At 44.2% G+C, this 113,262-nt stretch overlaps 4 protein-coding genes across 21 annotated transcripts; 2 read left to right on the top strand and 2 right to left on the bottom strand.

Annotated features, from left to right (window-relative positions):
* Window positions 1–7,248: 7,248 nt before the first annotated feature.
* On the bottom strand, window positions 7,249–37,094 carry LOC110534013 (sodium/potassium/calcium exchanger 3). 2 transcript variants are annotated; one of them, XM_021618633.3, is made up of 17 exons: window positions 35,325–37,094; window positions 28,793–28,909; window positions 15,482–15,558; window positions 15,138–15,212; window positions 14,856–14,940; window positions 14,446–14,549; window positions 14,166–14,240; window positions 13,990–14,015; window positions 13,780–13,833; window positions 13,526–13,668; window positions 13,148–13,314; window positions 12,842–13,073; window positions 12,494–12,660; window positions 11,487–11,601; window positions 11,264–11,376; window positions 10,849–10,914; window positions 7,249–10,383 (listed from the first exon to the last, which is right to left on the bottom strand). In XM_021618633.3, the coding sequence occupies exons 1-17, from the start codon at window positions 35,431–35,433 to the stop codon at window positions 10,273–10,275; spliced, it is 1,836 nt and encodes a 611-aa protein (XP_021474308.2). In that variant the 5' UTR covers window positions 35,434–37,094; the 3' UTR covers window positions 7,249–10,272. The 2 variants fall into 2 exon arrangements, with proteins under 2 accessions (XP_021474308.2, XP_021474309.2); XM_021618634.3 differs by having other exon boundaries at window positions 35,713–36,153.
* Window positions 37,095–37,162: 68 nt separating this feature from the next.
* On the bottom strand, window positions 37,163–83,601 carry LOC110534011 (signal-induced proliferation-associated protein 1). 17 transcript variants are annotated; one of them, XM_036990406.2, is made up of 16 exons: window positions 83,117–83,601; window positions 61,695–63,162; window positions 61,454–61,578; window positions 61,101–61,289; window positions 60,632–60,806; window positions 58,801–58,904; window positions 57,977–58,134; window positions 56,649–57,258; window positions 56,261–56,535; window positions 54,027–54,410; window positions 50,354–50,480; window positions 50,063–50,195; window positions 48,787–48,885; window positions 48,505–48,577; window positions 45,710–45,785; window positions 37,163–40,124 (listed from the first exon to the last, which is right to left on the bottom strand). In XM_036990406.2, exons 2-16 carry the CDS (start codon window positions 62,833–62,835, stop codon window positions 40,113–40,115), a joined length of 3,681 nt encoding a protein of 1,226 aa, XP_036846301.1. In that variant the 5' UTR covers window positions 62,836–63,162; window positions 83,117–83,601; the 3' UTR covers window positions 37,163–40,112. The 17 variants fall into 17 exon arrangements, with proteins under 17 accessions (XP_036846301.1, XP_090042910.1, XP_090042909.1 ...); XM_090186784.1 differs by having other exon boundaries at window positions 61,695–63,159; window positions 83,117–83,427; XM_090186783.1 differs by having other exon boundaries at window positions 61,695–63,260; window positions 83,117–83,391.
* Window positions 67,892–74,401, top strand: LOC149980027 (uncharacterized). The gene is made up of 2 exons (XM_090188526.1): window positions 67,892–67,937; window positions 73,112–74,401. The coding sequence occupies exons 1-2, from the start codon at window positions 67,892–67,894 to the stop codon at window positions 74,098–74,100; spliced, it is 1,035 nt and encodes a 344-aa protein (XP_090044652.1). The 3' UTR covers window positions 74,101–74,401.
* A 21,552-nt stretch (window positions 83,602–105,153) lies between the features above and the next one.
* On the top strand, window positions 105,154–106,964 carry LOC110534010 (insulinoma-associated protein 1a-like). Its single transcript, XM_036990398.2, has one exon. It carries the CDS (start codon window positions 105,307–105,309, stop codon window positions 106,564–106,566), a length of 1,260 nt encoding a protein of 419 aa, XP_036846293.1. The 5' UTR covers window positions 105,154–105,306; the 3' UTR covers window positions 106,567–106,964.
* Window positions 106,965–113,262: the final 6,298 nt, after the last annotated feature.

The raw sequence follows: 113,262 nt of genomic DNA, 5'->3' as shown, positions 1-113,262 counted from the left end.
TTTTACTTTAAGAATGTGAAATGTCAGAATAATAGTAGAGAGAATGATTTATTTCAGCTTTTATTTCTTTCATCACATTCCCAGTGGGTCAGAAGTTTACATACACTCAATTAGTATTTGGTAGAATTGCCTTTAAATTGTTTAACTTGGGTCAAACATTTCGGGTAGCCTTCCACAAGCTTCCCACAATAATTTGGGTGAATTTTGGCCCATTCCTCCTGACAGAGCTGGTGTAACTGAGTCAGGTTTGTAGGCCTCCTTGCTCACACACGCTTTTTCACTTCTGCCCACAAATTTTCTATAGGATTGAGGTCAAGGCTTTGTGATGGCCACTCCAAAACTTTTACTTTGTTGTCCGTCAGCCATTTTGCCACAACTTTGGAAGTATGCTTGGGGTCATTGTCCATTTGGAAGACCCATTTGTGACCAAGCTTTAACTTCCTGACTGATGTCTTGAGATGTTGCTTCAATATATCCACATAATTTTCCTCCCTCATAATGCCATCTATTTTGTGAAGTGCACCAGTCCCTCCTGCAGCAAAGCACCCCCGCAACATTTCATTTAATTTTTATTTCACCTTTATTTAACCAGGTAGGCTAGTTGAGAACAAGTTCTCATTTGCAACTGCGACCTGGCCAAGGTGAAGCATAGCAATTCGACACGAACAACAACACAGTTACACATGTAATAAACCAAACATAGGCAATATTACAGTAGAAAAGAAGAAGGGGAAAAGGGGGAAATACAGTGAGTGCAAATGAGGTGAGATGAGGGAGTTAAGGCAATAAATAGGCTATGGTGGCGAAGTAATTACAATATAGCAATTAAAACACTGGAATGGTAGATGTGCAGAAGATGAATGTGCAAGTAGAGATACAGGGGTGCAAAGGAGCAAGATAAATAAACAAATACAGTATGGGGATGAGGTAGGTAGATAGATGGGCTGTTTACAGATGGGCTGTTTACAGATGGGCTATGTACAGGTGCAGTGATCGGTAAGCTGCTCTGACAGCTGGTGCTTAAAGCTAGTGAGGGAGATATGAGTCTTCAGCTTCAGAGATTTTTGCAGTTCGTTCCAGTCATTGGCAGCAGAGAACTGGAAGGAAAGACGACCAAAGGAATAATTGGCTTTGGGGGTGACCATTGAGATATACCTGCTGGAGCGTGTGCTATGAGTGGGTGCTACTATGGTGACCAGTGAGCTGAGATAAGATAAGAGATAAGGTGGGGCTTTACCTAGCAGAGACTTGTAGATAACCTGTAGCCAGTGGGTTTGGCGATGAGTATGAAGCGAGGGCCAACCAACGAGGGCGTACAGGTTGCAATGGTGGGTAGTGTATGGGGCTTTGGTGACAAAATGGATGGCACTGTGATAGACTGCATCCAGTTTGTTGAGTAGAGTGTTGGAGGCAATTTTATAGATGACAGGATTCTGCCACCCTCGTGCTTCACGTTTGGGAAGGTGTTCTTCGGCTTGCAAGCCTCCCCCTTTTTCCTCCAAACATAACGATGGTGGCCAAACAGTTCTATTTTTGTTTCATCTGACCAGAGGACATTTCTCCAAAAAGTACGATCTTTGTCCACATGTGCAGTTGCAAACCGTAGTCTGGCTTTTTTATGGCGGTTTTGGAGCTGTGGCTTCCTCCTTGCTGAGCAGCCTTTCAGGTTATGTTGATATATGACTCGATTTACTATGGATATAGACACTTTTGTACCTGTTTCCTCCAGCATCTTCACAAGGTCCTTTGCTGTTGTTTTGGGATTGATTTGCACTTTTCGTACCAAAGTACGTTCATCTCTAGGAGACAGAACGCGTCTCCTTCCTGAGTGGTATTTTTATTTATTTTATTTTTATTTCACCTTTATTTAACCAGGTAGACAAGTTGAGAACACCTTTATTTAACCAGGTAGACAAGTTGAGAACACCTTTATTTAACCAGGTAGACAAGTTGAGAACACCTTTATTTAACCAGGTAGACAAGTTGAGAACACCTTTATTTAACCAGGTAGACAAGTTGAGAACACCTTTATTTAACCAGGTAGGCTAGTTGAGAACACCTTTATTTAACCAGGTAGACAAGTTGAGAACACCTTTATTTAACCAGGTAGGCTAGTTGAGAACACCTTTATTTAACCAGGTAGACAAGTTGAGAACACCTTTATTTAACCAGGTAGGCTAGTTGAGAACACCTTTATTTAACCAGGTAGACAAGTTGAGAACAAGTTCTCATGTACAATTGCGACCTGGCCAAGATAAAGCAAAGCAGTTCGACACATACAACGACAAGCGTTACACATGGAGTAAAACAAACATACAGTCAATAATACAGTATGAACAAGTCTATATACGATGTGAGCAAATGAGGTGAGATAAGGGAGGTAAAGGCAAAAAAAAGGCCATTGTGGCAAAGTAAATACAATATAGCAAGTAAAACACTGGAATGGTAGATTTGCAGTGGAATAATGTGCAAAGTAGAAATACAAATAATGGGGTGCAAAGGAGCAAAATAAATAAAGAAATAAATAAATACAGTAGGGAAAGAGGTAGTTGTTTGGGCTAAATTATAGGTGGGCTATGTACAGGTGCAGTAATCTGTGAGCTGCTCTGACAGTTGGTGCTTAAAGCTAGTGAGGGAGATAAGTGTTTCCAGTTTCAGAGATTTTGTAGTTCGTTCCAGTCATTGGCAGCAGAGAACTGGAAGGAGAGGCGGCCAAAGAAAGAATTGGTTTTGGGGGTGACCAGAGAGATATACCTGCTGGAGCGCGTGCTACAGGTGGGTGATGCTATGGTGACCAGCGAGCTGAGATAAGGGGGGACTTTACCTAGCAGGGTCTTGTAGATGACATGGAGCCAGTAGGTTTGGCGAGAATGAAGCGAGGGCCAGCCAACGAGAGCGTACAGGTCGCAATGGTGGGTAGTATATGGGGCTTTGGTGACAAAACGGATTGCACTGTGATAGACTGCGTCCAATTTGTTGAGTAGGGTATTGGAGGCTATTTTGTATATGACATCGCTGAAGTCGAGGATTGGTAGGATGGTCAGTTTTACAAGGGTATGTTTGGCAGCATGTGAAAGATGAAAGCAGTGAAAGATGCTTTGTTGCGAAATAGGAAGCCAATTCTAGATTTAACTTTGAATTGGAGATGTTTGATGTGGGTCTGGAAGGAGAGTTTACAGTATAACCAGACACCTAGGTTTTTGTAGGTGTCCACGTATTCTAAGTCAAAGCCGTCCAGAGTAGTGATGTTGGACAGGCGGGCAGGTGCAGGCAGCGATCGGTTGAAGAGCATGCATTTAGTTTTACTTGTATTTAAGAGCAATTGGAGGCCACAGAAGGAGAGTTGTATGGCATTGAAGCTTGCCTGGAGGGTTTTTAACACAGTGTCCAAAGAAGGGCCAGAAGTATACAGAATAGTGTCGTCTGCATAGAGGTGGATCAGAGACTCACCAGCAGCAAGAGCGACATCATTGATGTATACAGAGAAGAGAGTCGGTCCAAGAATTGAACCCTGTGGCACCCCCATAGAGACTGCCAGGGGTCCGGACAGCAGACCCTCCGATTTGACACACTGAACTCTATCAGAGAAGTAGTTGGTGAACCAGGTGAGGCAATCATTTGAGAAACCAAGGCTGTCCAGTCTGCCGATGAGGATGTGGTGATTGACAGAGTCGAAAGCCTTGGCCAGATCAATGAATATGGCTGCACAGTAATGTTTCTTATCGATGGCGGTTAAGATATCGTTTAGGACCTTGAGTGTGGCTGAGGTGCACCCATGACCAGCTCTGAAACCAGACTGCATAGCAGAGAAGGTATGGTGAGATTCGAAATGGTCGGTAATCTGTTTGTTGACTTGGCTTTCGAAGACCTTAGAAAGGCAGGGTAGGATAGATATAGGTCTGTAGCAGTCTGGTCAAGAGTGTCCCCCCCTTTGAAGAGGGGGATGACCGCAGCTGCTTTCCAATCTTTGGGAATCTCATACCTATTTTCCACCATAATTTGCAAATAAATTCATTAAAAATCCTACAACGTGATTTTCTGGATTTTTTTTCTCATTTTGTCTGTCATAGTTGAAGTGTGCCTATGATGACAATTACAGGCCTCTCTCATCTTTTTAAGTGGGAGAACTTGCACAATTGGTGGCTGACTAAATACTTTTTTGCCCCACTGTATATAAAAAGGTATGCGAAGAAAGTTGTAAATATATCTATATATACGGGACACGACAAGACGAGGACAAAAGACGTCTGAACTGCTATGCCATCTTGGAGCGAAGTGTATGAAGGCTGTGTGGTCCAATGGTGTTTATACTTGTGTACTATTGTTTGTACAGATGAACGTGGAACCTTCAGGCATTTGGAAATGAATCCCAAGGATGAACCAGACTTGTGGAGGTCTACAATTTTTTTTCTGAGGTCTTGGCTGATTTCTTTTGATTTTCCCATGATGTCAAGTAAAGAGGCACTGAGTTTGAAGGCAGGCCTTGAAATACATCCACAGGTACACCTCCAATTGACTCAAATGATGTCAATTAGCCTATCAGAAACTTCTAAAGCCATGATATCATTTTCTGGAATTTTCCAAGCTGTTTAATGGCACTGTCAACTTAGTGTATGTATACTTCTGACCCACTGGAATTGTGATACAGTGAATTATAAGTGAAAAATTACTTGGGTCATGCACAAGGGAGATGTCCTAACCGACTTGCCAAAACTATAGTTTGTTAACAAGACATTTGTGGAGTGGTTGAAAAACAAGTTTAATGACTCCAACCTAAGTGTATGTAAACTTCCAACTTCAACTGTAGCTACTTAACTAAACAATGGAAGGTGCACAATCCATGGCTGGCTAGTTAGCTGTAGCTACACTGTAAACTACCTTGACGTAATAGATAGTAATATAAACAAGTTGAGAAAAAGTGAAAAAACCCTTAAAACAATTCCTTTAGGTAAGGGGAAATTATTCCTTAATTAAGGGAAGACTTAAGATATTTAAGGGAAAGACTTAAGATGCTTTATGCAATCGGGTCTGGGTTTCACCAGAGCTCTTGCTCAACAAAAAATGTTTTCTGTGTCATCACAACTTTTGGAGATATTTAAACAAAACAATTGTGTTAAATTGATTTAAATAATAATAATAATAATAATAATAATTATTTGTTTTTTAAATATACAAGTAGGAACGCCTTAAGATAAATAATAAACTTGTTTAGAGAGAAACATTTAGATTGTTTTGTTGTAAAGGTGTAATATGTTGGATGACTGACTAATTAGTTGAGTTACTGTTATTACATGTTAATACATTTTCAGGTATTTTACCTCCTTTTTTCATGAGACCCAATTTCGATCTTGTCTCATCACTGAGGGGCGAAGGTCAAGCCATGCATCCTCCGAAACATGACCCACCAAACCACGCTCCTTAACAACACCCGCCAGCTGCATCAATATGTGGGAGGAAACACCGTTCAACTCACGACCGAAGTCAGCCTGCAGGCGCCCGGCCTCCACAAGGATTTGCTAGAGAGCAGTGAGTCATGAAATACCTACACAAGTATAAACTGTAGCCATTTATTTCTCTTTATGGTTTATTCACCTAAGCATGACCTTCATCCACATGCCAATTCTTTCCCAAACATTGCTTTTTTGTGTCAGCGATTAGACATTGCTAGTTACCACCTAGTACCCTATAACTGATGATGGCTATCGATAGTGGCTAATATTTAACAACATACAAATTGTAAAAAATACTGTGAAAAGTCCAGGCATATAATTACAACATTATAGAAATCATTAATCAACTCTGTAAGTTTGGCGCTATACTGTCATTTGTGCTTGGCACATTTCATATCTGCAAGGCCAGCATTTCATAAACTTCACTGGGGAAAAGGTGATATGTTGATATGCTTCGGTTTGCTGCCATGTGACTGGTTTCACATTTGTCTCCAGGGATCATAAAGTAATATACATATATAACACAATCCCCTTATCCAAAGGATTTACTCATTTACCTAGCTGTTACATAGCCGAGGGAAGTTGTGGAGCTGAGGGTGATATAAATAAAATAAAAATATATATTTTTTATATATATATATATATATATATATATATATATATATATATATATATATATATATATATATACACTGTATATAACTAGGCCGTTATTGTTCCGGTATCAGCGGCCAAAAATATTCCTCAGCAGTTCAAGGTCAGAATATGCGAGAGAGAGAAAGGCGCATAGGGAATTACGTTCCATTTACACACGCTTAACTCGGGTCGGAATTTCCCCTAATTGAAAATGTTTCTCCCTGCATGATTCTATTAAATGCATCTCTGTCGACTGTCGAGTATTTGTAATGTACACAGTAATTTAGGAAATTGCCACAAAAAAACTGACAGCAGCAGGCAGGAACACTGTATCATATTGGATGATGCCATATCACACTGGACATGTCGTTAAACATCTATTGTTATACAAGGGATAACTTCATTAACTCCTTCTTTTCAATTTCCTTTGTCTACCCATGGCCTCTCATCTGTGGATCCGAATTAAGATAAAGAAATGGGGTTTTTAGTCCCCACTATGCTCATCATTATGACTGTGACTGGAAATTCTGTGTGTGTGTGGCAATTGCAGTGTGTAGCATATGGTAAGCAGAGATGGGTTGTTGTCTACATGGCTCCCTCTGGACTCTAATCAGAAGGAGGTGCTTGCTTTGAGAGGCTCAGATCCCAAGACCACAAGTGGATATACACTACAGAAGGCGGACTTCCTCTCTGGGTGGAACGCAACGAAAAGTCCACTGGCCCCCCCCAAAAAAACTCCACCGATGTGTGTGCATGTAGATCAACAGAGTGGAGCGTGTAAGCAGCCTTAAAAGCTTACTGCAGCTCTTCACGGGTTAATGAGTAAACGACAGGTCTGGAGTCAGCAAAGGAGACAGAGAGACCCGATGAGGCAGACAGAGAGAGAATGAGAGAGGTATAACCGATCGGTGGTTCAACTATGCAATTCTGGACAAGATCAGTGAGTGTCTGTGTAGCTTCTCCTAGAGCCATTTTTTTGTTGCCTCGTAGACAGACTTGGCTCTCACTTCCCTTTTGAGTGTTTTTTTCATTTCCACTGTGAGACTACAATCCCTTTGATGAGGAAAAAAACACTGGGACTGTTTCCCCTGTCCTCATCCACCCATCACTTCTCAGATCTTTACAGCTGTACTTACTTTAAGGACTTAAGGAGAGACATGGATTGTTATTGCACAAATTGTATTTATTGCATTCAACAACATACAAAAGTTCTCAATGATCAGAGGTCATCTGTAAAGAAACTAATCTCAGTGCTAGAATAGCTGGTGGCTCCAACCTAACAGAACAAACCATTGAGGAAGAACACACTTCAAACACAGCTGCTTCATGACGGAACTAAATCAGGCTTCTATTTGGTGCTCTGACCTGCTCTGTTAACAGAGTCAGGATTTATGAGAGGTTGGTTGGTAGTGGGGACTCCTTGGTGGTCTTCCTATCGAATTAGGTACTTATTAAAGGCCTACACTGAAAATACGACAGGTAACTAACTACACCTGGGATAATTAGCAGCTCCAGCAACCAGTGTGTACAACACTCAACAGTCTGCCCACTCCTCTTCAACATACAGTGTGGCAAAAAAGTATTTAGAACTACTTTTTTTGCCCCACTGTACAGTACCCGTCAATAGTTTTGACACACCTACTCATTCAAGGGTTTTTCTTTAGTTTGACTATTTTCTACATTGTATAATTATAGTGAAGACATCCAAACTATGAAATAACACTTATTGGTCATGTACTGACCAAAAAAGTGTTAAACAAATCAAAATATATTTTATATTTGAGATTCTTTAAAGTAGCAAATCTTGGCTTTGATGACAGCTTTTCACACTCTTAGTATCGCTGCAGAATGCTGTGGTAGCCATGCTGGCTAAGTGTGCCTTGAATTCTAAATAAGACAGACAGTGTCACTAGCAAAGCACCCCCACACCTCCTCTTCCATGCTTCACGGTGGGAACTACATGTGCAGAGATCCTCCACTCACCTACTGAGTCTCACAAGACACGGCAGGTGGAACCAAAAATCTCAAGTTTGGACTCATCAGACCAAAGGACACCAGTCTCACCAGTCTAATGTTCATTGCTTGTGTTTCTTGGCCCAAGCAAGTCTCTTCTTATTATTGGTGTCCTTTAGTAGTGGTTTCTTTGCAGCAATTCGACCATGAAGGCCTGATTCAAGCAGTCGCCTCTGAACAGTTGATGTTGAGATGTCTTAACATTTTCAGAATTGACTGACCTTCATGTCTTAAAGTAATGATGGACTGTAATTTCTCCTTGCTTATTTGAGCTGTTCTTGCCATAATATGGACTTGGCCTTTTACCAAATAATGTTATCTTCTGTATACCACCCCTACCTTGTCACATCAAAACTGATTGCCTCAAATGCATTACGAAGGAAATAAATTCCACAAATAAACAAGGCCCATCTGTTAATTGAAATGCATTCCAAGTGATTACCTCATGAAGCTGGCTGAGAGAATGCCAAGAGTGTGCAAAGCTGTCATCAAGGCAAAGGGTGGCGACTTTGAAGAATCTCAAATATAAATATATTTTGATTTGTTTCCCACTTTTTTGGTTACTACACGATTCCATGTGTTATTTCATAGTTTCGATGTCTTCGCTGCTATTCTACAATGTAGACAGTAGCAAAAATAAAGATGAGTAGGTGTGTCCAAATTTGACTGGTTCTGTGTGAGCCTCTTTTAAAATGTTAAAAATGCTTATGAGTGGCTGAGAGCAAACAGCATAACTAATAGTTCTATCACACACAGAGTATTTTCTGCAGTCCTTTCATTTGGCAAAAATGTTTGAGTCATTTGATCAGATCTAAAATCTAAATTATATTTAATAGAAGTTACCATTGTGGTAATGAAAGAAACCATTTTCAAAATAAATAACAGGTTTTGAGAATATACTATTTTGAGGAGCAAACCAATGCTTATTGTCATCACAAGCACTTGATAAACGAAATATGCAAAATCTCAGAAATAATAAATAACGATACTAAATCAAGGGGGTCAGGTGCTGAAAAAGGATCTAATCTGGGTTAATTAACCTAATAGTGGAATAGAAAGGGACATTCAATACAACCCTATTCTCCTTTCATTAGATCTAGGTGGAGTGTGCTGATCTGACGCGTCAGTCTTCTTTACCATCACTTTACCAAGTGACAAAAAAATATACATCGTCTTTCAGTTACAACATACGGTGTTCGCACAAATATCATAGGAAGAATATTATCTAGTTCTTACAAATATCAAAAACATCACAAATCTAGTCTCTGTCTGACATTCATTTTTTGAAAAACTATGTAAAATATTTAGTAAACATTTAGAAACAGTAAAAAGTATGGTCTTGTTGACTTAATAATTGTTATACAGTAATACTGAAAAACAAAAATGTACAGAAAGATTTTTTTTTTTTTTACAAACATTGATCATACTTTAGCATAGTGAACTGTTACAACAGACCCGTACGCATTTAATCAGGTTATGACACTCATAGAAACATGTCGCCAATAGTAGTAACACTTCTAAAAACGCTACAAATCATAGATTTCACGGTAGCCTATTATTTACTTCGTTTGAAACAATACTTGGCAACAAACAAAATAATCATTCATAAAACCTCATTTTGGAGGAACTCGGTCAGTTATAGTCACAATAATCTGCATCTCTTATTAACATTTTCTCCATCATAAGTCTATGTTGCCCATTTGTCCTATTGCTATGTCCCTAGTTCCTGACTGACAGTTCTATGCTCCACTGTACCCCAGCACTGCAACACATTAGCACAAACGTACATACTGAATCCCCACACAACAAGGTAACATCAGCTAGGGCGTACATTCAAAACAAACATGGCTGTTCCAAACTTAAGGTTAAAGAAACAAGAGTACTAGTCTATTGTATTATTTCTCCATGGTGACAGCTGAACATTATGTGTTTCTGTGTATTAAAACACTGCACTACAGTGAGTGTTTGGATATTATGTGTGTGTGTGTGTGTGCGCGTGCAACGTCATTCGAGCATATTCTGTCTGTGCTACATCACGGTAACTTTTAGCACAATGTAGCCGAGACTGTTGTTTCGTTTTAGGGGCGAGGACCTCTGGGAGACAGAGGACTCCTGGACGTGGCAGCTTACAGGAAAGCGAATCAGGGTTGACCTTTGACCCCCAGTGTCAGCCTCACATCTGCCCAAAGAAGATGGAGCAGAGCAGGAAGATGGCATAGAGGAATATCAGCCCCAGGCTCAGCCGGCGGTCCAGCTTCCAGTGGTTCAGATGAACACTCATCACCTGGAGGGAGAGGAGGTGAGAAGGGGCAGAAAGGGAGGTAGAGAGAGGGGTTCAGTGGAAAGGGAACGGGGGGGGGTGTAAGAGGTAAAAAGGAATAGCTTTGCTATGACTGGATGGTTGGTGGAACCGCACAACTAAACGTGTCTCGAACTGAAGATGTAGATGGACCAAAACCCTTCTCCAGAAAGACTGTACTATACTTGCCCTGCCTTCCGTCACCCTGCTTATGGTCCATAACAAATGTATTGTAAAAAGTGCAATACCAATAGAACTGTAATCGCCCTGTGTGTTTGTGGTCCATAACAAAAGACTTGTAAAAAGTGAAACGGCAATAAAATTGTAATATGCATACAGCAAGGCCTGTTACGTGCTTGAATGACGCTCGGAACCAGATGTGTAGCACAACAGTCGCTCATGGTGAACTCCATTGTGGCACGATACATGCATGCAGGCACGCACACTTACTGTGAGGAAGACAGAGGCCAGCAGCAGGACAACAGAATACACCAGGCCCTTGTTGTTAATGTAGACCTGTGAGGAAGAAGAGGGTGAGGGGGTCAGATGCTGGGCTTATATTATATCTCACGTGGCTATTATGTATTAACAGGCATGTGTGAATTTTTTTTGTTTTTTTTTGTTTGTTGCATATCCAAACTCTCCTTGAGACACCCTCGTGAGAGAGTGGGGTCACGGCCAGGGTCTGCCATTATCAACGGCAACCCTGAGAGCAATTTAGGGTTAAGTGCCTTGCTCAAGGACAAATGGACAGATTTTCAGTTACTGGCCCAACGCTCTAACCTGCTAGGCTACCTGTCGCCTTAATAATATGCAGAGGGTTGTTAAATGTCCATAGGGATAGTTGTAATAAATAAATGCCCACCGACGATCCGTTGTCCACCACCAGAGTGCGCAGAGCCCAGGGGAAACCCAGCCCCAACAGGATGTCAAAGATATTACTGCCAATGGAGTTAGACACAGCCATGTCCCCCATACCTGAGGAGAGAGGGAGAGTAAAGTGAAACTGAAACAGTCTACACTACACCACCAGGACGTTGAAAGGCTGGTCAGGAGTCAGGAGTCTGAGGAGAGAGGGTGACGGGTACCTTGCCGAGCTACAATGAGGCTGGCCATGCAGTCTGGCACGCTGGTGCCCGCTGCCAGGAAGGTGATACCCATGATGTAGTCTGGGATGTCTAGTGTGTAGCTGACGATGGTGACCTGGTGGGGACACACAGCTAGTTCAGAGACACCACACACACACACACACACACACACACACACACACACACTCACCTTCTTAAAGCTGCAACATGTCACTTTTTTGGGGCGACCCGACCAAATGCACATAGAAATGTGGGTTATAGATCTGCCAGTCACACTGAACGCAGGTCTAAGAAGCGGTAGATCTGTTCTATGTGCGCTATTTCTATGCTTCCCGTTCTTAAGATTTGTTTTTGCGTCTTTTACTTTGGGTTTTGTACACCAGCTTCAAACAGCTGAAAATACTAGATTTTTGGTTATGGAAAATACATTTCACAGCGGTTTAGATGGTACAACTGTTCTGCCTGCGGCTATGGAATCCTGACCTGTTCACCGGACGTGCTACCTGTCCCAGACCTGCTGTTTTCAACTCTCTAGACACTGCAGGAGTGGTAGAGATACTCTTAATGATCGGCTATGAAAAGCCAACTGACATTTACTCCTGAGGTGCTGACTTGCTGCACCCTCGACAACTACTGTGATTATTATTATTTGACCATGCTGGTCATTTATGAACATTTGAACATCTTGGCTTGCTGTTTGGGGTTTTAGGCTGGGTTTCTGTACAGCACTTTGAGATATCAGCTGATGTACGAAGGGCTATATAAATACATTTGATTTGATTTGATTTACAATGATTCTCTACACTATACTTGCTTATTTTGTCACAAACGGAAATTAGGCTAAATATTAGAATTTTAGCAACCAGGGAATGGAGGAGCGATTTCTGCATAGTGCATCTTTAAATGCCATCCTATCACTTCTGGAAGGCAATAGACATTACAACGTTGTAGAAAGCCTGGCTTTGCAGTTCCGATATGGCCTTTATGGCTCTGCTGTTAGTCCTTACCATCCACACCATGAGGTAGGAGAAGATGGCTATCCACAGGGTGGAGGCCAAGAAGGTGACCATGAACCAGCGGTGCCAGCGGGGGAACACACAGTTAGGCACAGTGCAGTACAGCAGCAGGCCCAGGGGCCACGAGATCAGCCACTTGACCCGCGCACAGCAACCATCTGCCACACACACAATAACAAGAATATACCAGAGTTGACATGCAGTGTTTCCCTCGAATGCATTTTCAGCGAAAATTGCCTTTAAAAGGTCAAGTGCAGTGCGATGTTTGTACAGTGTGTTTTTTTAAATCCCGACCTCAGTCAGGCACATAGCACATGGCAAGAAAAAAAACATCCTCACCTGGCCAGTGCAGAGGCCTGAACGGCCCATCATCATCCTCCTCTTCCTCAGCCTGACAACCCTCCGCCCCTGGCTTTTCCCCTGCGTCCCCTAGCCCTGCCCCCTCGGGGGTCTGTCTCTCCACACTGCCCCCATTCTCCAGGCCTCCAGAACCCTTCAGAGGGGTGCCCCCTGCCCCTGCACTGGTCTCTCCATCCAGCTGGCTGTTGGGACTCCTGATCAACCTCTGTCTCTGTGTGGGAGAAAATAAATGAGTGCCTCATAGTGGCTAACGTTGCTGATGTTCCTCCAAACTGAGTCAACTACCTCACTGATGAGCATGCGGCCCGCCATTCTGAGCCTGGTGCGAGGGGAGAAGTGGGGGGTAATCATGATGCGCAGGCCAGCCTCGGAAAAGGACAATTGGTGGGGGTTGAGGATGAGGAGTTCGTCCACCATCATCACCGGAGGAAACTCCTGACCCTGGGGTTGGCCTGCAGGATGAGAGAGTGATAGAAATAGGGGTAACACTTTACCTAAAGCCGGCAGGCAGGTATAATGCATTATGATGCGGTTCTAATTAACTGTGAGACTTTTGATGAGCTAAAAAAATTAATATTTCTATGAATGAATTAATGAATGCAGGCAGGCAGGCAGCCAGGCAGGCAGGCAGGCAGGCAGGCCTGTAATGAGCTCCAGACAGACCTTTCCTGAGCAGCACCATGTTGGTGTTGCAGGTGGGTCCGTCCTCTGCCATCTCCTCATCTCGGTGTCCCTCACTACCCAGGCAACACTGACCCGGACCACCAAAACAACGAGTCACACACCCCAAGAGCTGGGAGTTGAACCTGAAACCACAAAACAGCTTTCACATGAGGAACACAAGCACAATCAGACACTGCTGTACATGCTCTGTGGATTGAGGGCTCCTGTGAGATGGGGCTAAGCAGAATACTCACTTCATGATAACAATGTAAACTCCATACATAGTCATTAGAAGCACGGCCTCCCACCTACAATCAGAGAAATACACCGGTCAACTACCACCTAAAACCACTAAACTGCTATTTTACTGTACTTTTACAATTCTGACATAAGTAACATTGAGACTGTTGTCACAAAAGTAAATGATGTGTAGGTTCATTCAAAATAATTGGGATAAAACTCACCAGACAACTTTTGCATCAAAGATAACCTACAAAGAGAAAGCTAACGCGTCAAACTAGTCACTGCGGCTTGCAGTTTATTCAGCACTGTAATCGTAGAGCACAAGTAAGTGACTGTATTTAAAAGCATGTGATTGTATGGTCTTCATTTCCCCTCCTCTCTCCTTTGTCTGCCTCACCAGGATGAGAGCCAGCACAGAGAAGATGTAGTAGGTGGAGTCCCTGAACAGAGACCACCACGTTAGAACCACCGTCTGCAGAGGGGAGACAGAGAGAGAGAGAGAGAGAGAGAGAGAGTAACAGAGAGACACTACTAATAGACAAGCAACACATAGCTGCCTCCTCATGTTCACTCAGCCAGTGCGTGTATAGGGAAACATGTTTCCATGTACTCATGAGGTCTTCAGCCATAGCCACACTGTTAAGGCCATAAAGGCGTGTAGTGCCAGAGGTCTATACCTGGCCCGCAAAGATGCCACACACACCAATGATGACCAGGATGTTGAAGACCGCTGAGCCCACGATGGTGCCGACCCCCACGTCTCCTTTAGTGATAAACACACCTGCACGAGATAGAGAGTTGTAGTGACAATTCCATTTTAGAGGATGAAACCAATGGCTATGTCAAAAGACTTAAAGACTATTCATATTGACTCTGCTGACATCTGATGGATATTTGTGGCATTACATGATACGCAAACATGGTCATTGGGATGGATTGAAAGATCAATAGCAAGATGGTGAAAGACGTGTGTCATATGTATCAGTCAGTGTTGGGCATATGTATAGCGTTCACTGACCCAATTTATTGGCCACTGCTAACACTACTGTTTTAAGAGAAGGGAAATACAGAGGGATTAAGAACTGACCAATGAGAGAGGTGAAGAGCTCTGGGGCTGAGCTTCCTGCAGCCATGAAGGTTGCCCCTGCCACATCCTCACTGAGCTGCAGGTTCTGAGAGGGCCAGAGCAAAGCGGGAACCTTCTCACACAATCATAATACATGATCAAGAAGCACTACGTCTTTGTAGAAATACGTGATACAGGAACAGTTTATATTTGGAATGACTCAACTAATAGAGTTAAAAAGCAGCTTATGGTGCCACCGTCTTCCTGTATTCAAAGTGAAATTGGTGCTGTTGGTTCTCTCACCTCTGATATCTTCTCCAGGGAAGGAACAAAGTAGTCATCGCAGACAATAGCAAGAGCGTAGAACATGTAGATAGCCTAAGAGGTACAGTGAGAGACGACAACAGAGACACGGTCCGTAAAGGATTTGATAAGGAAGTGTTTAAGTAGGTAATTCGGGCAGGACGGACATTAATAAGAGAGTGTGGTCGGCGGATCAATTCTATTATGAAGTCCTGACGCATCTGAACAGGCGGCATTGCACAAAGAATGTGGCTGCAAAACTGAGGAATCAGGGTATCGCAGATGTTTTTGTGAGGTGTGTTAAACAGGAATGTTTTCTGCTGGGCGCGTTACAGGACACTCACACACAGCACATGTAACAGCACTGCTCCTCTTTTCAGTTCCTCCTTGGTAAATATATCTTCTGGAAACTCATGGATGGCTGAGGGAGAGAGAGAACAGTAAAACATTGCAGTTAGACACAGGTCTTACCTCTGTCTACAGAGAGAGAGAGAGAGAGACAGAGAGAGAGAGAGAGAGAGAGAGAGCGATAGAGAGAGAGAGAGAGAGAGATGGAGAGAGAGCGAGTTAGAGAGAGCGAGTTAGAGAGAGCAATGGAGAGAGAGAGAGAGAGCGATGGAGAGAGAGAGAGAGAGCGATGGAGAGAGAGAGAGAGGGAGAGATGGAGGTGGAAAAGGATATTCAACAACAGCAGAGAGGGAAGAAAATCAGAGTCTTGCACTAATGCTGCCCAACGATCAGAACTAGAAATGTAGAGCACAAACATCAAACTGCCACAATGGTTTGGACACAAGCAGTCGATCACTGGGCAACAAACAGATGCTATATTCCTCACACTAGGAGGAATACCATTCCTTTCCTGTCTCCATCTCATCATCCTCCGTATATTAAAGGACAGGTGCAAAACACAGAATTGGCATAGTAGTCCTTCTGAAAGAATGATATATATATATATATATATATATATATATATATATATATATATATATACATACATAACTGAAGGATGCACCTTGAGGGTTTTTCCTCCAAGCAGCCACACACCTGCACAGGCTAGCAGATTCTAGCCCCCTGGGCCGGGTTGAGAGAGAGGAGCAGAGGAGCAGAGCACTGAGGAGGAGGTGTGTGGAACAGCTGCTTCCTGCTCCTCCGGTCCTCAGGTGTGAATGAGCGTGTTAATGAGAGCCCAGCTTCCCCTCGTTTCCCCCCGGCGTGATGAGAAGAGGAGAGGAGGCTGCAGCCTGGAGAGCACAATGCAGCGCTGCTAAATCAGTACTCAGACGCAGGGGAAAATGAACTTTAACGACTGGGGAGCTCAACCCTATTAATAGCGCTGTTGCTCTGAGGCAGCGCTGGGAAGCCTACACAGTCAGTCCCACAATGCAGACTGTCGGACGCCGCACAACACATGCTGCACGACTTATTCCACACCACACGCTCTTTCTATAATGCACATGTTACACATCACGTGGTGGACGACACACGCTACCAAACACAGGCTTCATGACACTTTCTACACAACACAGTACGCACACTGCATGCCATGTCCTGCGCTGTAAACCTACGGCAGCATTCTGAACCGTCTCCCTGTGGATTAAGAGAGCACGCCTCCCATGTGATCAAGGATATTCGATTTTGACCCTTGAATCTGTAGTGTGAACCGGAGAGGACAGGGGACCATATGGTCTACTCTAGATGGCTGGAAGTTGACAGTATGCTTGGCCATGCCCTTCTATACTGTGTAATCAACATCCTGAATCTGAGACTTAGAGGGTGAGGGTCTCAGTCTCTGGTTGTTTAATATTCCCGCCTCCCAGAGAACTGTGGAGACTGTGTGAGAAAGGAGATTATTTAATTTCTGGACAGCTGTTGCAGGACCTGTTCACGAAACCATCTCAGTGTAGCATGTCAATTTTCTGTCAGATTATCATAAGAAAGAGTGAGGCAGAATCTCACTAAAGAAGGTGGGTAGACATCTGCATCCTATCAGGGTCAGGACACCTGCGCTCTAGATGTGGTAGTTCTATTATTTCCTGTTTTCGTTATCCTATAGCTGGGATCTGGAAAGCAGGCCAGATCCGGAATCTGCCCCAGGTCCCCAAGATATTTAGCCCCAATACAAAATGCCCCAGTTTCTATGTACAGTGCCTTCAGAAAGGATTCACATCCCTTAACTTTTCCACATGAATTTCAAATGGATTACATTTAGATTTTGTGTCACTGGCCTACACACAATACATGTCAAAGTGGAATTATGTTTTTAGAAATGTTTACAAATTAATAGAAAATGAACATCTGAAATGTCTTGAGTCAATAACTATTCAAACCCGTTGTTATGGAAAGCCTAAATAAGTTCAGGAGTAAAAATGTGCTTAACAAGTCACATAATAAGTTGCATGGACTCACTCTGTGTGCAATAATAGTGTTAAACATGATTTTTGAATGACTACCTCATCTCTGTACCACACACATAAAGATAATTGTAAGGTCCCGCAGTCAAGCAGTGAATTTCAAACAGATTCAACCACAAAGACCAGGGAGGTTTTCCAATGCCTCGCAAAGAAGGGCACCTATTGGTAGATCTCTTTGAGCATGGTGAAGTTATTAATTACACTTTGAATGGTGTATCAATACACCCAGTCACTACAAAGATACAGGCATCCTTCCTAACTCAGCTGCCGGAGAGGAAGGAAGACACCCAGGGATTTCCCCATGAGGCCAATGGTGACTTTAAAATAGTTACAGAGTTTAATGGCTGTGATAGGACAACAACATTGTCGTTTTTCCAAAACATGCATCCTGTTTGCAACAAGGCACTAAAGTAAAACTGCAAATAAATGTGGCAAAGAAATTACATTTATGTCCTTAATACAAAGTGTTGTTTGGGACAAATCCAACAAAACACATCACTGAGTACCACTCTTCATATTTTCAAGCATGGTTGTGGCTGCATCATGTTACTGGTATGCTTGTCATCGGCAAGGACTAGGGATATTTTTAATTTTTTTTAGAGAAGCACAGGCAAAAACCTGGTTCAGGTCTGCTTTCCACCAGACAATGGAAGACCTAAAATCTACGGCAAAAAAACTTGAGTTTGAAGAATTAAAAAAATAATAGTGTGCAAATATTCTATAATCCATGTGTGCGAAGCTCTTAGAGACTTACCCAGAAAGACTAGCAGTTGTAACCACTACCATAGGTGACATGTATTGACTCAGGGGTGTGAATACTTTGAAAATAGATATTTTTGTATTTAATTTTCAATAAATTTGCAAATATTTCTAAAAACATGTTTTCACTTTGTCATTATGGGGTATGTGAGGTGTGTGAGAAAAAATACACTGCTCAATGTAACTCCAAGTCAATCACACTTCTGTGAAATCAAACTGTCCACTTAGGAAGCAACACTGATTGACAATAAATTTAACATGCTGTTGTGCAAATGGAATAGACAACAGGTGGAAATTATAGGCATTTAGCAAGACACCCCCAATAAAGGAGTGGTTCTGCAGGTGGTGGCCAGACCACTTCTCAGTTCCTATGCTTCCTGGCTGATGTTTTGGTCACTTTTGAATGCTGGCGGTGCTTTCACTCTAGTGGTAGCATGAGACGGAGTCTACAACCTACACAAGTGGCTCAGGTAGTGCAGCTCATCTAGGATGACACATCAATGCGAGCTGTGGCAGGAAGGTTTGCTGTGTCTTTCAGCGTAGTGTCCAGAGCATGGATGCGCTACCAGGAGACAGGCCAGTACATCAGGAGACGTGGAGGAGGCCGTAGGTGGGCATCAACCCAGCAGTAGGACCGCTACCTCCGCCTTTGTGCAAGGAGGAGCAGGAGGAGCACTGCCAGAGCCCTGCAAAATGACCTCCACAAATGTGCATGTGTCTGCTCAAACGGTCAGAAACAGACTCCATGAGGGTGGTATGAGGGCCCGACGTCCACAGGTGGGGGTTGTGCTTACAGCCCAACACCGTGCAGGACGTTTGGCATTTGCCAGAGAACACCAAGATTGGCAAATTCGCCACTGGCGCCCTGTGCTCTTCACAGATCAAAGCAGGTTCACACTGAGCACGTGACAGACGTGACAGAGTCTGGAGACGCCGTGGAGAACGTTCTGCTGCCTGCAACATCCTCCAGCATGACCGGTTTGGCGGTGGGTCAGTCATGGTGTGGGGTGGCATTTCTTTGGGGACCGCACAGCCCTCCATGTGCTCGCCAGAGGTAGCCTGACTGCCATTAGATACCGAGATGAGATCCTCAGACCCCTTGTGAGACCATATGCTGGTGCGGTTGGCCCTGGGTTCCTCCTAATGCAAGACAATGCTAGACCTCGTGTGGCTGGAATGTGTCAGCAGTTCCTGCAAGTTCCTGCAAGAGGAAGGCATTGATGCTATGGACTGGCCCGCCCGTTCCCCAGACCTGAATCCAATTGAGCACATCTGGGACATCATGTCTCGCTCCATCCACCAACTAACGTTGCACCACAGACTATCAAGGAGTTGGCGGATGCTTTAGTCCAGGTCTGGGAGGAGATCCCTCAGGAGACCATCCGCCACCTCATCAGGAGCATGCCCAGGCGTTGTAGGGAGGTCATACAGGCACGTGGAGGCCACACACACTACTGAGCCTCATTTTGACTTGTTTAAGGACATTACATCAAAGTTGGATCAGCCTGTAGTGTGGTTTTCCACTTTAGTTTTGAGTGTGACTCCAAATCAATACCTCCGTGGGTTGATAAATTTGATTCCCATTGATAATTTTTGTGTGATTTTGTTGTCAGCACATTCAACTATGTAAAGAAAAAAGTATTGAATAAGAATATTTCATTCATTCAGATCTAGGATGTGTTATTTTAGTGTTCCCTTTATTTTTTTGAGCAGTGGATATACTTAATCCATGTTGAATTAAGGCCATAATACAACCAAATGTGGAATAATTCAAGGAGTATGAATACTTTCTGAAGGCACTGTAAATGCAGTCCTGAAACACATGGCTCAGATGAACGTATTGACAAGTTGCTTCGGTGAAAAGCAGTTGCCACGGAAACCCTCTCCCTGGGGGCAGCGGTTTGTTGACAGGCGGCAGTGGGAAGCCAATGACGGCTGCGTGAATGGTGAGAAAGGGGAGGGGAATGTGTGTTTCCCATGGTCTTGGCTTATGAAATATGAAAAAAGAGATTTGATAAGCAGCTCTGGAGCGAAATTTCTAAAAATATTTATCTTTCCTTGCCAAAGCTCAGGAGAGGTTCTTTGAGAGAAAGCCCGAGAGAGAGCATACAAGAGGGTGTTGGCCGGGAATTTTCTTTGTGAGGATGCCCTTCCTCTATTCCCATATACCAGGCTTTTGTCACTGCATGCAGCATGATTTTGCTTATTGACTAGACCAGCTGTAAGCTGATTTGGCTTTCAATTCTGGACAGGACACGGGACATAATCAGCTCTCATGAAGTTGACAGCATTCTGATCACAGATTCAGTGTGTGCCCTTAGCAGTGACAGTGAGTGCTCACGTCAGCCTCAGCCTGCCTGGGGACTGAGTGACTCCATCCACTCTAGCCTTGGGGGAGGCTACAGCAGCATTCACGTGTTGCTCCTCTGGCATCACAGGCTGCCCCAGCCAGCCAGGCACATCTCCCTGCTCTAATTACATCTATCGCCTGGTCTCCTATAGATACAGTAGATCTCCTTTTATATTCACACTGTCTGAGGCTTGATCTAATTTCATTTCACCGCTGATCCCATCAATAATCTGGAGAAGGGGTCAAAATGGACATGTGATGTAATCATCCTGTGTGTGTGTGTGTGTGTGTGTGTGTGTGTGTGTGTGTGTGTGTGTGTGTGTGTTGCACCAATGAGCATGCTTGAGTGTGTGTTTAATGCCATATCAGTCCTGATTAAAAGGGAAACCCCTACTAAATGAAACCACTAAAGCTGTGAACAGTTGAGATATCCATTTGAGTCACTCTGCTGCAGGGGACTCACATGGACTGCAATTGTGACCAAATGGCAGGCAGAGGGAAGGAGAGAAAGATATGTTATTGATTCTGCAGGGTATCTTGGAGTCAAGCTAAGGTATTGAGTGAAACACAGAAAACGAAAGCAGTTCCACACACCAACAGAAACAGCACCACTACATAGAATAAACCACTGCAACAACCTTTTGCATTTTTTTTAATGAAGAATCCAAACATTTGCTTTCATCCATGTAATGAAAATTCAATATGGAAATATTTTTCATTCTTTGATTTTATGACATAGTCAGTCATCTCTTAGAAAGGCAGATAAGAGCAAACCCAAAGGTGGCAAGACAGGTTCGAAACTGTTGTGTCAAAATTTGTAAGTGCCTTTTCTGGGGCCTGTAGTTTTACCTCATTACCTGGTCAGGTAAAACTCTGAGTCCAACATTAACATTTTTTCTCACTTGCCTGACCGGACTCAGTTGGCCAAAAATCGACTGAACGAAAACCTACTTTTCCTGACATGGTGTAGTTTTTAATTTCATTGGAGTTATGCAGGGACTATAGGTTGGCATGCTTTCTCTCTATATGCAGCTATTAATAAGTTATATTTGGTTATTATGATATGTATTACAAAGCTTTTCAATATAAATTAACACAGTAAGTCATTACTCTATTCTTTAGAATTGCATTGTATTAATAGCTTTCATTTCTGTTTCTAAATAGGACGCTGCCCATAATGGCTACATAATGGCTTCAAACGAGATATCAACCTGGCTACTGTAGGCTAGCCAAGGAATGCTAAAGCAGGGCTTGACATTAATGCGTGTCCTCTTGTCCCGGACTAGTTAAAAAAAAAAAAAACAGAAATCACAAAACAGAAATCAGAAAATCACACAAAAATCACAATTACTCTGATCAGAATTGGATCAGAGAGGCCAACATTGGAATAATATTCCAATCTATTTTCACGTACATACAAAGCCTACAGGACAAAGAATCAAGCCTTTAGAGGCTAATGTTGATTATCTGGCATTGAGCCCATATTTTGGAAATTAAAAGTCTAATTAAAGTTCGGCTACATTTTATGTCGGTCCCTCGTCTCAGCATCGGTCTGGACATGAGGCGGTAGCCAGTATGCAAGTCACCTATAATGTAGGATAATCAACATTAAACTCTAAAGGCTTGATTCTGTCGACATACTCAAAGCACAAAGGGCCACAAGTCCGGAGAGTAAAGGACAATGTCTGTTGCGCAACGCATTTTGAAACAAATTGTTTAACCCAATGAGTCCCACCGTATCACCGGCGTGTTTTGGAATTCTAACCCCTTTTAAACATGATGTGTTTGAGTTACAGACTTCTTGTACCATTGGATTCGCCTATTAGTCTTTGGGATTAGTGAGGGCTGGGCTAGAGTGGTGTTTGTGAAGGGGTCCGGGTCCCAGTCTTTAATACAAAAACAGAATAGTTTCAGCTACAAACTATTAAAAGCTATCTATGAAATGCTGAGACTCTCACGAACACACATGACACTCTCAAGCTACACAAGCGTCGTTAGAAGGTAAGGGATTCTTCTACATAGAATACCATTTGAAATCCCAGGACACAGAGTCTATAATACTGTATGTAATAAGCTCACATAGTTGCCGTCGCAAACTCCACACAGTTGTCACTGACTAGTTGGATATTCCTTTCCCAGCGAGCAAACAATTCAAATGTACAGGATTCATATAAATTCATTTTTATACGCAGGTTTTTGCGTTGGTCGGAATGTAACTGTTTATGTCAAATTGTTTTGTGTTCTACTTTTACTTTTTGGTTGTCCTGAAAATAAAAGGGTAAAACCTTTTATTGGGGCTAAATATAAGGGACATGCAGATCAAGTCAGATAAATGAAAAGTAGATTTTTGCTGGGATCTCGGGACTGATAGTTCAAAGACGTTTTATGTAATTTCATGAAAGGGAAAGGGGGATACCTAGTCAGTTGTACAACTGAATGCATTCAACTGAAATGTGACTTCCGCATTTAACCCAACCCCTCTGAATCAAAGAGGTGCGGGGGGGGGGGCTGCCATAACCGACATCCACGTCTTCCGCGCCCGGGGAACGGTGGGTTAACTTGCCTTGTTTCAAAGTAGCCTAGCCAAAATATGACCATATAAATGTTGAGGGAATGGGACATCCTTCATTTCGAGCCCTAGAGGGAATTATTTTATAAAGATATACAAAGTCGTTTGTTGTCATTTATTGTAATGTTGTAATATTTTATAGGCTTCCACTACCAATTCTCTATGGTAAAAAGAGATAATAAGCGATAATAATATATCTTGTAAGTGGTTCCTTACAATGATGTAAAAATTGTTAAAGTAGAAATAAAAGTGAATGTCAAGCCCTGTAAAGTGTATTTTTGTAGCTTTCTTTTTCCAGACTATTAACATTAGCCAGCATATTGCTAGTATGTTCACTATTGAACGTTTACTTTTGTTAATTACTATCCCTAAAATAAATAAGCTCTGCGCTTCTTTTTGCTCAGGACAGCTTGCGTGTGCTGTGTGAACGTAGCTATCAACGTCTGTACTGCTCGAGTGCTCGAGAAGTTTCGACTCGGGAATGCATAGCGGTGCTTGAATAAACGGCCAATCATATTGCTCAAATACAAACAGCACACATTTTCTGCGTCTAGTCTTCAATGGTTTTCAATGGTAAGACTACAACACAGCAGATAAATGTTTAACTGGAACGCTAAAATGCGCTGACAAGTTACTGACCCAGTTCTGAACAAAGCCAATCCAGCCATACAAATCCCACCAACACTCAATAACCATCCTTCATCCAACAAAACAGTGGCTGTAATCATTTGAGAAATCCTCAGAAGACCTACAGTGGGAGTGCAATCGATAAACTTCACTCCCCCACCTCTTCAGACACGTAACATGGTACCATCCATCATCTCAAAGAGTCAGACTCAATGCCATGTTGGTGGGTTGGGAAACACAGGACGCTACTGAAGTAAAACAATTAGCCACCACTAATATCCTATCTGAAATCAAATCAATCAAATATAATGTTATTCGTCACATGCTTTGTAAACAACATGTGTAAAATAACATTGAAATGCTTACTTACGGGGCTTTCCTTAAAATGCAGAAAGAAAAGAGAGCAATAATTGAAAAGTAATAACACGTTATAATAAAAGTAATAATAAATACACAATGGGTGTTTCTGAAAATGCATTCTACCGTGGCCATGTCTTTTCATCCTCCTGAGGGGGAAGAGGCATTGTCGTGCCCTCTTCACGTGTTGGTGTGTGTGGACCATGATAGATCCTTAGTGATGTGGACACTGAGGAACTTTAAGCTCTTGACCCGCTCCACTAAAGCCCTTTCGATGTGAATGGGGGCATGCTCTGCCCTCCGTTTCCTGCAGATCTCGATCAGCTCCATTATCTTGCTGACGTTAAGGGAGAGGTTGTTGTCCTGGCACCACACTGCCAGATCTCTGACCTCCTCCCTATAGGCTGTGTCATCGTCATCGGTGATCAGGCCTAGCACCGCAGTGTCGTCAGCAAACTTAATGATGGTGTTGGAGTTGTGCACGGCCAAGCAGTTATGGGTGAACAGGGAATATCGGAGGGGACAAAGCACGCACCCCTGAGGGTGCCCCCGTGTTGAGGGTCAGTGTTACAGATGTGTTGTTGCCTATCCTCACCACCCATCAGGAAGTCCAGGATCCAGTTGCAAAGGGAGGTGTTCAGTCCCAGGGTCCTTAGCTTAGTGATGAGCTTTGAGGGCACTGTGGTGTTGAACACTGAGATGTAGTCAATGAACAGCATTCTCACATAGCTTTTCCTCTTGTCCAGGTGGGAGAGGGCAGTGTGGAGTGCAATAGAGATTGCGTCATCTGTGGATTGCATCTTCTGTTAGGGCATTATGCAAATCTGAGTGGGTCCAGGGTGTCTAGGATGATGGTGTTGATGTGTGCCATGACCATGGCTTCTGGTTGGGATATGTACGTATGGTCACTGTGGAGACATCATTGTTAATGAAGCTGGTGACTAATGTGGTAAACTCCTCAACGTTATCATATAAATCCTGGAACATATTCCAGTCTGTGCTAGTGAAACAGTCCAGTCGCTTAGCATCCGCTTCATCGGACCACTTCCGTATTAAGCGCGTCACTGGTACTTCCTGTTTGAGTTTTTGCTTGTAAGCAGGAATCAGGAGGATAGTTTTGGTCAGATTTGCCAAATGGAGGGTGAGGGAGAGCTTTCTATGCATTTCTGTGTGTAAAGGTGATCTAGAGTTTTGGCTCCTCTAGCTGCACATGTGACATGCTGGTAGAAAGTAGGTAAGACGTATTTCAGTTTCCCTGCATTTAAATCACAGGCCACTAGGAGCGCCGCCTCTGGATCAGCATTTCCTATTTGCTTATGGTCCTATACAGGTCGTTTTGTACTGTCTTAGTGCCAACATTGGTTTGTGGTGGTAAATAGACAGCCACAAAAAATAGATGACAATTCTCTTGGTAAATAGTATAGTCAACAATAGTCATGAGATAATTTAACTCAGGCGAGCAGAACCTCGAGACTTCCTTAATATTTGTCACATCCTGACCTTAGTTCCTTTTTTATGTCTCTATTTTAGTTTGGTCAGGGCGTGAGTTGGGCTGGGCATTCTATGTTTTGTTCTGTGTGTTGTATGTCTAGGTGTTTGGCCTGGTATGGTTCCCAATCAGAGGCAGCTGTCGATCGTTGTCTCTGATTGAGAACCATACTTAGGCAGCCTGTTTTCCCACTATGGGTTGTGGGTAGTTGTTTTCTGTGTCTGTGTTTTTCCATATAGAACCGTTTCGGTTTTCATTTATTTCTCTTGTTCGTTTGTATTTCAGTGTTCAGTTATATTTCATTAAAATATGGACACTTACCACGCTGCGCATTGGTCCGATCTTTCATACTCCTCGTCAGAGGAAGAAGAGAACCATTACAATATTAGAGATCGCTCACCAGCTTTTATTTGCGAACATAGTCTTGTCAGGGTGCTCGCCGTCGGCGTCTTTTCCTTTCCCGTGGCTTCGGGGACCAGGGCCTGGCCCGGGGTGAGCAGTATGTCCCGCGCCGCCGACTCGCTGAAGTAGAAATCTTCATCTAAAGGGAGGTTAGTGACCGCTGTTCTAATGTACAGAAGCTTTTTTTTTGGTCAAAGGAAGAGATGGCTGAAACCTTTATGTACAAAACAAATGATGATCAGCTCAAAAAACCTATCAAAATAGCAGAATTGGTCAGGAACCCATAAAACAGCAGATATCCATTGCAGCGCCGTTCTACATTTAGACGGTATACGTGAGCCATATACTGAAAAGTTGTTTTTAGGTTCAAACACACAAAGATCTGTCTGTGAGTGTGAGTCTGACCTCCATCCTTAACCTCTGATCTTTAAATTACCATCAGAAACCAATGTGAACGCAGAGAGGACAAGGGTTCTAGAGAGACGGGAGGGAGTGATGGAAAGCTAAGAATATTTCCCCCAATTCCCAAAGACTTCAGACAAAAAGAAAACTACTCCCATGTTTAATGGTTGCATTAATAGCCATTTGCTTTATTTGACAGCCATAATACATTACTCCCCTGACAAAACTCAGATTCTCTTTCTGCCAGATTCTCTTTTTCAGTCAACCACTAAAATATATCTGTGGAAAAATCATCCTCAAACGTCTGGCTCTGTTGTTTGCCAAAACCAACAAACGTATGCATAAAAAAAACACATGAGCGATCGTTATCGACACTTATAAAAATCCACGAGCTTATCTTCTCCTGCTGGTTTATTTTTAGCTCGTTGTGGTTGTTAATTCTGTCTCGGCACTTTGAATGCTTGAAAGACAGAATTTTCTGGGTTTCAACATTTAGCATTCAGTTGCTTAGCAACGCTGGCCTCAAAGGGTTGACGACGGAAGGCAGACGCTGCCGTCTCGGTCTTGTTAAGCAGGGGGGATGGAGAGTGAGACCTCCTTTACGCTATCCCAAAGATAATATTCCTTGAGTTCCGAGCTGGCCGTTTGATCCCACTATGGATTATGTAATTATTACCAGTAACAGTAAGCAGGGGCTGACATGCAGATAAAGGGGAGTAGCCTGCCCTGAGCCTGTATTATAAAGGAGTAGCCTAGTGCAGCCCACCTGATCAGTTTCTCATACTTGCCCACACCCTTACCAAAATAAATGTCGTTTTGAAACTGTAGTAAAAGTGCAGTAACTGCAGTCGACTGTGGTATACTGCACAGTAACTGCAATTACACTGAACTTACTGTAGTGAAAAAAACTGTTCTTTTGGACACAGTATTAGCAGCATAATGCAGTTATACTGCAGTGTACTGCAGTTATACTGCACTCTGACTGCAATCTTTTTTCTTAAGGGCAGATCCATCAGCCTCTTGTTTTACAACCTGTATTTACTTTATACAGGGGTGCAACTTTCATGTCCACCCCCCACACACACATTCTGAAGTTGCATTTGTGCCCCCCCCCAGTTTTATCATTGGAATGTGATACAAACAAGACAATGGTGTGCTTTAGGACCATGCGGAAGACTCCAAGCGGTCGGGTAGGCTGTTCGGAGCGTTTATCTGACCAAAAAAAGTATAATAATAATAATTATGTCCCGCCCACTTCTAAAACCAAAGCTGCGTCCCTAACTTTATCACCCCATCTATATGGGAGATGTGTCGTTGTCAAAGATACCGAGGTCTGTTTGTAACAGAAAGACAACACATCTGGTGCTTGATATACTGGTGTAGTAGGTACACATCTTGCATTGATGGCTCTCCTTTGCCAAGCGTAAAAATATAATGATTGTGGCAGCCTGGCAGGTGTCCTCAGGGACATAGTAGTATCCAATGCAGCTCATTATTTTTCATGCTGCAGATTGAAGTCAAAGCACTGTGTGTTGCTCAGTCCTGTTGTCCTGCTGCAGAGCTCTCCTCCCAAGCTGTCTTCCCCCCCCCCCCCCCCCCCCCCCATGTCCTCCACTGTGTTTACTAACGGTTTATCTATTGCCTTGATTCTTCCATTGCACAAGTCTGGCATGGTGCTCTAACCCCTCCAGACAGAACCTTTCCTCTGGCCCGGCAGCCAAGTTTGAGACACAGTTTACAGAGCAGAGATTCCTGACAACCACTGCACTGCAGCCTCGGCCCACATGACCTTTTCAGTTAACCCGCAGAGGAGAGGGAGAGCCAGGGTTCACCAGCACACACACAGACTCCACTGCCTACCCCAAACACACAAACATAAACACACACTCAGTCACATCTACACAGCTAAGACACACTTGGAGCCCCCTCAAGTGTCCCACAAAGTTTGGAAAATAAATCTTTAGTCGACAGACAGTTTGTGCATCACGTGTGTCTTCAGGACTTGTAGGGCTCCTATGGAATCTCATGAATAATTGAATCCACAGTGGAGCCCTATTAAGTTGCTCTGTATAAGAGCATCTGCTAAATGACTAAACATGTCATGTAAAATGAGTACAAAGAGACTATTGAGTTTGAAGGTGGTCTGCATCAGTTGTAATTCTCTGAGGAAATCTAAATCTGTGTGCCAGAGGACATGGCTGGGAACAAACTTTTGGCTAGCAGGGAGGTCAGTTAGCATCAGCGGCAAGGTGGAAGTGAGAAAGATTTGGGGCTGAGAGGCTGACTCACCTGGTCTAGAAAGGTCCAGGGTCTGGTTGTCTTCTGTCCACTCTTCATGCATCAGCCTGCGTCTGGAACGGACTGGAACGCCATCCTCTCCAGAATGAGACCCGGATGACTCCGGCTCTGTTGAAATAGAAGACATTTGGCTTGTAATTTGAGTATTGTGTTGCACTGAGGCTCCTCAAAAGACTGATCAAAAGACACTGATGGACACAACATTCCAAGGCTTGTGTTCTAACGCAGATCCGACAGAAGATGAAGAGAAATTTGGACACCTTACTATGGAGGCTGGAGAAAGAAACCGGAGCGGGTCAGCAGAGGAGATCATGATGTAATCTTTTATGAGTGAACGCTCATAAACCATTCATCTCTGTAATCTCTTCATGGTGTAAATCCCTGTTCTATATCCCTCTGCTGATAGCCAATCTCTGTATTTGGGCTTCAGCTTTGCACCACTATATAAGGAAGGGCAGCATCCACAGTGAGGATCTCCACTGCTACACTACATGATCTATTTGATTGGACCTTTATTTAACTTTATGTGGACACCTGCTCGTCAAACATCTCATTCCAAAATCATGGGCATTAAAATGGAGTTGGTCCCCCCTTTGCTGCTTTCCACTTAGATGTTGGAACATTGCTGCGGGGACTTGCTTCCATTCAGTCACAAGAGCTAGAGAGGTTGGGCACTGATGTTGGGCGATTAGGCCTAGTTTGCAGTTGGTATTCCAATTCATCCAAAAGGTGTTCGATGGGGTTGAGGTCAGGGCTCTGTGCAGGCCAGTCAATTTCTTCCACAATGATCTCGACAAACAATTTCTGTATGGACCTCTCTTTGTGCACGGTGAAACCTCTCTTTGTGAGACCTCTCTTTGTGTCATGCTGAAACAAGGAAGGGCCTTCCCTAACATTTTGCTACAAAATTGGAATCATCTAGAATGTCATTGTATGCTGTAGCCTTAAGATTTATCTTCACTGGAACTAAGGGGCCTAGCCCAAACCATGAAAATCAGCCCCAAAACTTTACAGTTGTCACTGTGCATTCGGGCAGGTAGCGTTTTCCTGGCATCCGCCGAACCCAGACTCGTCTGTCGGACTGCCAGATGGCTAAGTGTGATTCATCACTCCAGAGAACGAGTTTTCACTGCTCCAGGGTCCAATGGCAGAGAGCTTTACACCACTCCAGCCGACGCTTGGCATTGTGCATGGTGATCTTAGGATTGTGTGCGGCTGCTCGGCCATGGAAACCCATGTCATGAAGCTCCCAACAAACAGTTCTTGTGCCGACGTTGCTTCCAGAGGCAGTTTGGAACAGAGTAGTGACTGTTGCGCACTATGCGCTTCAGCATTCGGCGGTCCCATTCTGTGAGCTGGTGTTACCTACCACTTCACGGCTGAGCTGCTGTTGCTCCTAGAGTTTTCCACTTCACAATAACAGCACTTACAGTTGACTGGGGAAGCTCTAGCAGGGCAGAAATTTGACAAACTGACTTGTTGGAAAGGTGGCATCCTAAACAGGAACAGGTCATTCTACTGCCAATGTTTGTCTATGGAGCTGTGTGCTAGATTTTATACACCTGTCAGCAATGGCTATGGCTGAAATAGCCAAATCCACTCATTTGAAGGGGTGTCCACATACTTAAAAAAAATAATATATAGTGTATATCTAAGTGATTGTCTCCTATGGAAACACATAGAGGTAGCCACTATCAACTACTGTCCAGAGCCGAGCAGAGCCAGCCAATGGGGGCCATTACCCTCGGTTGTTATGAGACTGCTTGTTCTCTCTCTGTGTCCAGTCTGTTTCATGATCACTGTCCGCTTTGTTTTACATTACAGTCCAATCAACGTGTTTCACAAGCTCTTTGCTCTAGGCCTGAGCATGGGGGTGTGGCAGCTTTCATGTGGAGGCGTCAAGAGGAGCCTGGGTAATGTGAAATTCTAAAATGGGCCCGTCACAGATGGCGCCGCTGCCGCCATCATTATTACACTCTCACAGCACGACCACACATCACAGAACACGGGGCTTTAACCCAAACCCAGACTGAGACCACAAAACACAGGGTTTTAAGCCAGACCCAGACTGAGACCACAAAACACAGGGTTTTAACCCAGACTGAGATCACACATCACAGAACACAGGGCTTTAACCCAGACTGAGACCACAGAACACAGGGTTTTAACCCAGACTGAGACCACAGAACACAGGGCTTTAACCCAGACTGAGACCACAGAACACAGGGCTTTAAACCAGACTGAGACCACAGAACACAGGGCTTTAACCCAGACTGAGACCACAGAACACAGGGCTTTAACCCAGACTGAGACCACAGAACACAGGGCTTTAACCCAGACTGAGACCACACTCTGATCTAAGTCGAGTCTCTTTGAGACACTTAGTCACATCAGGTCATGTCCTTTTGAGGAGGGAAGATTCAAAGATGTGGGGTTCAGATATGGGTACATCCTTCCCTCACTCCTTGGGATGAGCTGTCTGCTGCATTGTAGGCATTGGTGCTATGGTCCATCTCGTACTAGACTGGAATCAGCAATAAATGAAACAGCCTTCAAAAACAACTGGGAAGGGAATACCTAGTCAGTTCCACAACTGAATGCATTCAACCAAAATGTGTCTTCTGCATTTAACCCAACCCCTCTAAATCAGAGGGGTTGCAGGGGGCTGCCTTAATCAACATCACAGCACCCAGTTGTTGATGGGGCAGATTTTTCCACCTTGCCGTCTCAGGGATTTGAACCAGCAACCTTTCGGTTACTGGCCCAAAGCTCTTAATCGCTAGGCTACCTGCCACCCTATAGTGACTAGGATTTTTTGTTTTACCCTTATTTTACCAGGTAGGTTGACTGAAAACACATTGTTATTTACAGCAACGACCTGGGGAATAGTAACAGGGGAGAAGAGGGGGAATGAATGAGCCAATTGGAAGCTTGGGATGATTATGTGGCCATGGTGGTATGAGGGCCAGATTGGTATGAAGGCCAGATTGTTATGAGGGACAGATTGGTATGAGGGACAGATTGGTATGACGGACAGATTGGTATGAAGGCCATGGTGGTATGAGGGCCATGGTGATGTGAGGGCCAGATTGGTATGAAGGCCATGGTGGTATAAGGGCCAGATTGGTGTGAAGGCCATGGTGGTATGAGGGCCAGATTGGTGTGAAGGCCATGGTGGTATGAGGGCCAGATTGGTGTGAAGGCCATGGTGGTATGAGGGCCAGATTGGTGTGAAGGCCATGGTGGTATGAGGGCCAGATTGGTGTGAAGGCCATGGTGGTATGAGGGCCAGATTGGTGTGAAGGCCATGGTGGTATGAGGGCCAGAATGGTGTGAAGGCCATGGTGGTATGAGGGCCATGGTGGTATGAGGGCCAGATTGGTGTGAAGGCCATGGTGGTATGAGGGCCATGGTGGTGTGAGGACCAGATTGGTATGAAGGCCATGGTGGTATGAGGGCCAGATTGGTGTGAAGGCCATGGTGGTATGAGGGCCAGAATGGTATGAAGGCCATGGTGGTATGAGGGCCATGGTGGTGTGAGGACCAGATTGGTGTGAAGGCCATGGTAGTATGAGGGCCATGGTGGTATGAGGGCCAGATTGGTATGAAGGTCATGGTGGTATGAGGGCCAGAATGGTATGAAGGCCATGGTGGTATGAGGGCCATGGTGGTATGAGGGCCAGATTGGTGTGAAGGCCATGGTGGTATGAGGGCCATGGTGGTATGAGGGCCAGATTGGTATGAAGGTCATGGTGGTATGAAGGTCATGATGGTATGAGGGCCAGGACACGGGGTTAACACCCCTACTCTTACTATAAAGTACCATGGGACCTTCACTGACCACAGAGAGTTAGGACACCCATTTATTGTCCTATCCGAAAGACAGCATCCTTCACAGGGCAATATCCCCAATCACTGCCCTGGGGCATTTGAATCTTTTCCAATGCCCTACCACTAGAATGATACTGTGTGATGAATATGCCAAATGAATGCATTTATAGAGTAATACAAATATGTTGCCATTAGAAAGATACATTAAGTAATTACTCATTGTATTTCCCAAGATTAGACTTATTAACGAAGCTATGGGGTAAATAACATGACGGCAGTTATAAGATAGTGAAGGTATAAATAGTGGGGAAAAGTGAAGAATACTTCAACAGATATGACAGCTATTAAAGCAGAATATTAACAGTATCAGAACACTGGTTGTCAGAACATTCGTGTCTAGTTAAATAAAAAAAATGACAAGTCAGTTAAGAACAAATTCTTCTTTACAATGACGGCCTACTAAAAGGCAAAAGGCCTCCTACGGGGACGGGGGCTGGGAGTAAAAAATAAAATACATTTAATTAAAAATATAGGACAAAACACACATCACGACAAGAGAGACACCACAACACTACATAAAGAGAGACCTAAGACGACAACATAGCATGGCAGCAACACATGACAACACAGCATGGTAGCAACACAACATGACAACAACATGGTAGCAACACGACATGGCAACAACATGGTAGCAACACAACACGGCAACAACATGGTAGCAGCACAAAACATGGTACAAACATTATTGGGCACAGACAACAGCACAAAGGGCAAGAAGGTACAGACAACAATACATCACACCAAGCAGCCACAACTGTCAGTAAGAGTGTCCATGATTGAGTCTTTGAATGAAGAGACTGAGATAAAACGGTCCAGTTTGAGTGTTTGTTGCAACTCGTTCCAGTCGCTAGCTGCAGCAAACTGAAAAGAGGAGGGACCCAGGGATGTGTGTGCTTTGGGGACCTTTAACAGAATGTGACTGGCAGAACGGGTGTTGTATGTGGAGGATGAGGGCTGCAGTAGATATCTCAGATAGGGGGGAGTGAGACCTAAGAGGGTTTCAAAAATAAGCATCAACCAGTGGGTCTTGTGACGGGTATACAGAGATGACCAGTTTACAGAAGAGTATAGAGTGCAGTGATGTGTCCTATAAGGAGCATTGGTGGCAAATCTGATGGCCGAATGGTAAAGAACATCTAGCCGCTCGAGAGCACCCTTACCTGCCGATCTATAAATTACGTCTCCGTAGTCTAGCATGGGTAGGATGGTCATCTGAATCAGGGTTAGTTTGGCAGCTGGGTTGAAAGAGGAGCGATTACGATAGAGGAAACCAAGTCTAGATTTAACCTTAGCCTGCAACTTTGATATGTGCTGAGAGAAGGACAGTGCACCGTCTAGCCATACTCCCAAGTACTTGTATGAGGTGACTACCTCAAGCTCTAAACCCTCAGTAATCACACCTGTGGGGAGAGGGGCATTCTTCTTACCAAACCACATTACCTTTGTTTTGGAGGTGTTCAGAACTAGGTTAAGGGCAGAGAAAGCTTGTTGGAGACTAAGAAAGCTTTGTTGTAGAGCATTTAACACAAAATCCAGGAAGGGGCCAGCTGAGTATAAGACTGCATCATCTTCATATAACTGGATGAGAGGGCTTCGTACTGCCTGAGCTATGTTGTCGATGTAAATTGAGAAGAGCGTGGAGCGTGGGACATAGCTATGAAAATCATTACTTTAACTCGTACTCTCTCGACCTCCAAATCACGGGACCGGCCCACACAATCTCACGCACGTACACCTCATGATTGAATGCTTTAGCCTGATCCTCGGTTGCTTCCTAGCTGAATATGTGAATCCATCCTCCAAGATGAAACCGTAGACCCAGCTCTGTAAAGAATAAGGCCCCTATAGGGTGAATGTTGACCATATGATGTTCATACAAAGGATATGAATAATTGCATCCCAATGTCCTCGTCTGTTCACACACACATCCTTTAGCACAGTTTACATGCATATCCCTTTTCTGACTGCAGTGCAATTTCCGCCATCTGTCTTCAGTGTTACTTAACGCAGTGCTTGATGGAGACGTAATCTCGTGAGTTCCCTCGGGCGATTCTCTGGGGTTCTGTGCAGGTTATTGGCCGAGAGTATGCCAGGTTGGAGCAGGGAAAGGGGGATGCCTAGTCAGTTGTACAACTGAATGCATTCAACTGAAATGTGTCTTCCGCAATTAACCCCCAACCCCTCTGAATCAGAGAGGTGATGCTGAAAGTATGCTCCCAATGTGAAGCAGGTGTCACACTCAAGGTGCTAATATTGGGGGAGGGGACAGGGGAGGGGATCCTCCAATCTGTTGGTTACAAATCTCTCTCTTTCATCCCATACAGCCTTTTATCAATATGGTTACATAATGATCTCCTCCAAGAAATGAGGTAATCAGACATATTTAGTGAGGGCAGTATTTAATTGAGTATGTAATGAATGAAGAATGTGACACAGAATGAGTTGACTGACAGATGCCTTTCCCCCCTTAGGTAGCCTACTATAATTAAATCTATGACATGAAAATGTGCTAAAATTTAAAAAATGAGTTTAAAATGTGTGATACTAAAAACACCCCAAAACACTCAAGGAATATTAACACATTGACATTCTGCAAAATTGCCCTCATCATTAATCCTTGTGAACAACTCACCTATCACGTGCGCGAACTGTGAGAGCCAAATGACCGCGAGAAGCCCAACTCCACAGCAGCAGAACCGCTGGAACGGCCGCGGTCTCCCAGTCTGTACTGCCGTCTTCATTCCGGAGTCGGTCCCTCACCGGTCAAAACATATCTGTTTGCGATCAGGTCGGTTTCCACTTTCGCGACAAGCAGCTTGCACTAGGCTACACTTTCCCCTACAACAACTTGAATGTCAAATTAGCGGATTGTGTAAACCAGGGCTAAACCCTCGCAGACTGTGCTCAATTCGGATTACAATATTGTATTATGCCAAGGCGCACCGTGACATCCATGCCTTGAGATCACACAAGATTACAAATGGGGAGTGGGTGGGTGTAGAAGTAACGACAGCACTTACAGCATTCAGATCGGTAGATAGATTGAAAGGTCGGTGACAGCAGAAGCAGGTTTAAACCAAAGAGTTGAGGCGGTGGCAAACGACTGGCTCTGAAGTCGTGTCCGTCGTCGTGTTGTGCGCTCCGTTAAAAGTGGGAACCACTAGGCGGCGACATGCAATACATAGAGCAACAAAACAACATAGAAAACAGTGCTCAAGACGATTTTCAAAGACAAGTCGATGTCCTCAAGCAACCAGTGTGACAATTTGACACCTGAACATAGTGGAAGGAATTCTTCATCAGCTCTGGATGTATAATAGACACTAGTAGACTTACGAATGTACTACCGTAGTCAAACAACAAAAGTGATGTGGTTGGCGAAGTGTAAAATTGGCCCGGGTTAAAAAATTTCACAGACATTATATCTGAACAGGAGAGAGGCCGTTTCTTCCCCCTTCTCCACACACACACACGCTCATCCAGAGACAGACACCAGTGCATGCTGCCTATGTTTACAGAACATCGATGAGTACAACCTGCATTAAGTCCTTGAGCTACGGTATGTCTGGCACACGTTTTCCTCTGGCCCCTAGTGAAGATTCTGCCCGCTGATCCAACCCCAAATAAAGACATAAAGCCACGGTATTGTTGTCGTCAGCCCTTCTCCAGGTGTCAGGCCAGGGAAGATAAAGAGCCTCACCGCGGCTGGTGTTTAGGAGAGCTTTCCAGGGGACACAGTTCAGGGAAGTGTTTGTGTTATGTTGTCTCGACTTGTTATGGACCATGCTTGTGTGGAACGAGACTGGAAACATGTGTTTTGCCTTTCTGTATACTGTATGCACTCAGGAAGACATTTAGCACAGTCCCACACAGGGCTCGGTGTTCTGTAGTGTTTAGTGTGTGCATGTGCATGTGCATGTGCATGCATATGCACGAGGAGAGTGTGCATGCACTATATAGTAAATTCCAGAGGCGTTCCGTTAAATAAACACTTCCCTTTCTTTATTTAGTCATGTTGTCATTACTCACTCTGTGACTTGTGTTTCGCCGGCAGTAAAACGGCTCAGACCTGATGGTGATGCTCTCTGTGTCTAGTCTGTACAGTCACCTATAGAAAGTCCTACATCTACTTCTGATGATGCTGATAATGTAGGCTATTCAACTGTGAACGGTCCAGTTATTGGATGACTGCAGTCGGGGGTTGTGTTGCGTTTGAATAACCCGGGGGAGTGAAATGATGTCAAGGTTGTAACACACAACCTCTGTTAGCCGCTGCAGTAAAGGTGTCAGGGCTCATCTGGAATGATCATGTTGTTGTCACATTATTGTCAGCGGGTGTTTTTTTTTTTTACAAATCTGAGTCGCATCAAAAGAACAATCCTCCGTTGGACGTTCCCGACACTGCCACTTCTCAGGCCTCACAAAGAAAGAAACATTGACAATCATAGCATTGATACACCAACCACTTCGAAAGGTACAGAGGAATCTTTATTGCCATGAGCCCTCCAGTTCACAGTACATGAACAACATTTAGTCAATTTACTCTTCTCGTGGATGACACAACAGGTGAAGGTGGCATCATACTGAAAGCATGTTTTGTGACAGCACATTCCCTCAGTGTGCCACTGCCTGGCTATGGTAACGTCAGCTCTTTAACTGGCTGAGCAGAGTGCATAGTGCGTGCTACCGTTGTGACATGAACGATGTGTGGCCAGGCCTCCCATAAACCTACACTGGGGATGTGATGTTGTGTGTGGTTCCACTGGTAATAATGTACTGTATTCTATCATCCTTACTGTATGGCCACATGAATACATCCCCTTCTACAACAGCAGCAAAGAGATGACAAGGTGGAAGTAGGGCACACACTGTACGGAGAGCGTTGGGTTCCTGTAAGGATGATGCAATGACATATAAGGCAAACAAATAAGAGGATAAAAGAAAAACAACTGGTCATTGGTTTCCTCTCCTACAACATGGATGGGAGGAGGCAACAACCACAATGTCTCTACCAGGGATCATTCTCACAGATTTACTATTGGCTGGGTGGAGATCGTTTGCCAGCTGATGTAGCCTAGAGCAGGTGAGTGAAAGGACTACTGCATTGTTACCATCTGCAATGTGTTGTTATGGGTCACTCAGGCATACAAGGTGTTGTTAGGGGTCACTCAGGCATACAAGGTGTTGTTAGGGGTCACTCAGGCATACAAGGTGTTGTTAGGGGTCACTCAGGCATACAAGGTGTTGTTAGGGGTCACTCAGGCATACAAGGTGTTGTTAGGGGTCACTCAGGCATACAAGGTGTTGTTAGGGGTCACTCAGGCATACAAGGTGTTGTTAGGGGTCACTCAGGCATACAAGGTGTTGTTAGGGGTCACTCAGGCATACAAGGTGTTGTTAGGGGTCACTCAGGCATACACGGTGTTGTTAGGGGTCACTCAGGCATACAAGGTGTTGTTAGGGGTCATTCAGGCATACACGGTGTTGTTAGGGGTCACTCAGGCATACAAGGTGTTGTTAGGGGTCACTCAGGGATACAAGGTGTTGTTAGGAGTCACTCAGACATACAAGGTGTTGTTAGGGGTCACTCAGGCATACAAGGTGTTGTTAGGGGTCACTCAGGCATACAAGGTGTTGTTAGTGGTCACTCAGGCATACAAGGTGTTGTTAGGAGTCACGCAGGCATTCAAGGTGTTGTTAGGGGTCACTCAGGCATACAAGGTGTTGTTAGGGGTCACTCAGGCATACACGGTGTTGTTAGGGGTCACTCAGGCACACAAGGTGTTGTTAGGGGTCACTCGGGGATACAAGGTGTTGTTAGGGGTCACTCGGGCATACAAGGTGTTGTTAGGGGTCACTCGGGCATACAAGGTGCTGTTAGGGGTCACTCGGGCATACAAGGTGTTGTTAGGGGTCACTCAGGCATACAAGGTGTTGTTAGGGGTCACTCAGGGATACTTCTTGTGATACATAAATGGGGGTTCAAAGTGCACTGGATGGTTCATGTCCAAATGATTGTGGAAAGTTATGTTTTTATGCATCGAATGATTGTGATTCAATAAGGTTGTAGATGCTGGTCTTAAACCAGCGCTATACGGATCATTTCCTTTAACCTAACAAAAGCAAACACACTTCATATCGTCTTCATATAACCTTTATGACACTTTCCTGGGGTCCCTAAACCCATCTTTTTGATTTAATGGCCACAGATCCTCTGGGAGGATTGACGAGCAGACCCTGGAGAGACCCCATACCAACCAACCCTACCGACATCTACCGCTGTCATGTGGCAGACACACCTGTCTATCCTGCAGGATACAGGACAACCCGACACTGTCTGAAAACAATGACCATGAAGAACAGAAATGAAGACACCAAGCTGAGTTACCATACATTACAATTTCAGGTAGGCACAATGTCTGAGAAAGAAGCCTTCACATGACCCAGTCTGACCATGTTGTCTGTCCTGTCCTCTCTGGAGAGTCCCAGAGTCACTCTTTAAGGCGTACCTAGTGGCATTTAGAGACCTTATTGAGCGTGAACGTAGGAGCTCTGAATGAATAGCTCAATACTAGAATGATAACGATAGCCATTATCGTTTCCCCAAGAAATACTATAACACTGCAGAAATATTTGACCTCTTGTCTTCTTGTATTTGAATGTATATATAAAAACATATTCTTCCTTAAAACCAACCCCTACCATGCCATTTGAACTTTATAGCACATCTAATTGCTGCCTCCCTCCCCTTGTATTGACACATCTAACAGGGAATTCCACATTTGCGAGATTAATAAGTTATAACTTTCTTTTTTTTCTTTTTCTTTTTTTCACATACATACACACACACAGAGAGGGGAGCTAGGAAGTGACCTGGTGCATTATCATGCTTCATCAACTTCCTACAATCTACAGAACTGTACAGAAGAACACAGTAAAACATCAGATATTCTTACACTTCTCCACTCTGCTAATCATTTCCAACAACAAGGCATCACCATTTTAAACAGCCTGGCTCAAACTGCCTGTTTGGGCACATTTACACTAGTCTCCATATTAAACCATCCTGCAATTGAGGGCATACACAACCAAATGAACTAAGTAGCACTGAGCAGTTCAGCTGTACATGTTGTCTTCACATATAGATAAAGTTTAGATTTATAATTTAATTTGAATATATCATTATCTGCTGGTACCGGGTAATCACAGTGACTCTAAAATAAAATTACAAGAGGAAGTAAAATAGTATATACAACAAACAAGAGCTTTTTGTTTGGCATCCCTTACAGAGCTGTACAACACAGCTGGGTCCAGTGGTTTGAGTTGGGTGTAGGAGAGCTGCCTTGGCATCTTTTGGCAGAACAGTCTTGGAGGAGGAATAATCCCGTTCTCCTCTGATCTCACATTGTTATTGGCGTCATCAGCAGTGGACCTGAAGGTGAGGTGGGGTGAGGTGAAGTGGTGAGATCAAATCCACTTAAATGTTTCAAGCAAGGCATGAACCTGGGCAGGAGGTTAAATATGTGCCCTGTCCCATGCCGATATAGGTGATGCTAAAAGTGCAAGAACAACACAGAAACACACATACAGTAGGTACACAGACAAAAACATTAGGGTGAAATGGGGGAATCCCTCACCCACAGGTAACCACTCCATTCTGGATTCATTTCAAATACACTGAATTGTCATTGTGGCCATCAAACACAACATATATTGTAACACAGAAGGCTGTGTTCACGAAATAAATCCTGTCCAGTTCACATTAAATCCCTACAATAGTTTTGTCTAAAAGGAGAGCTGCCTTATGACAATACATGGTTCAGTCCAGCAGGAGGTGCACTTTCTACAGCATAGCTTCTACAGCCAGTCTTTCAGGGATGACGAGGATCTCCCCCATTGTTTCATCCTCAGCAGAGGTATTATCCACTTGAATATCTGTTTCAACTCAATCAGAATTCACTGGAAGCAGACGTGGAATACTCAAGTCCACCACCCTTGAAATTAAGCTGAGGAGGTATGAAGAGGAGAGAATGGTGTCTCTACCCAATGAATGAACCATTCCGTGAGAATGTTGGCAGAGAGAGGCAGGGTCAGTATGCATCATTCCATCTTTTCCAGCAGGCTGCCTGCAGGCATGCAATTGTCATGTTCCCTTTTCCCTGTGTAATATGTAGCTCCAAGGCCCTCCACTCTAAGGGTGCCCAGCTGAACTGCTCTCGGTCCGAGACGCTGCATATCATGGCGTGGGTTGAGCAGAGAGGGGAGGGAGACTACTGTTTACATACGTACCTCACGAGACATACACACACGCTTTGTGTCAATTGAAATAAACAGCCAGAAAACATGCTGCACACGTGCCTCTTCATCTAAATCAACTGGGTTGTTTTAAGCAATTGCTATTCTGCCCAACTTGTCAAGTATGTGAAGCAAGATAAAAGAACCATAGTGACGACACACACACACACACACACTCACTTGCGCACACTCAAGGTACAAAACACACTCTTGGGTAAAGCACAACCATTAGTCAATCTATTGGGAGGACTATCAGATGGTGAGAAATGTTTCAGAGTTGTTTTTTGAGTTGACTCTGCCCTCATGGGCTTGCCCAGAGGTAAAATGTCATCCGACAGAATGCGGAGTATTATGCATGTGTGGTGTAGAGCAGGTTGATGTACTGTGCTGGTGTGTTTTTATACAATATTGAATGCGCAGTGTGTTTGTGATCTGTGTGCGATCATCTGTGTGTGTTTGTTTGTGTGTGATCTGTGTGTGTGTGTGTGTGTGTGTGTGTACACAGTGTGTACTGTGGTGGAGCTAACAGGGCTTGTTGACATTGCACAGCAGCTCGGTGACTTTGATGAGGCGGGACACGGTGCTCTGGGATTCCTCCTGCAGCCGCTGGTTATTCTGCCTGAGGCTCTGCACCTCGGCCTGCAGCACCGCCTTGTCCTCCTTCTCCTGCCAGGGAGCGGCACACAACAACACCCGTCTGTCAGACCACCATGGCTGGGATGGATGGAGGGGTGAGAGGGGGCTGGGTATGGGTGGAGGTGGGTGAGGGGTGGCTTCATTGAGTGGACAAGACTGCAGGCACACACAGACAGAGGGGTTCACAAACATACAAGCCTTATAGTGGTGGAGGCAGTGCAAGACTGGGTACTGGAGAAGCACACAGACATACCAGATGCTTGCACGCACGCACATACACGCAAATACAAACCAATTACCTTCCATAAAATCACTCCATGGGGAGAGGTGGCGTATGGAGGAAATGTTCAAACGGATTTACTATGGCAACCACTTGTTTGAGACCATACAACCAATGAATAAATCAATCTCTTATTAAAGACCCAGTGCAGTCAACAACTAGACTTTCCTGTGTTTTATATATATTTCCACACTATGAGGTAGGAATAATACTGTGAAAAGTATGATAATGCCCTTTTAGAGAGCTGTTTGAAAAGACTGCCTGAAATGTCAGCCTGTTTTGGTGGTATGGAGTTTTGGCCTGCCCGGTGACATCACAGTTAATAGACCAGTAAGACAGAGAGTTCCAAACCTCTCTGCCAATAACAGCTGCTTTTTAGTTCTCCCCACTCCCAGACCACACCCAGACAGTCATAGCAAAATTCTTGCTTGAGGAATTGCTCTCTGCCAAGAAGCTATTTTTATTTCTTTATGACCATTATTTATGATTTTTATTATTTTACCCCTTTTTCATGGTATCCAATTGGTAGTTATAGTCCTGTCCCATCGTTGCAACTCCCGTACGGACTCGGGAGAGGCGAAGGTCGAGAGCTGTGAGTCCTCCAAAACACAACCCAGCTGCTTCTTGACACAATGCCCGCTTAGCCCAGAAGCCAGCCAGCCAGCCACACCAATGTGTCGGAGGAAGCACTGTACACCTGATGACCGTGTCAGTGCATTTCGTCTGGCCTGCCACAGGAGTTGCTAGGGCGCGATGGGACAGGAACATCCCTGCTGGCCAAACCCTCCCCTAACCTGGACAACGCTGGGCCCTTTTGTGCACCGCCCCATGGGTCTCCCAGTCGTGGCCGGCTGCGACAGAGCCTGGACTCAAACCAGGTTCTCTAGTGGCACAACTAGCACTGCAGAGCCTTAGACCACTGCACCACTCGGGAGGCCCCTTTTTGACCCTTTTATTTGAAAACAATCACAGTAAAACAGCTCCATTGGACCTTTAAACGAGAGCAGAGGAATTGCCATAACATGTTTAATGTAGATGATTGTTATACAAGTGAAATGCCTCTAAAGACTCAAACTCCAAAATGACAGGCATTCCTAATCTAGCAAACAGCAGGGGTCACCCTAATCCCTCACTACTTGGAGCTGAGTTTGAAATCAGCTACTGCAACTTTCAGAGCAGTGATTTGCCATAGTAAATGCTTCCTGTTTGCTATGTCATACACGGTAGCAACAGAGACGGGAAACCAGAGACAGGGTAGACAAACAGACAGGGGCAACTACCACTACAACCAGTTTTGCCAACTGTATTCCTATCCCACCACCTTTAACTGACTTTTTGTAACCCTCCAAAAGAGATGTGCGTTGCCACATCTGCTGTTCACTTGCAGAACAAAGTCATTGATCAATAAAGAAAGATTGCTTCATTGCAGAAAGTTGGCAACACTGAGTGCAGAGTAATATGCCAGATCCCTTTACAGAAAAAAACACATGAATTTCACGTGAAGTGTTACGAAATGACATGTTCTCATGTGACCACGTGCTCTTATGTGAAGTGAATGTGACAATGTGACAACGTGACGACATGTAAAGCGACATGTGACAACACGAAACTACACATGTGAAAATGTGATCACGTGTGAAATGTTTCCGATCATGTGATTTTGTGAAATCATGTGGTGTTTCTGCAAGGGATTCGCCGCAGTGGATAAGGGGTTTGAGCAATGGTATGAAATGTAAGCTCATTGTAACCTAATCTTCGATAAGTACAACGTGCCATGAGTGAGCGAGCTATACTTAGCTTGGGCCAATTAGCTTGGTGATTGGATTTATTCAAACTCAATCTCAAAAAAAAAAAAAAAAAAAAATGGAATGAATGCAATGTAATATTGCCTCCACACACCATTGCCTTGTGTGATGGTGTTGATTTATGTGATTGTCTATACGGAGAGTGGATTCTATCCTGACTGACTCCAGTGTTGTCTGTCTGTCTGCTGTGTTGTGAGTCGTGGGACTCACAACACATTGACAATAACAATGAATGATAGCTGAAACCAGTTAGGTATTATCATCAATCTGGGTCAATAGGAATTCTCTTTGGTAGCAGCAGTACTATATGGCCTTGCTGGTTCAACTCCCTAGTGGCCCATAGTGCAACTGTGCCCTAAAGCAAATCAATTAACCTGAAATAACCAGTACTCAGCTTTATAATTGGAAAATAAACTGATGAGATTGTAACTCACACAGAAAGCAAAGGAACACATTCTCATCGCCACATCAGATGATTTTGCTCAAATCTGTACTAGCTCAGCTGTAAACCCTCCCCTTCTTGGCAGTCATGGACAGAAACCAAAGACTAACCAAAAGTAGTCTAGGTGACACAGCACACTTCTGAATGGAACCCAACTAGCTCCTCCCACAGTCTTCGGTGAGTCCTATTTCTACTGGCCCTACTATGGGACTGGGAGAGCCTAGAACCAACCATGCTCACTCACTCACTCTCCCAGGGCAGAGGGTAAACAACAGAGAAAAGTGGAAAGGGGTCATCTGATGTGGTAGTTCTCTGTTAGGTCGTCCTCCTTGGTTCATTGTCCCTGACTGTCAATGTCTCTGTGTTGTGTAAATTGATGATAATACTGTGTTAATGGTGAGTTTTCCCAGGAAGCGTAGGGAGTTACAGACAAAAACAGAGGGTAAGACTTTGGTTATGTTGTTATAGCCACAGGGTTTGTGACCAGAAAGTCTGCAGAGTTTGATTCTTTTGAGTTTGATTCTTTTGAGTTTGATTCTTTTGTGTGCTTTATGTCTCACGTGTTTCAAGAACCAAGTTGAGCGAATAGCATTTGCACAAAAAAATCCTTGGAATGTCATTCACTTAGTCGGATGCCAGCTTAAAACTCTGGCAGTGTGGCGTCTCTTGGATATATGAGTGGTGAAAAGGACTTGGTTGGAGGGGATATAGCACACTGCATACCACAGGGTTTCATTTGACCTTCGAGATTAAACACTCTCGTTACTGTAACACAGGAATCATGTTTCTCCCAATTGAGAATGTGTTTAAGGACGCTCAAGAGGCTTCCAAACTCTCTCTCTCTCTCCCCCCCCTTCTTTCGCTCTTTCTCTCTCTCCCTTTCTCCAATGTGCTTCTTCCTTTTACATTACAAGAGTAACCAGTCATTCAGCAGTTGTGAGGACTTCAAAAGGTATCCCCAAGTCCCCGTGCTTCCCAGAGGAGAGGCTGTAAACGGGGTGAGGAACATGGTGCTAAGAGATCCAGAGGCTGCACACAGGGATGACTGACAGACTGTCAGACTTTCAGGGTTGTGAGGAGGAACTTCACTTCCAATGTTTCACATCCATGAAGGACCCTAGTGGTGGATTTGGGTTATTGGGTTCATGAACTCGGGGCCCGTTTTTTAGTAGTTCTATTTCCAATTGTTATTGTTCTGTTGTCTTAACAAAACAACAGAGGACACATCTCATGCTTTTACTTGCCTCTGCTGCCATTTGGTCGCTTAGTGTTGAGAGAGTGAGCATGGTTGCCCAATGTCACTCCAGCCAATCTTCTCATCTCCTCTGTTCACCCTGCCCAATGACAAGACAGGTTTCTTTTGCTTGTCCCGCCTGCTGCCCGCCCTACCTCTACATTCCCTCTGTGTGTTTGTGTGTTTGCAGTAGGAGTCAGGGGGTTGGGGGAGGCGGAGGGAGGGTGTGTGTGTGTGTCTGGGGAGGGGAGGGTCACTGTGTGGGCAGGATGCTGTGAGGGGGGTCTGGGGAGGGGCTGTGGTTGGCCATCTGAATGGGGAGTACCTTTTGCAGGTCGTCCTGCAGCCTCTTCAGCATGTCCTCCAGCTGGGAAACCTTCTCCATGTGGCCAGGGGAGTCGCTACAGGGACATGGGAGAAAGACACACACTCAGCATAAGGCACAGACAGGTAACTGCCAAAATACAGGAAACACCAACATAAAGTGTCTTAATAGTGCATTGGGCCACCCTGAGCTGCCAGAAGAGCTCCGATGCGCCTTGGAATAGATTCTAAGATGTCTGGAAATCTATTGGAGGGATGTGACACCATTCTTCCACAAGAAATTCCCTAAATTGGTGTTTTGTTGAGGACGGTGGATAGCACAGTCTCAAGATCTACTCCATAATCTCCCATTAGTGTTCAATTGGGTTGAGATCTGGTGACGTGAGACACACACACACACACACACACTTTTAACCCCACATGCCCCTGTGAGTCCCCTCTTTTAAAGTCACTGAGATCTCTTCTTCTAGCCATGGTAGCCAAAATAATGGGCAACTGTTCATTTGTATACATGACCCTAAGCATGATGGGATGTTCATTGCTTAATTAACTCAATAACCACCCCTGTGTGGAAGCACCTTTGTATTCTTTGTATCGCTCATTTACTCAAGCGTTTCCATTTAGATTTAGTCAGTTACCTGTAGTTAGGTAGTGTCTGTATGTGTTACCAGTAGGGATCCTTTCTTTTGGTTTGTTGTGTGTATGAGAAGACCGTGAGTAAATACATGTACAATGCCTTGCGAAAGTATTCGGCCCCCTTGAACTTTGCGACCTTTTGCCACATTTCAGGCTTCAAACATAAAGATATAAAACTGTATTTTTTTGTGAAGAATCAACAACAAGTGGGACACAATCATGAAGTGGAACGACATTTATTGGATATTTCAAACTGTTTTAACAAATCAAAAACTGAAAAATTGGGCGTGCAAAATTATTCAGACCCCTTAAGTTAATACTTTGTAGCGCCACCTTTTGCTGCGATTACAGCTGTAAGTCGCTTGGGGTATGTCTCTATCAGTTTTGCACATCGAGAGACTGACATTTTTTCCCATTCCTCCTTGCAAAACAGCTCGAGCTCAGTGAGGTTGGATGGAGAGCATTTGTGAACAGCAGTTTTCAGTTCTTTCCACAGATTCTCGATTTGATTCAGGTCTGGACTTTGACTTGGCCATTCTAACACCTGGATATGTTTATTTTTGAACCATTCCATTGTAGATTTTGCTTTATGTTTTGGATCATTGTCTTGTTGGAAGACAAATCTCCGTCCCAGTCTCAGGTCTTTTGCAGACTCCATCAGATTTTCTTCCAGAATGGTCCTGTATTTGGCTCCATCCATCTTCCCATCAATTTTAACCATCTTCCCTGTCCCTGCTGAAGAAAAGCAGGCCCAAACCATGATGCTGCCACCACCATGTTTGACAGTGGGGATGGTGTGTTCAGCTGTGTTGCTTTTACGCCAAACATAACGTTTTGCATTGTTGCCAAAAAGTTCAATTTTGGTTTCATCTGACCAGAGCACCTTCTTCCACATGTTTGGTGTGTCTCCCAGGTGGCTTGTGGCAAACTTTAAACGACACTTTTTATGGATATCTTTAAGAAATGGCTTTCTTCTTGCCACTCTTCCATAAAGGCCAGATTTGTGCAATATACGACTGATTGTTGTCCTATGGACAGAGTCTCCCACCTCAGCTGTAGATCTCTGCAGTTCATCCAGAGTGATCATGGGCCTCTTGGCTGCATCTCTGATCAGTCTTCTCCTTGTATGAGCTGAAAGTTTAGAGGGACGGCCAGGTCTTGGTAGATTTGCAGTGGTCTGATACTCCTTCCATTTCAATATTATCGCTTGCACAGTGCTCCTTGGGATGTTTAAAGCTTGGGAAATCTTTTTGTATCCAAATCCGGCTTTAAACTTCTTCACAACAGTATCTCGGACCTGCCTGGTGTGTTCCTTGTTCTTCATGATGCTCTCTGCGCTTTTAACGGACCTCTGAGACTATCACAGTGCAGGTGCATTTATACGGAGACTTGATTACACACAGGTGGATTGTATTTATCATCATTAGTCATTTAGGTCAACATTGGATCATTCAGAGATCCTCACTGAACTTCTGGAGAGAGTTTGCTGCACTGAAAGTAAAGGGGCTGAATAATTTTGCACGCCCAATTTTTCAGTTTTTGATTTGTTAAAAAGGTTTGAAATAGCCAATAAATGTCGTTCCACTTCATGATTGTGTCCCACTTGTTGTTGATTCTTCACAAAAAAAAACAGTTTTATATCTTTATGTTTGAAGCCTGAAATGTGGCAAAAGGTCGCAAAGTTCAAGGGGGCCGAATACTTCCACAAGGCACTGTATGTATGTAAGCAAGAGAGACATGGGGTCAGAATGGGAGAGACAATAAGGAGGGAATGAGCTGCCGGGGAAACGCCACCACACGGAATCAAGGAGGGAGGCTGATGCACTGACTAAATCAGAAAGACAATACATGACAGAACAGAACAGAGAACGAGTGTTAGTCAGTTCCTCAAGAAAGAGAAAAAAAGCGTGAGAGACGATGAAGAGCGAGATAAGGACAGGCAACATGCCAATGAGCCAGTATCATGATGAGCAACAGAGGCTGAACTATGAGAACTGTTCAACAGTCCATCTCTGAATCAGAAACTCCCACAGCCACAGATCCACACAATGAGTCAGACACCATTTGGAGTTCACATACAGAGAGAAATATGCAGAGGTCTACAGTGACCCACTGTGTGTGTGTGTGTGTGTGTGTGTGTGGCTGGAGACTCAAACCCACCTGTCCTTCATGTCCTTTAGCTTGCCATCTGTCAGGGAGTCTGCTCCTTGGGTCCCATCTCCTGCTTTACGATCTGAAACATGACACATCACTCGATCGTGTTAGTCACTGAGCTCAACCACACAGTCATATAGACTGAATAGAAAATGTACCATGTTTCATTTTCAACACTGCCACGATTGCCATTTCCAGTGATAATGTGTAAAATATAACAGATGTAGATGTATTTAGTGAAATAAAATATAAATCATCTGTTGTAATCCCCCGCAGATGTTTTCTTACCTTCCTGTGACAAGGCCTCCAGGATGCCGCGACAGGCGGCGGCTAGATCAGCTATCGACTGCCACTCCTCCTCTGAGGAATCTGTGTTCTCGGACAGGACTGAGAGAGAAAACAGGGTTTCAATGTGCTTTCATCACAAAAGCATATCTCTGAGGGGAGTAGCAGACCATGAATGTGTGTAGGACAATACTGTTTGACAACACAATAGAATTGTGGGATTTATGAGCAGGCAAATTCTCTGGTTTAACAATGACAAAGAGCCACCACCAGGGGGTGGTATCATGATGCTTTGCCGCCTCGGTGGCATTGGCTGACTAGCTGCAGCGCGAGAGGGAGAAGTGGGTTCTTTCCATCTCTGTGTGTGACTGACTTCTGGAGTGTGGGGAGGGAAACGGAGATAATCTCCTCCGAAAAAAACAAAGTATTTGCTGAGAGGATGAGTGTGTGTGCTCTTATAGAAATATGAGTTGCATAGCCTCACGGCAGAGAGAGAGAGAGAGAGCAGATGGTCCAAAAGGGATCCCTGATTTGAAGCAGCCTAAAGCCCACCCCTCCCACCCTCCATCTGTCCCTCCTTTAGACTGGAGCTGGTAGGGGGTGGTAGAGGGGCGGGGGGCATATTGGGTTAGGGGGATAGGGGGCAGCCAAGATGAAAGAAGAGGGACAAAGGGGATGGAAGGCAGGGCTAAATGAGGATAATGAGGAGAGGGGTTTAGGGGAGAAAGGGTCCGGAGGCTAAAAAACGGATTTGAGGCTCAATTAAAGCGGAGAGCATTTTTGAACAGTTGTAATTGTTCAATTTCAGCACCATTCCGCCTGGCCTTATCAGCTGGCACAGGGTCTGCGCAGAGGACTTTTGTTTCAGACAGCTGCCTGTCCGTCCGATCAGCCTCCTAGCCATGCCTTCACACTCCTCCTCTTATCATAGCGACTCATCTCTCACTCTTTACAGCTTCTCTCTTTTGTTTGACTGCTCTCCCTCTCAAGCTGTTGGTTGCTGTGGCAGAGGAACAACGGTGTGTTCCTTATCGATTATGAGCGTTATCAAGATCATTGAGGAGATCCCTCTTCGCTATCGCCCATGCATGCTGTTTTATACAGGAGAAATACATAGGAAGTGGGATTCATAACACAACACCAACCTCATCTCGACAAAGGAAGTTTAGCTAGAACTTGACATTTGAGGATATGTTGATGGTTTAGAGGTGTGCGAGGACATTTGAGAGGAATGGGATGGTTATGGAGGACAGAGTGAGCGGTGTGGTGGAACACCCACTCTTGGTGATGGAGTTGTGTAGGCTCAAAGCTCGGGAGTTCCTCTCTGTTCTGTCCAGACACGACAACCGGGCGGAGGACAGGGAAGGGTCCCTCGCTAACGTCCTCTCCTCACCCAACTCAGCCCCTACAAACTAGAGAGAGAGAGAGAGAGAGAGAGAGCGATGGAGAGAGAGAGAGAGATGGAGAGAGAGTGAGAGAGAGAGACAGAGAGAAGAGGGTTAGAGGTTTATCGAATAGGGGACCTTCATCAGATCACTCACCAGGTGTTTGTCCGTGTGTGTCTCTGTACCTGCTCCTCGTCCAGGGGCACCTTGGGTTTAACAGCCAGGATGAGGTCAGGCGTGGCGTCTCTCAGCTCCCCTGGGTTCTCATAGATGTGACGTTCCATCTTCACACCCACGTTGTCATACACATGCCTGTCACAGAGAGACACGAGGAGTTTGAGACATACATCATAAATCCGCTGTTTATACTAATGACTTTCCAATCCAATCTGGAGGGCAAACTGGTTAACCTAGTAATCTTCAGGATAGCTCAAATTTGGGCTAAGATTTGAGTTTAGCAGTCTGCTTCTGCTTACTGTGAAACCATAAATACACATGCACAAAATAATACCTCGTAAAACCATTATGTCTTAACGCAGGATGACTAGGATGCAGGGCTTGACATTAACTTTTTTTCCAATTTATCCTTGCGACAAGCAGAACAGATTTTTTACTTGTCCAAAAGCTGAAGTCATTTGCCCCCCCCCCCCCCTAAAAAAAAGGTCTGTAACACCATTTTTACGTAATTGTATGATACAAGGAACCCCTTTACAAAATAAAATGCATTCCTATCTTTTTTTACGATAGAGAATCAGACAAAAATATAGGCTACCGTCTTTGCATATTCAAGCCTGTCTCAAAATACAACACGGCCTTTTTAAGGCTCTCGTGGAGGATGGTTGACCACCCTTGGTCGCCTATAAAATATTGAAACAATACAATTACAACCAAATACTTTTTATGTCTTTATAAAATAAATTCTCTCCACGGCTCTATACATTTATGTCGTCCCATTGTCCCTGAGACGATAAAAAATATGTTGAAAGTTAAAAACTCTGGGACAGTTCTGGGGCGAGAGACCCCAAATACAGCCCCAAAAATTATACAGGCAAAAAAATGTTTGTATAAATATTTATAAAACATTTTAAAAAGCAATGAGGCTGATGCAACAGACCAGACCATTAAGCTTAACATTTCGATAAAGTTTCTATATTATAAAGCTCAACAATGCACACGTGGCTGTAGGCTACGTGCAAATGTTTCAAAATGTAAAAACACCTTTCTCAAAAGCACACCACAAAGCACACCACTAAGCACACCACTAAGCACACCACAAAGCACACCACTAAGCGCACCACAAAGCGCACCACAAAGCGCACCACAAAGCGCACCACAAAGCGCACCACAAAGCGCACCACAAAGCGCACCACTAAGCGCACCACTAAGCGCACCACTAAGCGCACCACTAAGCGCACCACTAAGCGCACCACAAAGCGCACCACTAAGCGCACCATTAAGCGCACCACAAAGCACACCACTAAGCACACCACTAAGCACACCACTAAGCGCACCACAAAGCGCACCACTAAGCGCACCATTAAGCGCACCACAAAGCACACCACTAAGCACACCACTAAGCGCACCACTAAGCGCACCACAAAGCGCACCACAAAGCGCACCACTAAGCGCACCACTAAGCGCACCACTAAGCGCACCACTAAGCGCACCACTAAGCGCACCACTAAGCGCACCACAAAGCGCACCACAAAGCGCACCACTAAGCGCACCACTAAGCGCACCACAAAGCGCACCACTAAGCGCACCACTAAGCGCACCACAAAGCGCACCACTAAGCGCACCACAAAGCGCACCACTAAGCGCACCACTAAGCGCACCACAAAGCGCACCACTAAGCGCACCACTAAGCGCACCACAAAGCGCACCACAAAGCGCACCACTAAGCGCACCACAAAGCGCACCACTAAGCGCACCACTAAGCGCACCACAAAGCGCACCACTAAGCGCACCACTAAGCGCACCACAAAGCGCACCACTAAGCGCACCACAAAGCGCACCACTAAGCGCACCACTAAGCGCACCACTAAGCGCACCACTAAGCGCACCACTAAGCGCACCACTAAGCGCACCACTAAGCGCACCACAAAGCGCACCACTAAGCGCACCACAAAGCGCACCACTAAGCGCACCACTAAGCGCACCACAAAGCGCACCACTAAGCGCACCACAAAGCGCACCACTAAGCGCACCACTAAGCGCACCACAAAGCGCACCACTAAGCGCACCACTAAGCGCACCACAAAGCGCACCACAAAGCGCACCACTAAGCGCACCACAAAGCGCACCACAAAGCGCACCACTAAGCGCACCACTAAGCGCACCACAAAGCGCACCACTAAGCGCACCACAAAGCGCACCACAAAGCGCACCACAAAGCGCACCACTAAGCGCACCACTAAGCGCACCACTAAGCGCACCACTAAGCGCACCACTAAGCGCACCACAAAGCGCACCACAAAGCGCACCACTAAGCGCACCACTAAGCGCACCACTAAGCGCACCACTAAGCGCACCACAAAGCGCACCACTAAGCGCACCACTAAGCGCACCACTAAGCGCACCACAAAGCGCACCACATGTGGTTCTATGTGACAGAGATTAAAATATCTGTTAGAAAGTAAGAGGGGAGATCTAAAGATGCTTCAACTAGCATGAGTTACCAATATGACTAGGATAATGCCTTTGGCTGCCTGACAATAAAATCATGTGGATTTGAAAACCAATAGAACATGAGAGAAATGCTGTTTTCATTGTCATATTAAGTGTTTCTAAAATAATTCTCTCAACATTTCTATAGTCCTATTTTGGCTAGGCTACATTGAAACAAGGTAATACATGCATCATAAAATGACACGAAACGTCCAGGTTTTAAACGATTACGTTTATTTTTAAATAGTTTCAAAATGCTGACCCCTCCGACTCTCCGGTTTGCCGGTGCCTCAAGTACAAAATCAAGCCCTTAAAGGTTCATGTTAATTTTACTTGTCAACCATGACTGGCGTTTAGCCTATATTTATGGAATTAAAAGGCTCATTAAAGTTTGGCTACATTTTCTAAGGCCTCCCTCATGTCGTTATCGGTTTGGACATGATGCTGTAGCCAATATGCGTTTCACCTACACTTTGACCTGTAGGCTTTGTTATTTATGTACATGAAAAATAAATATATTTGAATATTATTGGACTCTCTGATCGGAGAAATTGTTTGATATTGTGATTTTTATGTGTTTTTTTTACTAGTCCATTGGGACAACTTATATCTACACTGAGTGTATAAAACATTAGGAACAGCTTCCTAATATTTAATTGCACGCCCTTTTGCTCTCAGAACAGCCTCAAATCCTCGGGGAATGGACTACAAGGTGTAGAAAGCGTTCCACAGGGATGCTGCTGTTGACTCCAATGCTTCCCACAGTTGTCAAGTTGGCTGTGTTGCAGTGTTGCAGTTCTTGACACACTCAAACCGGTGCGCCTGGCACCTTCTACCATACCCAGTTAAAATGCACTTAAATCTTTTGTCTTGCCCATTCACCCTCTGAATGGCACACATACACAATCCATGTCTCAATTGTCTCAAGGCTTAAACATCTTTCTTTAACCTGTCTCCTCCCCTTCATCTACACTGATTGAAGTGGATTTAACAGTTGACATCCATAAGGGATCATTGCCTTCACCTGGATTCACCTGGTTGGTCTACGTCATGGAAAGATTGGTGTACCTACTGTTTTGTACACTCAGTCCAACATGCGTTAATGTCAAGCCCCCGGATGTCAGAAAATCCTCAGAGTAAAGCAGAGATAACCTGAGGAGTATGATGAGATTGAGGGTGGAGGTCACGTACCCGTCACATATGTCCCGGGAGTACTCTAAGGAGTAGCTGCGTGTTAGCTGGGAGTGGCTGATCGCCTCCATGGTCTGGTTGGGGGGGTGGTCATGCAGGGAGGTGGCCCGTAAAATAGGCAGGCTGGGTGTGGAGAAAAGAGAGCCCTGGTCCCCCTGGTCCTCCTCACCCTGTCCCATCTCTGATGGCCTGTCCTCAGCCTCTCCTCCCTCAGCTGGTCCCTCCATCGTCTCCGCCTCCTTTCCCTCTCCCTGTTCACGCTCCTCTTCCTCCATCTCCTCCTCCTCCTCCCTCTCGTCCAGTACCCAGGCCTCTCCAGACTGGCCCTCCCCAGGCTTACGTTCTGCATCCTGGATGGCTTTCTGGTACAACTCGGAGAAACTCCTGGAGCCATCAGAGACAGAATACACACCGACAACATGTTATTACTGAGGAGATATTCCCTCTTTAAGCATTCAGTTTGTTCAGGAATGATACAATCCAGTAAGCAAAATTACATTGAAAATACGTCTTCGTCAGACGTTGAAGTTAGGTTCATTTTAGGTGCTGAATGAAAGGTGAAAATACATATTTTCCGGACGTTGAAAATACGTATTTTCCCGACGTTGAAATTACGACTTTTCCCAGACGTTGAAATCAGGTTCATTTTCTGTTTTGAAGGAACGTAGAAACCGCGTGATTTACAGACGTTGAAAATATGTATGGCCAAATTTCAACTGCACATACATTCTAAAGGAAGCGTTATATCACAAACATATTGCACATTTTTTCTTTCTGTCACACGCACTAATGTTAGCTTTTTCAGAAACTTTAAATCTGGCAAAGATGATGTTCAAGGTAGTCTAACCTACTGTATTATAATAAACCAACAGACCACTTCAACTACAATATCATTCTCAGTAACGGATACAGAAATTTTATTTTTCTTGTTATGACTGCGATATGTTGTCGTTTTATATACCTTAGTCGAATGCACTGACTGTAAGTCACTCTGGACGACAGTGGTTCTGTAATGTCGTGTGTGTAGGTGGCAGGGAAGTCAGGCGCAGGAGAATCAAACTTGGTATAAATGGAGTCGTTTAAGACTTGACAAAACTCCATAATCAAAATACAAGATAAAATAAAAGTGGGTACAAGAAAAGTCCCTCTGGATAAGAGCGTCTGCTGAATGACAGTGGTTCCCACAGTTTGGGAAGCACTGCTGTAGAGCACAGTAGAGTACAGTAGAGTAGAGTACGGCACGGTATGGTACAGGACTCAGTAGAGTAGAGCAGAGTGAAGTTTAATGCAGTAGGGTACAGTTAAGTAAAGTACAGTTTAGTTCAGTAGAGTACATAAGAGTAAAATAGGGTACAATACAGTACATTATACTGTACTATACTCTTCTGTGCCATACTGTAGTCTGTGGTTGTTGAAATCAATGACGGTCCGGCTCACACCAAGAAAAACGTTTTTAAAAATGTAAAAACACGTCTGCGTCGGTCCGTGCTTTTAGTGGGAGTATTCTAGAGCAGTACCTCTGAGCCAGACGGATGAGGAGGATAAAAAAAGAAATACTTCTGAAGAAACATGGAATCTCTTTGAAATCAAAGAAGTGTCATTCCCTATCACAGGATGTGACAACATTGTAACAGCCGCCACACTTTTTTGGGGCTGATGTTAAACATGACTGTCAAAGCAGCATCCGCTATCTCTCTAGATATTTCCACTAGCCAGTTTGACAGGTATGTGGTAAGCAAAGTTGTGAAGCTAATATCCTGTTAGTGTTCCCTTTCCTCTATCTGAGCAGTTCCTCCTTCACCAGGCTGCAGTAACACTGGAACACTGGCGATCTGGCTGACATTAAAAGGATGTAGAGGGTTCTGCTAACAGCCACTACCTGGGCCACTATCGTTAGAGGCCATTAGAGCCATTGATTGGTGGTTAGCCAGTTGGTGGGACACTGACGACAGCACGCCATAAACAACAGAGTGAGCTGTGACCCTGGCATGGTGCCTCCCTGGCCTCCTGAATGAATCTGTTCCCCTCAGCCCTCCCTCCTCCTCCTCCTTTAACCCCTCATCCACTCATCAACATTACTCTTCACCTACCACACTACTAAAACACTTTACAACCCTGACCCCCATCCCTCTCTCCATATCTGCCTCTAACCTAATCCTTGCCATGTTACCCTACCCTCCCCACTCTCCTCTATCCCCATCCATCTCTCACTCCCCCTCTCCCCCCTCTCTGACCTGCGGGGCTTGCCGTTCTCGTCTGGAGGGATGACGGTGATGTGGATCTTGTGGGCAGTGCGGAGCAGTCTGGCCCTCTCCTCCGGCCCCAGGTGCACCAGGGCGTGACCACACAGTCGCACCACCCGCGCCCCCAGCTGCAGACCCCCACTCTCCGCATAGCCGAATCGCTGCAGGTCCGTCACAAAGCCCTCCTCGCTCATCAGGAAGCCTGGCTGGCCCACCCCGTCACGCAGCGGGGTCACCTCCCGCGCCTCACAGCCCCGCGTCACCAGCTGAGGACAACAACAGGACCCAGTGAGTTGAATACAGTTATGTAACATCGGAACGGAAACCATGATACGATAACACAATATGAGCAGTGGTGTTCGAAAGCCTTTCCCCTCACCTCTAGTCTCTGCACCATCTCCCGTATCTCCTCTGCCTGGCTGTCCATCACACTGATTGACACTGCCTCCCCCCTCTCATAGAAGATATCCAGGCAAGGCCCACCTATGGCCCTGCTGTCTGTCACCGCCTTCCAGCCAATCACGTCGCGGCAGCAGCAGTTGAACACCACCCTCCGTGTGTATCTCTCGATCAGCACCACTGATTCAGCTGAGACCCCCAGTAGACAGGGCAGCTTTTGTCCTCCTGTCTCCTCCTCATTCCCACTGGTGGCCCTGACAGCCCAGACTAGCGCCCCAGCACTGTGCAGCTCTGCCCCCTTGGCCCCCTTCAGTTTGTCTTTGCGCTTGCCCCCCAGGGACAGCAGGGGGAACTTGGTGGAGGAGTCGATTGGCGTGGTGGTCACGTAGTTCTCTGCCAGGTCTTTCAGGTACTCCTGCCGTGTACGTGTGGCCATGGAGCGGAACTTCTCTGCCTTCTCGGCAGCGTTCTCAGCGTTCACCGCCTTGGCCAGCAGGAAGTCTCTGAAGGCAGGGGAACGGGGGAATCGAGCACCCTTAGGGAACAGAGGCCCGAATAACGGGATGTCTTTGGAGCGTGTTACCGCCACCCTGGGGGCGAGAGAGATTGTCAGGGTAAAAAAATCAGAAATCCAACCCCATAATCAGAGTCTTGCAGCACATTCCTAGTTTTGATACCCTTGTAAATACAATGTGACAACAGTAAACATGTTGTTACACCTGTCATTTCTGATTGATAATGCTGAAAGCAGATAAACATACAAAGACAGTTGTGGAGCAGCCAGGGACAGTGGTACAGCTCGAGACAAACAGAGACAGTTGTGGAGCAGCCAGGGACAGCGGTACAGCTCGAGACAAACAGAGACAGTTGTGGAGCAGCCAGGGACAGCGGTACAGCTCGAGACAAACAGAGACAGTTGTGGAGCAGCCAGGGACAGTGGTACAGCTCGAGACAAACAGAGACAGTTGTGGAGCAGCCAGGGACAGCAGTGCAGCTCGAGACAAACAGAGACAGTTGTGGAGCAGCCAGGGACAGCGGTGCAGCTCGAGACAGAGACAGTTGTGGAGCAGCCAGGGACAGCGGTACAGCTCGAGACAAACAGAGACAGTTGTGGAGCAGCCAGGGACAGCGGTACAGCTCGAGACAAACAGAGACAGTTGTGGAGCAGCCAGGGACAGCGGTGCAGCTCGAGACAAACAGAGACAGTTGTGGAGCAGCCAGGGACAGCGGTGCAGCTCGAGACAAACAGAGACAGTTGTGGAGCAGCCAGGGACAGCGGTACAGCAGGAGAGAAGGCTCTCATCTCACCTGTAGTAGGTGTGGTCAGAGCAGGACTTTTCCACCTGGATGATGATGAAGACATGTTGGAAATGGGAGCGAATGGCCTTAGGAGTGAAGGGCAAAGCCCCTGGCTCCTGGAACACTATGGTCACTATGTCATTCCCAATGTGCCTCTTCCTCAGCAACTACAGTACCAGAGAGAGAGGGGGGGGGGGGGGGTAGAGGTAGTCAATAGAGCTGTTAATACATTTTGGTTATTTGATCAACTAATGATCATGTGCAGTTAGCTATTCGGTGTTACTTATTTGTATGGTGTCGTGTTTCCAAATCACTCCAACGGAAGAGCTGGCAGATGTGAGCGGCTCTCCAGCCTGACTGCCAGCCAAACAGACAGAGTGGCAGTAGCTCAGTATCTATAGTGTATGGGCAGACACAGCATGCTTTTAGAGTGGGAGTTGGACATAGAGACGCAGAGGAACAAGTCATTTGCCTGCCGTGCTTGTTGTGCGACATTCCTCAAGCGGGGACACCTTCATTTGAATATGGGGAAATGTGTAGGTTTTAAAACCAAAGAATAATGTTACCATAAACACAGAATCAAGAAGATTATTTTTCATACATTTTTGCGAGGAATGCTGCTTATTCTCTTCAATATTTGCCCCAAAAAAGACCTAACTATGCTTGTATAAAAGATCAGAATCTCCATTTCTAATCGTTTTCGATTAAAAAGGACTTTCTAAACAACCACGTTATCACAATATCACTACCACGGCTTCAAGTTGTCTGACTGGGTTTCCTTAGCGTCCTGTAAAGCAGTGTGTAGTGTGTATGTGTTGTGGGTTGTTTGTTACCTGTTGTGTGTTGTTGGCCGTGTAGGGCAGCATGGTGGACACGTGGAACATGACCTCATAGTCCTGGTAGCGCGTGTAGAGGGACTGGATCCCCGTGGAGTCCGCTGTGTGCACACGCGCGCATAAGCACACACACACACACACGCGCACAGAAAGGTTTAAACACGTCGCTATCAGCCTCGTAGCTAACAGAGTGAGAGACAGTCTACAGATAGTGTAAACACAGACTAAAAAAAACATCAGTCTGACTTTAGGTGCTGAGATTACACAGTGATAGACAGTATTAAGATAGAGGACACACACAGTGACTATACAGCTTCTCCCAATACTGCTACAATTACACCGTGTTAGATAGTGTTAATCTTATGTGTTTACTAACCCCTGATGCCCTGTGATTCAATATATACAGTGAACAAACAATGTAATGCAACACGCAACAATTTCAACGATTTTACTGAGTTACAGTTCATATAGGGAAATCAGTCAATTGAAATAAATTAATTAGGCACTAATCTATGGATTTCATGACTGGGAATACAGATATGCAACTGTTGGTCACAGATACCTTCAAAAAAAAGGTAGGGACCTGAATCAGAAAAAGAGTCCGTATCTGGTGTGTCCACCATTTGCATTACACATCTCCTTTGCATAGAGTTGATCAGGCTGTGGAATGTTGTCCCACTCCTCTTCAATGGCTGAGCGAAGTTACTGGATATCGGTGGGAACTGGAACAAACTGTCGTACACGTCGATCCAGAGCATTCCAAACATGCTCAATGGGTGACATGTCTAGTGAGTATGCAGGTCATGGAAGAACTGGGACATTTTCAGCTTCCAGGAATTGTGTACAGATCCTTGCGACATGGAGCCGTGCTGATGAATGGCACGACAATGAGCCTGTGCATTCAAATTACTATCGATGAAATGCAATTGTGTTTGTTGTGCCTGCCCATACCATAACCCCACCGCCACCATGGGGCACTCTGTTCACAAAGTTGACATCAGCAAACCGTTCGCCCACACAACGCCATACACGCTACCCTGTCTGCCATCTGCTCGGAACAGTTTGAACTAGGATTCATCTGTAAAGAGCACAATTCTCCAGCGTGCCAGTGGCCATCGAAGGTGAGCATTTGCTCACTGAAGTCGGTTAAGAAGCCAAACTGCAGCCAGGTCAAGACCCTGGGGAGGACGACAAGCACGCAGATGAGCTTCCCTGAGACAGTTTCTGGTAGTTTGTGCAGAAATTCTCAGACCATCTGGTGAAAAAGCCAGATGTGGAAGTCCTGGGCTGGCGTGGTTACATGTGGTCTGCGGTTGTGAGGCCGGTTGGACATACTGCCAAATTCTCTAAAACAACGTTGAAGGCGGCTTATGGTAGAGAAATTAACATTACATTCTCTGGCAACAACCCTGGTGGACATTCCTGCAGTCAGCATGCCAATTGCACACTCCCTCAAAACTTGAGACATCTGTGGCATTGTGTTGTGTGACAAAAATGTACATTTTAGAGTTGCCTTATATTGTCCCCAGCACAAGGTGCACCTGGGTAATGATCATGCTGTTTAATCAGCTTCTTGATACGCCACACCTGTCAGGTGGATTATCTTGGCAAAGGAGAAATGCTCACTAACAGGGATGTAAACAAATTTGTATACAACATTTGAGAGAAATAAGCTTTTTGTGGACCTGAACAATTTGGGGGTTATTTTATTTCAGCTCATGAAACATGGGACCAACACTTTACATGTTGCGTTTATATTTTTGTTCAGTATATATCCTGCCTGTAGATGACGTGTAGATAGTATGTATGTGGTATGTGCAGGGCTCACTCTTGGTGTCCAGCTGAGCGCGGTACTTCTCCCAGCCTTTAAGCTTCACTCGCTCCCCCAGCAGGTCCAGGAACTCCTCGAAAGCCGGCCCGGAGCTCTCGTTGTTGTACATGTCCTCCTCAGAGCTCTGGCCTGCACGGCAGTACATCACCCCCACCTTCCTCTGGAAGTTCAGCTGGGGGAGGGGGGGGGGGGGGGGGGAGAAAGAGAGAGATTTTGATCAACTATTGTGTTTTTTGTAATAACCATGGCAGCCCAAAACTTTTAGAATAGATGTACTGTATCTCTTTGAATGCCTTTTCAAGTTCAAGTGATAGTATCAGAATGGACAGATCAGACATATTTCTCTGTAGACTGCTCCATAGGAGGTTTACATGAACCATCTAAAAGAGTATCCTGATGGATCTGACATCTTATTGGCCATGAGCAGGACACTGAGTGGGGTCAACCCAGGGTGGGTCCTACTCACCCCCTGTTCATCCAGCTTGAGCAGGGTATCTCGGACCTTGGGCGAGGTGGAGGCCAGGCGCAAGCAGTGGAGGTTGAGCTCAGGGATGATGAACTCCAGGAGCCTCTTGGGAGACAGGCCGCGCGGGGTGGTGTGGCGGGCCGCTGACGGCACGGACTCCTCCAGGATGGAGCCTCGCAGAGTCTTCAGCTGGGAGGCAGGGACAGTCCCGAGGGGTGTGAGTAGATGGACAAATGTGTGCAACAATAGTAAGTATGGGTATGTGTGAATGGCGGTATGTATTCAGAAAAGGATCTAGAAGTCTGTCAATACTGTATACTCATATTGACCTTGAGTGTGTATTGTAGACTGACCTCAGTGGTTCTGAAGATGATTCTGTAGTTATACTGAGCTCCACTGGACCCCTCCTTCTCCTCTCTACGGAAGCTGATGGCCACTGGACCCAGGCGGTCATCTATACCAAAAAAGTTCTGATGATCTGAGGAGTGGAAAGAAATATCCCTGTAACACCGTTGTTGACGAACACAAACAGTCTCAATCATTTAATGAGGTAAAGCAAACATGATCTTTCACACACAACGACGCAGCACTCACCTTTCATGTAGAAGTATTTGCGGTAGTAGTGGGCTCCCAGGTCTGCGTGTTCTATGAAGTAGTTGCTCTTGCCCTGCTGTTGGACGTGGCTCTCTCTGGGTTCCTCCAGTACTGACACTGCATCGTTGGGGTTTCTCAGGCTCAGCCACAGGCACCCTCTTCCCTGTGTATTCCCCAGGCCCGCCCGCTCCTCACCCCCCATCTCGTTTCGGAAGTGGGGGCAGCTGAGCAGCAGCTCGTTGTCGTTCCCATCTCCCTCGTCCAGCAGACACTGGTCAGGGTCCTCCACAGCCCCCCCACCACTACCCCCACCCTGCGAGGGGGAGGAGGGTGTGGCCTGGGTGAGGGGGCGCATCGTTGAGGCAGCCGATGCCCCTGAGGTGATGTTCTTTTTGCGGCCGATGCTGTCCCGATTGCTGGCTGCTTCCAAGAGGTCAAACAGAATACTCTGAACATCATAGTGGGCAAAGTTCCTGACCCAGGCTCCGCCTCCCAGGTTGTCATAAGGACCTGGTTGGGGGATCTGTGGGGGTGAAGGCTTGGCCTTCTTGCTCAGCCCCTCAGGCTTGGGGGGCTTGGCTGGTTTTGGAGTTTCTCCTGTGGGGGCGGAAAGAGCCCTGAAGAAGCCGTCTGGTTCTGGGGGTGTTGCATGCAGACCCAGCAACAGGAAGGGGTCTTTGAAGCGGAGGGCGTTGGGGCTCAGAGCTCCCTGGTCGTCTGCACTGAGCTCCTGTGTTCCTGACAGACCTGTCTGTCTCTCCAGTGAGGAGAGGCTGCCATACTCCCTGTGCAGCACCACCCCTGAGTCCCCCTGAGCCCCGGCACCTGCCTTCTCCCCCACCGCCCGTGTGGCCTTCCCTCCCACCTTACCAGAAGAGTCCAGGTCACCCAGAGTCACGTCACTGTTGCTTCTCTGCATGATGTGTCCTCGGCCCACGGACCTCAGGTTCAGACTCACACGGTTCGGGTTAGTAAGGCTATCCCCATCTGCCCCCTCCCCGTCCCTCCTCGGGGGCCACTCCCCTGCCAGCACCCGCGCCCGTACCCCACCGTCCCGCTTAGAGTCAAAGTTGACCGTTGCCAGAGGGGGTCGCGGCCTTTGCCGGCAGAACTTGCGGAGGAAGAGGTCGTCAGACTGCATGGTGCCTCAGACTCTGACTCCAATCCTCTAACTGTCCCTCCTCACTTTCCCAAACCAGATGAGTAAAGGTACTACACGTGTTCCTCATCCACATTCAATAACAAAATGCAGAGGACTATTAGATGACAGTTATGTCCCACAGTCAGATACAATTATATGTTTTAAGTCTGGAAAGCGTACACCCATTCCAAGTTATTTTAGGACGCTCGCCAGCTCTGCAGATGACTACGATTCTGGTGTGCCCCAGTTTTGGTTTGGTCCAGTTTTGGTTTGGTCCAGTTTTGGTTTGGTCCTGTTTTGGTTTGGTCCAGTTTTGGTTTGGTCCTGCTGGTAAAAATGTACAGAGGAGAGGAGAGTTAACCATGAGAAGAGCCCAGCTCTTTATACTCTGTCATCCATTCTCTTTGGTCTCTTCCACTGGTCACCTGTGCACAGAGACAAAGCTACGGTCATTGACCACAGACACCCGTCTCCCACCCATACTGCTATTATCCTTCCTGACGCCTCAGATGTCATTCAGTCACTGAGGTTTTGTTCAATGGTTGCAAATCAAACTATGCACCAGTGTTTTTTAAGCCACTCTGTCAAAACATTATCCTGAAATTCGAATGCATTTCTTTTCAACAATGACGCATAGAAATCGAAATAGGCAAACAAGCAGCTCTGACGTGTGTTTTGTTCTGTATTGTTTAACCTCTCAATACTTGCATTATGATTTTTTTTCCTTTGCAAAAATAGCTGCCAAGTAGTCGTATGTGGCCCACCACATCCCCTCTATGGACAGGCACAATAGAACACTGCAGGAAGGGGGAGGTGGCCTTCCTGTCCTCAAACAAGTTAAGAATAAAATAGTAATAAACATCACAATGCTGGCCAGCCTGCCAACAGAATAAGACTCCCTCTATCTATCTCATACAGTGTCTATTTTGAATACAGTAGCCTGCTGTGTGTCTAAGACAATATTCCCCTCTGAGACATTACAGTTCATCCTCTCCTATCATATACAATCCCCAGAGAAAGCAGAAACATTCAACGCCACCGGACTTCTAAATCCACACAACCCCACACATTATCTGACATCCCAAATGTAACACGGGCCTTGCTTGTTCATTTTATTTTATGGTCACATTTGCTCATAAATTGTCATATCCCACCAACTCTCTCTCTCTCTCTCAATCAATGCAAGTCAATGGGACCTATATTAGCATTTTCAAAATCATGTCCAAATCATCTATAAGCAACTCCTTTGAGTTACACAATCAATGTTGAGATACTTTAGGGTGATTTGGACCAGAAGGACACAAATAAAACGAGAGTCTGTACATCAAGACCTCAATATAGTGAGGATATGAATAGTCCAATGTAATTTTGTTCGGATATTTGATTTATTTAATTAAAATATGAAACATAGACTTTAGCTTGTAAGAGTCAATTAAATAAAAATGCCCAAGTGAAACGTATAAATTGGATTTTAACATACTAATCTTCAGGGGCCATTTAGACCCATTGAGGGAGGCTTTTTTACTGAATAACATAACAAAACAATTGTTTGCCTAAGGATAGCCAGTATGTAAATATCTAAAAAAAAATTCTGTCTCGAAATTAACCAAGGTACTCTACAGTAAATGAATGAGTAAGACTCCCGTCAATAGGTGACAGGCCAGTCTATTGCTTAAATGAGGGCCACTATTCATAAGTGGATTTTCATTATCTACACTTATTCTAAACATCCTTGGTCTTTCTCATTACAGACAATTTGTTTCAGGTCAACTCACAGGCGAAAATAGGTTGTTTTCAAATGAATTTCCTCGGTTCCTGGCATCCCCATTCTTTGTTCCCTTCTCTCTGGTCAAATTGACGTCAATCATACGATATCGGAAACCAGTTTCTCTTTAATACAAATATTAGATTCTTCTACATTCTAAAGGCTGCTTCCTGTCTCGCTATTTCTCATGCATCTCCTGTCTCGAGATGATTTGCAGCCTCGAGAGCAGGTGCAGCGACGCAGCTCACACTCATGTGTGCGCGGTGCGCGTTAGCACAGAATGCTGCAGAGATGTTGATGGTGACTGGAGAGAGAGGGAGTCATCTCCCTCTCTCTCTCGCTCTCTCTCTGCCTCTGCACAACTGAATGTAAATAGTTACTCCAGATATTGACTGAATATTGGAGATTTGCAATTCACCTTCTGTCCCCATGAAGGAACAATCACATTGTGCCTGGTTGCATAGATACAATATTTTAGACCATGATGATGATGATAACATGTTTGGACATCCTTTCTGACATTTCTCTAGCTATGTACTGGATGCCCTTAACCACAGCAACTCACTCTGATATATTTTCTGGATAATATCAATTTCTTCAGTTCTTTGAAAGTTTTTTTTTCACTGAAGCAAATCAGGTTAGGAGAGCAGCAGCTTCCATCTCCCTGCTGGTACCAAGCCCAGCCACTTACTTCCCATCCAAGGTCTCTGAGTCTCCCAGCAGAGTGCCCTGACTTGTGGGAGTCTAGATGAAACAATGTGTACTCTGAAGGTGATAGCTGAGTTTGCAAAATAGTTTAGGATAGAATTCTTTGAAACATGCGCATTACTGTATTTTTTTCTGAAATGAGAAAAAGGACTACAGCATTTGTGTGTTCTTTGAGCACACACTGAGCATATATATGGAGTGGCATCCACTGTATGGCCATGCGTTCCCCCTGGGGCCACTCGATAGTTCCCTGGTGCTTTTAGTGACCCAATGGCAGGTTGTTAGCACACAATCAACAATACCAAAAGCTGCATGCATCCACAACAAGTGGCCATTCATTTAATTCATCTATTTTAACAACACAATAACACATGCTAAACATTTGATCAATCCCGTCTCTGTTTTCAGTCTCATGCATTATAAATTGATTGCCAGTTTAGAGTAAAGCTGGATATCTAGTGGTTTAGTTCATCAAAACCATATAAAGGCATGCAGAGGAACCTGCCCTACAGTCAAATCATTCTACTCCCAAGTTCTGTGGGTTGACAAAGAGCAGGACATACGATATACTAAAGTAAGGAGTCAGACTGATAAAGGGAAGCTTTAACTAGTCCAGTACTGTATGTGATGTTCTCTAACTGCCCCAGTGAGACTTCTGGTTCAACTACGCAATAGGGGTCTACGGTGACCACAGCTTCCTCCTCGTGTCACTTCTGTGCATAGCTGCAGAGGTTCACTTCTCCATCCTCCACAGTCTACTATCCAACATGTCTGGTGGTTTCTGTGTCTAACAGGGTAACGAGTGACTCTGTTGACTGTATCAAAGTTATAGGGAGAATGTTTCCCCACACTAAAGGCCATGTGAGCTAACCTAGTTCTTCGGTCACATCTGTCACTTCCTCTGAACCAAATTCAATATATTTTTTTGTTAGATCTGCATTTGGGTTTTCGTTCAAACAAAAAGGTAGAGCACAGGTTGTAAGCTTTGCAACTTTATAGAAAAGTGGTTAATGTTTTTCATTTGAAACACCTAGGAAGGAAAGCTTAAAGGGACATTTTTAAAAAAGTAAAAAACTTCATATTCATAATTTCCAACACCAACCCAACAACACTTATCTTCCTCTATATATTTTATTACAAAACCTAGAAACGTGCACATTTCACAAATGTTGATGTTGGGGTGGTGCTGGAGATGATACATTTGAAGTTGGAAAATTGTGAAATGTCCCTTTAAGAGATCAATACGCATACTTCACTATGTTGTACGCATAAAGTTCATATTACAGTACATCACAATAACCTACAAATTACAGTATTTTTCCTCTTCTATCAAAAGATTAAGCAAAGAGGGATTACCCGAAACATGCAGCCAAGGGATTAAAAGGCTCTCCAGGACTTTCTGAAGATTGGGAGCGTTCATCATGACAGTTCAGCGGGCCCATTTCACAGTCCACACATCCTCTCATGAAACCAGAGAGCAGAGCAGTCTCAGTGCCTCAGAAGTCAAACCAGGCATGCACTGCCTCACTACATCATTAAGCTAGGACACTGGTGTTTGATGCCGTGTCTAACCATGCTGACAGAACACTGCTAGCAGTGAGTGGCTGCTAATGACCTCAGATCTCCGCCTCTATCCCGAGTATCTTGGCTCTCTGTGTGACCTGTGTTGAACCAGTCTTTACAACAGGACTGTGCTGTCAGCCCCTTGGTACTTTAACAGACTTCATTTACAGGTACTACAGTATGCCTGTGTCAGACGTGGGTTTCAATACTATTTCAGGTATTTCAATTACTTTCAAAGACATTTGGAAGTAAGAATTAAGATATTTTTCAAGTAGTTACTTGAAATACTTAAATATACTGACTCAAATTCACCCTCGTTCATGGTATTTTAAATCATTTATTTGAACACAGGTCTGGTCTGTGTTGGGCTCATGTTTTCTAGTGTTTTTCACAAGCGCTGCTCTGACCTCAGCGCTTCGGAGGCATGAGTTTTCAGCGCAGTGGGGTCGCCATCCTGTTTGGTGTACATGCTAGACCCAGGACAAGGCCCCAGGGTGTGTGCTGTCCGGATGTTACTGTGAAAGGGGAGTCATAGGGCTGCCATGGTGACCATACGCCCACTTTAGGGAAGCCGTGTTTCCAGGAACACTTTTCTTTTTGCACCATCTCTGACCCCTCCTCCCTTTTGAGACTGCGTCCTGTGATGTCACCGGCATCCTGACCTTACTAACCCTCAGAGGAAGGGTGTCATCATCATATCTCCCCCTCCCATCATGGCTAACTGGACTGTTGTATCAGAGAGAGGAGACCAGGCTGACTTCAGCCTACCAACCATAAGTCTCTGTTCAACTCCTGACCTACATCTCACATGAAGATTACATCTGATGCGGTTTTATTAAGCTCCTTCTCATCAGCAAATCATTTTGAGGGGGAAAAACAGCAACAACAAAAGCATGTATGAATAAATGATATATTGTATTTGGTGTAGCCTACAGTAGGGTACATGCTTGAAATGTATTTCCTTCAGGCCCAGCTCTGGGGGAAAAAAAGCTCACCATAGGCAGCCATTCAATGTGATCAATGACCAGGATTGGTATCCGCCCCATGGCCATATCAGACCTATCAGGTGACAAACTGGTTCTTTATGGAAGGTTTCAGTAGGCGTCTAGGTTAACAAATCCTTGATGGGCTCATAGTTACTATGTCTGTACAAGATAGAAACGGGTTCCTGTGTTATTAAACAGCTATGTGCCATTACTGACGATGCAATCTGCCGTTGAAAATATCTGACTCCCCTGACCTGTTTCTGTTTCTGGCTCATGGTTCTCCACGCATATGTGGGATTAAAATGATCTCTTGAAATTGGGAGCAGGACAGATTACTATCATAACTCAAACCAAAGGCCATCAAGAGTATGTATTTCTGTACTTCTGGAATGATTTCAAAAACCCTCATTAGAACTGCAGAGAAGTGCGCTACGATAACAAGGATTCCAAGCATACGTGTCACTGGACCTCAGAGCAACATCGTGTGTTATACAATTTTCCTCATTGCATACTAGTATTCTATGCTGAATCACAGTACTGCCACCAGCTCTGCAACCTCTGTCCTCCAAAACACAGTACTGACTGCTACGCAACCTCTGTCCTCCAAAACACAGTACTGACTGCTACGCAATCTCTGTCCTCCATATCACAGTACTGACTGCTACGAAACCTCTGTCCTCCAAATCACAGTACTGACTGACTGCTACACAATCTCTGTCCTCCAAATCACAGTACTTACTGACTGCTACACAATCTCTGTCCTCCAAATCACAGTACTGACTGCTACGCAACCTCTGTCCTCCAAAACACAGTACTGACTGCTACGCAACCTCTGTCCTCCAAAACACAGTACTGACTGCTACGCAATCTCTGTCCTCCTTATCACAGTACTGACTGCTACGCAACCTCTGTCCTCCAAATCGCAGTACTGACTGCTACGCAACCTCTGTCCTCCAAAACACAGTACTGACTGCTACGCAACCTCTGTCCTCCAAAACACAGTACTGACTGCTACGCAATCTCTGTCCTCCAAAACACAGTACTGACTGCTACGCAACCTCTGTCCTCCAAAACACAGTACTGACAGCTACGCAACCTCTGACCTTCAAATCACAGTACTGCCACCAGCAACGCAACCTCTGTCCTCCAAATCACAGTGATTGGTGCTTACGATACGTTAGGGCCTAAATCGACTATTAGGGATGATTGATTTAGGAAAATTGAGCTAATTAACCGTGTGTTCTCACTGTGCCCAGCAGCCAATCCCAGGGCCTGTTATTGATCCCAGCTCTGCCTGATACATTTGGATTCACACTGCATAACTACCATGTCATTGGAAACACAAAACGGGTTTCAAAGACTAAAAACAGCCAGTGGGTGTGTTATTGCACACAATTGGTTTCAGGAAATAAAGTAATCCCAATGCTGCTACTCCCTCACACTTCCTCCAATCACCCTTCATCCTTCCCCTTTGCTTCTGCCCGCTGAGTAGGGTCTGGGCCAGGTCCAGAGACTGCTAAGTGATTGGTTCTGGCACACTCCTTTTGTCCCACATTTTATCTCGGTTTTGATATATTACTTAGAGTTAGCAGATGTCTGTCTGAGTTGTTGGTCTCCAAAGACACATAGTTCGTCTACTCAATAGATTGACTTTAGAGTAGAGGTTAGCTGTCAAGGTGGCAGAGGGGAAGGAGGGAAGTGGAAAGGTTCTTAGGACCACCCTGTACAGGATCACATGATCGCTTCTCAGAGGTCAGATGTTGATCTGAGGAGTGGAAATTGACAGATGATACCATGATGGTAATGAGGACAACAGGTAGTCTCCCTGACTGCTTCTGGCACGTCTCCAGGCTGAGTCAGAGCAGTCAGTGGGAGTGCATATACAGGAACCTCCCTGCCTTCCACACATGCTTCTTATCACTTCCCAACCTTTTACCTTCCTACCCTTGTGAGTTTAAAGTATATGTCACACTGGACACTACAAAGGAAGTAAAACAATTCAAAAAAGATTGTCACCTCTCATTTCCAATGTCATTTTGCTAAGCCTTTAATGTCACCTTGCAGAGTGTGTTTGGCTGCTGTCTGCCTGTGTCCTCCAGTGGGGGACCTTGTGACAGAGTGTACTGGGCATCTGTTTCTGCTGTTGGTCTGTGGAGGTCAAGCCCACCTTTAGGCTGTGCTGATGTTAGCATCTGCTGAAGACAACTAAAAACAGATTCATTTTGAGAGGAGGCTGTCCTCCCGCAAATACGTCCTTCAGAAATGGAGCATATGTCTGTCGTGCTATCAATTATTAATGAGGGGGAAAAGATGGGGCTAGAGTTAGACAGTGTTGAATAATTCATGAGGCAGCCCCCCCCAAGCCCACTCTCTGACCATGGGACTTGGGCCTGGGCCGTCCAAAACATCACCTATACCCTTAGCTTTATTGTCACAAAGAACTGTACACAGAAGTGTGTACTGCCATATCGTGTGTGTATGTGTGTGTGACTTCTAAAAATATGTGTGTGAGAAAGCTCCAATTTAGTCATCTCACAGTTGAAGTCATCTGGAGTTTTGGATTCGATACTGTAAAACAGTCTCAGTTTTTACAAGTCCCTTCCTCTTTGGAAATCTCTGATACCAAAGAAGTAAGTGTGTGTGTGTGTGTGTGTGTGTGTGGAAACAAAAGTATTATTCTGACCATTGATAAAACATATTGCATCTGTGTTTTTCCATGCTTATTGAAACACATATATGTACAATATGTCATGAACTAAGCATGTTTAAATCTGATGTTACCTCCTATTTCAGTGAAAGAAAGGCAGAAAGAGGAAGTTGGTTCAGAAATGGCTCTTTCCATAACATTGTCTGTGCATCTAACCCTGACTTCCTCTTTTACTGAAACTACCAACTAAAAGAATTATGATCAGGGGCGTAGGAGCGACTCTGACAAGGGGACACATTTAGCGAAACATAAGTTTACACCTCACACACATGGTTATGGGCTTAAAAAAAGAGGCACACTCCAGGATATAAATGAAATAAAAAGGTTTTAAATGCTCATTTCTAGTCACTTTTGAGAAAAGGATACAGACAAATCGTAGCCCTTTCCTGCAGTAAAATGACCTCGTAGCCTCAACGTTTCAAACAAAACAAACAGTTTTGTTGTATGTCACGTTTAATATTGGGATGCAAACACAAAATGTAATACATTTCAACTCTATAACTGACATGGTACAGGTGTCTTCTTTTTTCTTAAGCCCTTGACCATGTGTGTGAGGTATAGTTTCAAAGTAGATTTCAAAGTTACTTTACCCGGTGCATTGAGTAATGATGGTGGTGCTGCACAGTGCTGTTTCTATCACTCATACGCACTGCCACACTGCTTGTAACAAACCGAGAGTGAGAATGAAGCAGTCAGTGGGGGCGGGGCAAGTGACTCACGTTCCAGCAGTGGAGGCCATTTAAAAATAAAAATCCCTCAATGAATGTGGTGACTCTCTCGCGTGTTTTACCTGCTTCTAACATTGGGGGGTGGGGTAGACATGCCCCCCCCCCCCCCCCCGGCTCCTACGCCCTTGGGGATGATACATCTTTGTCCCTCTCACTCCATGCCATCTTACATTAGTGTGTCCATCAATCACCACTGTGATAAAGCATTTGAACATTTTCACTATGGTATTGGTCATTCGCATGCTCAAAGGACTTTATTGTGTGGGTATATGGGAGTGCATGGCATGCGTGCAAGAGTCGGTCGGAGTGAATGTGTCTGTGTCGTTCTTTGTGTGCCTTTGCTGACTCTGAAAGAGTGTAAAAGCCACAGTGGCAGGAAGAACAGCTGTCCCTCTGCAACTGCACTGTGTGATTCTGCCCGTGACTTTCTATCTCTGTGCGTGTGTGGGGGGGTGTGCACTTGTGTGTGTGTGTGTGTGTGGGGGGGTGTATGTGTGTGACAAAAATGAGAGGGGAACTGACCCTCACGTCATCACTGCTGCTATTATGTGAAGCTGAACTGCACACTGTTCTTCCTCTCCTATCTGTGCAGCTGGCTCTGAGGCCGAGAGACTGTCCACCAATAGCATTTCTAGCAGTCTGAACTGTCACCCCTACCCTGTCCTCTCAGAGAGGAAGAGACACTGGCCTCCCTCACTTCCTCACTATCCCCGCTATTGTGCTTCGAAATTAAGCCTGGTCCTCCTGAAACGGCTGCACCGCCTACACTCTCTCTCTCTCTCTATTTCTCTCTCTCTCTCTCTCTCTCTCTCTCTATTTCTCTCTCTCTCTCTCACTCTCTCACTCACACACACACACCTACCCAGCTAAGCTCTGCGTATGACCACAAATTCTTTAATTATGAGTCTCCACTCTAACCACCCCTATGAGACCTAATGTTGATTGGTTAAATTTAACTTGTGTTTTGTCCCTTAAACAACACCAGCTGCACCAGGGTCTATTCTCTTGTAACCAATGTTCTGCATGACATTGTATTTGTGTATATTAGGGATCCAAGGCAGAAGCTACTCTTCCTGGGGTCCAAACACACCAAAGCATCCACATTACATATAAAACAGTGAACTATGTTTGTACTGAATGAGATAAAGATAAAACAGTACATCATGTAACATCTCTACACCACCACATATCCTCAACACAAAATGTTCACCATACAACAATACCTCCATTCAACAATATCACAATGTGTGTCACGCCCTGACCTTAGAGATCCTTTTTATGTCTCTATTTGTTTTGGTCAGGGTGTGATTTGGGGTGGGTATTCTATGTTCTATTATTTGTATTTCTATGTTCTCAATCAGGGACAGCTGTCTATCGTTGTCTCTGATTGAGAACCATACTTAGGTAGCCCTTTTTCCCACCTGTCTTTGTGGGAAGTTGACTTTGTTTATGGCACACAGCCTTTAGCTTCACCGTTTGTTTTGTAGTGTTTATTGTTTTGTTCGGTGTCTTTTCATTCTAATAAAGAAAATGTACGCTCCTTGGTCCAGTTCTTTCAACGGCCGTGACAGAACTTCCCACCACAAACGGACCAAGCAGCGTGGTAAGGAGGAGCAGCGTGTTCAGGATTCATGGACTTGGGAGGAAATCCTGGACGGGAAAGGACCCTGGAGGCAGGCTGGGGAATATCGCCGTCCGAAAGAGGAACTGGAAGCAGCTAAAGCTGAGAGGCGACGCTATGAGGAGCTAGCAGGGAAGCCCGAGAGGCAGTGTGGGGGGGCACACGGGGAGTTTGGCTGAGTCAGGTTGGAGACCTGAGCAAACTCCCCGTGCTTACCGTGCCGAGCGTCATACTGGTCAGGCACCGTGTTATGCGGTGGAGCGCATGGTGTACGCGTTCTTAGCCCGGTGCGCTACATTCCAGCTCCCCACATCTGCCGGGCTAAGGTGAGCATCCAGCCAGGACGGGTTGTGCCAGCCCTGCTCTCCAGACCTCCAGTGCGTCTCCTCGGCCCAGTATATCCTGCGCCGGCTCAGCACATTGTGTCTCTGGTACGTCTGCACAGCCCAGTGCATCCTGTGCCAGCACCCCGCATTTGCAGGGTGAAGATAACCACCCAGCAAGGACGGGTTGTGCAGGCTCCAAGTTCGAGACCTCCAGTGAGCCTCCACGGCCTAGGGTATCTGGTGCCTCTGCCAAGGACAGGGCCTCCTGTATGTCTCCCCAGCCTGGTGAGTCCTGTGGCAGCTCCACGTACCAGACTGCCCATACGTCTCCTCACTCCAGTGATGATCCATGGCAAGAAGCCTCCAGTGATGATCCATGGCACGAAGCCTCCAGTGATGATCCATGGCACGAAGCCTCCAGTGATGATCCATGGCACGAAGCCTCCAGTGATGATCCATAGCACGCAGCCTCCAGTGATGATCCATGGCACGCAGCCTCCAGTGATGATCCATGGCAAGCAGCCTCCAGTGATGATCCATGGCAAGCAGCCTCCAGTGATGATCCGTGGCACGAAGCCTCCAGTGATGATCCGTGGCACGAAGCCTCCAGTGATGATCCGTGGCACGAAGCCTCCAGTGATGATCCGTGGCACGAAGCCTCCAGTGATGATCCAAGGCACGCAGCCTCCAGTGATGATCCATGGCACGCAGCCTCCAGTGTCAGATCCTTTTTATGTCTCTATTTGGTTTGGTCAGGGTGTGATTTGGGGTGGGTATTCTATGTTCTATTATTTGTATTTCTATGTTTGGCTGGGTAGGGTTCTCAACCAGGGACAGCTGTCTATCGTTGTCTCTGATTGAAAACCATACTGAGGTAGCCCTTTTTCCCACCTGTCTTTGTGGGAAGTTGACTTTGTTTATGGCACACAGCCTTTAGCTTCACCGTTTGTTTTGTAGTGTTTATTGTTTTGTTTGGCGTCTTTTCATTCTAATAAAGAAAGCTCACCATGCTGCACCTTGGTCCAGTTCTTTCAACGGCCGTGACAATGTGTGCGTGTGTGTGTCTCTTCACAGTCCCCGTTGTTCCATCAGGTGTATTTGTACCTGCGTTTTAAATCTGATTCTACTGCTTGCATCAGTTACCTGATGTGGAATAGAGTTCTATGTAATCAAATCAAAGTTTATTTGTCACGTGTGCCGAATACCACAGGTGTAAACCTTACAGTGAAATGCTTACTTACAGGCTCTAAGGCATGTGTCGGTAAGTAAAGAAATAAAACAACAGTAAAAAGACATTTGAAAAATGAGTAGCAAGGCTATATTCAGACACCTGTTAGTCAGGCTTATTGAGGTAGTATGTACATGTAGGTATGGTTAAAGTGACTGCATGTATGATGAACAGAGTAGCAGTAGTGTAAAAAGAGGGGTTGGCGGGTGGTGGGACACAATGCAGATAGCCCGGTTAGCCAATGTGCGGGAGCACTGGTTGGTCGGGACAATTGAGGTAGTATGTACATGAATGTATAGTTAAAGTGACTATGCATATAAGATAAACAGAGAGTAGCAGCAGCGTAAAAGAGGGGTTGGCTCTATGTAGAAGAAGTCATAGCTCTATGTAGTACTGTGCACCTCCCATAGTCTGTTCTGGACTTGGGGACAGTGAAGAGACCTTTGGTGGGTCTTGTGGGGTATGCATGAGTGTCCGAGCTGTGTGCTAGTAGTTTAAACAGACAGCTGGGTGCATTCAGCTTGTCAACACTTCTTACAAAAACAAGTAGTGAAGAAGTCAATCTCTCATCCACTTTGAGCCATGAGAGACGTACATGTTATTAATGTTAACTCTCCGTGTATGTTTAAGGGCCAGTCGTGCTGCCCTGTTCTGAGCCAACTGTAATTTTCTCAAGTCCCTCTTTGTGGCATCTGACCACACTACTGAACAGGTGTCAAGGTGTGACAAAACTAGGGCCTGTACGACATGCCTTGTTGATAGTGTTGTTAAAAAGGCAGGCAGAGCTGTGCTTTATTATGGACAAACTTCTCCCCATCTTAGCTACTGTAGTATCAACATGTTTGACCACGACAGTTTACAAACCAGGGTTACTCAGAGCAGTTTAGTCACCTCAACTTGCTCAATTTCCACATTATTCATTACGAGATGTAGTTGAGGTTTAGGGTTCAGTGAATGATTTGTCCCAAATACAATGTTTTTAGTTTTGGAAATATTTAAGACTAACTTATTCCCTGCCACCCACTCTGAAACTAACTGCAGCTCTTTGTTAAGTGTTGCAGTCATTCCTGTCGCTGTAGTAGCTGATGTGTATAGTGTTGAGTCATCTGCATACATAGACACACTGGCCTTACTCAAAGCCAGTGGCATGTCGTTAGTAAAGTTTGAGAAAAGCAAGAGGCCTAAACAGCTACCCTGGTGACTGACTGAGAGGACAGTGGTCACGGTTGCCTGTCTTCCACCTCATAGGTAGATAGATACCTGGCATCAGACAAGCCATCCTGCTGCTCTCTCTAGCCTCAACATCAAGTTATGGCTCCGTCTCCCCTATGTACTCTGTACATTGCCCTGGAACTACATGCCAATATGCAAACTGTGCTTGATGACACAAGCTAATTTTGCTCCTTTCCGTGTGCAGGCTACATCTGCTTGTGTGTGTCATGCTTCATAGTTCAACCATCAGAGTGTAACCAAGCCATTAATGCCTCTTTAAGGAAGTGGAGGGCGAGAAAGAGACTGTAACCCAAGCACATTGATTTAGTTGAAATCAATGGCATGAGCTTTTGTAAGGTATGATAGTAAAGTAAACAGACACAAAAGCTACTGTCTGGTTGGATTTGGAATCATATTGGGGGTGGAACTGGAGCTGAGTATCAGTGTAGTAACTAAGGGATGATAAGTCATGATAATGACTACCTAAAGGAAAGGATCAGTGTAGTAACTAAGTGATAATAAGTCATGATAATGACTACCTAAAGGAGAGGATCAATGTAGTAACTAAGTGATGATAAGTCATGATAATGACTAAATGAGAGGATCAGTGTAGTAACTAAGTCATGATAAGTCATGATAATGACTAAATATGAGTATCAGTGTAGTAACTAAGTGATGATAAGTAATGATAATGACTAAATGAGAGGATCAGTGTAATAACAAAAGGATGATAAGTAATGATAATGACTAAAGGAGAGGATCAGTGTAGTAACTAAGTGATGATAAGTAGTGATAATGACTAAAGGAGAGGATCAGTGTAGTAACTAAAGGATGATAAGTCATGATAATGACTAAAGATGAGTATCAGTGTAGTAACTAAGTGATGATAAGTAATGTTAATGACTAACTAAAGATGAGTATCAGTGTAGTAACTAAGTGATGATAAGTCATGATAATGACTAAAGGAGAGGATCAGTGTAGTAACTAAGTGATGATAAGTCATGATAATGACTAACTAAAGGAGAGGATCAGTGTAGTAACTAAGTGATGACAAGTCATAATAATGACTAAAGGATAGGATCAGTGTAGTAACTAAGTGATGACAAGTCATGATAATGACGAACTAAAGGAGAGGATCAGTGTAGTAACTAAGTGATGATAAGTCATGATAATGACTAAAGGAGAGTATCGGAGCTTGCTAGTACACTATGCTCAGTGTTTCTGACCTAGCTATGAGGCCCCCCACCTCAGTCTGTGAGGTCACATCCCGTCTGTGTGTTTCCTGTGTGGTGGCTGTCTGAGCCGAGGATCAGTGTAGTAACTAGGTGATGACAAGTCATAATAATGACTAAAGATGAGTGTCAGTGTAGTAACTAAGTGATTAGAAGTAACGTTAATGACTAACTAAAGATGAGTATCAGTGTAGTAACTAAGTGATGATAAGTAATGATAATGACTAAAGGAGAGGATCAGTGTAGTAACTAAGTGATGATAAGTCATGATAATGACTAACTAAAGGAGAGGATCAGTGTTGTAACTAAGTGATGATAAGTCATGATAATGACTAAAGGAGAGGATCAGTGTAGTAACTAAGTGATGATAAGTCATGATAATGACTAACTAAAGGAGAGGATTAGTGTAGTAACTAAGTGATGATAAGTCACTATAATGACTAAAGGAGAGGATCAGTGTAGTAACTAAGTGATGATAAGTCATAATAATGACTAAAGGAGAGGATCAGTGTAGTAACTAAGTGATGATAAGTCATGATAAAGACTAAAGGAGGGGATCAGTGTAGTAACTAAGTGATGATAGGTCATGATAATGACTACCCAAAGGAGAGAATCAGTGTAGTAACTAAGTGATGATAAGTCATGATAATGACTAAAGGAGAGGATCAGTGTAGTAACTAGGTGATGATAAGTCATTATCATGACTAAAGGAGAGGATCAGTGTAGTAACTAAGTGATGATAAGTCATGATAATGACTAAAGGATAGTATTCATTCAGTGTAGTAACTAAGTGTTGCTAAGTAATGATAATGTCTAAAGAGAGGATCGATGTAGTAACTAAGTGATGATAAGTAATGATAATGACTAACTAAAGGAGAGGATCAGTGTAGTAACTAAGTGATGATAAGTCATAATAATTACTAAAGGAGAGGATCAGTGTAGTAACTAGGTGATGATAAGTCATTATCATGACTAAAGGAGAGGATCAGTGTAGTAACTAAGTGATGATAATTCATGATAATGACAAAAGGAGAGGATTAGTGCAGTAACTAAGTTATGATAAGTCATGATAATGACGAAAGGAGAGGATCAGTGTAGTAACTAAGTGATGATAAGTCATAATAATGACGAAAGGAGAGGATCAGTGTAGTAACTAAGTGATGATAAGTCACTATAATGACTAAAGGAGAGGATCGGTGTAGTAACTAAGTGATGATAAGTCATGATAATGACTAAAGGAGGGGATCAGTGTAGTAAATAAGTGTTGATAAGTAATGATAATGTCTAAAGGAGAGGATCAGTATAGTAACTAAGTGATGATAAGTCATAATAATGACTAAAGGAGAGGATCAGTGTAGTAACTAAGTGATGATAAGTCACTATAATGACTAAAGGAGAGGATCGGTGTAGTAACTAAGTGATGATAAGTCATGATAATGACTAAAGGAGGGGATCAGTGTAGTAACTAAGTGTTGATAAGTAATGATAATGTCTAAAGGAGAGGATCAGTGTAGTAACTAAGTGATGATAAGTCATAATAATAACTAAAGGAGAGGATCAGTGTAGTAACTAAGTGATGATAAGTCATAATAATGACTAAAGGAGAGGATCAGTGTAGTAACTAAGTGATGATAAGTCATGATAATGACTAAAGGATAGTATCGGAGCTTGCTAGTGCACTATGCTCAGTGTTTCTGACCTAGCTATGAGGCCCCCCACCTCAGTCTGTGAGGTCACATCCCGTCGTGTGTTTCCTGTGCGGTGGCTGTCTGAGCCGAGCCTCAGGGGCACACACAAGGGCAGGACAGACAGGCGTGAAGCAGATCTGCCAGTGCCACAGCTAACCGCTTCTCATTGGTAACCCTGTTTCTTTCTTTCTCTCTTTACTGCCAATGCCATTAACATGCAAACACAGCCAGTTTCACAATGACTCTTCCCCTCTTCTTGAGAGTAGCATGACATTCTATGAAGTGCTTTTTCCACATGGCTAGAGCAGTAATGATTTTCACTATATTGTATGTATCTACCCATTGATGTGATATTGTGGTAATGTTCCTGAGGTGTTTTCCCCTGACAGATTCTCCGTGCAGGGTTGTTTTCTACCTTTTTGATCTATCTTTGCTCAGGATGGGGAAGTAGTGATGTCGTGGGAGTGTATTGAGTTAGATCTCTTTTCAGCACCACTGAATGTCACTGAGTGCACTTCTCCTATAATGGGAATTGGAACAACGAAGACAGTAGGTGTTTGTGTGTGTTTTTTAGTGTATGTATGATACAACTGGTTGATTAATAATACTGACGACAGCAAACTCCACACACACACTGCCTACAGTATTTCTGACTAGTGGGTTATTTACAGTATGCAAATCTGTATCAAGGGATCAACATGTGACATGACCAACCACCACTAGAGTGAATTTATTCAAATTTACAGAAGTCATGCTTTCATTCAACTTATGCCATCTCAAAATAATCTTTATCATAATCCTAATTATAAATAAAAATGCAAACATTTGTGGGACTGGAAAGAACACGTTTCGACCTGCATTAAGACCTAATATAGAGAAGTTAAACAACAAGCCAATATGAGTTGAAACATGTTAATTTAGAGAAGTAAAACAACAAGCCAATACAGGTTGAAACATGTTCCTTCCAGTTGCACAAACACAGTACTTGATTTACTTCTCACCATCTCTCTTTCTAATCCTCCTCTCTGCCTCTCTCTCCTTTCCTTCATTCCCTCCCTCCCATCACTTTCTCTTTCTCCTTTTTCTCTCCTCTCCTGTCCTGCTCATTGTGCAGTCAGGTCCTGTGCAGCAGAGCAGAGCTATAGGCCGGCCAGAGCCCAGGGACAGAAATCTGAGGGTGACTCCACTCCAGAGAGGGCTGAGCTCCAATTAAGAGCATGGCCACAGAGGACAGGTGACAAAAGAGAGCGCAAGCCGATTAGAGGATCCACCCAGTGGCTTACACTGCCATCCACCATTCTACCATCCTATGCTCTGCTCAGAGGGGGTGGCACTGCTGGGCCACCAGCCTACCTCGGTCACACAGACATACTGCTCACTAGGAGGGATAGAGAGACGGGGCCTAGTCACCCAAAATGGCTCCAAATGAGGGAGATGGTGTGGTGCTGACTCATGTTTTAGAGGAGAGAATAATCTGCCCGGTAACATTGATCCATGTTGATTGGACATATTGATTATTTCTCCTAAGACACCAGGGAAATCTATTTAACTATAGTCTTAGTCATTTTCGCTCATATTTGTAATTTGTCCTTGCATAAAAGATGAGAGTAGAAATAGGTCAGTTTGTCACGGCACGGTGGGAGCACCATGGTGACTTTCCTCTCTCGTGGAGCACAGTAGGCCTCAACGTAGATTGAATAGCATTTTTACAAGCCTCAGGTTGTTGTCGGACAGGCGCCTGTCTATGTCGTGCTATGTGAAGACGTTTGGTTGACTGTTGAGAGGCTATACGCTGCAGCGGTCCAACGGAGAGGAGTTGCTTTTGGCATTGAAATACAATTTGGTATGCAAAGAGTGCAGTGGTGTGATCTGGAGTTGAAATCCTGGGTGACACACAGCTTTAGTACCTCTGAGACAAGCAGGGTCTGTTAGCTCCGGGGCTCTGCTAGCATCCTGCGGCACAAACGTGTACTACCGCTGCTCTCACTATTATTTCCATCAACATCATACAAGTCATTTTGGCCTTCTAATGTTTTAAGGATCTCCACTTATTAAACTGGCAAAGGACAAACATGCAACAGTTCCTTTACATTTCATCTATACATTTAAGACATCAAGTGGTCCTGTACGTACACCCTTGATTCATCAGATGCCTCTTACTATGGAACACAATGTTGTTTAATATATCTGTCCTCTGTGGTCAGTGGCTGGTGTAGGAATGGACAGTGATGTAGCAATTTGATTGTGCAGGAAATACAAGCGGGCCTGATCGATCACAGAGACGAGCTGTTCAGCCTCTCCTTTCCTCCCACTCAGCTGAAGAATTTGTGCCACAGGTCCCTGCTGACTGACAGAGAGCCTCTAATATTTAAAAAGAGTCCCAGACACCCACAGGTTTTTGTAGCCCCCTACTGTGACAATACTAGTCCTAGCTAGATGAACAAATATAGACACGTAGATGCTCTGACGCCAACGGCTAGTTCCCATCATTTGGGTCAAAACAGCATATTTAAAGCGCCACATTTTTAACATGTTCGAAGAAAAAGTGTTCTTTTTGAGAGCGCCCGAGTGCTTCACTACTTTAACTAGAACAGGCATATTTCTGTCACAGACACACACAAACACACATCTGGTTGTTCTATACCTACAATAATATGACGATCTCCCTACTGTCCACAAACTATAAAAGTCTGAGGGGCAAAGTTTTTTCCTGTTATGTTGTCAAATAATAGAGAATATACCTTTTTTTTCTCGTAGTTTGAGTACATGGGAGTTGATTTAACCCTAAAATACTGGCGGGTATATCCATGAACCTACATTTGACTGACAAGTAAATAACTGTCGGGTTGAGATTGCTGCATTAAATAGTTGAATGTCTGTTAAGAGTGGACATTTTATCTGGCCTAACCTTCTCAAAGAACACTCAAAATAACAATACATTTGATCCCAAGTTGAATGCCCTTTTGCGATCCTATTTTGTAATTACTTTGTTATTATTGTGATATTATTACATTATCAATTCTTTTGAATATTTTAGAAGCATTTCATGAAAATTGAAGCACTGTGGTAGGGTCCGTTTCCCTCGATAAAACCGGCATCTGTCCCCATCATTGGCAGTGTGACCTCAAAGCGTCACCAGACTCTTGTACCCATGTGCTATGTGTGCAATGATAGTGGTTGTGTGTCATGGTGGCACCAACAAATCTGATGTTATCATCCGTCTTCAGTTACCTGCGATCACATATACAGTATATTCATTCTCAGAGCTGGATTTCAGAAGATTGACTTTCATACATAGACACACACACACACACACACACACACACACACACACACACACACACACACATATCCATGAGCACATCTGGCCAACCATCTAGGTTAACAGTCTAGGACCGATAACGTCACACCCTCTGCCAATCTGGCCAGGAACGCACAAAGACCATGACCAAGTCCCTGTCATCAAATTTAGACAAGCACACGGCCTACCACACTCCTCGGGAAAGAGTGCAAGGACTTCACCATGCCAAGTCCCGATGCATTCATCATCATAAGGAATACCATTGTCCATTAATGACAACCACAGTGAACACCACATAGGAGGATTCATCTGGCGCAAAATAAATTCAATGGCCAGTCCTTATAGTGCACTAGCTTATGTAAGCTGTCCCTCATCCCTCTCCTCTTCATCTCCCTCCTTGTACCCCCTTTCTCTTCTACACCAGCCCTCTCAATCCCTTGCATCCCCAACCCCCAAAAAGCACAACCCCCCTCACTGCCAAAATGTGAAAAAAAATGATATCCCGCATCCCTCCTTTTCTTTGCCACCTTGAAAACAACACCCTGATCCCAGCTCTGGTTCTCCATTCCATCATTGTCTGTGCACATTACATGCAGTACCCTCTCAGTCCTCTTTATCATCCCCCACACAAAAACAGGCAGGGGCTGCAGACCTTAGTCTGTAAATAAAAATGTACATTTATATGTATATCCTATTTCTCTTACCTTTTTGTTTCTGTGTCACTATAGTTCCTGTCTATTCACCTCTTTCATTCTCCCTGTCTTTGGCGTGCTCTCTGTCTCTTCATCCCTCCCTCCATTCCTCCACCTGGCCCACATCTCTGGGTCCTGCAGCCCCGAGCGCCCTACAGCAAGGTCTGCAGTGACTTCATGTCAATGTCATTACACCGTTTTTAAACGAGCCCAGAACACCAGAGCGGTGGGGGGTTGGGGGGGGGGGGGGGGAGCGTGAAGATAGCAGAATGCCGCTCAGACATAATTTTCTACCCCTGACAAAGCGTCCGTTCATTGTGTTGACACATCCTTTGCTCTCTCACTTCTGTACGGTAGAATGATCTGAATCTCTGGTGAAATCGACAGGAAATAAGAGCATATGCATGCTCACATGGGGGGTGTCCTGAACAAATCAATCACATTCATTATCACCAGACATAGGATATAGGGAATTAGGAATGTGTGCATTCTGAAGGCTTTGAGTAAAGAAAGACAGTGCTTACCTCCACATCTCAGCTCCGCTCCACCCTGCCTGGTATCATCCTGTTCCTTTCTGTAGCCTCCCTCCCCCCTCTCCCCATGACAGCATTTTCCTGCTATCTATCCCCACGCTGAGGCTTTTTCTCCTCCTCGTCCCTCTTCGATTTCCCTTGTCTGCTCCCTTCTTCCCCTCTCCAAAAATAAAACTCCTCTCTGGTCAGTGTGCCTAGGAGCTCAGCTCTTCCATTCCGTTGTTCAGTCAAAAGAGGCAGGTTGATTTGTTCTGTCTCCCTCCCTCACGCTGATTCTATTTCATTCACATCACACTGAAGCCAAACCCCTCCTTCTCCTCCCCTCACACACGGCACATCCCCAATCTCTCTCCTCCCCCTCCTCTCTCTCTCTCTCTCTCTCTCTCTCTCTCTCTTTCTCTCTCTGTCAAAGAGAGGCTGAGGCAGCAATAGACAGCAAACTAGGCAGGATGTGCTCTCTTTCTCTCCCTCTCTCTAATCCGTATTCAAGACTAATGGTTGGATGATTAGGGTGACTAGATTAAGCAACCAATGAGTGCATCTAGCCTGTCAGCCACAATGTGCCATTCTACGTGTTTGGTTGGAGGAAAGGTTGGGGGGAAAAGAGCATGTGTAGTGTTCTCCCCAAACATGGACCAATGGGTGGGGGCCACACTAAACAATTAAATGGTTCCCCAACAAGGAGGGTACATTGTTTACTAGACTCTAAACATTCAGAGGGCTCCCGAGTGGCGCAGCGGTCTAAGGCACTGCATCTCAGTGCAAGAGGTGTCACTACGGTCCCTGGTTTGAATCCAGGCTGTATCAAATCCGGCCGTGATTGGGAGTCCCGTAGAGAGGCGCACAATTGGCCCAGCATTGTCCGGGTTTGGCCAGGATTGGCCGGCATTGTAAATAAGAATTTGTTTTTAACTGACTTGCCTAGTTAAATAAAGGTTACATTTTTTTTAAAGAGGGCCATCATCACTGTTCCCTAGGCAGGATGTGCCCCCTCTCATCCCATTCCCTCCCTGCCCAGTAGGTTCTCTGCCACCTGACCTTCCAAAATGGTTTCCATGTGTTTGATGCCATTCCATTTGCGCCGTTCCAGGCATTATTATGAGCCATTCTGGATTTCCATAGACATTACCTTGGCTCCCTAAGTCCAGCCATGGCGTGGTGTGATTATGACACCCTACAAAAGCACAGGTGTCAGTCACAAACTGAACACCGGAGATGTTTATGAGAAAGAGGGGAATTATGCTGCTCTTTGTGAGCCTTTTACTGTGGCAAATTAAAGCATTATCATTAAGGATTATGGTCCTTTCGATTTGTCTTTGTTGTGCCAGCACAGTAATATTTATCTATTTTTTCAGATGGTTTTCAGATGGATTTTCTCACTAGGGGTTACAGAGAGTCACAAACAACAGTATTTTGGACCTCAATCTAGAACAAGACTGGGCACCTAATCCCAGGTTCTCCACCTCTCATCACGCTCAAATGCATCCTTATGTTGAAAGCACAGTACAACACCGTGGAAGTGTATGCTGCATGATTCATAACATTATAGGCATATCCCATGTGTGTGTAATAGCACAATAAATAGTTGTATATTGTAGACATTGGTACATGGTTTCTATACTCAGTTATGTGCTGAGACTGCCTGTTTTGCTTGAGACTGTCTGTTTTGACTACTAGCCTTACCAGTTCCGCTTTAAACAACCCTTTAGCTAATGTGGCACTGGAGCTGGGGCCCGACTCCATCCACTAATTACTGTATGAAGTCACCCCCCGCCTGACCATATGGCCCTGATAGGTCACCAGCTCTGGTCAAGCCCACAACAGAGCTGGGTGTGGGGGTGGGGGCTAGGAGGACGGGTTGGGGGTAGTGAGTCTAAAACCAATTAAAACAAGGAAACAATGATAATAGTTTTGGATGCACAAGACAATAGATTTATGTGATAGCAGTTTAGGTCATGGGGTATAGTCTAAGATTAGAATGACATTGCTGATACATCAAATGACCCCTGATGTTAATTATTTTCATCATTCATTATTATTTTGCATTTGAGATATGTTCAAACTACTATTTTGGCAATGCAAACTCTTTCCTCAGTAATTCCTATATTTTACATAATGTAGATTAAATATATATTTCAAATAACTGTTACCATACATAAGTCCAATCAGTTAAACAGAAAATAGTTTGTAAGCAGTGATTGTGGATCAGACACAGATTTTTTTTCTAGTTCCTATTACTCCTTGGTATGATTGGTTTTCATTGTCAAAGACCAGCCTAGCCCCAGTTCATTTATTCTAAGCACTACTTCTCCTTCCTATTTTGTAAGAGAACCATGAACTGCCTGAGAAGCTGAATGCTTCAATTTATACCTCTATTATAAAAAATGGTTGAATGGAATTCTAACTGCTGTCACATTATCCAACCTAAGACCATGACGCTAGACAGAACCTACTGCGTCTATCAGCTTTACCAAGTCTAGCTGCCTGGCCAGTTGGGTGGGTCGAATTTGTCGAACGTTCCAACAGGAATCTGTTCCAAAAACTATGTAAAGTACAAGGTTTCCAACAAACAACGCATACAAAGTAGCATGATCAATTCACCTAGCTAACTAGCTGCCGAATAGGCATCAACTCACCACGTAGCTTATTCTTAATGTTTTTCCATAGGCTACCAGAGACATTTTTCGGAATAAACGTGATGAGTGAAAACCTAATGAAATAGCCCACCCCCTACCCGGTATCTTATTCGGCCGCTATTCAACGTTGTATGCGTTGTTTGTTGGCAACCTTGTTATTTACGAAGTTTTTGGAACAGATTCCCGTTGGAACGTTCCACACATTATACCCACCCTGGTCAGTGTGTTTCGTGAACAAGAAAAGGTAGATGGGTTGCTGTAGCATTGATAGAGGCCTAACATAATTACACTCCACCGAATGCTGAATACAAATAATCTTATAGGCCCAAACAAAGTCAGCTCTGGAACTGAACTAAAAGGCATAGGTTGTCGTTACCCTTTTCATGTGAATACATGTTAACACAAGGTTTCCACGTCCTTTGCGCTGTCATATATCACGTTATGTGTACTGGTGAATTGTCAATACTAGCTCACAGCAATAGTCAGTAATACAGCGACATCTAGTGGTAAACTGCATCGTAGACAACCTTGTGTGCAATTGTGACCAGGTCCCAGATTTAGCATCTGTAGAGCCCTGTAAAATCCGCGATACGGAGAACACTTACAGAATCACGGAATCCAGACATCAAAACGGAATTCAACAATATTGAAAATGTATTGAACTTAGTATGGAATCAACTAAATGTATTGAAAATGAATTCGTTGGTACACGTTTATCATAACACATTAACAGAATGAATTGGCGATTCGTATTTCCTGCAACTTGCTGAAGAGACAATGAGAATTCCCCTTGTCTGTGTTTGTGCGTCTACCACTTTGTGTAGGCAGTAGCGTCGATGCTAATAAAAAGTGGAAAGTCTTTCCCCAAAACCTTGTCAATTAAAAGTTAACTACAAAGTAGCCTATGCTTACCTGGCAGAATGATGTCAGAAGTATTTGAATCAATCCAGTGGGTATTTGTTTTGCAAACTGTACTATCAAGCAAGTGCGCTACAAAAACACCACTAAATAACAGCCTATTGCTATGTGCCACTTGAATTAAAGGGTAACTACACACAAACATAAAATAAAACATTCCCAGACCTCAAAAGTGGCCCTCCTGATGGGGTTTAAACATTGTTGTGGACTTACAACATCCAATTTAGCTGTTTTTCTTTCTTTTTTTAAAGGCTCAACTCTACCTCTCAACCATAACCTCCATCCTTACCCGAGCTTCATGTCCACATCCTGGTTCAACCCTAATCCTAGCAATAAACCTAATCCTAACTCTAGCTTCATGTCCACATTCTGGTTCAACCCTAACCCTAGCAATATTCCTAATCCTTACCCGAGCTTCATGTCCACATCCTGGTTCAACCCTAACCCTAGCAATATTCCTAATCCTTACCCAAGCTTCATGTCCACATCCTGGTTCAACCCTAACCCTAGCAATATTCCTAATCCTTATCCGAGCTTCATGTCCACATCCTGGTTCAACCCTAACCCTAGCAATAAACCTAATCCTAACTCTAGCTTCATGTCCACATCCTGGTTCAACCCTAACCCTAGCAATAAACCTAATCCTAACTCTAGCTTCATGTCCACATCCTGGTTCAACCCTAACCCTAGCAATAAACATAATCCTAACTCTAGCTTCATGTCCACATCCTGGTTCAACCCTAACCCTAGCAATAAACCTAATCCTAACTCTAGCTTCATGTCCACATCCTGGTTCAACCCTAACTCTAGCGATAAACCTAATCCTAACTCTAGCTTCATGTCCACATCCTGGTTCAACACTAAGCCTAGCTATGTCCAAATCTCGGTGAGTAAAACCAATACTTGTTATAGTGCACTTATAAGAGTAATTACACAGTAATAACAAAACTGTGGGCTCTATTTTCGGCTGGCAATTTCGCCATGTAAAAACTGGCGCACTGCTATTTTCCATCCCTTTTTATTTATTTTATTTCACCTTTATTTAACCAGGTAGACAAGTTGAGAACAAGTTCTCATGTACAATTGCGACCTGGCCAAGATAAAGCAAAGCAGTTCGACACATACAACGAAACAGAGTTACACATGGAGTAAAACAAACATACAGTCAATAATACAGTAGAAAAATAAGTATATATACAATGTGAGCAAATTAGGTGAGATAAGGGAGGTAAAGGCAAAAAAAAGGCCATGGTGGCGAAGTAAATACAATATAGCAAGTAGAATGGTAGATTTGCAGAGGAAGAAAGTGCAAAGTAAAGATAGAAATAGTGGGGTGCAAAGGAGCAAAATAAATAAATAAATACAGTAGGGGGGAGGGGTAGTTGTTTGGGCTAAATTATAGATGGGCTATGTACAGGTACAGTAATCTGTGAGCTGCTCTGACAGCTGGTGCTTAAAGCTAGTGAGGGACATAAGTGTTTCCAGTTTCAGAGATTTTTGTAGTTCGTTCCAGTCATTTGGCAGCAGAGAACTGTAAGGAGAGGCAGCCAAAGGAAGAATTGGTTTTGGGGGTGACCAGAGAGAGATATCTGCTGGAGCTCGTGCTACAGGTGGGTGCTGCTATGGTGACTAGCGAGCTGAGATAAGAGGGGACTTTACCTAGCAGGGTCTTGTAGATGACCTGGAGCCAGTGGGTTTGGCGAAGAGTATGAAGCGAGTGCCAGCCAACGAGAGCGTACAGGTCGCAGTGATGGGTAGTATTGTCACGAACCGGCTCAAAGCCCATAACAAAGGGAGACAACGTGGAGATAAGGAGTAACAAAATATATATTTATTAACTAAAGCAACTAAGGAAAATATACGTGTGTAATCAGTAATCAGTAGTGTAAGTGAGTATTTTGCATGCATGAATGTGATAATGCAGGGTGTTGAAAGGTGCCAAAGCAAACAAACAAAAGGCCACCAAGAACCACAACACAATCTACAAAGGTGTCTGCATGGAGAGAGTCTCCTCCATGATTGTGGAAGAGGTCTATTTATCCTGGGAGACACCTGGCCCAGGTGTTTCCCATGAAGCTGACGACCCTCCCAACTCCGCCCACCGGCATCCTAATAGGGAAACAAGAACAAAGACAGAATACGGCAGACAGAGTGGGAGGGTCGTCCCAAATTGACACAGCCTCTGCGTCCCAAATTGACGAGAGGTTATGTGTTCACACCTCCACCTGCACCAGCCAACCTCCTCCTCCCCAGACCTCAGCAACCTTCGCACAGGAAGCAACATTTAAGAGGAAAGAAGAAAACAAGACCAGGAGGGAGCAGACAGGACAGAGAGAACATGACAATACGAAACAATGGTCAGTAACGTAAACATTTAGGAACAGGGCGCACGAGAGAGCGCATCAGCAATCACGTTTTCAGTCCCCCGGATGTGCCGCACATCGAGATGGAATGATTGTAAAAAATAAACACCATCGCATTATCCTCTGGTTTGGACACATCATGGACCTCAAAAAAGTGAGGGGGTTATGGTCGGTGTAGACCACAATAGGTACTACCCCCGACCCGACATACACTTCGAATTGTTGTAGCGCCCAAATGAGTGCTATCGCTTCCTTTTCAATAACCGAATAGTTCAACTGATAATCGTTAAACTTTTTGGAAAAGAAACTAACAGGCCTCTCAACCCCAGACACATATGTGTGCAGCAAAACTGCACCTGCCCCCACATGACTAGCATCCACCTGCAAGGTAAATGACAAATCCATGCGAGGAGCAGCCAGCACTGGAGTTGAGGTAAGCAACCTCTTTGCATCTTCAAAAGCGTGTTGACAACGAGTAGACCAAACGTAAACAGCCTTAGCTTTCAGCATATCGGTCAAGGGAGCGACCACAGTAGAGAAGTTACTACAAAAACTACGGTAATAACCAATCATGCCCAAGAAACGCATCAGTTCCTTTTTAGTAGTTGGTGGTGGAAAAGCATCAATAGCCATCACTTTAGCCCGAACAGGATGCACTTCACCCTGCCCAACCACTTTTCCAAGGTATGTAACGGTTGCCTGAGCAAACTCACATTTAGCCAGATTGATTGTGAGGCGACCCGCAGCCAGACGTTCGAACAAGGCTTGAATACGGGACAGATGTTCTTCCCAAGTATCTGCATATATCACTACATCGTCCAAATAAACAGCGCACCCGGTCAGACCGGCGACAACCCTGTTCATAAGTTGCTGAAAAGTCGCAGGTGCATTACGCAGACCGAAACTCATAACCGAATACGAGTACAGACCAAAGGGTGTAATAAAGGCAGAGATTTCACGTGCCCTAGTCGTCAGTGGCACCTGCCAATAGCCTTTTAAAGGTCAAATTTGCTCACAACCTTAGCTGCACCGACTTGATCAACACAGTCCTCCATCCGAGGAAGAGGAAATTAATCTGGCTTTGTGACACTGTTTACCTTACTGTAGTCCGTACAAAATCGGTTTGTACCATCCGGTTTACTGACCAAGATACAGGGAGAAGCCCAACTGGAGAAAGAAGGCTCTGCTATCTTACTCTCCAGCATGTACTTGACCTCAGCATCCAGACAACGTAGTTTCTCTGAAGAAACTCTATAGAGCCGCTGACGAATGTGGTCAGCATCTCCAATGTCAATATTATGTTCACTACAGTTTGTACGTGTAGTGGATCAGAAAACAAACCTGGAAATCTCTGAAGCAGACCAACCATCTCTTTCCGCCCATCAACAGGTAGGTGAGTGAGAAGACTGTCTAAGATATCCAGTGTTTCTGAATTTTTCAATCTACCCTGCAATATACAATCGTCAGGACCAGGAACATCTTCCTCCTCATGCATAGATCTAGCACGACAAGAACCCAAGGAAACAACGGTATCAGCCAAAAGAACAGGTTTAGCGTCCTCTGTAGAATCCCACTGTTCAGTCTCAGAGGAACGTGCATAATAGGGTTTTAACAGATTTACATGGCACAGCTGGTGTGCTTTCCTCCGTTCTGGAGTGGCAACTAGATAATTTTGCTCAGTGTACTGGCGCAACACTGTATATGGACCTTGAAACTTGGCTTGAAAAGGAGAACCAACAATTGGCAGCAGAGCAAGAACCTGGTCACCCGGACTAAAGTGACGAGGCTCAGCTCGGCGATCAAATATGCCCTTCATCCTCTCCTGTGAAGATGATAACTTCTCTTTAGCCATTTCACCAGCGGCGTACAGCCGTTGCCGGAAATCACACACATACGATAACAGGGACTGAGGAGGCTCGGGAGACTTCCAGTCATCCTGGAGAACAGATAAAAGTCCACGCACCCTATGTCCAAACACAAGGTCATTTGGACTGAAACCCGTGCTCTCCTGTGAAACCTCCCTAGCGGCTAACAGTAACAAAGGCAACCCCTCCTCCCAATCCTTATCCATCTCAGTACAATAAGCTCTCAACAAAGACTTAAGTGTTTGATGGAAACATTCCAGTGCTCCTTGACTTTGCGCGTGATAGGCGCTAGACAAATTGTGTTTAATATGGAGCTGTTGAAGAACCTGACTAAACAGATTAGAGGTGAAATAAGATCCTTGATCACTCTGAATGACCTTGGGGATTCCAAACAATGAGAGAAACTGAGTCAAAGCTTTTAACACAGATTTAGTCGTGATAGATCGGAGAGGATAGGCAGCAGGAAACCTAGTGGTCTGACACATCACAGTGAACAGGTAACTGCTACCCTTTTTAGAACGAGGCAGAGGACCCACACAGTCAATAATCAGATACTCAAAAGGTTGGCTGAGTACAGGAATAGGAAACAATGGTACCGGTTTAATAGCTTGATTAGGCTTACCAGTTAATTGACAGGTGTTACAAGTTTTGATAAAATCAGAAACATCCCTCTTTAATCTAGGCCAAAAGAAATGTCTTAAAAGCCTCAGGGACCAATTCATAAATCTGTAACACAGCTGTTTTAACTTTATCATAATTGGCACTGTCGTGTACACTAAGAGCTGAATATGCTTCCTGCATTACCAGTCAGCACACACTGCAACATTAAAGTGCGGTCTGAATCAGGCCAACTCCTAGCGTCAGCAACACGCTCAAACAACGAAAAGAATGTCTCTGGGTCCCTTTCATTAAACTGAGGCAATAACCGTAAGTTCCCAACAATATCAAATGTCTCTGGGGCACGACCAAAAGAGGAACTACCCCTAGGTAAATCTGAGTCACCTTCCCAAAACAAACTCTCCCCTGAGATCTTTCCTTCCCTAACCAACTCTATGCGTTCTTGTTGCAACTTGATTTTAGCACGCTCCATATCTTGTTTAAATGCCAATTCCTTTTCATACTTTACACGATCATGCTCTAGCTTTTCACGATCATGCTCTAGCTGTAACAGAAGCAGTTCTTTCTGCTGTTCAAAAAGAAGGCTACTAGGACTAACCGATGGAATGGCCATTGTAACGTTATGGGGAGACGACAAATTCTCAGCAGAGGCTGGCCCAGTGGTAACTTCAAAAATACCACTCTCCATCAGATTGGCTTTCAATATCAACCTAATAGAATTCTTTAGACGTTTATCACTAATCTCAACCTTGTAGTGTTCAGCAACCTTTAACAGCTGTTCTTTAGTACCTAAATCTAACAATTCCTCCGATGGAAAGCGAATGAACTCATCTATATAAGAAGCCATAGTCACAAAAAAAAAAAAAAAATTGCTCTTCCCCTCTGCTGAGCACACCAGACCACAACCCGAGAATTGACAATTACCCTGAGCACCACAGAAGAGAGATGAGATACGGAGCTTCCCCAAAACCTACAATAACTCAACCCTAGTCTTCGTGCGGATTTGCGGTGGGTATTTATGCACTGTAGCCTGCTGGCAAGGAAATAGAACTCCCCAGCATGCTGGCAAATTCCGCCAAGCCACGGATGTGCCCCCGAGACAACTGCTCAGTCCACAGACACCACACAAAAATAACAAACATTAACCATGCCCAACATATTCCAAAAAATGAAACATGTCGCTAAGCCTTGTGGGAGGGTCGTCAAAGTATATATAATAGGGGTTGCAACAATTTCGGCAGATCATTTTAGAAAGAAAGGGTCCAGATTGTCTAATCCGGCTGATTTGTAGGGGTCCAGATTTTGCAGCTCTTTCAGAACATCAGCTGAATGGATTTGGGAGAAGGAGAAATGGGGAGGCTTGGGCGAGTTGCTGTGGGGGGTGCAGTGCTATTGACCGGAGTAGGGGTAGCCAGGTGGAAAGCATGGCCAGCCGTAGAAAAATGCATTTAAAATTCTCAATTATAGTGGATTTATCAGTGGTGACAGTGTTTCCTATCCTCAGTGCAGTGGGCAGCTGGGAGGAGGTGTTCTTATTCTCTATGGACTTTACAGTGTCCCAGAACTTTTTTGAGTTTGTGTTGCAGGAAGCAAATTTCTGCTTGAAAAAAGCTAGCCTTGGCTTTTCTAACTGCCTGTGTATATTGTTTTCTAGCTTCCCTGAAAAGTTGCATATCACGGGGGCTGTTCGATGCTAATGCAGAACAACATAGGATGTTTTTGTGTTGGTTAAGGGCAGTCAAGTCTGGAGAGAACCAAGGGCTATATCTGTTCCTGGTTCTAATTTTCTTGAATGGGGCATGCTTATTTAAGATGGTGAGGAAGGCATTTAAAAAAAATAACCAGGCATCCTCTACTGACGGGTGAGATCAATATCCTTCCAGGATACCCCCGCCAGGTCGATTAGAAAGGCCTGCTCGCTGAAGTGTCTCAGGGAGCGTTTGACAGTGATGAGTGGGGGTTGTTTGACCGCTGACCCATTACGGATGCAGGCAGTGAGGCAGTGATTGCTGAGATCTTGGTTGAAAACAGCAGAGGTGTATTTAGAGGGCAAGTTGGTTAGGATGATATATATGAGGGTGCCCGTGTTTACGGCTTTGTGGTGGTACCTGATAGGTTCATTGATAATTTGTGTGAGATTGAGGGCATCAAGCTTAGATTGTAGGATGGCTGGGGTGTTAAGCATGTTCCAGATTAGGTCGTCTAGCAGCACGAGCTCTGAAGATAGATGGGGGGCAACCAGTTCACAAATGGTGTCCAGAGCACAGCTGGGGGCAGAGGGTGGTCTATAGCAGGCAGCAACGGTGAGAGACTTGTTTTTAGAGAGGTGTATTTTTTAAAGTAGAGGTTACAATTGTTTGGGTACAGACCTGGATAGTAGGACAGAACTCTGCAGGCTATCTTTGCAGTAGATTGCAACACCGTCCCCTTTGGCCGTTCTATCTTGTCTGAAAATGTTGTAGTTTGGGATGGAGATTTCAGAATTTTTGGTGGTCTTCCTAAGCCAGGATTCAGACACGGCTAGAACATCCGGGTTGGCAGAGTGTGCTAAAGCAGTGAATAAAACAAACTTGGAGGAGGCTTCTAATGTTAACATGCATGAAACCAAGGCTATTACGGTTACAGAAGTCATCAAAAGAGAGCGCCTGGGGAATAGAGGAACAGAGGAGGAGTAGGATAAGGGTACGGCTAAAAGCTATGAGAATTGGTCGTCTAGAACGTCTGGAATGTCTGGAACAGAGAGTAAAAGGAGGTTTCTGGGGGCGATAAAATAGCTTCAAGGTATAATGTACAGACAAAGGTATGGTAGGATGTGAATACAGTGGAGGTAAACCTAGGTATTGAGTGATGATGAAAGAGATATTGTCTCTAGAAACATTATTGAAACCAGGTGATGTCGTCACATGTGTGGGTGGTGGAACTGAAAGGTTGGATAAGGTATAATGAGCAGGGCTAGAGGCTCTACAGTGAAATAAGCCAATAAACACTAACCAGAACAGCAATGGACAAGGCATATTGACATTAAGGAGAGGCATGCTTAGTCGAGTGATCATAAGGGTCCAGTGAGTAGTGAGGTTGGTTGGGGTAACGGCGATTCAGACAGCTAGCCAGGCCATCGATAGCAAGCTAGCATAGGATGGAGGTCTGTTATTAGCCACCTCGTGCGTTTCCGTCGGTAGATTAGTGGGGTTCCGTGTGGTAGAGGGGATCAATCCAATTGGCAAAATAGATATAGTTATAGTGACCCAAGAAAAATTGTCCAATAGACCTATTCAGATAGCAGCCAATAAACAGCTAACGATTAGCGGGCCACAGATGGGCGTTCAGGTAACGTCGCGACGTAGGGGCCAGTTGGATAACTCCCTCGGGCAGATAACGTCGGTAGTCCAGTCGTGAAGGCCCGGTGGGGCTCAGCATCGGCAGTAAAACGGGTCCGGATAGGTGATTGTAGCCCAGGAGTGGCTGATGGAACTCTTCAGCTGGCTACCTCCGGAATAATTGATGTTTGCTCCGGAATCGACGTAAGCCAATAGTCACACGGAATAGCAGCTAGCTAGCTGCGAGATCCAGGTGTAAATGGTCGTAAACCCTTATGCCAGGTTCAGCAATTTACCTGTCTAATATCAGCTCGCTTCTGCTGAGGGGGAAGGGTGGCCATATTTGAGGTGTGTCCATATAAACAAGCACACAAGTGATAATTTCATGCAGCGCTAAAGGGAAGTTTTAAGAACCACCAAAAGCAGGTCTTAACTGTAACGCAGTTGATAATGACATGGATTTTGAGAGCGGAAGTGCAGCCTATCCAGCTGTGTGCCCATGAGAGTTGTGCCTTTTGGAATGGTCCCCCCCCCCCCCCCCCCCCATTTCATTTGATTTGATTCAAAAAACCAAGCCTAACCTACCTTCCCCTTAATCAAGGCTAGTTTAGCAGCTTTGCATAGTGTGTATTTTCATCCTGGCCATGCATTAGCCAAGTAGCCAATGAATAAAGAGTTTTTTTATGGTCTACTGACAGTGGCTGGAAGTATTTTGGAGGTTTTTGCCCTCGTGCTTTTTCATGATTCACAATTCACATTCCTGCATATTTCATTTTGCTTGTTCAAGTAGCTTACACATCCCCGTTTTCAAAGAGCGCCCCTCGTCCGATTACCAAAGACGTGCTCCACCAAACTATTCAGTCCTTTTATAATGCATATCAAAGGCAGATTTTTTTGAGAATGTGCCTCACACATAGGCAACAATACAATTGACAGGAGCCATGTATTTTGTATAGGCGTGTGAACGTTATGCATAGAAAGATTTACTCCTAGGTTTGTGCACAGTGCCATGGAACTAGAGATGGGATTTTTGATATCATGCTTCTGACCCCATCCGGTTTAGAAATATTGCATAGCCTCCCCTCTTCTGAATGAACCTCTAAAATTCTTAGCTATTTGATTTAGAATTTTAGGACCCCTTTAGGTATAAAAAAGGTATTGAATTTGGCATTTACTACTATAGCCCATATAAATGCATGGAATTACAACACATTTGTAAATGCTAAATAAAGACAGTCGTAAAAAGTATCGTAAGGAATAAGGTTTTGATGTGTCTATCATATATCTAGGAGATATAAGAAAGCTCAGGAAATATTTTTGTTTTTTTGGACACATATTTAACCCATTATTTTTGTTAGCCTGAAACTACCTCCATACTTCCATTTGTTTGTATGGGTTACCTTCAGATGACTCCCATTGCAGATGCGGAAGGCCGACATAAGCGGATGAGGTGGATTGAGACGCAGCCCATACAAAACACCTGATATCTCTAGCTTAAACTGACAGATTTTTATGGGGATTTTTTAATTGTGTTACTTAGATTGAAGCACGGATGTGTCAATAGACTTTTAAGGATTAACGAAGGTAGTTTTTTTTGTCCAATGCCCAATGCATTCGCCAAATAGCAGCCTATCAATGAAGGGTTTGACTGCTTTGAAATAAATATTAATCACCAAAGCTTGATTAAAAGAGTTTGGGAGCAGCAAAACAGCGTGCTCCTGTTGTTATTTTGGATGTACGTAAAAGCATCCATAGTCTACATTAATATTATATGCCCACGGGGAGCAAGTATGGTGCCTGTAACTGTATTTAGACAAACGCCTATTTAAAACAAGTTTTTGTTTAGTTTCAATTACAATTGTATTCAAATTATTCATTCTCTTTTTAATTAATTTAATCTTGCTTATTGACAACTTCTGGCTTGTCCATGGCTCAGACATGGCAGACATAATGCAATTTAAAGTAGCCCTAGTCCCTATATCAGTGTGAAGGCTTTGTTTAACAATATATTTCTATATTGAAGCCATGCAATTAGGCTTCTTACGATGTGGACTGCAAACATGTTCCAAGATATTTAGCAAAGATATGCCTACCTACATCTTGTTATTTTGTTTCTGTAGGCTATTTAACAAACTAGTCCATAATGGACTAACATTTGATTTGGAGTTGACCATATATTTAGCCATTTAGCATGTTCTGATTGGCCAGTGAGGGGTCAAGCCTTCGACACACCTACAAAATTGTTTACTCCTCAATACCCAGCCCTTTCGCGCCACTGCCAGCAACTGCACCCATAATTCCGTTTGTGAAAATAGCAAAAATATTTCTGACACATCCCCAACCTATAGCTCTACAACCAGCACTAAGATTGACCATTGCATACGTTTTGTTAAAATAGATCCCTAATAATTTGACATGTGACCATGGAAGGTAATAGCCTAAACTAAAAACACTAACAAAAAGTAGCCTAACACTAACAGAAAGTAGCCTACTTTTAAATTAATGATATACAGTGCCTTGAGAAAGTATTCGGCCCCCTTGAACTTTTCGACCTTTTGCCACATTTCAGGCTTCAAACATAAAGATATAAAACTGTATTTTTTTGTGAAGAATAAACAACAAGTGGGACACAATCATGAAGTGGAACGACATTTATTGGGTATTTCAAACTTTTTTAACAAATCAAAAACTGAAAAATTGGGTGTGCAAAATTATTCAGCCCCTTTACTTTCAGTGCAGCAAACTCTCTCCAGAAGTTCAGTGAGGATCTCTGAATGATCCAATGTTGACCTAAATGACTAATGATGATAAATACAATCCACCTGTGTGTAATCAAGTCTCTGTATAAATGCACCTGCACTGTGATAGTCTCAGAGGTCCGTCAAAAGCGCAGAGAGCATCATGAAGAACAAGGAACACACCAGGCAGGTCCGAGATACTGTTGTGAAGAAGTTTAAAGCCAGATTTGGATACAAAAAGATTTCCCAAGCTTTAAACATCCCAAGGAGCACTGTGCAAGCGATAATATTGAAATGGAAGGAGTATCAGACCACTGCAAATCTACCAAGACCTGGCCATCCCTCTAAACTTTCAGCTCATACAAGGAGAAGACTGATCAGAGATGCAGCCAAGAGGCCCATGATCACTCTGGATGAACTGCAGAGATCTACAGCTGAGGTGGGAGACTCTGTCCATAGGACAACAATCAGTCGTATATTGCACAAATCTGGCCTTTATGGAAGAGTGGCAAGAAGAAAGCCATTTCTTAAAGATATCCATAAAAAGTGTTGTTTAATGTTTGCCACAAGCCACCTGGGAGACACGCCAAACATGTGGAAGAAGGTGCTCTGGTCAGATGAAACCAAAATTGAACTTTTTGGCAACAATGCAAAACGTTATGTTTGGCGTAAAAGCAACACAGCTTATCACACTGAACACACCATCCCCACTGTCAAACATGGTGGTGGCAGCATCATGGTTTGGGCCTGCTTTTCTTCAGCAGGGACAGGGAAGATGGTTAAAATTGATGGGAAGATGGATGGAGCCAAATACAGGACCATTCTGGAAGAAAACCTGATGGAGTCTGCAAAAGACCTGAGACTGGGACGGAGATTTGTCTTCCAACAAGACAATGATCCAAAACATAAAGCAAAATCTACAATGGAATGGTTCAAAAATAAACATATCCAGGTGTTAGAATGGCCAAGTCAAAGTCCAGACCTGAATCCAATCGAGAATCTGTGGAAAGAACTGAAAACTGCTGTTCACAAATGCTCTCCATCCAACCTCACTGAGCTCGAGCTGTTTTGCAAGGAGGAATGGGAAAAAAATTCAGTCTCTCGATGTGCAAAACTGATAGAGACATACCCCAAGCGACTTACAGCTGTAATCGCAGCAAAAGGTGGCGCTACAAAGTATTAACTGAATACTGAATAATTTTGCACGCCCAATTTTTCAGTTTTTGATTTGTTAAAAAAGTTTGAAATATCCAATAAATGTTGTTCCACTTCATGATTGTGTCCCACTTGTTGTTGATTCTTCACAAAAAAATACAGTTTTATATCTTTATGTTTGAAGCCTGAAATGTGGCAAAAGGTCGCAAAGTTCAAGGGGGCCGAATACTTTCGCAAGGCACTGTATAGCCATTGATTATATAATAATATAAATGCCTCATTAGCTTAGTTCAACTGTCTTACCCCATTACAATCAAAAATATAAGATTGTTTTACTCCATTGTTTGTAAACAATGTACCCTAATTGTACACAAAAACTGTATAGCTTAAAAAATAATGTGAGGTTTTGCCCGCCCTACAGATGTCTATATCGGTCCGCTAATACAGGACTAGCAAAGGCCCAGTACTTTTGTGGGAAACAAAAAAACATTTTTGAATTTTATTATTCAGATTTTTTTTGTAATTCAGATTTTTTTAGGGGGTGCTGCTCTACCCTCAGCACCCCTACTTTCCGCGGCTATTTGTATATTGGTTTAAAAGAATTGCGAAAGTCAATTTGTGAAGTTCCATTTTGAGACCTTTCTGAATTCTCTAGGCCTATTAGCCATCATTAGCTCTATTCTCAGAAGGTTCCGTGGAAGGAAGGTGTCCTAGAAAGGCCAGAAAGATGTACAAAGACTCCAGGCACCTCAGCCATGGACTGTTCTTTCTGCAAGCGTGACCGGAGCATCAGGTCTTGGACTAACAGGCTCCAAGACAGCTTCTATCCCCAAGAAAGAAGACCGCTAAACAGGTAATCAATGGCTGCCCACCCTCACCCACAAAATATCCGCACTGACCCTTTCTGCACTGACTGCATACTCACAGGTATCCACCCACCCATTCACACATACCTACACTGACACTCTTGCACACACACACTCAAACTCACATACTGACGTCCACACGCACACACACACACACTCACATACTGACGTCCACACACACACACACACACACCATCACGCAAACACTCACCATATCTGCTGCTACTATTTATTATTATTGTTATTATTATTATACTTTATCTTGCTGCTAACAGACACTTTTTGTTTTACCCTTGCTTACATGTACATAGCCTATTTACCTCACTACTGCAGTATCCGTGCACATTGAAACTATGGTACATGTTTTGTTTTTTTAACTTTATATCATTTCTTCTTACCTTGATATTCAACAGATTGCTGGGAAAGAGAGCGCTATCAGATTTGACACCAATGCTCCTTATAGGACACATCATTGCACTGCACTCTATACACATCACTGCACTGCACTCTATACACATCACTGCACTCTATACTCCTCTGTAAACTGGTCATCTCTGTATACCTGTCGCAAGACCCACTGGTTGTTGCTTATTTATAAAAACCCTCTTAGGCCTCACTACCCCTATCTGAGATACCTATTGCACACCTCATCCTCCACAAACAACACCTGTTCTGCCAGTCGGGTCCCCAAAGCACACACATCCCTGGGTCCCTCGTTTTTTCAGTTCGCTGCAGCAACAAACACTCAAACTGGACCGTTTTATCGCAATCTCTTCAATCAAAGACTCAATCATGGACACTCTTACTGACAGTTGTGGCTGCTTGGTGTGATGTATTGTTGTCTGTACCTTCTTGCCCTTTGTGCTGTTGTCTGTGCCCAACAATGTTTGTACCCTGTTTTGTGGTGCTACCATGTGCTGCTGCCATGTTGTGTTGCTGCCATGTTGTTGTTGTGTTGCTACCATGCTGTGTTGTCATGTGTTGCTGCCATGCTATGTTGTCGTCTTAGGTCTCTCTTTATGTAGTGTTGTGGTGTCTCTCTTGTCGTGATGTGTGTTTTGTCCTATATTTTTAATTAAATGTATTTTTATTTGTACTCCCAGCCCCCGTCCCCGTAGGAGGCCTTTTGCCTTTTGGTAGGCCGTCATTGTAAAGAAGAATTTGTTCTTAACTGACTTGCCTAGTAAAATAAAAAATAAAAAATTAAAAAAACAACAGGGGAGAAGGCCTGGGTGTTATAGATGTGACCTACTCCTCCTAATTTATGCAATTTGTGGCTTCAGAGTAGGGAGAGCATTGGTTAGTGGAACACCTGGCAAGGTGGGACACTTAAGCTTTGTAATTGATATGTTTAAATGTGTACTATAACATAACGCCTGTGTGTTAGTGAGGATGTATGTGATGATTAAAAAATGGCTATGGCGTCATCGTTGTGGGCGTGGCATCCCGTGTAATGACACATGTCTCGAGGCATAATGGTAAGTAAATTGACATAGGGTTCTGAGGTAAATAATGTTAAGGTTATAAAACACTAAGAACGGATTTTCAGTGTCTCATTAAGACGTATGTTGTAATGGGGCGTAATTGTAAATCCAAATGACTGTAAATGGTTTTCTTACTACTCTCACGTTTTAGAATAGTGATATTGTGACAGTGTGCCAGTATGCCAATCGCCTACTGTCAAAATGGGACACCCCTCTAGGCCATTTTAATGCAGAAAAAATATTTCCGGGGATTATGAATTACATGTTTTCTTAACAGAAATCTATTTTCTAAATAGGATCAAATGTTCAATTTCATTTTCCTCAAATCTGCAAATCAGCTAGCTTGCTAAAAAAAATACATTAAACATCCTAGCAAGCTATATTCATAACTATAAAGGTATATGATGACTAAAAAAGTTTATTTTGCTGTATTTGACTATGGTAACAATAAAACAGTCCTTGAAATGTTTGATAGGTAAGGTCTTTCTGGTTTCGTTCTACAAAATGTCCATTAGAGTGTGATGTTGAGCTGATAGGCCTAAATTAAGTTAATTTTATTTTATGAATAGGCTACACAATTACATATATGCTACATCATATAATTATCATCAAGTATGATGATGATAATGATAATAATATTGATAAATTATCCTTCTTAATGTTCCACAAAATTACATAAATAATGTTTTAATATTCATTTGTATGAATAACATTTTGAAATTACTCATATACTCTTTAATTTATTATTCTTTACGAGAAAGATTTGTGTCTCACTTTGCCAATCAAGGTGTCGCAATTTACCCGTATTGACTTAAAACATTTGGGCTCAGGACGGTTTGTGTTTGAAGAGTCCTCTGTGTTTAATATTATAATTTTTATGTATAGTGTAGTAGAGTTCTTAAGCTATTTAGAATTGTATCATTTTGGGGGTTAAGACAATGAGATGCTTCTGCGTAAGGTGTTCCGGAAAACAACTTTTCAGAAAGTGTCCCACTTTACCAATACTCACCCTATACACCCCGCCTTTACCCAATTTAATCTGGTTGAAAAGGGATTGGAGAACCATGGCGCTGTAGCTGCATGTTTGTTTATTCTATTGTTATTGGGGACTGGGAGGCTGTGTTTTCATGTCCTCAGCAAATACTGTACAGCTGTATGTAAATAAGACAGCACGAACTGCACATGGCCGAGGAACGAGCGATACGGGCCAATCGCTGGCGTTCCTGCATCCTTCCCCGTAGCAACAAGATTACACATTCCGAATTCCTCCTGCCCAGGCTGCGCACTGAACAAAGGGAGGGTAGTCCTATAGGGTGACGTGTCTCTCTTGTAAGGCTACTGTAGGCCAGGCAATGGATTTTCTTCGAAATACGTTTCCATGCAATTGCTAAGATTATTATGTCGAATCATCAGTGATGTGCGTGAGCATGATGCTAGGTGGCATTTATTGGGACGACTCGTGTAGGTACTTCTGCATTGTGGTCACTACCTGGCACAGCCACAAAGGCATACAATCTGATTTTTTTTTTTACCTAACCCTAACCTTAACCACACTGCTAACCCTAATGCCTAAACCTAACCTTAAATGAAGACTAAAAAGAACATTTTTGTTTTCATTAATTTTGACGGAATAGCCTATTTTGACTTGCAGCTGGCCCATCAAGTGGAAATCGCTCAGATCTGCCCTCAGGGCAAGATTCATGACAATAAACGTCAACCTGCTATTACAGGTCTAGTCGGTAGCCTAATATGGAGCAAGTTCTGACCACGATTAACATTCCAGAGGTGGTTAGCCATTATCTTCATGACTTCTGTTTCTCAAAAGGTGCTGCTCTCATCTCTTTGTGACTCATGTCTGAGACGTTTAATTCCCTGGTTGTGATTGTGTTCTTATTAGCCTGAATGTTCAAACAAGTTTCTATATTATTCTTATGACCTTTACCTACTGGGGCCGAATTCACGTGTCTAATGTAGCTCAAGATATGGCTCATAAACACAACCTGAGGGGCCATGCAGCGCATTGCTGTTTTTGATTAGGCTACATGTTCAAAACAACATTGTGGAACATTGTCTAGTTGTATCAGAAGTATTTAATTTAAATTAACGGAATTAGTTTGAACAGGTTGACGAGTCTATAGGCTATATTGTGCGTGACCATGGCGCCTTTTTAAAACGTGTTATTCTTCATATGCCTCAGTGGAGATAGGTATTCCGTTAGTTTAAAAGCGCCACATTTGTGATTCCGTTTAATTATGCCGCTGCTGAATTGTGCGTCTGAGCCGCCAGTAATGGGGTAAGTCAGGCAGGTCACGTCAAAGAATAGGACCGAAATCAATTCTCCAGCTTTATGCAAATAGGGTGTCACAGAGGTCAGGGCGGGCGCGTGGCTTGTGCCTCCAAAGGCACACGCTTCAAACTTCCAATTCCAACAAAGGCGGAAAGTAAAAGAATTGGGAATGTCCCCCTTCGACCCCCAACACATATACAAATACACGCCCCTCGCCCCTCCATACCGCAATCCTTCTCGCGCTCTAACTTTTTTTTGTCTCCTATCCCCAAAGGACGAAAAAAAATCCAATAACAATCAACGCTCCCCGGAGACAACAGACCGGTTGGGCGACACCGCACAACGGCTGGGGGATGTGTGTGTTCGTGCGTGCGTGCGTGCGTTTGTGGGTGTGCGCCTTGAGCATATTCCAAATGAGTTTGCTGCGGAGTACAAGACAATGTATGTTTCTGCATGGGACATGCTTATTTTTCATAACGATATTATCTGATGTCTATTTTAAATCAGTGGTGACAAGTTATAGGCTAAAGAAAAGAAGACCTATAAGAAAACAGGTCAAAAAGTATTATTTTGCCTGAGTTGACAGGCCTAATATCTATATCAAAACAGGAAATGGGGACGTTGCAATAACATATCCTATTGACTTTTATTTCAGGAACGTATAGAATTGCGACAATATGCATACACAAAATGTTGGTGTTTAAGTCCAAAAGAGGCTATAAAAACATTAATCAATGCAACTGACTTCGTAGATTTATGTGCATTGTTTAAGAGCCAACCTTTACCTCTCTCCATAGTTTACAGGAAGATGATTGGTCAGGAAGATGATTGGTCTGTGACCGTTGCCGTTGATTGATTTCAACCGTTTTGTTGGCCTTTACAATATAACCCTGATGCAGATAGCCCTGCTGCTATTCCCAATGTATCACTAATAATATTTAGTTTTAGAAGGGTGGGGGTGGGGTGGGTCTGTATATGTGATGTGCTTTTGCGCCAGATTGTGGGCATGTGATGGAAATGGTTCATTTCGCTGACAGTGACACGACAGACTGTTTCTATTGTTGAGTTGAGACGTTTGATAGTGGGGGTATTGGTTCTGGGCAGTTTGCCACAACGATGAAGCAGAGTTGATGACGACTATTAAAATAATTAGGATACCCTTCACACCAGGGAATGAACAAATCATATGGAGTTATTTTGTGTGGAGTTATTTGGCGTTTTCTTCTCATGTTGTTGAATCACACATTTTTTAAGGAAATTAACATGTTCAAATAGTTGAATGCCCCATGACGCCTAAGTGTAGGCTAAGGTGCATTTGGGCAGAGCATTGAACACTGATCTGCTTAGATTCACTGGTGCTGTGCCTCGTCTGCTCTGCTTCTTTTCCTCCAAACTGACACAAACCTGACTCCCCGCAGGCAGTTTTCCCCTCCTTTTGATTCGTGCGTTTCGATGAATGGACGGACGGCTGTGGCACGTGTGTGTTGAATAGAGTCTCAGAGGACATGGGAAGATAAAGGCTGGATAAGGGTGGTATGGCTCTGTGTAATCTACATAATGGCTAGGAACCGTCAAGGACGGGGCAAGTGGTCGGGGGGGGGGGAGCAGGGCGGGGGAAGACAGGGGCCTAGGCAATGGGGGAGGCTGACATCTGCCGCTGTGCTCCTCAGAGACTCCCGGTGGATCATGTTGCCGGGCCTTTCTATTGACGGCTGGATTGCTGCCATCTGCGTCCTAACTGACGCACAATGACAGCTTGGGGGCTTTATAAAGACCGAGACAAACGAAAGAGGGCCAGTGTGGACAAGTACTGCAGAGAGAAGAGGACGCATTACGATTACGCACGCCTCTTTACAATCCCTGGCCTCGACTTTAACAGTGAAGACGTATTGAGGTTGAAGATAACGCGTCGAGTGTGCTTTCTGACAGTCACCATGCCAAAGGGTTTCCTTATAAAACGTTCTAAAAAGGCTGGTCCTGTTTCATACAGGATGCGCGAGGAGGACTTGGCGCTGGTCGCCAACTGTTCACCGCTAGTCGAGAATGCCCCGGCTCATGCACAGCCCTCGGTGTGCCACAACTTTATCAGAGTTCAGAGCCGGGTTATTTTCGGTGGAATGTCAGAGTCTCACTGCGCGCCCTCGCTGAGCCCGACCCGACCTGACAGCGAGGGATATCAGTACCCGCCAGCGGACTCCGCTCATCAAATGCTCAGCTCTCTTTCTCCTGCTCCAGCAGATACCTTTCCAGAGGCAAATTTGGGAAGCTTTGCCATTGATGGCTCCCCAGTGTCGCCGTCTCTTCCGGAGATGACCACCAGACTGGACACCATGTGCGGGAATGCTAAATATGCAGCAGTGAAGCGGCCTGCCTTCTCCAACGCCAGATCTCCCCATACTAATTCTAAAAAGCGCAAGTCCTCAAGCTCCCCAAACCAAGAGAAGAAGTCCAGCATCCGACATGAGGTAACCACATCTCCCGTCCTCGGGTTGCGCATTACGGAGGAGGCAGAGGATGAGGTGAAGCAGCGCTCCAACACCAGTAGTCAGCTCGGAGAGTTTATCTGTCAGCTTTGCAAGGAGCGGTATGCGGACACTCTAACTTTGGCCTTCCACAAGTGCTCTCGCATCGTCCGAGTCGAATATCGCTGCGACGAGTGTGACAAAGTGTTTAGTTGTCCCGCTAACCTGGCCTCCCACCGACGTTGGCACAAGCCAAAGGGTTTCCAAGTGGAGAGAGTCTCGTCACAAAGAGAGGAGAGCCGACCTCATACACCAACAGCCAGATATACGCTCCCACCCTCCACGCCACCCTCAGACTCGGGCTCGGATGAAGAAATGATGTTCAGCTGCCCTCAGTGCTCAAAGAAATTCAGAAAACAAGCGTACCTGAGGAAACACCTGGCCTTGCACAACAGGAAAGCAGCTAGTCATCCCCAGAATCAGACTCCTTCCTCTCCTTTGGCCATAGTCACAGACCAACAACACAGCTGCCCGCTGGAGTCCGGCCGGGAATCACCCCAGCCCTCCGCAAAATACGCAGGGACCGAGCGTATCACAAAGGTGACAGGAGAGGTGTTTCCGTGTCGATTTTGTGGGGATAATTTCTTCTCCTCCCCTGGCCTCACCAGACACATCAACAAGTATCACCCAACGGAGTGCAGACAGGTGATAGTTTTGTCCCAAACTATTTAATGACCTCAGGCTTTTGCTTCGGCATTAATGACTTCATTCCATTTGGAAAGAGTTATTGTAAACATTTGTTCCTCCTGAATAGTCTACTTTTGTGTAAATGTCTTCTCTTTTTAAAAATTCTTTATTTTTATTTTTACAAATGTATATTTATCTATAGTCGATTATTTATTTGATATTTATTGATTTGTTAATTTAATAATGTGTTTGTTTATTTATTTATCTGCCCAGATTTGTATTAATCATGTTGCTTTTGACTGGGTTGATGTGAGCAATGATATAAAAAACAATTACGCATTGCCTCAAATGACCTCTGACCAAATGTGTATACTTTTCCTTGAAACACAATACTATCATGCCAACTTCTTCCTAAAATAATAAAGTATAAATCTACTCTGCAATTGTCTATTTATTATATAACATATCTTATTGTGTTTACTTTTTGTTAGGCTACATCCATTTCTGCAACATCTACTTTCCATACATGCCAACACCAAATATGCCCTTTATTTAGAGTTGATGGATCAGGTCTACTTGTGATATGATAGATCGACAATTGAAAAACATGGTCAATGCCATGTTCCCATTTGATATAGAATGGGCCCAACCGACAAATCCATTTCCAACTTTAAGCATCGACCTTGACAGTGGTCATTAGGTTCAAGTTCAGGGGGAAGCGGGGTAAGGTGCAATATGATAAAGGTTTGTCTTTAGTTCAGCCTAGTCTTATAGACTAGAAACAACATAGTAAACGTAATCCTGGACACTAAAATGTATATGATACTGTATCATACTAAATGGAGTGTCTCGTATTTACGAACAGAATAATACGAAATGCTCTGAGACCAGGTTGCAGCGTTCTACAGACAGAAGGGGCATTCTTATGGTAAAAAAAAAAAAGTCAGGAATAAGTATTTTGGCTATATTTACGAAAATACGCATGTTTTCATAAAACGTAGTGATTAGCCCATTATCCATTTGAAAATGTAGCCATATTACCATTTCAAATATGTTGGAAATCTGGCACATAAGTAGGTTCTACTTTTTTAACGCTATTCCAAAATAAATGTAAATGGTTGGAATTAAAATGGCTCTTTATAAAAAGCCAGGGAAGAGTCCTTCATCCATTTTGGCCACAAGAGATCCTCTCATATCAACTGAAAACAATTGTTGTAAGCTACACTGGTATCATCCCGCGCCCTTGTGGTACAACAAATAATTGCTGCTGCTTGCTTTACGCCCCAAAAAAGGGAATTCCCCCTCTCCCTGAGTAGCCTGGATACCAGTCTTTTTAGCTAACATTCCACTCCTGTCATTTGCCAAAGGCAAAGACTACTCCTTGAGCATAGTGGAGTAGAATTGAATGCATGGAATCGAATGAATGGTCAAAGAAGTGTTGAGAATAAAGAAATCCTGATGAAGCACTGATGTTTTCCAGTAGCTTTCTGTACCATTACCTCCATGCTGAAGGTTTCATTTCTTTCCAGAGACAATCGGGTAAATGCTTAGCTACTTGTTTGTATTCATGAATATTTGACAAATTACAAGTGTTTGTAATGAAACTGGTAATTGTTGTGAAGATAAAGTAGTAATGGCACGAAGTAATGTTCCCCTGGGAAAAAGGAAGTTCCTCGAAGTCTAGCAATACAATATATAATTGTGCCGCCATCAGAAAGTGCTCAAGGTTCCCCACTATGACCCTTTTGGTGGCCACGGCATCAGTAGCATTAGAGGTTGTTACAATAAGAGATTACTGGTTTGATCATGTTTTCATGATACTCTGGTACTCTTCTCTGCGGTGTGTGTGTGTTTAGCCTGGAGTGCAAGATGGAACGTCAACCATCACTAACATACAGGCAGTGACTGGAAAGGTCAAGACTCCCCATAACCCTATGAGCACTCACTCAGCCTACATACTCACCTACAATATTTTACTTTTACATGGAAGAATGACTTCAGAATCCAGTATTTACAATCCACACAGTCATAAAACCTCTCACACTGTTGTGTTTGCATGTCTACTGTACGACCATCATCATTCATGATCTGTTATGCAGGCTCAACAAGCCAGTTCCTGCTTTCCTGGTAATCTATTTCATGGAATGTGTGCTGGAAGCTTGAAAATGCTTGTCTGGGGTCGACTCTACTTCAACCCCCCCCCTGATATGACCTGGTTGGTAGCTGTTTGCATTGGGGGCAGTCACAAAACCCTCTCCAATGTTTTACAACAAGAGTGTCCCACTATGTCACCTACTTTCTATTTTTCTCCTCTGTACTATCCCTATCTTTCTCTTTCTCCCTCCGACTTTTTCATCATTATCATGAGCCTTGTTGACTTACTGCTGCCACTCATTGAGTCTGAGTAGGGAGCTCCAGTGGAGGCCAGGCATCCAGTCTCCTGCATCCTCAAAATCTTCAGAGGTTTAGACCATCTGAGCGTCCTGGGTCCTGCGTACCATCCGGTAGGTGTCTTCCAGCCTTAACTCATTACTCAGGCCGACCACCCCTGCTTGATTTCTCATCATAGCACTTCAATGGATGTAAATAACCTATGGTACATAACCTAGAGTTGAAGTTGAAAGTTTACATATACCTTAGCCAAATACATTTAAAATCAGTTTTTCACAATTCCTGACATTTAATCCGAGTAAAAATTCCCTGTTTTAGGTCAGTTAGGATCACCACTTTATTTTAAGAATGTGAAATGTCAGAATAATAGTAGAGATAATGATTTATTTCAGCTTTTATTTCTTTCATCACATTTCCAGTGGGTCAGAAGTTTACATACACTCTATTAGTATTTGGTAGAATTGCTTTTAAATTGTTTAACTTGGGTCAAACGTTTCAGGTAGCCTTCCACAAACTTCCCACAATAAGTTGGGTGAATTTTGGCCCATTCCTCCTGACAGAGCTGGTTTAACTGAGTCAGGTTTGTAGGCCTCCTTGCTCGCACATGCTTTTTCAGTTCTGCCAACAAATTTTAGGATTGAGGTCAGGGCTTTGTGATGGCCACTCCAATACCTTGACTTTGTTGTCCTTCAGCCATTTTGCCATAACCTTGGAAGTATGCTTGGGGTCATTGTCCATTTGGAAGACCCATTTGTGACCAAGCTTTAACTTTAACTGATGTCTTGAGATGTTGCTTCAATATATCCACATAATGTTCCCTCCTCATGATTTGATCTATTTTGTGAAGTGCACCAGTCCCTCCTACAGCAAAGCACCCCCACAACATGATGCTGCCATCCCTGTGCTTCACGGTTGGGATGGTGTTCTTCGGCTTGCAAGCCTCCCCCTTTTTCCTCCAAACATGACTATGGTCATTATGGCCAAACAGTTCTATTTTTGTTTCATCAGACCAGAGGACATTTCTCCAAAAAGTACGATCTTTGTCTCCATGTGCAGTTGCAAACCGTAGTCTGGCCTTTTTATGGCAGTTTTGGAGCAGTGGCTTCTTCCTTGCTGAGCAGCCTTTCAGGTTATGTCGATATAGGACTCGTTTTACTGTGGATACAGATACTTTTGTACCCTCCAGTATCTTCACAAGGTCCTTTGCTGTTGTTCTGGGATTGATTTGCACTTTTCGCACCAAAGTACGTTCATCTCTAGGAGACAAAACCCGTCTCCTTCCTGAGCGGCATGACGTCTGTGTGATCCCATGATGTTTATACTTGCGTACTATTGTTTGTACAGATGAAGGTGGTACCTTTCCATGCGTTTGGAAAAAGCTCCCAAGGATGAACCAGACTTGTGGATGTTCACAATTTTTTTTGTTATGAGGTCTTGGCTGATTTCTTTTGATTTTCCCCATGATGTCAAGAAAAGAGGCACGGAGTTTGAAGATGGGCCTTGGAATACATCCACAGGTACACCTCCAATTGACTCAAATTATGTCAATTAGCCTTTTCAGAAGCTTCTAAAGCCACGACATAATTTTCTGGAATTTTCCAAGCTGTTTAAAGGCATAGTCAACTTAGTGTATGTAAACTTCTGACCCACTGGAATTGTGATACAGTGACTTTTAAGTAAAATAATCTGTCTGTAAACAATGGTTGGAAAAATGACTTGTGTCATGCACAAAGTAGATGGCCTAACCGACTTGCCAAAACTATAGTTTGTTAACAAGAAATTTGTGGAGTGGTTCAAAAATGAGTTTTAATGACTCCAACCTAAGTGTATGTAAACTTCCGACTTCAACTGTATGAATACATCCCTATCTATACTGAACAAAATATAAATGCAACACGTAAAGCGCTGGTCCCATGTTTCATGAGCTGAAATAAATGATCCCAGAAATGTTCCATACTCACAAACAGCTTATTTCTCTCAATTTGTTTACAGCCCTGTTGGTGAGCATTTTAGCCTTTGAGATGGCAATCATGGGGCGATCCTGAGTGGCGCAGCGGTCTAAGGTACTGCGGTGCTAGAGTTGTCACTACAGAACAGGGTTCGATCCCGGGCTGTATCACAACCGGCTGTGATCGGGAGTCCAATAGGGTACCCCAGCATTGTCCGGGTTAGGGGAAGGTTTGGCCTAGGTAGGTCATCATTTTAAATAAGAATTTGTTCTGACATGCCTAATTAAATAAAGGTTAAATAAAAAATAAGATACTCCATCCACCTGACAGGTGTGGCCTATCAAGATGCTGATTAAACAGCATGATCATTCCACAGGTGCAACTTGTGCTGGAGACAATAAATGGACACTAAAATGTGCCGTTTTATCACACAACACAATGCCACAGATATCTCAAGTTTTGAGGGAGCATGGAATTGGCATGCTGACTGCAGGAGTGTCCACCAGAGCTGTTGTCAGAGAATTTGGCCCTTTTGTGGGGGAAAATCTCATCCTGATTCTGGGTGGGCCTGGCTCCCAAGTTGTTTGGCCTATGCACCACCCATGGCTGCATCCCTGCCCAGTCACGTGAAATCTATAGATTAGGGCCTAATGAATTCATTTCAATTGACTGATATCCTTATATGAACTGTGATTCAGCAAAATATTTGAAATTTTACAATGTACAAGAATTCAGACCCCTTGACATCTTCCACATTTTGTTATGTTACAGCCTTATTCTAAAATGGATTAAATCGTTTTTTCCCTCATCAATCTACACACAATACCCCATAATGACAAAGCAAAAACAGATTTTTAGAAATGTTTCTCCCATTCTTCTCTGCTGATACTCTCAAGCTCTGTCAAGTTGGATGGGGAGTGTCGCTGCGCAGCTATTTTCAGGTCTCTCCAGAGATGTTTCGATCGGGTTCAAGTCCGGGCTCCGGCTGGGCCACTCAAAGACATTCAAAGACTTGTCCCGAAGCCACTCCTGCATTGTCTTAGCTGTGTGTTTAGGGTCGTTGTCTTGTTGGAAGGTGAACCTTCGCCCCATTCTGAGGTCCTGAGCGCTCTGGAGTAGGTTTTCATCAAGGATCTCTCTGTTCTTTGCTCCATCTTTCCCTTGATCCTGACTAGTCTCCCAGTTCCCGCCACTGAAAAACATCCCTGCAGCATGATGCTGCCATCACCATGCTTCACCATAGGGATGTGCCAAGTTTCCTCCAGATATGATGCTTGGCATTCAGGCACAATAGTTCGTTCTTGGTTTCATCAGACCAGAGAATCTTGTTTCTAATGGACTGAGAGTCCTTTAGGTGCCTTTTTGGCAAACTCCAAGTGGGCTGCCATGTGCCTTTTACTGAGGAGTTGCTTCTGTCTGGCCACCCTACCATAAAGGCCTGATTGGTGGCCTCCCAACTCCACAGAGGAACTCTGGAGCTCTGTCAGAGTGATCATCGGGTTCTTGGTCACCTCCCTGACCGAGGCCCTTCTCCCGATTGCTCAATTTGGCCGGGCGGCCAGCTCTAGGAGGGGTTTGGTGGTTCGGAACTTCTTCGATTTAAGAATGATGGAAGCCACTGTGTTCTTGGGGATCTTCAATGCTGCAGACATTTTTGGTACCCTTCCCCAGATCTGTGCCTCGTCACAATTCCTTCGAGGTCACGGCTTGGTTCTTGCTCTAACATGCACTGTCAACTGTGGGACCTTACATAGACAGGTGTGTGCCTTTCCAAATCATGTTAATTTACTACAGATGGACTCCAATCAAGTTGTAGAAACATCTCAATGATGACCAATCAAAACAGGATGCACCTGAGTTCAATTTCAAGTCTCATAGCAAATGGGCTGAATACTTGTGTAAATAAAGTATTTCTGTTTTAATTTTGAATACATTTGCAAAAATGTCTTAAAACCGGTTTTCGCTCTGTCATTATGGGGTAATGTGTGTAGATTGACTGATGATTTTTTTATCAATTTTATAATAAGGCTGTAACATAACAAAATGTGCAAAAAGTCAAGGAGTCTGAATACTTTCAGAATGTAACCTTGTGTTCTGTATATCTTTCATCACAGTTCAGTAACGTCACCCTTTCCTTGACATCTTTCTCCAAAATCTCCAGTCCATCATGTCCACCTGCCTCCAGTCCCTCATGTCCACCTGCCTCCAGTCCATCATGTCCACCTGCCTCCAGTCCATCATCCTCATGTTCACATTCCTTTTCATGTTTGCTGCCATTTTCCGAGAGATGTTCAATGAGCCTGACCTGGAGAGCTTCGCACCCTGTTCCAGCTGCTCACGCTGGATGACTGGGTTTTCATCTCCTCTACCCGCCAAGACCTCGGTGAGGAAACACTACTGT

Source organism: Oncorhynchus mykiss, chromosome 10 (assembly GCF_057628025.1).
Source record: "Oncorhynchus mykiss isolate SJ-2025 chromosome 10, ASM5762802v1, whole genome shotgun sequence".
NCBI classification, from domain to species: Eukaryota; Metazoa; Chordata; class Actinopteri; order Salmoniformes; family Salmonidae; genus Oncorhynchus; species Oncorhynchus mykiss.
Note: the sequence above shows the minus strand (reverse complement) of the source record. Positions and strands in the feature narration are given on the sequence as shown.

What these genes read in the sequence shown, in the direction of transcription:
- LOC110534010 (XM_036990398.2), top strand. Translation starts at nt 105,307, where the DNA reads ATGCCAAAGGGTTTCCTTATAAAACGTTCTAAAAAGGCTGGTCCTGTT.
- LOC110534013 (XM_021618633.3), bottom strand. Translation starts at nt 35,433, where the DNA reads ATGAAGACGGCAGTACAGACTGGGAGACCGCGGCCGTTCCAGCGGTTC. An exon ending in TGCTGTTACATGTGCTGTGT is followed by an intron (nt 15,213 to 15,481) that starts GTGAGTGTCCTG and finishes TGTACCTCTTAG; the next exon opens with GCTATCTACATGTTCTACGC. An exon ending in CTGTGCTGGCTCTCATCCTG is followed by an intron (nt 14,016 to 14,165) that starts GTGAGGCAGACA and finishes TTCTCTTTGTAG; the next exon opens with GTTATCTTTGATGCAAAAGT.
- LOC110534011 (XM_036990399.2), bottom strand. Translation starts at nt 62,835, where the DNA reads ATGCAGTCTGACGACCTCTTCCTCCGCAAGTTCTGCCGGCAAAGGCCG. An exon ending in CGGCCAACAACACACAACAG is followed by an intron (nt 58,135 to 58,800) that starts GTAACAAACAAC and finishes CTGGTACTGTAG; the next exon opens with TTGCTGAGGAAGAGGCACAT. An exon ending in TGCCCCTGGACGAGGAGCAG is followed by an intron (nt 50,196 to 50,353) that starts GTACAGAGACAC and finishes CTCTCTCTCTAG; the next exon opens with TTTGTAGGGGCTGAGTTGGG.
- LOC149980027 (XM_090188526.1), top strand. Translation starts at nt 67,892, where the DNA reads ATGACCAGGATTGGTATCCGCCCCATGGCCATATCAGACCTATCAG. An exon ending in GGCCATATCAGACCTATCAG is followed by an intron (nt 67,938 to 73,111) that starts GTGACAAACTGG and finishes TGGAGACCTGAG; the next exon opens with CAAACTCCCCGTGCTTACCG.